This window comes from Cimex lectularius, unplaced genomic scaffold, assembly GCF_000648675.2.
Source record: "Cimex lectularius strain Harlan isolate CLEC.00 unplaced genomic scaffold, Clec_2.1 scaffold116, whole genome shotgun sequence".
Classification (NCBI taxonomy): Eukaryota; Metazoa; Arthropoda; class Insecta; order Hemiptera; family Cimicidae; genus Cimex; species Cimex lectularius.
The window spans coordinates 1,286,577-1,430,755 of record NW_019392765.1 but is presented as its reverse complement, the minus strand read 5'-3'; the positions used below and the strand labels follow the sequence as shown (position 1 = coordinate 1,430,755).

Genomic DNA, 144,179 nt, shown 5'->3' with positions numbered 1-144,179 from the left:
ACGAGTACCAAAATTCTGAAACTCCCTCCCATAACTGTCCGCCAAGCTTCTTCCCATACTTCTTTTAACCATCTCCTTTACATGCACCTCATCTTCCTCTTTACAGAGCCCATTTAACCACAGTTAAAAATTTTCTTAGTAATTATTATTTTCTATGAAAATGTAACGATGAACTAGATTATCGACCTGCTGGATACAAGAAGTCTTTTCAGAGGATCTTCGGAAGAGGTCAAAACAGATGTCAACTATGTAGGTCAAACAAAGCAAAATTTGTCTGCACGGTTGAACCAACACAGGTTGGATTGCGACAATAAAAATAAGATATCTGGACTTGCTACCCATGCGTTAAACAATAATCACTTTTTCAAGTTCGACTCCCCGAAAATTTTGTCTGTGGAGTCGAACTTGGAAAGGAGATTATTGACTGAGAAAGTTTATATCAGTGTCACCCCAAGTACTTGCAATCTACAAACTGATAGGTTGGAATCCATTTCGGTCTTTGCAGGTCTCCTAAGTGAATACAGGATTTCTAAGCAAAGGAGGGAAAGTAGAACATCGCCCTAGTGGCGGATTTTATGTTAACTATGAGAAAAAAACGATTGTTTCCTGTATCCTTTGTTTCCCCTCGTCGTAGAGATTGTTTTTATCGGTTTTTATTGATTTGATCTGTGATCCTACTTTATTGTTATTTAAATTTTAAAATAAGTTAATTGTATATGTATATATATATTTGGGAAACTTACTGTGATCATTTGTACCTGAAAAACTAAAAAAAGGTGGATTTTATTGGTTTTTTAGACTTATATGAGGTAACCTTTCTCGACCACGTTTTTTAACTTTATTTTTACTGTAATTTTAGCTATAATTTTTAATTGTTAATGTATTCCATTTAAATCAATATTTAGATGCTGAGCCGAAAAAAACATAATGTACTTCTGTGCCCAAAACACCATGTTGTTTAATTTCCTATTAAGGTTTTAAAGTAAGATATCCAATTATTGTTGTAATTATTGTTGTTTCATGTTTTAATTGTTTGTTTATATGATAATAAAACAGGCCCTGAAGATGACAGTATAAAACTGTCGAAAGCCCTGGCGAAAACCGTAAGGAAGTTTTCTCTGTTTTGACCTCTTCCGAAGATCCTCTGAAAAGACTTCTTATTATTTTCTATGTTAATTTTCGGAGAAACTCGTTTTAGGTTTAACACCTTTGAATTTTGTTTATCACAAATCAATTGTTTTACTTTGATAACCACGGAAAATTTTATTTTGTGACATTATTAGTAGATTTCAATTTAACCTATGTATTACTATACTAAGGGCACAATCTTGTCCCAAAATGAATTATTTGTTCTTCTTTATTCTTCTTCTAATTAGGAATTTAATCATCGACTAGATGACGCTTAAACCTTTTATATATTTCAAATAATTATTCTTTTTATGTAAGGTTTTGGTTTAGATAAAAAATTCAGTGTCACGAGCGGGATTCGAACCCACGACCTTCGGCTAAATACGTCGATACTCTACCTCTCTAGTAGTAGAAAGTAGTAACTTGGTCAATTGGCCACTAAAACATAAATGTATTAACTTTTATATATTTTTCATAACTATAAGTGCTTGCATTTGTGCATATTTTCATTGATTAGCTCGCTTGCAAATTAGTCAGAAAAGACTTGTTTTACCCCTTGATGACGATTTAGGAAATCATGAACGTAAGGCTGAATCGTAAGGAGTACGTCAAAAATGATATCTACAACTCGCTAGTGAAATTTTGATAACAAATTTATGTGTAATAAAGAAAGATCATTAATGTAATTGACAACATGGTTTAATATTGTATTTTTATATTTCAAAATGACCAGGTTTCTTACTGTTTCTAACGACCGCAGACCATTCTATATGAGATGTATAACTTCCAGCCGTTACCCCATGCAGTATAGCCAATACACCCGGCTCTTTTAACCTAAATTTGTCATAATAATATAAGGGATAATATTGGGTTGTCCGGAAAATAATGCAGGATTTTAAGTTTTCATTAAAAAAAATCTATATAAAATATTCTGTTTACGTTTACAGGATTACTCATTTGTATGAATGTCAACACTTATTAATCCTCTTCCAAATGATATTGTTTGTTTACCTCTGTAGCATTCCGCTACTTGGAAATAATTCAGTCATCCTTATAATGTCAAAGCGAGAATTTCGTACGATTTTCTTTTACGAGTTTAAACTCGGCCGAAGCGGAGCCCAAACGGCTAGAAACATTAACCAAGTCTGGGGCGAGGGTTGTGTTAATGAGTGCACTGTGCAAAGGTGGTTTAAAAAATTTCGGGAGGGAGATTTCAGCCTTGAAGATGAAGAAGGTCGTGGAAGGCCTTCCTCTCTTAATGATGATGTTCTGCGATCAGTGGTGGGTGCAGAGCAACTCAAAGTCAGTAAAACGACCGTCGCTGACCACCTCAAGGCGATTGGAAAAGTGAAAAAACTCGAAAATTGGGTTCCACACTCATTAAACGATCGCCAAAAAAATCAGCGCTTTGATGTTTGTGCATCACTTCTTTGTCGAAACAAAAATGACCCATTTCTGGCCAGAATTGTTACATGTGACGAAAAGTGGATTCTCTACGATAACACTAGACGTTCTGGACAGTGGCTCGACAAAGGAGAAGCTCCAATACATTTTCCAAAGCCCCCAACTCATCAAAAAAAGGTAATGGTTACGGTATGGTGGGCTTCATTTGGTTTAATACACTACAGCTTCTTAAATCCTGGCGAAACCATCAATGCTGAATCATACTGTAACCAAATTAATACCATGCATCAGAAATTGGCAGTAATGAAGCCCTCTTTGGTCAATCGGAAAGGGCCCATTTTGTTGCATGACAACGCTCGACCACATGTGTCACGTGTAACGTCACAAAAATTATTGGAGCTTGGCTATGAAACTTTGCCTCACCCACCCTACTCTCCGGACCTCTCGCCTACTGACTACCATTTTTTTAGACACCTGGACCACTACTTACAACACATAATATTCAAAAATCAAACGGAACTGGAAAATGCATTTATTGACTTTATCAATTCTCAAAATTCTGAATTCTACTCAGACGGAATTAATAAGTTACCAACACGTTGGGAGAAAAATTATTTTGATTAAAGAACATTGCTTTAAAGTAACTAGTTTCTTTTTTTTTGTTTAATACCAAAATCCTGCATTATTTTCCGGACAACCCAATAGTTATCAACGTAAATTCATGTTATTATATTGGTAATAAGTAAAAAACAATTTATAATATTAATTACATCTCCTTGATTAACGATTTTATGTTTTTATTACATTTATTTGGGATTGACAACTGCAAATATTGTATTAAGTAAATATGTTCATATTTGTTGAATTTTTCGTTTGTGGTGTTTTAGGAGAAGCTGCCCAGTGGCAAACTTCTTCACACTGAAACTTCTACACTCTTTACTTAATGAGGTCTCGGGGCCATTTTCGCTTCATTCGTCTTGGAGGATTTTCGGGTAGGGTAAATTCAGTAAACAACTCGTTAGAATATTTTAATAATCGACTATAACATGCTTAAACTGTTTATATATTTTTTATAATTATACAAACTTTTCATCACTACATAGTTTCATTGATTAACATTATGCCAATATATTCATCGCAATCAGCAGACAAAACTGTGGCTTATTAAATTCATTAGATTTCGTGGTCCGATTGACCAAATAACATCTTTCAATTAATCAGTCTTTATGTAAGGTATTGGTTGAGATAAAAAAGTCAGTGTCACGAGCGGGATTCGAACCCACGACCTTCGGTTAGATACGCGGCTACTCTACCACTTGAGCTATCGTGAATTCGACTGTGACCTGTATTGTGGACATTGCCCGACGATCTATACCTTTGTTGCCTGATTTTTTCAATTATTTTATGGTTTTATTTTATTTAGATTTTTGATTTTGAAGTGAATTACAATTGCCTTTAATTAGCTAACAAGTACTATGAGAAACTTCAAGTAATATAAACAAGAGAAATGGAGAAACTACGACAATGTCTCCTATTTAATTAAGACTAGTGTTACTATCACTTACTGAAACTGTCATTAGATAGGAGATCCTGCAGCCGTTTCCCCTTCAGTCGGATGGAATTCCTCGGGATGAGAGTTTTGAGGTTTATGGTGGGTGGAAATTTTTTATCGTACATGCAATAACCGGAGTGATTACATTTAGAGGATGTAAATAAATATGAGTTCAGAAGCACCGTGAATTTTGCTGTGGATTAAAGATTGGTCAGTTCGGAGCGTTGGAACCTTAAGATTCCAGTCTGTAAGTCCATATCGGCTAACCTAAGGTGTTATGAAGTAGCCATATATAAGAGATGTAAGTCAATACGCAAATCAATAATTCATGAAAGAGCTATGTATCGTGTCATAATTTCTTGACATTTTAGTCGTGTGCGGTGATTCGACGTCAGACGTTTATAGATGCACACAGTACCTAGATACAGCGCCTTGCCTAAAGTTGGGAGGGAGAAATGGTTAAAGTAAATTGGAAAAAGGGATCTTTATACGGAGAGTGAAGGTATGTGGATATAGATTTGTCTATTAATTCTTATTATTTCTTTTCATACCAGGAGATATTAATGACTGTCTCGTGTAGAATCGGCAAATTGTATGGGATCGTCTACCAAAATGATAGTGATAGCTTGAGTATAGGATGGGATGTTGTAACCTGGTAAAATGTGAGAGCCTGAAGGTAGAGATAGGAATAAGGATAAAAGTGGTGGCACCTCCTTCGGCGCCACCACCTGAGTACGGACTGGCAGATTTGGTCCTCAGAATACGCTTCAGAGGTTTGAAGATTGTGGTCGATATCCATCCAATCCTCGGAAGTTCATCACAGTAAGGTCTTCTGGCGTCTCAATAGGGCCCATATTCCTCTTTCTCCAGCTCTTCATCAATTTTGGCAAAACCTCCTTGCCGAAAGCATTTCGAATGGTCACATCACTAACGTTATTTTGCACGCTTCGTTGGCCAGGGGTAAAGCCTGGAGAATGTTGCGTTTCTTAGCGAGATCGTTAGCCTTCAAAGCCGAATTTGAAGTTGAAGTTGACTGAGATTCCAAGGTTTCGTCAATAAGAGCGATAAGGTTTTTTCTCATTTTTGACCTGTAATATGCTTCAAAGTTTCGAATGATTCCTTGGTCACACGGCTGCATCAGTGACGTAGTGTTAGCAAGTAAGAAAACTTGTTTGAAGTTCTTCAAATTCAAATTTACATGGTGAGCTGTCAACTGTCCACCAAAAGCAAAATTGTGTTCTCCAGCTGACGAGATTCATTTCGCCAACCATTCGCTGAAAATTTTTTATGTCAGCCACGCATTTTTATTTGTGTGTAGTCAACTGGTAAAGCTTGAAACCCTTTCAAACAACGAGGCTGCTTACTCTTTCCAATAACGAGCAGTTATTTTTCCCCCCATCATACTGGCGCAACACAGCAGTGTCAACCTTTCTTTAAAGATTTTCGTTCCCTTTGCTCTTTCATTTTTAAGAAAGTAAGGGTGTTCAGGTAGTGCTCTGTAATACAGGCCACTATTATTTAATTCATCGGAGAGTTGAAATTGTGGAGAGTGGAAAAAACTGAATCTTATATAAAAAACAGAATAGTTATTCAGACATCGTGAGATGCGGTCGGGTGTCATCTCACGACATCTGAATAACTATCGATTAACGGTCACTAATCTCTACACATTATAACAGAATATTTTTGCAACGTATTCGGATACGTCCGGACTGTTTCTTGCGATTCTGAGTCTTACAAGCGACGTCCACTGTATTATCAAAACAGCTGTTATCATCAGAGTCGACTAAGCCCCAATCAGAAGAGATAAGCAAACATCCCACAACATCAAAATTGGACCTCAAGCTACCGTCTGAACGCTGAGGACAGCTTTCATCCTGAGGAGGGAGGAGTTAGAGGAAAGGAAACTGTAATCCGTCACTAGTGACAAAATGTCTCCTGATAACTAATCTACAAAAACCCTTCCCTTGCTATGCGCTTATTATTGTAATTGTAATCATTCTCTGCTGTAAGCGCCGTCTGAACAGTTGTTGTCTCTAATAATAAAATTGGTTTTTAAAAAGTAACTTTTATTCTCAGTTCATTTAATTAATGACAAACCTACCGGTCAATAAGGTAGCTGCAATATGGATATTCAGTTTAGTTTAACTTTTTAACTTTTCAACTTAATTTAAGAAACTTCATTTTGTTTCTGGCACAAATTGATGCAAATATTTAACATTATTCAAAGAGATTATTGCTAAATTTCATTGAAGTTCGCCATTTCAAAGTGAGAAATATTATCTTATCAAATATTACAAAAACTAACTTATTTCATAAAAGGGGTACGATTTAATTAAAATTTGCTACCGTGATATTGCTTTATTTAATATGCTGCATCGACCCGTGTATTGCGAAATTCTCAGGAAGTAATTTCGGGGGCGGGGAACGTTAATTTCTCTCCTTCTTGAACACCTAGCTAATTCAGAAGCAATAATTAGTGTAAGGGTGACAAATTTAAACTTTGTTTCTTACCTCGTTACAACGGCTTTAAGGGAAGTTGGAAGCGTTGAATAGGTTCAGTTAAATAGTCACGATAAATTTCAACTGACGTTTTATTATGCGTCTCTCGTCAAAGTAAAAAGAAAGAGTCTTAAAAATTTCTGTAATTATAATTAATTTTATATTTTAATCATTTAAAATTGTCACAATTAATACTGATTACTTCAGTTATGTAAGTACTAGTAAACTATGTAGAAATAGAAACAAAATGGGTTTATAAAAGGAGAAGGCCATACTGACTACAGGATCATACAAGAATAATTCATGGCTACCTTCTGCCAGGAAAAATACCCGTTATGCAAGATAAAATAACGTTTGAGTACCGTCGTAATTGTAAATAGAAGGCTTGATATATGTGGGCAATATTTTGATAAATCGTAGGACATGACAGCGGGCGCAGGTTCCGGTACCTCATGGCAGTAGAAAATTTGAAATGTATAGTGTTTGTGTTCTGTCTATTTTGTGTTTTTAACGTAATTTATTCGCGTGTAAGAACTTTAGGATATCGATTTATATGTACATATAAAAACAGAGAGTAAGTAAGATGGAGACTTAAATGGCAGCAGTTAAAAAATACACGTTAAATACTAGGAAAAAAAGTAAAAACACGCGTAATGGCCGGCAATGACCTCAGCTGTTTGTCGGATCATAAACCTCCCACATTATATGCAGTGTTGTTTATATGTAAAAGATCTTATAATTGAAATAAGATACAAGTCTGCACAGGGAGTAAGGGTTGAAAAAGAAAGAATAATGTAAAAGTATGAACGTTAGTTTAGAATAAAAGAAAAATGTGAGAGAAAACTAACTTTGAACATAAACAAATTAGTATTATTGTTTGTTTTGTGTGTTCAGTAGAGCTCAAATTAATTACATGATATAAAAAATGAAAAATTGGAGAAAAAGAGATTAGCGAAGAAAAGAACAATTAGTAGGAAATGGTGTAAAATTAGTCAAAGAGAAAAAAGGCAAAGTTGGAAATATTTTTAGTATTATAAATTATTATTTTCTGTTTTAAAACAAAGGATAAAAGGCAGTAAAGAGGGAGAGTAGAAACTAGGGGGAGAAGGTAAAAAAAAGATGATTGTAGAAAATAAAGTGTTAGTTGAAGATCAAGAGGACTTTACAATCTTTTCTTAGTCGGATAGGTTCACACCTAAAAGAAGAAACCTGATATCAAAGAAATTTTGGCAAAGAGGCAAACTAAGAAGAAGCAATAAAATTAAATGGTGGCAGTTAGTAGAGAATGAGAATGTAAAAGAACTTGCTTTTGTATTTTTTACTGAATACCTGACAAGTTTTATTTTAGTTTTAAAACACTTTTTTAAAAATTAAAACTGGACTTCTTTAACGAAACATTAATTTTACAATGTGCATGCTAACACTGTAAAAGACTTTACTAAGACCAATATGGTCATACGGAGTAAAACTGTGCGGCACTGCCAAGCCTTCCAATATCCAGTGCATCCAGTCCTTCTAATCGAAAGTCCATAGACAAATCGTCAAAGCACCTTATTATGTCACTAACCTCACTATCCACAAAGGCCTCAACATTCCTTTTGTCAACGAACAAATCCGGTCCAGATTCCAAACCTTCCGTCCCAACCGTTCGAACTATCCTGACCATACTGCTCCAGCCCCATCCACTCATTCCCATCCTGACAACCCACCACGTCTCCTCAACCGACGATGGCCTCGGGACCTCCTTGACACCTAGTCATACACACTGAGTGCCAGCAATGGCTGGTTCCTCAAAGCATTGCTGGCATTAGTGCTAGTGTTGTGCTGTGTGATACATTAATCATGTGTACATATTTGTATAGTATACAATCCTGTATAGGTAGGACCAAATAAATTTAAAAAAAAATGTTGCATGCATGTGTAATGGATAAATTAAATGGTCGTTGGGCAATGGAAAATCCAATGTTTCATGGCATAAAAGTGTTTCATATTAAGGATGTTTCAGGCTCATTGGCTAATCTTCTGCCGACCGACTTGATAAATCAATTTGGCCAAAACCAGTTGATTTTTATGGATATTTTGTTATATAGATAGAAGTTGTTGTACATGTACACAATAGTGGCAAATCTTTGCAAGTCCCCCCTTACCTCAGGGATCTTAAGATCCCTGTAAGTCCCTATATCCTTACGTGCCAAGGTACATTAAGTATAATTTCATTGTGAAGTATTCGAGTAATCTTTTTTTTGCAAAGTTAGGTACGGTTGAATATCATATGGTCAGATATTTTAAGTCGTGAATGTACAAATGATTATTATTTTGTATCCATTACAGTTCCTGGTCCGAATGACCAATTAACATTTTTCAGTTAATTAATATTTATGAGAGGTATTGGTTAAGATAAAAAGTCAGTGTCACGAGCGGGATTCGAACCCACGACTTTCGGCTAAATACGCGTTACCATACGCAAGTGGTAGAGTAGCGGCGTATTTAGCCGAAGGTCGTGGGTTCGAATCCCGCTCGTGACACTGACTTTTTTATCTTAACCAATACCTTTTATAAATATTATTTTGTATTGTAAGTTTGTAGCCGCGCTTAACCAACCACATATTTGTTGTCTACAGCTGAAACCTATTTTTGATATCTTTTCCTTAATGTACTTTTCCACCTTGAATCAGCCTCTAGTGTCATTCTCAAATATTTAGCTGTATTGCTCTACGGATCTATCGATAGTGATAGGCCTGATTTTCAATTGTTTTTCCATTAATTTCTGCACGCGTTTTGTAAGGTTTTCGAATAGTTCAAGATCAGAACCGTATCGCTCATGTATCATCTGCACACTTGCAGTTTTTACGCGATTTATTATCGAAAAAGCACTGGTATAACAAGTAAAATTACTGGACCTAGTATGCTTCCGTGTTAAAACTCCTGGATTTATTTTTCTTGGTTCTAAATATTGATCTTATTTGACCCTAAAATGTCTGTCCGTTATGAAGTGATAATAGCTGCAAACATTTTTAATAGCAATCTTTTTAGTTTACAGATGTCCATCATGTCAGAACTCGTCAAAATCCTGTGAAACCTCAAAGAAGATAGCAGAAAAAAATTAGTTTTTATTTGAGTAAATTTACTTATGTTTTACTCGGTGCATTTGGTATATTGTTGAACGTTTTGTTATTTTCTGAAAAATAAGTTAAAATGAAGTTGGAAGGAAAAAGTTGGAACTACAAGAAAAATTATATTCTCAAAGAAAATAATATTTTTCATGGTAGTAGAAATCAAATAAAAGAAATGAAGATATGAAATCCATCATGTCAGACCTTGTTAAAAGCCTGTGAAACCTCAAGGACGATATCAGAAAAAATTAGTTTTTATTTGAGTAAATTTACATACCTTTTACTCAGTGCATTTGGTATATTGTTGAATGTTTTGTTTTTTTCGGAAAAATAAGTGAAAATGAAGTTGGAAAGAAAATGTTGGAACTACAAGTAAAATCATATTCTCAAAGAAAATAATATTTTTCATGGTAGTAGAAATCAAATAAAAAAAGAAGATATATATAACAATATATATGCAACGTATTGTATATAGTCAAAAAATGGTCAAATAAGTAGTATGGGCTTGCTTTTTTTGAGAACATAAAACCATAAAAAAGGAAATATGGATTTATTTTAAACAAATTCAAAATTTAAACACATTTTATTGTTTTTTAAGCATCGAACAAAAGAGCTAAATCTCAATAATTAAACTCATAATTTTTTTTTATTAGTGTGACGTACTTAATCCGCCGTTGAGTAATATTTAGGTTAAATATAAAATAGAAGCCCTGGTCGTTTGCACTTCACTTTCGACCAATTCTGTAGGCAAACTGAAAAGGTTCCGCAAAAATATCCAAAGGTCAATAACGAAAGCTTTTTTACCGTTTTTTCCAACGCAGTGGGAAAACACGTTGTTTTGACTCCGTGGAGAGAATCCAGAGGCCGCATCTGGACCGGACTGGAACAATGAAAACGATTGAAACCAACGGAGAACGACGCAAGTCGCAAACGCCGATAACAATAAAACTCGCTCAAAAGGTGTTTCTTTAGTAAGAGAAGAAATCCTCGAAAGTAAACTTCAACAACCTTGAAGATATCAAAGTAGAAAGTTTGCCACTTCTGCTACTTTGACCTGCCAGACTCAAGACTGCTTCGAGCAAATTTGAATAAATTAATTTTGAACATTGTTCATTATTCATATAATATTATATATATATATGATGTTTACTATTATAAAACAATAAAAAAGTTATATTGATCCACACATGTTTAGCGGTCATAATTGACCATATTAATTATTTCAAGTAATGATTCTTTTTATTTAAGGTTTTGGTTGAGATGAAAAAGTGTCACGAGCGGGAACGGACGACTTTAAGGTTGGCCGGTTATCCAAAGGAAGCGGGTTCGAATCCCGCTCGTGACACTAACTTTTCCATCTCAACCAAGACCTAAGATATAAAGAATAATTAATTGAAATAATTAAATATTAAAAACCAAAGATAAGACAAATTTTAAAGAAAACACTTAATTTCTTTGTCAACCCTTCGGGGGTATATCCTACCAGGTCATTAAAACTATAATTAATAATTTACAAAGTTAATAAATATGGGCATCTATTTAAATATTCAAAATCAAGCATCATGACATAATTAGTTTAATTTACCGTGAACGGAATATGGAGGAAACAAGGTAATGAGAAAACCCGTTCGTTTTGTCATCAAAATAACCTCCTCCAGTTATACTTTACCGTACAACCCCCTGGCCCCTTGATTTTTTTACCATTTCCCAACAACAAAAAGAAACTTGCATCGGCTATCAATCAGAGAACTTTTTTGTTGAAATGCAGACAATACAAGGGCCTGAAGATGATCTGAATGAAGATCGAAACGTTTATGAGCGATAAAGAAAATGTTTTTCTAAAACCTACGTCACACCAGACCACAACTCACGATCTCCACACAAATAATCATTAACTAACGGTCCCTAAACACCACACATTATGTGCATACATAAATCATCAGGTATGCCTCTATCCACGACATCGAATCACCACACTGTCGCTAACTTACGCAACCGATGTCAAAGTTTGGGACATAGTTCAAACACAAGAAAGAATTTTCGCACTTTTTGAGCATTTCACGAATAGATGACTCATTTTTATTATACAATTTAAAGACTTTATGAGATTTATATTAGATATTGCAACTGCGGATTAGTGAAAGCGGGGAAAATATATCCAAATGGATTGATCAACCAGTGTTAACTATAATTAATAACTTACGAAGATAATAAGTATGTGTAACTTTTTTTTCTAATATGAAAACCTTGGATTTCAAGCGTAATGAAATTATGAATAAAATTTACCCAGTTTTTTCTCCTCCACCTCGAAAATCGATCAAAGATAAAAATAAATCACGGGGTTGATGGAGAGACACTGGAGGAGGGGCTATTACTACAACATTTTCTTTAATGATGTTTGGCCCATTTTTGAAAAAATCATATTAAAATAATATTTTAATATTTTCTTTTCATTTTGTTTATCATAACATTTTTCCTTAACTTTCCCTGTAAATATCTGGAAAATTCAAAAAATAGTAATATGGTATGGAAAAACATGAGAAAACCGTAAGAACAGAATTTCAGAATACTGCTAGACGACATTGTATTGTAAAGAATTATTTAGGAACGAATGAGGGGTGAGCTGGAAATGGCGAAGCCGTCGATAGCCCCCTTCTCGAACCCAAGTTGTCATTAACGTGCTTAGAGAATAGTTTCCTTACGTTTTTAACCCATTATTCCTCCAGTTTTATTTTTATAATACAGAGAAAGGTTTTCTTCGCCTGGCAATAATAATGTAGTTTGGCGAGATGGGATTGCCTTGGAGAGGAGGAAAACAGTAACGATGTTTGAAATGTCCAGATACCGGGACCGCTCTCGCCATTTGGGTGATTTACTTTAAGGGTCCTCCCGCCGTGCTCATCGGCTCCCACCTCTTTACTCATTCATATGTGGTGATTCGCTTCTTTTTTTTCCTGTGCAAAATCCTTCAGTGGAGAGGACTCTGGAGAATAAAATATTACAAAACGAGCAGTTTATATTCCACTTATCTTCAACGCCGGATTATCCCAAAGTTATGCGATAACTGTTAATGATTTGGTTATTACCAATAAATGACACGTATTTTTTTAATTTTGTTTAAAACAGCTTTTTCTCAGGATATTAAATAATTATAATCTACAAATAAACTGGTCAAAAATGATAGGATATTGCCAATTTTGTAGTATTTACTTTCCTTAGTTTTTTTATTTAATTTTTATTATAAATTGCATTAAAATTTATAGTAATTATTATTTTTACAGAACAAAAATTAATTGAAGTATTTTGAAAAATAGCAAAATAAAAAGTTTTAATTTCATATTTTGTTTATTAGATATAATAATTTATTAAAACAATTAATACCATGTATAATGATGTCCTCGGTTAGGTAAAACCTCTGTGCACCTGTTAGGCCTATTGTTAATAAGGGTGTCACTAATTTCATAAGGAATTTCACTCCATATATGTTGCAACGCTCCACGCAGTTGTCCTCGACCGGCTGAGGATTATAATGGAACAGCCTTCTCTGCAGGCAAGGGAAAGCATTCCACATGTGCTCAATGGGATTGAGGACTGGAGACAATGCGGAAAGGGGCATTGCTTTCCCGTATACTAGGTCGTCCTTAAAAGCACCTCGTTCAGGCCTTATCGGACATTTGATTCTCAAGAGAGCTGACGCACCTCCGCATACGACAGAAGTATGTTACTGCCTCAGCATTGGTATAGAGGAAGCTCAGCCCGAGGGGCCAAGACAAGAACCGTATACCGCGCGCAAAGGGCTACCTACGCCGAAATACATCAGCCTGGTTTCCCGCGCACTCACTAGATAGAGATGGGTCTATCTCTCATAGTATTGAGGCTCCCCCAGCGAAGAAACGTCTGGATCCGCTCCGGCCGCGGTTTCGTTTAATGCGGAATTGCTAACCACCCCTTAGAGGAGACTGCCTACGCTAAAAGCCGCCAATCGAGCACATTACGTACACCTGCGTGAACAGCGCACTCGAATAGGCGCAACCAATTCACTACCCATTTCGATCCGCCACTTCTCACGCATTCGGGGAACTCCGTCAGAATAGTCTGGGAGTCTTCAACGCAATACGCTTCGATTGTCCGATCCTTCGTATCCCGTGAGGCAGGGTGAAAAACGATGGTGATACGCAAGTTTCGTGTGAATGTCACTGATAGAAGACAGCATCTTCTCTAGGTACCCGCCAGGGGTCTCGCCACGGATAACTACGAGTCCGTTCCCAGTGTAACACAGGCTGAACCTTGGACCTTTTCTGTTACCCCGTAGTACAGATGGTTATCACTCTCCCCCGTTTATGCAATCAGGATATGGTACCCTAACCCACGTGTGCCTCTGATAAAGCACCTGCCGCCCAATGCCGACAGGAGTACAGCTTGTGCTTGAAAGGTCGCCGCGCTCTCAAGTCTACACCATTATTTTTTGCCTGGACATCCCCCCTGTAATCAAGGGCTGGGAGAGGTCGCAGGGAAGAATGAAGGAACCTGGATTGAGAAAGGGACGAGGATGAGGACACGAGGTACATCTTTTCAGGGCCGCGAGCCTTATCCACATTGTACCACCAGTTGTCGTTTTAGTTCCATATTAAGTGGGCTACAACTCCCCGGGTGGATGAGACGAGATAGCCGTTCAAGAGCCGAACGAATCAGCTTCGTCCCGACCAGTCATCTCAAGTGGGCGAATCCGAGACTGCGTGGCCTCACGGCCCACAGGTCGTATTGGGACTGTTCATTCTCAGGTATTCATTCTCCCATTGGTGCGCCCAGGTGAGTGACCGGAATCTCCAGGACCTCACAGACTCGTTCTCTTGGGTGCCTGCTACTACCATCGCTCACACGAGAGCCTTCAGGGAGAGAGTAGTCTAGGTTCTCCCTCTTAGGTAGCAGGTGTCCCCAGGATTTCGCAGACAACACTTTCGGGTGCCCACTACTACTCCAGAGATCATCCCGCCCCAAATGGAATTTGCTACGTTTAGTCGGGCAATGGCTACGCCTAGGTACTTCGCAGGCAAACCTTTTCAGGTCGCTGCCGTTCCACCCCCACGACACACCCGTCCCAGTACGTATTTGCTACTTCACTGAATGAACAGTGGCCATCCTCTTTTTGCTCAGCCTCGAAAGAGACTCTAACAGTGACGCCACAAGCAGGCAAGAGTTCGCGAGAACGGGATAGGTTATTCGTTGCATTTCACCGTTCACCATCCATCCACTGTATTCGGGGGACTCCGTAGGCGTATTCTCAGCGTCCTCAATAGTATACGCTTCGGTGGTCCGATCCTTCGTTTCCCGCGAGGCCGGGTTGACATCGGTCATACGCACAGACGTAGGTGGATGGCCACCTGGCGGAAAGGGGTAGGTGGAAAAGTATCAAGTTTTCTATACATTGATGAACAGCTCTGCCTTTATGAGGTCATTGTCATCCAAAAATAAAAAATCCCCGCCAATTAGATTCCGCGATAATTTCTCGGACATAACGGACTGCGGTGAGGTTGCCTTCAACAATATGGAAACCAATGTAAATCCCTGCCCCATTACACACAAGCCTCCTCAAATGGCACTGAAAGCACGAACTGGGCCCTTGTATGTATCCCTTGTTATCGGAAGACTCTCCGGCTCCAGGTATCACTATTCAGACAGATGATAGGGACGAAAGTTATATTGTTGTACTAGTAGATTATAGAAGAGGTTCAGTGATTGATAAAAATTTTATAGCGGGTTTTGATGAGGCCATGTACACATGGGACATGTAGGTAATCAATAAGGTATTTTGAAATATGAAAAAAAATGATTTATAAATTGATAGAGAATTTTAGAGTGAATTCATTGGAGGTTGGGAATTAAAATCCTTTCTTAATGCCACGACCATACAACCGTACTCCCAGAAAGGTCTTATTATTGCCTGGTAAATTTGATAAACTTTGTGAATCAAACTGTTAATTCATGTGTTGTAAACGTTGAGTGATTCTGAAAGAGTCCAAATTACGTGAAGAATCGTAGTTATCAGCAATGTATGTGTTGAAATGGTACCATGTGTAGGAAAATGTTCAGTGCATATCGAAAATAGAAATGGGCCAACTGTGCGTCCGTGAGGAACACCTGCCATTGGTCTGCCACCTGGCCAGACTCGATCAAAGGCTTATTCTAAATCCAGTAAATCTTATTTTGTTCAAGGGAAGCCGCGATATTGTCAGCAACACAATACAGCTGTTGCGTTTCCAAGTAAAATAGGCAAAATTCACATTGACAAGTTTTGCAAATATATTGAGGTCATATGACAAAAGTGATTGGTTCATTACACAATATAGGAAAAAATCATAAAAGCGCGACATCACAAACTAACTAAGTTCCACAGTAAATTATAAGTATGAACGATGTATACACTACATAAAAATTACCGTAGTATTATGAAAATTGTTTACTCAACATCCCACTTGAAACTTAAAAAGAGAGAAGAGCGATTTCAATGAAACTATTTTTTACACTAGGTCGAAAATTACACCTGTTCAAGCGTTCTTGCCAATTGGCCGTAGGAACTAAAAAAAGGATTTAACATTATAATTTTGGAGATTGTCCGATGCGGCCTGATGTGACGAAGGTTTAGAAAAACATTTTCTTTATCGCGCCAGTTTTTTTCAAAGTTCGATCAATCAAGTTTCAATCTTTATTGAGATCATCTTCAGGTCTCAAACTGTTTGTTTTCTGTGTACATGTACATTATTGTGTGTCGTGTTGAGAGTGCCAGTGAGATATTGATGTTTTATGTATATATACGTTGAAACACTTTGAGACCTGAAGATGATCGAAATAAAGATCGAAACGTTGCCAACATAAAGAAAATGTTTTTCTAAAAACCTACATCACACCAGACCGCAACTCACGATCTCCACACAAATAATCATTAACTAACGGTCCCTAAACACCACACATTTAACTTATTTTTATATATGGATTTCTGATTGGTTATTGCAAGCTATAACTTCTAAGTTATAACCATATCAGTCGTCCGTCCTCCCATGGTTCGTTATGACTGTCATCAGCTTTTATGTTAACGATAGCAAGGTTTTGGCTGTTATTTGCTTAGCATTTATGATTAATTTTCAGTCTTGAAGCCTGTTGGTTAAACGTGTTCGACCTGTTAGATCTATATTTGCAGGTTTAATCTAGGAGTCGCATTTCCAGCATTGAGCCATATTCAACACAGGGTCTGTTATGCCATATGATTCCTGGTTCTTCAATTCTTCACTTCTTGTTCTGAGATTTTCTAGGGTCGAATACCAACCAATTTGCTACAATTATTAATTTGCGGTATTTTATAAACGTAATTCTTTTGCCACTTATAAGTATGGATGCATGTTGAATGGAAAGTAAAATTTCCATGAGCACTTCATTAAATTCGATTCACTGCTATTACATCCAATTACTGATTATATTTACTGATCTCTGTAATTTTTCTGCGCTCATTTGTCAAATAAAATGGCCATGTCATCTGCAAATGAGGTCAATTTGTTGTTTTATAGATTGAAATATCACTCGTGTACAAGATTTACAGATTGTTTAAGCATCACACTACTTTATATGATTGCTTTACGATTTTTGAATATATATAATTTTGTTGATGTGAAGTAAATACACATAATTTTACTTTTAATCGTTTCAAATGGAATGGGCAGTTTAAACTGTTAATTTAAACTTTGCTCAATGTTCTTTTGTACTGTTTTGCTTCATTCCTTCTATTAGACGATAAAGCGTTGTTTTCCTCTTTAGTGAGAATAAATTTAATAGCGTTAAATTTTAAAGGAGGGCGTCTTAATTTTGAAATTAGCAAGAACTCTGAGTAGAATTTATGGTAATAACTGTGGCGGTAGGGTGGCGGAGATTCGTTCAGATAATTATGAAATATTTACTGTTATTAGCAAGTTCATTATCCATTGTAATGAATTTCATAAAATTTCTATCACGCTCGAAATTAGTGAAGTCTGGTAAGTACTGTTTTTTCTAAGCTTTGATGTTGTTAAAATTGGGTTATAATTAATTTTTATTGAATTATTAATGCACCAACGACTCCTGTAAAATGATTTAATCCTGATAGAAATGCATAAGTGGCGTCCAAATACATTTAGAAAATTAATTATTTAATTACTGACATGCCTTTATAGTAGTTTATTTCTTCGACATTTGCAAATTAAAATTATTTATAAAAACAACTCTAATGAAACATCGTCAACAGGACGAATCTATGAATAATAATTAATTCTTCCTAAATGAGAAAACGCTACTCGTCCCATGAGAAATTCTCGTTAATTTAAGAAGCTTAAAAATTCATCAAGAGGCGCAAGGGAGAGCAAAAGGAAATGGGAAAGGTGCTAAGGAAAACGCCGAGAAGACTTAGCAGGTTATAAAACAGAAATTATAGCTGAGCGGTGTCCTTTTAATAAGAAAGTGCTCTTTGGAGTCGGCCTTTCGTAAGGGAAGTCCACCAGACCGGAAATTTCCACCCTTCCTTGAAAAACGAGAAACAAACAAGGGATTTGATTTATGACAAAAATCAAAAGCAATATTAGACCGGGAATAAAAATCCTCGACTTATATGTTGATATTTCAACAAATTAAGCAGCAATTATTCAAGTCATTGAATGCTATCCAAATAACAAATAAAATTTTAATACTAGCGTTTTCATAATTTAACACTAAATACAACAAAAATGTCAAAATTAAAAAAATAAAGTATACCAATTAACATAATTATTAAAATTCCGTCATAATTTCGCACGGAGAGTTTTGGCAAAATTAAATATATGATTTTCATGATTTCTTTAATTCATCTGCTTCCAATGAATATCCTATTTTTGAGAATTGAAAATTTGCCAAAATAAACAATGGATTATTTCTAGACGGCTTGAGTAGAAATATAAAAATCTAAAATCTTTGCAACGTAAGTTGTTATTATTACACATCTTCCATTTGATGTTTCGACCTTTATTCGGGTCATCTTCAAGGCCTGGACATATTGCAAACATGGTTAGTTGGATTTTTTTTTAATTATACAATAAAAATGTAAATAATTATGTTAATATAAAGTTTAATCCAAATAGTTCATACTCACATAAAGTGTGAAGTTATTCTTGTAGTGTAGTTTGCTTACTGTATACGTGGTGAAATTTTTTTGATAATATTGTGACAGGTTAAGAAAGCGGTGTAGCTTGGAAATTTTTTTTTCAAAGTAGGGGGCTTTTTTTTACACAAGGAAGTCGTGAATGGGGATATTTTCCAAGAAAATGTCCAAGCCATACGTATAATTTCACCACGTATACACTAAAAACAAGTGACACTACAATAATAATACTTCACTTTATGTGAATTACTTGGATTAAGCTTTGGATTAAATATTAACGTAATTATTTTCATTTTTACTGTATAATTTAAAAAAATTCCAATCAACATATATTTGTAATTTACCCATGCCTTGAAGATGACCCGAATAAAGGTCGAAACGTCGGCAATAAAATGAAAAAGATTTTTTATGAAATACACCTAACCTGACCTTTCCTCACAACTTCAACCATTTATTTATCGAAATCGTTACAATTTTAGGGTGAATTGGAACTATGAAAAATTAATACTTATGGGCAGATTTCACATTCATCAGCCTGTTTTGACAAAGATAAAAAAAATCCAAACTGTCAATGGCCGGAAAAACCGCCTCGACTTTTACACCGCGCGGACTGCACATCAATCAGCGGTGGTACTACCCCTAGTGCTCGAAAATCCTGCCATTGTCGGTCTGACAGGAGTAATCACTTCTAATCCATTTGCATTTACGGACACATGCGAAAGTGGTTACTGTTTCAGCTTCTCACTTCCTCTTCAACGAATTTACCAATAAGTCATCAAGCGAATATCCCAAGATTTTAATAGGACAGTTAGCATCTATACTACGTGACAGTGACGCAAACTAAACATCGTCCGACACGCAGACAAATTATAAAACATACTTAAAAAATTAATAATGTTGAAGGAAGGTGTACAAAGTGGTATTTAGATTTCTTCATTCTACAGTACCAACCCAGTACCAAGTTACCCATAGAAGAACTGAGAGGAGCTTCCCCACTAGGTAAGTCACCAATGTTCACTACTATACTGTCAGTAAAACATCTCTACGCTCTTCGTAGTTGATTTCGTTTCCAATAATGCAGAATTCTTCTAATAAAATTCGCTCCTGTACACTAAAACCAGGGTAGAGGAACCCCATCAGCGAGTAGAAATTATTCAATGTTGATGTCAGCTATACGGTCATAGTAAAGTATTGCCAAGAACAACCTAACCGGGTAACTTGACTGGAAAGTGCACTAAGCAGCAGGCTACTCAGTCTAGTGGAGTTTTTAAGGTTATTCCGCCAATTATAACTGGTGCACGAAGGGAAAACTTTATGTCCGAATTAACCTCTAAAAATGTATGATATATCTTCGTACAGAAGGGAGAATGAGCGACCAACAATCCCGACCAATGAAATCACAGCCACTGCGTTAATTATTTTTTTCCATAAACAAACGCCTCGGTGCTTTCTGTATATGACAGCACCACTTTCCAAATCTGGTAGATGATCATGAGAATACCATCGATTATCCTAATATTTTTATCTAAGTTCTGACCTACTTAGTTTCTTGCACAAATCAATTTATAATCTCAAAATTCTCTGCCAGTATTTTCAGGAATACTACTTGCTTTTTCCACTAGAGATTGATGTTACACCTATTACCTGTAACAACTATTTTTATGGCGAGTGCACAGAAGCTAACACTGGCGCGGTACCTGTCTCACTTAGCTGCTTCCACTACAGCGCGCTGCATATCCTCATGTTGCCTCACTGCCTCACTCGTCACCAAACGCATTTTTTTATTCTCTTCCTATTATTGTTACTTACAGGACAAGAATAGCATTTTCATTCTTTTACAGGAGGATGTCTAGGTCACATGAGTGGATTGTATAGATGTTAAGTAGTTAAAATAGTGGCAAATTTTTCCTCTGGGGATCCAATCTCTTCCCAATCAATTATTTCCTCTTTCACAACGAATAACGTTTCGCGAGTAGATCACATTTTTACAATACTGACAAATTTTTAAATCCAGCAGTATTTTTGTCTCATTCGAAACATTAGTTCTCATTATTTCCAATTTTTTTTCCTAGGTCTTGATTTTATTGAAATTAACGACTTGATAGGTAAACAATTACGATGTGGCTATCCATTCTTTCTCGTAGTAGAGAAAGCTAACATTACGTCAATCAGTTGTCTCGGTCAGTCCGTCATCTCAGTTACTCTAATCTACCTGATTTGATTTAATCGATGGGCACGTTTCGTTCTAACTCTTGGTGATAAATGAAATGAGAGAGTGATAAAAAACTGCAGCTTTATACCCCAAAATTAGTTTTCTTCCTTAAAAAGCTCACAGCGTTCCATAGTCTCTTGCTTTCTATCATATATTAATCAGTTTTACTGTCATAATTTTTTAAATATTTTTCCTGATGTAAACCTTGAGTAGATTTCAATGAATCTTTTTCATTTATTTCCTTTTTAAACCTTTTGGTAGATTTTGACTGATTCGATGAGTATCGATATGCTACTTGTAGGATTAAGAGGTGAAATAAATTTGGACCATTTTGGACAGTGGATAAATGTACTAAGAGTACAGCCTTAAGGAATGAACGAAAGAAATTCAAAAGACGATATTTCAGATTTTGATCGGAGTTTAAAATGTCAAAATAATAATGATTAATTTCATGAAAGAATGACGGTTTGAATGAAAAATGTATTCAACCGATTTAATCGAATCCGATCGCAATTACCAAGTTTCAAGAAACTGACAAATATTTTCTATTCGGCTGTCATGAAGCTAGAATATCCACCCGGCTGCAAATTAAGGTAGATTTCCGGAGAAGGTGGTTTTTAAAAAAAGACCTTCCTTCTGACGTCCTTCGGGTGTTTAATGTGATGAATCTTGCCTTCAAACCTCGGATCTATATCTGTCCCTTTTCTCCCCGGTGCCCCGCGTTTCCCTCATGTTTTTTAGACGGGCGGGTTTTCGAGTGGTCCATCCCTTTTTCTTCTCGCCTCCTAATGGCATTATCCCGACTCCGGAGCGAGAAGTTGCACAACTCCATCCAAACGATCACTCAACTTCTCAGCCTTTTCAATAGTTTTAACAACTTCATCGTTCGAACAGTCTGTACATTCCTCTGAAAACGGTTAAAAATATACTGTCAGCAATGAAAACGCAAAATTTATTATTAGGTTCTCTTTATTTGTATTTGATAATTTATTAGCTTTTAAAAAATGATCAATTCCAAGCGCTTCATAAGAAATCACAGTAATAACATAATAGTCCATAAGACCTTTCAAAATGTCTGACGAATCGTGAAATTTCAACACGCTTAATAATAAAAGTACGATAGAAACTTCGCCCCCTGGGAAAGTTGCGTGGAAATGCCATTTGAAAAGATGGAAAGCATAACGGAAAGCCCCCATTCGCCATCAGAAACCCGCATTTCGATCCGACCTTTTACACCCTTTGATCTTGGCCTTTTTTGCCGTAAATCAGAAGTCAGGCTGTCGCCAACAGGGCTTACTTCAACGTACTTCTTTCCATTAGGGCACAATTAACTTCGATAAAACATTTCAACGTTTGTGAGTCTGCAGATGCGTTATGTAGTAATTATGTAGCATTGTTGAATTAAAAAATAACTCTATTAATATCGCACTATGTTCATTTTTATTTAGACGAAAATGTCCAGCTAATTAATAGAAAACTATCAGGAACTCTGAATACTACAAACATGCAACAAGAAATTCTTGCAAATTTGATTGAAAAAAAACATACCACATTGAATACTAAAAAATTCAAATTAACAGCGATGCACGTCCATTAAATACATTATTCAAAACTTTTTTCAATTAATTAATCTTTAATAATAAAAGTCATAAATAAGTCACTGATAAAAAGTCAGTGTCACGGGAAGGATTCGAACCGACGACCCACTGCTAAATAGGCCGCTTCTCTACCACTTGAGCTATCGTAACTTCGGTCCACTCGGGCACTAACATCCCATCTCAACCCCACCTTTTGAATTTTTCCTCCTTTGTGCCATTTTTCAAATGTCGTGTAATCTATTTGATTCTCGGTGACAAATGAAATGGCCACGAACACTGACTTTTTTATCTCAACTAAAAACCTTAATTAATTGAAAGATATGGTCAAGCGGACCACGAAAAATAGTGAATGGAATAATTTATGTTTATTTGGAAATCGCGAGATATGGTCTGGTGTGACGTAGGTTTAGAAAAAGATTTTTTTTATCGTGCCAACGTTTCGATCTTTATTGAAATCATCTTCTCGGCTCAAAGTGTTCGTTTTCTGTGTAGATGTGTTATTCTTGGGTGTCGTGTTGAGCCCAACACGACACCCAAGCATGACATCATTAGCCTACGGTCACTAAACACCACTAGATAGTGCTGAAAAAGTATTGTATTATTTTTTGACTATATTTTGCTTCTAATATTAAATAACAATATAATAATAGGTTTTTAGTTGAGATAAAAAAGTCAGGGTCACGAGCGGGATTCGAACCCACGATCTTCGGTTAGATACGCCGCTGCTCTACCACTGGAGCTACCGTGACTTCGATCCGTTCGGACACTGACTTTTTTTTATCTTAACCAATACCTTTCGTAAAGATTACTTAATTGAAAAAAGTTAATTGGTCAATCGGATCAAGAACTGTAATGCTGTAATGGATTATTCAAAACATTACAACAATTTAAAAAGGAAAAAAAATTGACTTAAGGCTTAATACACAAAAGCGAACGACAAACAATGATAATGCCGTCAGGACCCCCCCCCTCACAGGGACCTCACAGAAATCACACAGACCAGCATTAAAGACAGTGAAATAACGAAACGCGTCTGACAGGCCAAAATAAACGATAAAGACAGCTAATTAGTACTTCTAAGGCTTGTATTATTATGTGGTATGTCACTATCTCTAAAAAATATTACAATACATGTAGCATTACTTGTTACTTTCATAATAAAATATATACACAGAATTATAATTAAAAATATACAACGTGTACGATTTGCGGGCAGTTCTCTGAAAAGGAAACATTATTCTTCGTTCCTGAACAAATGGCTTATCAACCTTTCTCACGGACGTTTAAACAGAAAAATATTCGAAACCGACATACTTACAACTGGGCTTTTCTTCAAAAACAGCGGCACACCGGTTTATATAACTGTGTAGAGATTAGTGACCGTTAATCGATAGTTATTCAGATATCGTGAGATGCGGTCGGGTGTGATGTAGGTTTCAGAAAAACATTTCAACGTTTCGATCTTTTATTGAGATCATCTTCAGGGCTCAAAGTGTTTGTCTTCTGTGTAATTGTGCCATCCTTGTGTGTCGTGTTGAGAGTTTATATAACCTCGGCTGATGCAAACCCTCGTAACAAAAAAATAATAAATAAAATAAATAAAAACGCATGTGCGTGACAAATGCTTGCCCAAAAATTATCGATGGTAGAAGTAGTGACGTGCGATACCAATCGATATGAATAAAGTATCGAGTATTTTCATTCGATAACGAATACTTTGGGTATCGAATTTTGTCATTCGATACAAGTACTGTATCGAATACTTTTTGTAGTCTTGGTAAAAATACTCAAACGTTTGAAAAGAAACCCTTTGATCAATTTTCTCAAAACTCGATAGAATTGAAATATCATTTTGTTGAAATGTGTTGACAGCTTTTCCTTGTTCTTACCAACGTACCCACTGTAGGAATAAATACTTTAAAATATGAAGCAAACTGCAAATGATTGTTTATTTTAACGCATGAGAGTATTTTACCCACAAGCCGATAGTGAGGAAGTTATGAATAAACGACAAAGTACTCATATGAGTAAGTACTCGTTAGTATCGAAAAATTTCTGTCAATACTTGAGTAGTATCGAATATTTCTTTCGATACCAATATCAAGTACTTGTATCGAATATTTTCTGGTACCGCATGTCACTAGGTAGAAGATTTACGGGATGAATCAGATCATGAAAAGCCGACACGTTTAGTTATTGTCCCAAGAAGTAATCGAATCGATTTAGAAGTTAGAACAGTTGATAATGCATTTATTTGCGTCAACTGATCTAGAAAAAAGTTAACACGTCAATTTGAATATGATTGGTTTGAATAATCGTCCAGCAGTGAAAGGACTGCTTGATATTTTAAATGATGTTTATTTTATTTATTTTTTACGAGGGTTTGCAACAGCAGAGGTCATATAAACCGTCAGGATGCCGGTGTTAAAAAAACAAAACATTTGTAAATATGTCGGGTTCAGGACCGCTGGATTCGAACCCGGGACCTTTACCTTACAGTGATGAGCGGCGTGCCTACGCGTAAACCGTTGCGGCCACAGATTTAAATGTTATTAAACGAATAAAAAGTAAATCTAACGATTTTATCTGTTGTAATTAATTAGTTAATATTAAAAAACACGGTTTAAGGTTTGATAATTTAACTGAACTTAATAGGTTTTTCTTTGAAACCGCTCAAAGGAAAACGTCGATTTAGTGTTTTATACGATACATATAAAAAATGGTATATTGGTTTTTCGATGATTCTTATCATGCCTCCATCGCGGCCCGATATCATCAATCTTGTCCGTCGAGTTTCGACATCCATTCATCATTACATGCATTTCTAACTAGCCGATGTGCACAATTCAAACCGATGTGTTTGATAAACAATAAATAAAAAATGTTTGTTTTTCTTCTCAACGTTTACTTATGTGGTGGTTTATCGGTAGAGACATTGTCGACATTTATATGAAAAAAGTGAGTTCAAAACCACTTTAATTGTTATCCTAATTGTAAGATATAAGATTATAAGATATAAAAAACTTTTATAGCTATTAATTAATCTTTATGTAAGATATTGGTTGTAATGGAAAAGTTAGTATTACGAGCGGGATTCGAACCCACGACCTTCGGCTATAAATACGCCGCTGCTCTAACCACTTGAGCTATCTCGTCTTCGAGACCAACGACTACATCTCAACACAACCTTTCGAATTTTCACTCCTTTTTTTTGCCATTTTTCAAATGTCGTGTAATCAGGATTCGATTCTCGGCGACAAATGAAATGGCCACGGAGTGCTGTTAGTGAGGTTATACTTCGTTTTACTTTCTGGCTCCGATTGACCAAATAACTAATATTGAAAGTGTATCGAAGTCACGATACCTCAAGTGGTAGAGTAGTAGTATTTAGCCAAAGGTCGTTGGTTCGAATCCCGCTACTGACACTCACTTTTTTATTTCAACCAACACCTTACATAAAGATTAATTAATTGAAAGAAGTTATTTGGTCAATCGGACCACGAAATATAATGGATTTTGTAGCATTGTTAAAGAAGTAAACTAATGATTATTCAGAGATCGTGAGATGCGGTCTGGTATGATGTAGGTTTCAGAAAAGCGTTTTCTTTATCGATCCAACGTTTCGGTCTTTATTGAGATCATCTTCAGGGCCTGGGATTTACAAACATTGTTTAAATTTAACAAATACATGTAGGATGTGGAAAAAAGTGAATTTATACAGTGCAAAATATATTTTTTATATCCAATCAAAGTATTTCTACTCACTCAAAGTGTTTGTTTTCTGTATAATTGTGCCATTCTTGCGTGTCGTGTTGAGAGTGCCAGTGAGAGGGGTGAGAAGTAAACTATTTAAGTTGAATTGTTTCGCTTATAGGAGAAATTTATGCTCGAGTAGACTATCAAATATGACCCGGTCAATGTCAGTTCGACGACGGGATAAATATGTCGTAAATTAATTTGGCAAAGGTTGCGAATTCTGTGGTATGATTTGGTTTCATTTGGGAAAGAATAAACGTCATGCAGTATCGGCCGGTGAAAACGAAGTAGACGTTCAAATTCTGCAGTACGTGCCGTAAAATTTGGATTCAGGTATGATACTGTCAATGTGAAAATAAAGTTTTTATCGAATTTACGAAAAAACAGACGAAGTTATCAATTCTTAACCCTTAATTTTTAACAAATATTATGCTATTTTTTAATTAATAGAACAGTAGAGGTTTTTTTAATAAAACCAGTTTTAAAAAAATTTAAAGTAAAAAAAATTTAACAAATTTTCATTGTTTCCGATAATTATTTTTATGACTATCATCAAACGAATAAGCAATTAAGTCTATTCAAGTTTATTTCATGTGCATAGGCTGTCATCATAAACTATATGGCCTGTATATTATGCGCATACAGGGTTAATAGTGGCGATTCTGTTTCAGTTGAATGTTCACATAATATAAGCTGGGGCTTCATTAATTCAAACGAAGCTTTATAGCGGTTTATGTTCACTTTTAATTTATTACGGTTATAAACAACAAAATTCTAGACGAAAAACATCTTTTCCCGACTAACGATCTGAGAGAGGAAATCCGTGATTCCCTTGTGGACAATAGATCGAGAGGAAATTGTTTTTTTATCTGTATTATTTTAACCCAATCGTTGAATCCTAAGGAAGCGCTGATATCCGCAAACCTTATCTTTGAGTGTATTAAAAAATAAGTATTACAAACGTCACGTTAGCCTACGTGAATTGAAAATTAACACGAACAACTTTGTGATGAATCATAGTGACATTTTACTTAATAATTAATTCCCTATTTTTCGTGGTCCGCTTGACCTATTAATAACATTCAATTAATTAAGGGTTTTAAGTTGAGATAAAAAAGTCAGTGTCACGAGCGGGATTAGAACCCACGACCTTCGGCTTGATACGCCGCTACTCTACCACTTGAGCTCAAGTGTAGAGTAGCGGCGTATCAAGCCGAAGGTCGTGGGTTCGAATCCCGTTCGTGACACTGACTTTTTTATCTCAACTTAAAAACCTTAATCAATTGAATGTTAAAAATTAATGGTAAAAAATATAATTTTAAGGTTGGGGTTAATAAAAATATTTAGAATTTTTTTAATTATTTATACCTTTTATGAAAGGTATTGGTTGATATGAAAAAGTTAGTGCCACGAGCGGGATTCGAACCCATGTTCTTATCAATTGAACATTTGAACTAACATGATTCCGATGTTTAGAATCATAAAAACATTTTCTTCACTACGGCCTAAATAAAAACATTGTCGAATCCCTATTGTAGACATACCTTGGAAAGTGCACATTTCCTTATAAGACTAAGCCATTTTCTTCTGCGCCTCATCGCGCACCTCTTTTTGTCTTTTTTCTATAATTTTTTGTGTGAGAATTGCCCTACATAAGTGGCTGCGCCGTAACAGGTCTAATGCTTCACATTCACAAAGGATATGTACCGAAGTCCATGGTTCCTCCTGACAGAGTCGACAGGTTTGTGCCTTTGCTCTGCCCATCTTCTCCATATGATAGTTAAAAGAGCAGTGGACGGTATAGAGGCCTATAATTTTTCTCAAATCTGCTGAGTGAGAGAGTTCAAAAGATTTACAAATCTCTTAGCCTGTCTCATACCTGGTGCTTGTGTTTGAGTTTTTCCATCTCAAGTTCCATCTTAAGCACACACTCCGGTGCCCCCAGTTGTGGTTGTGGTTCTATGAGTTAGGGGGTTACCCTTTTTTTGGGCTGGTTGGTCAGCCCGTACATTTCCCCATTTTAATAATCTTGTTTTGTTTTCCCAGAGTCATTAGGCAATGTACTCACTCCTAGACAAGTTTGGAGTTGAAAGCATACACATTTGGTCACTTCATGGCTGCCTGGGTATCTGAGAGTACGTAAACCTTGCCACTTTCATATTTTTCTTTATTAATTCCGTTGACAGCTAAGTTCTATTGCACGGACTTCAGCTTGGAAAATTGTTAAGGTTAGTCCAAGAGGCTTTCCTAGTGTGTTGTTCGGCCTTTTGATCCCTAAACCATCTCCCTGTTCCAATTTTAATCAAAATTCACTAGTTTTCGTGGTCCGCTTGACCAATTAATATCTTACAATTAATTAAGGTTTCTAGTTGAGATAAAAAAGTCAGAGTCACGAGCGGGATTCGAACCCAAGACCTTTGGCTTGATACGCCGCTACTCTACCACTTGAGCTATCGTGTCTTCGATCCACTCGGACACTAACTTCCCATCTCAACCCCACCTTTTGAATTTTCCCTCCTTTTTGCAATTTCTGAAATATCGTATAATATATTTGATTCTCGGCGACAAATGAAATGGCCACGGATAGCTCAAGTGGTAGATCAGTGGCGTATATAGCCAAAGATCTTGGGTTCGAATCCCGCTCGTGACAGTGACTTTTTTATTTCAACTAAAAACCTTAATTAATTGAAAGATTTTAATCAAAATGTGTACCACATTAGGGTTCCTTCTTCAAACTTGAGGCCAACTTTCTTATAAAAGTCTGTATTATCTATGTCCACTTGGAGGAACACCCAAAGTTTAGCTTTCCTCTCGTTTTGTCAGGTACGACAACATAAACATCCCCTTATTTTAATTCTTTACAGAATTTGGTAGCGTCTCTTCAGTATGGCTCTCCTCTTTACATATGTCTTTATTTCCTTGTATCTGCCAAAGTCAGTTGGCACTCTTAAAAGCCCATGATAATTTTAATATGTAGTTATTATCTTACGATAATTAGATTTTTCTGAATGATCATTGCTTTCACCAGTATCATCAATCAGTATGGAACGATCAATTTATTTAAGTTTATTTTTTTAGTGTAAAGTGGGATATATTTTTGTCTGCCCTATCTTAGGAAACCTCTTACCGTCTATGGCTAAATCTGAAAACAATATATAGCGTAAAGAGATATAAAACCGGGGTGGAAAACCCAATAGAAACTTTCACCTCACTCCCCTACGCTCTGAACTCTTTTATAGAGGGCAACAGTATTAAAACAAGAACACCAGCAAGAGGAGTGCGCTTGTTATTTTTCACGGGCAATAGAATTTGAAATCATCGCTACATTGCTTCGAAAATATATGTGCGGTCCGGATTGAAGTAGTCTCTGTTTTAAAAAGGGCTCTTTCTTCTCAATGTTTTCATTGTGTTATGAACGCTTCGCTTAAACGTTATGAGTGAAGCGTTAAAAACGTAATATTAACAAGAAGAAAGAAATACAAGAAGGGATACAATTGAGATCAGAATTTACATTCTTTACGTTTTGTTTAATAATAATTTTGCTGTTACAACAGGTTCATAACGATCAATTTAGCGATAATATATTATATAACGTCAAAATAATACTAATAATAAAATAGTAATATATAACCAAATATTCTACGAACTTCAAAGATAAATTACGCGTGCTATGTAAAACAATAATAATTTACGTTTTAGTGGTCAATCGACCAAGTTGCTTCTTTCAATTAATTATTCTTTTTATGTAAGGTATGGTTGAGATAAAATGAATTATTATTTAAACCTAATGTTGGCTCAAACGAAATAGCATGGTGGGTATGTTTATTTTGTATTGCAATTGTGCTAATAAAGAAATAAAAAACATACGATATTGAACACTAAAATTCATAAGCACATAAATTAACAACGATGCCCCATTAAATACATTATTCAAAACATTATAACAATTTTATGAAAGACTTAATACACAAAATTTGATAATAAAAAACATACCACATTGAATACTAAAAAATTCAAATTAACGACGATGCACGTCCATTAAATACATTATTCAAAACGCAATCAAATAGATTACACGATATTTGAAAAATGGCAAAAAGGAGGGAAAATTCAAAGGTGGGGTTGAGATGGGAAGTTAGTGTACGAGTGGATCGAATTCACGATAGCTCAAGCGGTACAGCAGCGGGGTATCTAGCCGAAGGTCGTGAGTTCGAATCCCGCTCGTGACACTGACTTTTTTATCTCAACTAAAAACCTTAATTAATTGAATGACATTAATTGGTCAAGCGGATGATAAGCTATTTGTTCAGGAACGAAGAATAATGTTTCCTTTTCAGAGAACTGCCCGCAAATCGTACACGTTGTATATTTTTAATTATAATTCTGTGTATATATTTTATTATGAAAGTAACAAGTAATGCTACATGTATTGTAATATTTTTTAGAGATAGTGACATACCACATAATAATACAAGCCTTAGAAGTACTAATTAGCTGTCTTTATCGTTTATTTTGGCCTGTCAGACGCGTTTCGTTATTTCACTGTCTTTAATGCTGGTCTGTGTGATTTCTGTGAGGTCCCTGTGAGGGGGGGGGTCCTGACGGCATTATCATTGTTTGTCGTTCGCTTTTGTGTATTAAGCCTTAAGTCAATTTTTTTTCCTTTTTAAATTGTTGTAATGTTTTGAATAATCCATTACAACATTACAGTTCTTGATCCGATTGACCAATTAACTTTTTTCAATTAAGTAATCTTTACGAAAGGTATTGGTTAAGATAAAAAAAAGTCAGTGTCCGAACGGATCGAAGTCACGGTAGCTCCAGTGGTAGAGCAGCGGCGTATCTAACCGAAGATCGTGGGTTCGAATCCCGCTCGTGACGCTGACTTTTTTATCTCAACTAAAAACCTATTATTATATTGTTATTTAATATTAGAAGCAAAATATAGTCAAAAAATAATACAATACTTTTTCAGCACTATCTAGTGGTGTTTAGTGACCGTTGGCTAAAGATGTCATGCTTGGGTGTCGTGTTGGGCACTCTCAACACGACACCCAAGAATGACACATCTACACAGAAAACAAACACTTTGAGCCGAGAAGATGATTTCAATAAAGATCGAAACGTTGGCACGATAAAAAAAATCTTTTTCTAAACCTACGTCACACCAGACCATATCTCGCGATCTCCAAATAAACATAAATTATTCCATTCACTATTTTTCGTGGTCCGCTTGACCATATCTTTCAATTAATTAAGGTTTTTAGTTGAGATAAAAAAGTCAGTGTTCGTGGCCATTTCATTTGTCACCGAGAATCAAATAGATTACACGACATTTGAAAAATGGCACAAAGGAGGAAAAATTCAAAAGGTGGGGTTGAGATGGGATGTTAGTGCCCGAGTGGACCGAAGTCACGATAGCTCAAGTGGTAGAGAAGCCGCCTATTTAGCAGTGGGTCGTCGGTTCGAATCCTGCCCGTGACACTGACTTTTTATCTCATTCGTAAAAATTAATTAATTGAAAAAAGTTTTGAATAATGTATTTAATGGACGAGCATCGCTGTTAATTTGAATTTTTTAGTATTCGATGTGGTATGTTTTTTTAAATCAAATTTGCAAGAATTTCTTGTTGCATGTTTGTCGTCTTCAGAGTTCCTGATAGTTTTCTATTAATTAGATTAATTAATTATTAATCAGAATACTTTTGTTTCATTGAATTAAAAAAATGTAATTTGTTTGGGCTGATTTCCAAATCCATCTGTACATTCCCTGTTTAATATTTTCAAATTTGGAGCTATTAACCATCTTCTGGAACGCCTATTCATTTCATAGATCAAGTAATTATAATTTGAGAAGTGTCAAAGTCTAAATGAGTCTATTATACAAAAAATATAATAAGATTAGATAAGTAATTATAAGTTTTTAGTTTCAAACATTCTTAATTATTCAAAAATAGACATTTTGATGTGGTAGATAATGGTTTTTTCGAAAGACAATTTTAAAACTCTGGATCCATCGTTTGTGTTTAATATCGTTCTATTCTGATTGACCAATACTGTTGTTCAGTTGATGTTTTTTGCTGTTAATAAAAGATATCCTACGAGGCGATGATTGTTCGACGTGATTGCTTCCCTAGGGTTAAGAATGAGTAATGGATTAAACCCGACTTTATTGCCCATAAATCTGGCGATAACCTTTTTTCTGTTAGGGATAGGTTTTAATCTTAGAATTTGTCCCACTAAAAAGATTATTTTCTACCATAACGCTATAAATTTGCGATTCACCGTAAACATCTTGAAAACGGCCATAATGCGAGGATTATAATTAATTTATGGCTTAATAAGCCCGTTCTTATCATCTGAAACTGTTATTTTAGACAAACTTGATGGTACAGTGCGATCCCATTGCGATCCCCAAACATCTGGAATTGTAATAACTTCATTAGATAAAAAAATTACCTGTTGGGTGAAGAAAAAGAAGTGCAACGAATAAAGAAAAAAATTGTAAAAGAACAAAACTAACAAGTAACCCTGCCTATTTTATTGTAAAACTAAGTATGTCATTTTCTAAGTAGAATCTTCTGGTACTATTAGAATTTTGATTAGGTGGCACGTTAGCTAGCCAATTTCTTTCCAAACGCACTGCCACATTTTTCAGAAATTTTAAAATTCTTTTTTGTTTAAAAAAAATTAACTTGTTCCTCGTTATATTTGTTTGGGATGTTTTTGTTAAAAATCCCAGAACAGATAAATTTTGTAAATGGTTAACAAAAAAAGAAGAAAATCGAAAAGTTGATTTAATAAAATATACAACATTTTGATTGATCAATTAATTAAGGTTTTTTAGTTGAGGTAAAATAGTCAGTGTCACGAGCGGGATTCGAACCCACGGACCTTCGGCTAGATACGCCACTACTCTACCACTAGACCTAACGTGACCTCGATCCACTCGCACACTAAATTCCCATCTCAACCCCACATTTTGAATTTTCCTTTGAAAAATGGCAAAAAGGAGAGAAAATTCAAAAGGTGGGGTTGAGATGGGAATTTAATGTCCGAGTGGATCGAAGTCACGATAGCTCAAGTAGTAGAGCGGCGGCGTATTCAGCTGAAGGTCGCGGGTTCGAATCCCGCTCGTGACACTGACTTTTTTATCTCAACTAAAAACCTTAATTAATTGAAAGATATTAATCGGTCAAGCGGACCACGAAAACTAGTGAATTGTGATTTATGTTGGTTATTTTGTTACTAGCTAAAAACAAAAACATTCAGAGACGAAAAATGATTTTTTATTTCTGTAATTTGGAATACAGTCCTAAATATGTGAAAATTCTGTGTCTTGAACAGTGCTCAGGTAAACAAAGCCTCTAATTATCGAAGCGATATGAGATTTAATCATTATCGATTATTTTGATCGTCTATCCTTGATTGGTTGTTTAGTCAGATTTGTTGATCAAGCTATCTTTATTTGATCAGGGTAATAAAAAAGGCAAAGCGATTTATTTCCGTCCTTCAACTGCTGACTCGAATGACAATAAATATAAAACCCGTATTGCCACATTGCGTAAAAATGTTGTTATTTTCAGCATTTCCCATCTTCAGTGCTCAATCGGCCAGATGACTTTTCTTTCTTTTTTCTAGATAGAGTCTTTTCAGACTCATTGATTATGGCGATAAGCGTAAAGAGCGAATTTGAGGTCTATCACCCCATAGACTAGATTGAACTAATGTCACAATTTCCCGAAGCCATTGTAAATAAGAAAATCACATTCATAAACAAATAACAATTTTGTAGGTTTACTAATTCCTTTGATACAACAAATAACGAACAATTTTTTTAATTTAAATCTTCAATTTTTATTTATTTTTAGACGTCCTGTGCTAACCATTCCCCTCAGAAATAGTCTTATTTTGTACATTTAGTCACTCGCTTTAGAATTTATTTTTACAACTCTTGACAAAATACAGAAAGTCGAAAGCAACCTGAGGTAGAGGCCGCGCCCCCTCGAGATGACAAAAAGACGCCCGGGACAACACCAAACAGCGGATCCCCTGAGGGAGATGTTTAAATAAACAGAACCGCTTTGGAGATGTGCACTGCGTTCACAGTAGCAGATGTAGAGCAAGATAAAAAAAGAAACCAATAACTTCGCACTGCTGCCTCACAATATATATATATATATATATATATATATATATATATATATATAGAGAGAGAGAGAGAGAGAGAGAGAGAGAGAGAAGACTATTTCTTAAGAAGAAAATATTGTCAGGAAAAATAACTTGAAAAAATTTGTTAAATAGAAAAATGAGATGTAATTGTATTAATTTTTATTTTTACCGTAACTTTCTTTTATATTCAGAACGTTCAATAAATCCACATAGGTTCATTAATTGTTACATTATTTTAAAGAGAAAAAAATTGGTTATCTTTCTAATGCTATTAACGGGTCTAACGAAGACGGATCTACTGTCAGAATGGCCGTGTCTGGAGAAGACTATTTCTTTGTACAACTAATTTTTCGTGTAACTAATTAATAATTAAGCGGGGAACAGACTTACCGGATGTAAAGCTACGACGCTACCCGATGCTACCCGGCGCCTTGTCACGTTTTGGTAGGGTGTGCACATCTATCCGACTCAAGCACACGTCGCGTACAGTCACACAGCGTTTATCACAAATCAGTATCCCAATCGCAACGCCTCTTTTCTTCTTAACGCATTATTTTGAGCAAAACCATGTAATAAATTGTTAGTTACATTTTACGAGCATAACCATGTAATAAATTGTTAATTAAATTTAATTGTTTTAAATAAAGTTATTCTTGTGTTTTGATCAATTTTCTTCCTAACCATCATAATTAAATAATTGTTATAAAAACTCATGAATGTTTGATGTCGTTTAATTTGGTTTATATTAAAATAAGAATGTTGTAATTAATATAATGACAAAATTACATATACATAGTTTGAAATAAACTACAAAAATACAAGCGTCCTATTCTGTCGCTATTCGACGAAAACGGTGTAATTTTACGAACAAAACTAGAAATAAATTGTTAGATAAATTTTATGAGAAAAACCGTGTAATAAATTGTTAGTTAAATTCATTCTATCAATAAATGGTATTCCGATGTTTTGATCAATTTTCTCCCTAACCTTAAAATTAATTAAAAAAATTAAAACTAATAAATTTTTTATCTCGTTTAATTTGGTTCATATTAAAGTAAGTATGTTGTAATTAATCTAACGACAATAATACATGTAGTTTGGACGAAAATATGAATGTCTGGTTCTTTTGTCTTCGACTGTACTCGATGCTACCGGACGAAAATCTGGACAGTGGGGATCGCAGAGCATAGAGTAGGGTAGACGTGCATAGCATCGGGCAGATGTGCACGGGGGAAATACAATCTTATGGAAAATTGGACTTTGGATTTGCGTCGGGTAGCATCGGGTAGGGTCGCATAGCGGTGCATCGGGTAAATTTGTTCCCCTCTTTAATTGTGTAAATATTATTGTATTAACTGTATTGAGCCATTAGAATTAGGATGTGTAAAGGTCGAAGTAAAGTATCTTCGTTGGATGATAATTCTTCCAAAGTAATGCAATATAAGAAACCAGAGGGTAGAGCCATGAGGAAGAAAGCCCTTTTGGGGAGGTTTTGGCAAAGAACCGGTGCCCCAAAAAGAAAAGTCACGAGTCAGTGGTTGGCACTTGTGCAGATGGTCAGTTCGTTCCAGATATGAGTGGGCTAGACCTTTGTTACATCTTTATGGAAGGAGCTTGCTTTGGAAGGGGAGTGTTTGACATCGGCTGCGATACATCCTTTGTGGATTTTAGTTAATAAACTTTCTTATGAAATGTGAAGACCTGAATTATTTTATTATCGCCAAAAGGACGGATTCAGAAAAAAAGCCATTCCTGACGAATGATCGACTCACCGAGATATGCGCCTCTTTATCTCCCAGCCACCTTTTTCTTTTCTCCAAATCTACGACATGTATATTTATATTATATATTATTATAAATTTAGATTAACTTTTTAGGAAATTTAAAGAGAAATGTGTAAATCAATGGATTTCCAGTGATTATAACTGTTTCAGAATGATTTCCATAACATTAACCAGAAAGACTGTCGATAAAACCTCCTTTGAAATCCTCGCAATGAAACCTTAAACATTTTAGATCTCTTGCTACATCCCATGTGGCACAATTAAAATATTGCACTACATACACTATGATACCAGCGGATTCTTCTGACCCATGATTTCTCAATGATGCTGGTTTCATTTGGCCAAGAGACCGTATGTTAAAACTCCCATTAGCACCTGCTATCTATAAAAAAATTAGAAACTATTAAACCCTTAGCAAAAAACAATGGATATCAAGAAATATTTATCGATAGGATGCTAGATAAAATAATAAAAAAGTTAACTATAAAAGAATCAATTGAGCGGCATTAAAAACCAACTCCTCATTTGAACGTCTCGATGGCCGCGGGACCGGGGGTTCAGACTTACAATTCACGAGGGACGTGGTTGTAGAGCTCCTTAAACCTGATGATGAGTTGTAGGCTTGAAATCCGGATCATAAAAAAACAACTTACTGTGAGTACAAACTATCTTTTTAAAAACACAATTTATCTTTTCTCTTAAAGTATTTTCTCCTTTTGATTCTGTATAGATTTGAACTGCATACACCAAGATCCATGCTATTAACTTTTGGAAATAAAGTTCTGGAGAAAGATCCCTTAGATATCTAATTGCTACGTTGTAAGCCGTTGCTTGTTAACCGTCCTTAGTGCAACAATTGTTCAAAACTTCTACCTTTCAAGCATCCATGTTTTGTTTAGCCAATATTATTACTAAAGTCTTTTTTCTAGTATTATTTATTAAACAATAGACCTATGAGAAAACCTAAACAGTAATTTATAAATTAAAGGTAATTTCTTAAAATTATTATCATTACTCAACCAAAGATGACCAAATTTATATGACCCTGATATAATTAAGGTTGCTCAGTTTAACCGTATAGGAGATAAAAGGTGACTTCTCCATTCTTCTAGGTTCCAAGCCAATTTTCTTTAACACCGGCAAGCCTTGACCAGGTGGCAATAAAATGGGCGATGATAATGGCTATAGCTGAAAAAAAGATGATCATTTAGGTACCGGCGAACAGTAATCCAAAGTGCAAAGAACAGGAAATGAAACTGCAGAGTTACTTTATTGAATACGTTTATTTTTTTTTCCTATTCCTTTGTTCTTTAATTATTTACATCTTAGAAAGGTAATTTTTTTTCCATCTGACGTGCTTTCATAGGAAGAACTTGCCTTCTTTGAGAGATACATTTAGAAAAATCCTCTGAAATTTAAATCGAAAAATAAGTAGATTTGTTTTGAAACTAACAAAACTCATTAAAATTGGACTTGATTTGCCAGTTCAGAATTACTTTCCTTGTTTAAAATTTACACCGCAGTATTTCATTAATCAACTTCAGTATGTAATTTTCCATTTCGAAATAATGAGTGAAATTCCCAGACAGACCAAATATCAAATTCCACCTTCTCTATTCCTGCAGAAGTATTTTGCTTGGTTTTCTATTTTACCTAAGCGAGAGACCAGTTGTTTGACAAATATGTCAACAGAAATTTTCTGCTCTCAATTTAACTCATAATAACTCAACTTTCATCTATTGCGATCAATCTCGGTTGTAAAATATTTTCATTTTTTGTTAGAAGTTTTGTACAACGTTTACCTATGTCAGGGTAGTTGCAACTATATATAGCTCACATTTTTAAGTTTTATTTTACTAGAGCATCTTATAAATACACATCTTAGACTTTTTATTTCATTTTCTGTAGAGTAGGATTTCATCTTTTTCCTTGCCTTGTTGTGTAAAATAAAACAGATTTGGGCCGATGACTTGTGCACAGAGTTCCTTTTTAGCTAGTTTCTTCTGCCTCGTTGCCTGGAAGTCCCAAGTAGCCTGGGGCCTTAGCGTTAGGCTATTCATGGGGCCCAGTATTTTCAGAATATTCAAAAATTTCCAGACAAGTTTTGATTTGATAGTCATAGTCTTGGGGAGACTTTAGAGTTATTTTTTTTTTCTGTACAATACCATCGCTTCATCACCCTCCAAACAGAGATAATAGTTCGCAATATTAATAGGTGCTTTTGTTATATTAGAAAGCTTGTTACTTTCTTTTAAACACCTTAAATTTTAAATGTACAGTTTGTGATTATGTTCGCACTTTTCCTTCTTTTTTTTGTACTATGGTTCGCAACAGCAGAGGCCAAATAAATCCTCACGGTTCCGGTGTTTTTGAAAAAAAATTTAAGAATCAATTACAGTTCGTGGTCCGATTGACCAATTAACATTTTTCAATTAATTAATATTTTATGAAAGGTTTTGGTCGAGATAGAAAAGTCAGTGTCACGAGCGGGATTCGAACCCACGACCTTCGGCTAACTACGCCGCTGCTCTACCACTTGAGCTATCGTGACTTCGATCCTCTCGCACGCTAACTTCCCATTTCCAACCTCACCTCTGGTTTATTTAGCTGAAGATCGTTGGTTCGAATCCCGCTCGTGACGCTGACTTTTCTATCTCGACCAATGCCTTTCATAAAAATATTAATTATTTATAAGTATGTCGGGACCTTTACCTTACAGGATGAGCCGTGTCAACAACTAAACCGTTGCGGCGACGCCCCAAGCTATTATCATTCTTACACTCTTGAGATGTTTATTACACATTTCATGTGCACGTTTCTATGGGTAGCAATTCGGCCTGAAAGATGGCTGGGGCGAGGCGAGAGACATGGCTCCCTGGGACGGTGGAGTAAGACCTCTTTATGCCTTGTCACACACATAGTATTATTACTGTACCCTTTATATGTTCATTATAATAACTACTTTCAAATTGGAGCGCGAGTGCACGAGAGTTCGCTTGATGCGCGGCGTTCCGGCAGACGAGGAACGCGTGGCGAAGAGAAAGGTGGCTTGTCTTTTTTTGTGGTTTGCGCTCTCGTTTTTTTCCCTGGGGACGACATGTGGACAAGTTTTCTGGATTCAGCGGCCTTTTTTACAGAGGGAAGAGATCTTTCTGGACGTCATACTGCACAACCGGCTTCATACGAGTTCGACATCTATTTGCCTTGGAGTTTCAACGAGCTGCAGGGTAATCACTTGTCCAGAGAACATTTTATTTTCATTTGTTCACTTTTGTCAATTGATTTTCTTTATTATTGCCGGCACAATGTTTTTTTGTTTTCTTAATTTTTTTATAAAAAGGCCTTAATCAGTATTGTTCATTTTTAAATTTAGAAAATATACTTATTTGTATTATTTTATTTTAATTTTAAAAAAGGGAATTTATTCTGTTTTGTTCATTTTTATTTTTTCAAAAATAGAAAAAAAGGTGTTCATTTGTATTTAATTGCTGTGGTTATTTTTATTTCATCTCAAAGACCTGAAACATCTGTCCTGATCCCACCACGACAGTTTTTATAAGCTTTTTTTTTGTAAATTTATATTGTATTTTATATTATGTTTGTTAATTATTTCACGTGCACGTTTTTAAGGTTAGTAATTCAGCTTGGAGGACGGTTGTGTTCAGCCTGAGGGTCGTGCGGTGCACATAGGCCATTTTTATGTCCATACCAGTTGCATTTCTCATATTGGAGCCGTCAGGATAAACGAGAAAGGTTGGATTTATCTTTCCATATGCTCTCTTTCAATAAGTAAGAATGTTATCCACCACAGAGATTTTTATCTGATAAATCTCTTTTAAATCAGAGGACGTTTTAGCTATGGCAAAACTTATCAAAAATTTTAGTATAGCTAGTTGTTTGATGATTTCCAATTTGACAATTGCATCTGTTCTATTTGTATCATGACCCCGTACCCAACAAAACACTATTCGTTTTATTCTTTACATTATCGCAGGACAAGTTGTGTGGTTATAAATTATTGTTGAAAAGTTATTGTGGTTAAAAGTTTCTACTATATCAAACATTTCTGCCAATTTTCCAAGAAATTATTTATTATCTTGTCGTTTAGAAATTTAAAAAAATAATTAGACTCGTCTGTAAAATGACGAAAATAGCCTTTAAATTATTATTTTAATTCTGAATTTTAAAATGAATATTACGTCCATTCAATATATTTCTGAGAAAAGGATTTTTTTTTTAATTTATGCTACCATATCTGCGTAATTTTAATGTGAAATGTTTTAAAATAAAATGAATTATTTAAGAAACATAATCTTTAAATAAATAGCGACTGTTTTACTTGACAAGACAGTGTTAAAATTGAAGGTAAAAAAAATAAAAGCTTGATTTTAAATAACATTTTTCCAATATTCATGTAAATCAGTTGCTTTCGTATCAACTTGTAAAATTCAATTACGCCACTCCTGCTTGCTAGTGCGGTCGGTCCTCTCGTTCGTGTTATAAAAGCAATGGCGAAATAGGCAGATGAACCAGAAGCCTTTATTGCTGAAAGCACGACTCTGAAGTGGTTTCTCTGTCTAATCGAGTTAGAATTTCGTGTCCTCTAAACTCCCTAATGAATCAAGGGCTAGTAGAAATTGTTCTTATTCTATTAATTTAGCACAATTGCAATACGATACAAAACCAAGATATCTATGCCTCCATGCTACTTCCTTTGTGCCAACATTAGGTTTAAATAATAATAATGATAATATTCAGCTTTGATTATAAGTAACGAGATAAAATGCTATGAACTTCCGGACTACACGAAGTAACCCCGAATTTAGCTGAGAAGATATTTAGAGCCGATATAGAAGAAAGATTTCCTGACTTCCACCTTATCTTTACTGATGGCTCTAAAATGGACGGATGCACGGGATTTGCTTTTTATGACCCCCAAAGAAAGTTCAGTCAGCAATAGTGTCTTCGAAGTCTTAGTGAATATACCGCTGAAGCGTTAGCAATATCAAAGGCTTTAGAATATGTCGCAGGTGTGAACTGCTCGAAGACCTGCTTCCTTACAGACAGTAGAAGCACCATCTCTCAGCTGCAGAACTTCAGAATAGGGACCATAGTCATGGTGGACATTGTGCAAAAGGTATATAGCATCACTCAGAAAGACAGTATAATATCACTCTGCAGGGTCAAGGGACACACAGGAGTTAATTTTAATGAAGAAGTTGACAGATTGGTTAAGGACGTCACACGGACCGGTGCAAACTTAGAACCCACAATCACGATAGGAGACTTCCGATCTGAAAGTACACGAAGATTAATATTGGAATGGTAAGAAATTTATGAGTCGGCGGTGGCGGGAAAATATTACAAATTGTTATTTCCTAAATTGTTGAATAGGCCGGGGTTTGCTGAAGCAGGAGGGCACAGTAAAGCATTTTTCACTATTGAGTTTGAGAACGGGGCATGGCATTTGCGGGGCATATTTGAATAGAATCGGTTTGAAGCCATCCCCCATCTGCAGCACATGCGACACATTGAACATATATTCTTTCTATGTATGGAACATGAAGAGCAAAGGCAACGGCTTTTCCAATCTCTTATGAAATGTCGGGAGATAGTCAAACCTTTCAATTTTAACACAATTGTGGCATCAGGCTGGTTATCAGCAATCTGCTCTTGTTCAATTTTTTGAGAGAGTGTAAATTGGAGGTTTGAAACAGTTTGCAGGTTGGGGTGGGTAGCCTTGGTCGTTTGGGGGCCGGGTCCCGTCGGAGGCATGTTAGCCCCTGAGACCTTGGGGATGTGGACTTTTCCATGCCAATCTAGATGTAATGGTTTTTATCCACAACCCCGAAGGGGTGACAGTACAAAAATAAGGTATGAAGGATCGTTGAGTGTGTCCCGTCCTCCTCCGGCTGCGGGCCGTCGATGCCGTGGTCTGGGTTCCTGGTGGCCGGGGCGTCCGTCACACCTGCAAAATCACTGTGGCCGGATATTAGAGGATAAGGCAAAAAAAAAAATTAATTAATGGCCTATATTTCTATTGAATTGCTGACATTGAAAGATCTGCTTACCAAACTTCTGAAAATTATTTTTAAAAAATTACAATTAATAAATTAGTTATAGGAATGTAATTGTGGATCTAATGAATAGGTAATCGGAAAGTAATCGGAATCAGAGTTTGTTTACTGATTTATCGCAAATATCCCAGCTTATTTTTGCATCCGTCTAGCCGTGCTATTAGTTTGTATAAAAAATGCCGCAAAAGTACAAAATTTCTACAATGGAAAAACGTTATTTTTCTATGGGAAAAAGGAATGACATTAAAAAAAATAGTTTAGATAAACAAATCTCGTTGTCTACGGCGCTTGGTATTTGAGAAGAAGACCGAATCGCCAACGCAGATAGGATAAGCCGACCGAAAATTTTGCAAGAAATGCTTGAGCGGTCGGTAAAAAAAACGCTTCCGAAATCGCAGCAGATCTTCATTCTTCTACAAGAATCGTGGTAAACAAGGAAAATATTATACGCAATATATATGGGTCTCCGAGTGGATCGAAGTCACGATAGCTCAAGTAGAGTAGCGGCGTATTTAGCCGAAGGTCGTGAGTTCGAATCCCACTCGCCACACTCACTATTTTATCTCAACCAAGACCTTACATAAAAATTAATTAATTGAAAGAAGTAATTTGGTCAATCGGACCACGAAATATAATGGATTTAATGAGTAAAACGAAGTATATCTTAACTAAAACCCTCCGTGGCTATTTCATTTGAATCGAATCCAGATTACAAGACATTTGAAAATTGGCAAAAAAGAGGAAAATTCGAAAGCTAGATTGAGATGGGAAGATGGTGTCCGAGTGGATGGAAGTCATGATAGCTCAAGTGGTAGAGCAGCGGCGTATTTTGCCGAAGGTCGTGGGTTCTAATCCCACTCGTGACATTGACTTTTTCCTTTCAGCCAATGCCTTACATAACGATTAATTGAAAGTAGTTATTTGGTCAATCGTACCACAAAATATAAAGGATTATATATTACATTTACTGCTACTATTATACTCGAGTATTTTGTAGGAGCACCGAATATTCTTGGGTAAAGTGAATGCGAACACTATTATGTTTGTCTTGTTTTTGTTTATGTGTTTGTTATTTAAATAATTTCATTCAAGATTGGCGAGGTCTGAGGTAAACAGAGGATAGCAATAGGATTAAAAAATAGAGAGTCACTTACCGTCATATCATAACTTGGCTGTAGAAACATAAAAACAAATTAGAAGGTTTAAAATGCGAAAAAGACATAAACTTGAATGCTGGCAATGAACAATGTTATTTGACGGCCTAAAACAACGTTAATAAAATTAAAAATAAGTTCAATTCTTATTTTGATTTATGTTGACGCGTTGAACAAATTTTGTGAAAAGGTGGCTTACGTGGGTCATATGATAAGGTTTTGGCTACCAGATTCAAAGAAAACTAACATTTATAAAAACTCATCTATTTTAAAAGATCCTTTGAATAAAACCAAATGGAAGTAAAAATCCTGCACATAATAAATAAAGGAAAATCAATGGATTACCTGAAGACCTTTGAAATTATAAAATGCAAATTACACTCAAGAGACAAAAGGTTGAATTTACAAAATTGGACATTGATCCCCCCCTGAATGCAACGTCACACCTCCTACGTCAACAAGCTCCACCGAGACGTCGAGGGCGAAGAGGGCAACAGGTTTCAAATTTTCTTTCTTCGATTTTTTTAATTACAATAAATTTTGAATTAATTTTGTAACTACAGCTGGCAAAAACAAGTAGTTGGTTTGCACATATGTAATTTCTGTATTCGTTTTCGTTTTGGCCTTGACGACCGAATAAGTGGTCCAAACTTGTAGGCAAAATGTATTAATTTTTTCTTTTAACCTTAAAAACTTCGTTACAAAATACTAGGCAACATCACTTAAATTAAAATCCAAATAATACCAGTCGAATGTGGCAAAAACTTATTGATTATTGAAAAAAAAGTAGATCTTGAGTTAATTCATTTGGCATACCATAATTCCGTTTGCATTGAAACACAATAAAAAAATAGTCCATTTAATACTTAATCTTTACAAAACCATAAAAAACTTGTTATTGTTGTTGTATACGGTGGTGAGGTTTGTTACAAGGAAGATCAGTAACAAATAAATCGTTGCGACAGCAGTTAAATATACGCATTACTAAACAATTCGATTCCACCCATTAATTCTGAAGATAGCCCTCATTGATTCGGTCAATGTGGAAACAGTATTTGATGAAATTGACCGTTCCGTTTTCCAGTAAAATAGTAAATGATTACTGTCAATCCCGCCCTATTCGGGCCATAATAATATTTTGGGGTAAAATACTGTCTACAATGAGTTTATCTGGCTTTCTCCGGAAGTTCTTCTAAACAGTATTGTTTTACCAAATCCAATGTTTGCATATCAATAATTTTAAAAAAAATCTACACCAATTTTTGTGGTGAAAAAACCAAAATCTAAAAAAAAGATTGTTCGCAAAAATTATTCTCAATGCTTTAAAAAAGATATTATTTTTTATAATTGTCATAAGTCTCGGTTCATCTTGAATTCGTATATCCGCCGGTTGTACATGCTCACAATGATAGATGAACGGAGAACCGCGACGGACTAGATTGATGATGTCGGACTGCCAAAGATGCATGATAAGAATCCCCGAAAACCTCCCAACCTTTTTATGACGTTTCCTTACAAAAAAACCAAGTGTTATTTTTCAAAGCCGTACAAAGAACTAGATATTAATTTTTTTATCTAATTAAACAACAAGTGCCAAACAATTAACAATAATTAAGCAGACTGGCGATTATAACAGTTAATTAGAGTCGATTTAACTTTTATCCGTGTAATGTCATGAGATAATTACATTTTTTTTTCATAAGCGTTAAAGCGGAAGGATTAAATGTACAAGAGAAAGGTTGATAAGCCATTCGCACGGGAACAAAAAACCAATAATATTTCATTTCCATTATTTCCAGTAAGTAAATTCGGTTTTTTCCGTAACAAATAAAGATACGTTTAGATAATGAAAAACTTTTATTGTTCGTAATTCAATCCTTGAAAAACGAATTTTTCATAGGATTATTTATGGACCTTGGCTTGATATTATGAGCATTTAATTCACGATGTCTGTAAGATGTTAACTCGTGTTAACTCGAATAAAGAAATATCCAGGAAGATCGTAAACTGCCCCTTCTCTTCTTAGCATGTTAAACGTTAATTTTTCCGCAATGCTGCGCGTGGCGACTGGTAGAACCAAAAATAAAGCTATAACAGTCCTTGAAGGCTGGTTGTTGTTTTGGTTTTGCTTTGTGTTAAATTGTAAGGTGCCAGAATTGAATAAAAAAGGAAAATTAATCAACTCTTTCATTCAAAATGCTATCTACGAACTTGAAAAGTACTAACAAATGACACGCTTCAATTCCTACCGACTAACCTAACTTGTATCCTAACCTCTAACAGCCTACAACTTTATAGATAGGAGGTGTATCTATTATGAATGAGAGTATAAGGACAGGTCAAAAATTAACAAAAAAAATGCATTTGTTTGATTTAATTGATGCGTATTTAAGATTAAAAAACAAATAAACAAAACTAGATGTTAAATTCACGGCTGCCATGTTGGAAAGCTTCGCCCTCACGGATAACAATGTGACTACATTTTCAACCTGAGTCTAACATTGGCCCTGGTCAATCCTTTTTTTGAAAAGATAGTTCCTACTCACAGTAAGTTGTTTTCAACGATCCGGATTTCCAGCACCTTAGCTCATCATCAGGTTGAAGGATTTCGACAACACGTCTCTCGACATGAATTGCAAAACTGAACCCGCCGAAACCCCCGCCAACGCGACGTTCCAATGAGGAGCTGGATTTTTAATGGCGCTCAATTTGAACGTGCGAAAAGCGAGAATTATAACACAGGTAAATATTATAATGGTAAATACTGTAAGAAATTAATTTTAAATTAGTGATTAAAGATAAAAGATAAAAAATTAGAATAATACCTTAATATTATTAAATTATTATAAAAATAATAACAATTAAAATAATTAATTTAATTATTTAGACGTTTAATATTATTTATGTACATATTTAAAATGGGAGGTAAATCAAAATCTATTATATGCATTTATCTCCATGATCAATTTTACATTTTTTAATTTCAAATTTCTCAAACCAATCTAGTTCTCTCCCTTTGTTGAAACTATGTAACACTGTTATATTTAAATTTGCATTGAAATTGTTTTTTTTTTCTTTTAGATGGTCTTTAAATTCCGAAAATTTGTTCGATTTAGGCAAGTGTTCTTTTACTCTCGTTTTTATTTCTCTACCGCTTTGTTCTATATATTTAATATCACAATCATTACAATTAAGTTGGTAAACCCCGCTTTTTGCCAAGTTGTCTACCTTGCCTTTTGGTTTTGAGAGAGTGTTTTTAAGAGAACCCGTACTTCTAAAAGCTATTCTAAAACCTTCGTGTTTAAAAATTGTACTAACTTTTTCCGATAATTCACCATTGTATGGCAAGTAACGATAACCTAATTATTCATTTATGGTGAGGTGGTTGAATCCTATTCTTGATTCTTTTAAAGTTACTTTTTTTATTCTTTTAACTAGCAACTTATCAATAAATATTTCTAGAATCATTGTTTTTTGCTAAGGTTTTAATAGGTTCTAATTCTTTTTTACAGTTAGCAGGTGTTAATGGAAGTTTTAACATACGGTCTATGAGCCAAATGAAACCAGCAGCCTTTTGGGACCATGGATGGGAAAAATCCGCTGGTATCATAGTGTATGTAGTTGTGGGTTTTCTATATAAGTCTATTTCTATTAGGTTGTTTATTATGGACAATTTTAGGTCTAGAAAGTTCAAACAGCCATCTTTGTTAATTTCCAACGTAAAATTTATATAGCAGCAGCATTATATACTACTCACTCGATCATGCAACATTTCTATTAATGATAATTACTTAAGGTTTTTAGTTGAGATGAAAAAAAGTTAATGGCACGAGAAGGATTCGAACCCACGACCTTTGGCTAGATACGCCGCTGCTCTACCACCTGAGCTATCGTGACCTCGATCCACTCGGACATCAACTCCCCATCTCAACCCCACCTTATGAGTTTTCCCTCATTTTGCCATTTTTCAAATGTCGTGTAATCAATTTGGATTCCTCGGAGTAATCGGAGTGTAGTCGGAAGTAGATCGAGGTCACGATAGCTCAGGTGGTAGAGCAGCGGCGTATCTAGCCGAAGGTCGTGGGTTCGAATCCCTCTCGTGCCATTAACTTTTTTTCATCTCAACTACAAACCTTAATTAATTATCATGTCTTAATTGGTCAAGCGGACCACGAAAGTAGTGAATTTCTATTAATTTGCTGGCCCAGGTCTGTTAGACCGAGCAATGATGACTAGCCGATTTTTTTGACGTCTACGTCAACATTTTTCTCGATCTAACAGGACCTAACAGAGTTAGCAGGGTTAACACAAAGATCGTGAATACCCCTAGTTTTTATGACAGTATGGCTTAGATCAATTTTCACGATAAACCGTACACCAACCAATTTATGATCATCGAGAAGGTTGTTTAAAATTATGTTTTAATTGATGTATATATAGAAAGCAGGATCATTAAAGTCAGCCCTGTTGACGAAACCGGCTCTTCTGTTTTTATGTCAAAATAACAAAGATCAAAGGGTGTGAAAGGTCGGATCGAAATGTGGGCTTCTGATAGCAAATGGGGCTTTACGTTATGTTTTACATCTTTTCAAACGCATAAGACCCGCTGCTTAATTTTCAATTGTTATATAAAAAAAAGTGTTATATAAAATAATTTATCAGCCTTAATATTATATTGTAACTTATAAATACAAAATCAGGAATAAGCTAAATTTGAAAGGAAGTAAGAAATTATCGGTATCGTAATGACGTATTGTAAATTTATCCACGTACTTCACCTTAAATTTTAGTCTAGTTTTAAATTTTTGCCACTTTTTTAAAATATTTTTTGTCAGGTTATTTACTACTTAAAGGAGACAGAACAACTTTGAAATTTTATCAATTAATTATTCTTTTTTATCCTTTTTTTAAGTTCGTTAAAATTCATGTTTGGAGGTTTTTATTGCACGTTTTGAAGCTTTTATTGCATGTTTTTGCAGGTTCCGAGGTTTTTATTGCACTTTTTGCACGTTGCGAGGTTTATATTGCACTTTTTGCACGTTTTGAAGATTTTTGGTGCACGAAAATTTGTCTTTATTTCATATTAAACAAAAAGAGGCATGCATTCCGTTGCATTGTCGTTTAAAATAAGGGGGACCATTTAAATACAATAAGATCAATTGTAATGTACTTATATGTGTATAGTTTTGTTATTTTATATTAAGTTATAATATTTTTATTATTTAATTCGTTTATTTTTTTTATCTAAGGTCTTGGTATGGTATGGTAAGGTATGGTGATAAGGATACTAGGTAGTGGGGTTTGTGTTCCCCAGGCACGGCAGCCTTCCGGCTTATTGTATCTTCTGTTACGATTTGTTAATATTAACTAAGAATAATTAAGTTCGCTCTGGACATTAAGATGGCTTTGAACCAACTGAGTATTCGGCAGATTTGCTCAGTGTTAGCCGTTGTTCCATAGTGTAAGTTTGGTGAGATTATTCTCTTATAAATATTGTATTTTTTTACATATCAAAGTTTTGCCAATATGTTTGTTGGGTCCTATTAAGTAAATATATTTGTTTGTGTTAATTACACTTGATTGTGTTCTTATTTCTTTTATTACGGATATATTATAAACCTCGTACAATACATCTCATTCTTATTTTCCCCAAGACTAAATCCTATCCGTAATAAAAGGTTATTTCATCAGAAGTTTACTATATCTAGCACCGCTAGAGTTTATCCACTTCTACTTTGGTTTTGTTTGGATCCATTCTGCGATGGAGGATTCTGTATTTGTTTTTTGTTATCCCTTGATATGGTCTTGTAGATCCTCCTCTGGCGATTCTGTCTGCTTAATCATTACCCAAAATTCCTCTGTGCCCTGGCACCCAAGATATCATCACGTTGAATCTAAGGTCTTGGTTGAGATGAAAAAGTTAGTGTCACGAGCAGTATTCGAACCCACGACCTTCGGTTAACAACTTCCCGTGACTATTTCTTAAATCGGTGAGAATCGAATCCTGATTACATTTGAAAAATGGCAAAAAGTACAAAAATTAAAAACGATGAGAAAACGAGTTGGTCTAAGTCACGGTAGCTGAAGTGATAGAGCAGCGGCGTATTCAGCCGAAAGTCGAGGGTTCCAATCCCGCTCGTGACACTAACTTTTTCAACTCAACCAAGACCTAATATAAAAAGAGTAATTAATTAAAATAATTGATATTGTCTATTATAACTACTAAACATACAAAGGTTGAAATGTTAAATGAGAACGTGAATGATAAATTTCATGGGATGGTACTGATGGTTCTGCTAGCAGTGCGTACGCGTGATTTTACTTGATAAAAGGCTATTTTTTTTAAACGTTATTCTACTTATTTCGATCAATTTTGATGTTCGAAGAATGTACGTGTAATACACAAAATGCACCACTCCTAGCATACCCATAAAAATCGTCCCAAGAAATCCTTAAAACCGACTAGCACCAAAACAGCAAATGAAAATACCTAATAACAAAAACGAAATTAAGATAATTATTTAAAAATTCTGCACCATTATGTTATTCTTTGTCCATTATAAAATCTGATTGCGCCATCGTTTTCATGTATAAAATCTTTTAAAACAGTGCGGAAAAAGTATATGTTTCCATTTAAAATTTAAAATTTGTATTTATTTGGATCAATTTTGCGCACCCTTTGCTGACTGTATATTTTTAAACGGTCTTACGGACTATTATGTTATTACTGTGATTTCTTATGAAACGCTTGGAATTGATTATTTTTTAAAAGCTAATAAATTATCAAATACAAATAAAGAGAACCTAATAATAAATTTTGCGTTCTCATTGCTGACAGTATATTTTTAACCGTTTTCAGAGGATGGTACAGACTGTTGAACGATGAAGTTGTTAAAACTATTGAAAAGGCTGAGAAGTTGAGTGATCGTTTGGATGGAGTTGTGCAACTTCTCGCTCCGGAGTCGGGATAATCCCATTAGGAGGCGAGAAGAAAAAGGGATGGACCACTCGAAAACCCGCCCGTCTAAAAAACATGAGGGAAACGCGGGGCACCGGGGAGAAAAGGGACAGATATAGATCCGAGGTTTGAAGGCAAGATTCATCACATTAAACACCCGAAGGACGTCAGAAGGAAGGTCTTTTTTTAAAAACCACCTTCTCCGGAAATCTACCTTAATTTGCAGCCGATATTCTGTCTAGCTTCATGACAGCCGAATAGAAAAGATTTTTCAGTTTCTTGAAACATCTTGAAAATACTGCTGCACTTAAAAATTTGTCAGTATAGCAAAAATCAAAAAAATATTAAGGGAATCGATGGTGTTCTCATGATCATCTACGAGATGTGAAGAGTTATGATGTCGTATGCACGGCGTTTGTTCAAATCAACAATTAAGGCAGTGGCTGTGGCGTCCTTGGTCGGGTTAGTTGCTCGGTCGAGGAGGTCGATGATTCCCCCTTCTGTATGCTCACGATACATCATAAATTTTCGGAGGTTGATTCAGACATAAATTTTGCCTTCGTGTCCCTGTTATAATTGGCGGAATGATTTTAAAAACTCCACTTGACTGTGTAGCCCGCTGCTTAGTGCACTTTTCAGTCAAGTTACCCGGCATTACTTTATTATGACCTGACATCAACATTGAATAATTTCTACTTGCTGATGGGGCTCCTCTACCCCTGTTTTACAGGAATGAGTTTTATCAGAAGAATTCTGCATTATTACATTTGAAAAATGGCAAAAAGGAGGGAAAATTCAAAAGGTGAGGTTGAGGTGGGAAGTTGGTGTCCGTGTGGTTCGAGGTAACGATAGCTCAAATCGTATAGCAGCACCATATCTAGCCGAAGATCGTGGGTTCGAATCCCGCTCGTGTCATTGACTTTTTTATCTCAACTAAAAACCTTAATTATGAATGAATGAATGAATAAAGGCTTTATACAAAGTATTTACATTAACTTTACATTTCCAAAGAAAAAGCTAAATTGACAATGGCCTTAGACGTCTGTCGAGGTGCTTTATAAATTTTTTATCTTTAGAATGTACTTTGATTTTAAAAATTGAATTGGTCAACCAGGTATTTTCGGTACCGCAGGGCGTGAATGAGGTACACCACAAGCTTCCTCCAGTTATCCCTTCCGTTGAGGATTGCAATGACTTCTTCTACATCCAGCTTCAGTTTCCCAAAGTACATTTGGCGGAACTCTTTCAGAACGGGGCACACTCCCATGAAGTCTCCACGGTTGGCAGTTCAGCTGAACAATTCAGCCTCGCCCTCAAGACCAGAGACACCTCATAGGCTGTCATATCAGAGCACTCCATGTAGTTTCGCCCTAAGTGAAAATCCAGTCTTGCGTACAAGTTGTGATGTAAGCTGTTTCCCGCGCGGGTTACCAGGTCTTTCCTTTTGCTCTCCTCCCATTTTTTTTAATCAAGGCTGTGGTATTGGAGGACTTCAATTCTTCCCTACTTACTCCTACACCGTACAGCCTACCTAACTCTGACAGCTTCTTGTGCTGCCTTTATTTATTACTACGTCGGCCAAAAACTGCGTCAGTCTGTCAGGTGTGTGATTCAGTATTTTACTTATATATTTCAAATGCCTTAATGAAACCTTAATTAATTGTAATATATAATTGGTCAAGCGGACACGAAATTAGTGAATTTAATGATTTAAAATGAAGTATACTTCACTAAAGCTCTCCGTGGCCATTTCATTTGTCGTCGAGAATCCAATCCGATTACACGACATTTGAAAAATAGCACAAAGGAGGGAAAATTCAAATGGTGAGGTTGAGGTGGGAAGTTAGTGTCCGAGTGGATCGAGGTGACGATAGCTCAAGTGGTAGAGCAGCGGCGTATCTAGCCGAAGAACTTGGGTTCGAATCCCGCTCGTGCCATTGACTTTTTTATCTCAACTAAAAACCTTAATTAATTATAGTGAACATTGGTGACATACCTAGTGGGGAATCTTCTCTCAGCTCTTCCATGATTTGGGCTGGTATTGGTGAATGATTGCTTACTTCATCGTTATTACATTTTAAATTGTGTTTTATAATTGGTCTGCGTGTCTGACGATGTAGAGTTTGCGTCACTGTCACATGGTATAGATGCTTACTGTCCCATTAAAATTATATGATAATTGCATATAATTGCAAATTGGTTTGAGAGGGAGTGAGAAGTTGAAACTGTAACCTATTTTAGTCCGCTTGTGTCCGTAAAGATTAGAACTGATTATTATTAAAATGCTAGTCTTTATTCTGTCAGTATCTATAATAAGAAGCATAAGCCATTAATCATTATTATTTTGAAATTATCAACTCATTGTCAGATCATAATCTGAAATAACGCCTTTTAAATTTCTTTTGTTCTTTTGTTTATAACTATTATTGTAATAATAAAACTTTACTGACAAAGTATTTTTTTTAGTATATAGTCATTTCGTCATTTGTCACATATAACACTTTTTTTTGCAAAGTTCTCACTACTTTATGAATCAAATGAGTCAGTAAATTGCAAGTTTTTCGATGAATGACAATAAAATCTCAGGTTTATAAAGACGAATGGGACAAGAGGAAAAAATAAATCAAACCGACAAGGCAATACGCCAATCTTAGGGAACATGTTAAAGGGAGGAGAAGCGCGAGACCCAATAAGATCACCACTGGTGTGGAATCCCGAAAGAAATCAGACACCACTTGTCACATAGGCACTGCTCGGAAGAGACTTGTTTTCCGTGAAAACGACTAACTTTTAACGCCAAAACATGTGCGGCTCCGCTCTTTCTATTGACGGTGGATTTATTGCCGTTCGAAGTCTCAAAACAACATATTTTTATTTGAGAAAAGAAACAACGAGTTACACGAGAATCCTGCCAACGATTGTGATTTTTTCCCCTAAATTTATGCTACAATCAATAAGAAAAATATTTTTCGTAAAATATCTTCCTATAACGAAACCGACAATTAGTACTTTTATAATTTTCACAGTAACAATAGTATATTATGGAAATTCTGTCTCTCTCACACTCTCTCTCTGCCTGTCTGTCTGTCTGTCTATCTACCTATCTCTATATATCTTTCACTTCTCCCTCCCTGTCTCTCTCTCTCTCACTCTCTCTCTCTCTCTCTCTCACTTTCTCTCTCTCTCTCTCTCTCTCTCTCTCTCTCTCCATCTCTCTCCCCTCTCTCTCACACTTTCGCTCTCTCCATCACTCTCCCTCTCCCTCTTCTCTCTCTGCCTGTCTGTCTGTCTGTCTGTCTGTCTAACTATCTATCTCTATTTATCTTTCACTTCCCTCTTTCTCTCTCACTCTCTCTCTCTCTCTCTCTCTCTCACTCTCTCTCTCTCTCTCTCTACCGCTCTCTTCTCTCTCTCTCTCTCTCTCTCTCTCTCTCTCTCTCTCTCACTTTCTCTCTCCATCTCTCTCTCACTTTCTCTCACTCCATCTCTCTCCCTCACTCTCTCTCTCTCTCTTTGTCTCTCCCACTTTCTCTCTGTCCATCTCTCTCCCTCTCTCTCTATCTCTCTGCCTGTCTGTCTATCTGTCTATCTATCTATCTCTGTATATCTCTGTATATCTTTCTCTTCTCTCTCCCTCTCTCTCTTTCCCTTTCTCTCCTCTCTCCTCTCTCTCTATCTATCTATCTATCTCTATCTATCTTTCATTTCTCTCTCACACCCTTTCTCTCTCTCACACACTCTCTCATTCTCTATCCCTCTAACTCTCTCTCTCCCTCATTCTCTTTCCTTCTAACTCTCTCTCTCTCTTTCTCTCTCTCTAGAGATTATGAAAATAAAGCGATATCAATCAATCAATCTCTATGTCTCTCTAATTCTCACTGTCTTTTTTTCTTTATCCTTCTCTCACATACAAACATTTATATACATACAAACACACACACACACAATCTCTCTATCTATCTCTCACTCCTTCTCTCTTTCTTCCCGTTTTATCTCAGCCATGTTCAATATTTTTTATTTATATTAATTACTTCTTGTCTTCTTATCCTGTCTCTTCTTTTTATCTCATCTATCATTTCTCTCTATCTCTCTCTCTCTCTCTCTCTCTCTCTCTCTCTCTCTCTCACACACACACACACACACTCTTTGTCTCTCGCTCTCATTTAATTAAATATACATCTCTGGTTGGTAATCGATTGGAACTACCGGAAGTACCACTATATTGCAATTATATCCAATTTTGCATGTCGCAAAAATGTTTAAGCGGTAGTTGAAGTTGTTACGCCCGTTAGGAGAGTGCAATAAAAATATATTGCCCTCCCGAACATACAATAGTGCCTCGCATCTAAATATGATACGAGTTCAAATTACATTTTACCGTTTTTCCCTCTGTTTTTACTTATTAAAACGAACACGTAGCCGGTGGTGCTGTCCGCCCGTTTTCTCGACAATTCTGTCACTACGTCTCGTAAGGGGGTTCCAAATGTTTTTTTTATTCTTAAACGCTTAATAACGACCGCGGCGTTGTTTATATTTCTTTATTATGGAAAACAAGGTAATTTTTTTAAATAAATAAAACACGAAACTTGAAACATGAAACCGCGAATTTTGCCTTTCATAAATATTCGAACTGAATTCTTAACCGGTATAATTTTCTTCTTTACAAATAAGAACTTGCTTCATGACTAATATTTATTAAATCCATTATATTTCGTGGTCCGATTGACCAAATAACTTTGTTCAATTAATTAATTTTTATGTAAGGTATTAGTTGAAATGAAAAAGCCAGTGTCACGTGCGGGATTCGAACCCACGACCTTCGGCTACAAACGCCGCTGCTCTGCCACCTGAGCAATCGCGACTTCGATCCACTCGGACACCAACTTCCCATCTCAACCTACCTTTCGTATTTTCCCTCCTTTTTCCCATTGTTCAAATGTCGTGTAGTCAGGATTCGATTCTCGGCGAAAAATGAAATGGCCACATCATTTCAACGAATACCTTACATAAATTATTATTCGGAGATCGTGAGATGCGTTCTGGTGTGACGTAGGTTTTAGAAAAACATTTTCTTTATCGTGCCAACGTTTCGATCTTTATTGATATCATCTTCTGGGATCAAAGAGTTTGTTTTCCGTGTAGAGGTGTCATTCTTGTCTTGGGTGTTGACACTGGGGCCGAAGGTCGTGGGTTCGAATCCCGCTCGTGACACTAACTTTTCAATTCAACCCATACCTTACATAAAGATTAATTAATTGAACTAATATTTTTTTACTCATTGTTAACACCAAATACATTTTGTTTATTTTCCTCCATAAACCCTGATCTCGCTAGTTTGCGTCAGATTTTAGGTTCTTATCTCTTGATGCGTCTGACAGACCAATCCAGTGAGGATAGGCATACATAATGAGCAAATTACACAAAATTTCTTATTCATTTTTATAATAAGCACCATTTTCGATATTACCGGAAAAAAAGGATTTCACGATACGTTATTAACTTTTCAATTCGACTTCTCATACATAATTGATTATACTATAAAAAATACTAGTAAATAAAATTAAGTACCAATTCTTTTTACTAACACAGTAACAAATGAAGAAGAATTTGCGAAGAGGATGAGAGATTTCAAAATGTTCATTCAAACGGTCGAATATTTCAAGTCAAATATTTACCTACTAGAACAATTAACATCAAATCATAACATATATAAGAAACGATACTCTTATAAAATATTTTTACCGAAGGGACGCAAGTGGATTTTGTGTACATCATTTAGCAGTGATAACGATAAAACCCGAATGTAATTGGGTGTTTTAATTGTTTCCTGAGAACAATTCGGTAATTTTCAAGGGTCTAATGAACCTCCATTAAAACTCTAAAGAATGGTTTAATCCTACAGTGTTATATTTGTACGGAATCCTTTTTAAAAATTAAAAGATAACTAAGTTATCGCTTGCAATTTTTGTAATAGAAAAAAATTGATATTTAAACCAATTGAGTTGGTCTTTATTACAAGAATAGAAAATTTATTTTTAAGTTGAAGGAACTCAGCGTTTGTTCCCTTGTTATGGTGCTTCCTTTTACCATTAAGCCTTCCCTTCTTTGAGAAAACAATAAGTGTTTTAAAGAAAACAATTGTATTATAAGTTGCAAGTGTAACTAAGTTTTTGCCTATCTTTCGGGAACTTTTCATAACAGAATTACGTCTCTACCAACTTGCTACTACGAGTGGGAAATACACAAGTTGGGAAAGTTTGGTTTTTATCGTTTTTTTTTTATGTACACTTACCTTAACTAAAATGCATGTTTGTTCTCTAAATACATGCTTGAGTTTCAATTACTTAATACAACAACCGCTTTACTAGAAAGAAAATTAACTTCACTCCTGTGGCATAAAATTTTGTCAGTCTTCATCCTGCATCCATATAAATAATGTGCTGTCAAATTTTAAACTGAACTTTAAATAAAATAACAAAATTGCTGGTCCAATATAAATTTTATCATATTTTACATTTCCCCTGGTTAAGCACTTAACCATGGAAGTATTGAATTGTCCAGGAGAATTAGGGATATATTTGAAAGGGGAGATGCTTAGGCACGGAAGCACGAACTTCTTTTTGCTAGAAACGCTTAATGTCACTTGGAAAACTGACTTAAAATAAACTAGGTCATTTTTTTGTTATTCTCTTTCCATAACTCTTAAATAACGAAATAAAAACGTAAAAACACAAACAACATTTAACGATCAGATTTGACTTTTTTAACGTGCCCCATTAATTTATTAGCGTCAATAAAAGAACTTTTCGATTCGTCGGCGTCGAAGGGGTTCGAAAAAATTCAAGTTGAAAATACGTTCTCCTTCTTAACTTTTTTGCTAATTAGATTAAAAAAAATTATTTTATCTATAAGCTACTTGCTAATAAACCCTAGGATCCGTCAAAAAATATTTTAAGTAAATAAAAGTATTTTAAATTATCCATTTGTTTTCCATGCATTTAAAAGTTATTAATTATCCGTTTATTTTCTTTATTTTTTTACCTGAGATAAGAAAATAAAACGTAAGATCTTTTAAATTACATTAAATATATTGTATAATATAAGTAAAAATAAAACATTCGGGTTCGTTTTAAGCACTCATAACCATCCTCAAATAAAACTTTTCCTTTTAAAAAAATCTATAAATTTTTGGGCATGATTTTTTTAAATTGGGATTTATACAATATTAGCAGTACAGAGTTGAGCTATAACTTTTCGCAGTTCACAGGAAAATACAGCTTTGTTAATTTAAAATAAATTACCCGCAGGTCTCGAAAATCACCCAACTCGGTGCCGGCTGCCAGGGGGAGGACGTCGATCTTATCGGTTCAGCCGACGAGGTTGGTCTCCAAGAGCTAACACATTTCGACTACTTTTCACATATTATATAAGCCAACTAATTGAGGTAGCCAAAATTATACCGTAGGCCCTCTCAGACTGCACGTTCACGCTAATAAATACATTCGCTCTCAACACATGCCAGGGACAGAAAGTGTTAGTATTTTCTAAATGTTAAACAATAAAAACAACTTTGTTTTCTCAAAAAATTGGTACGTTGTACTTTGATTCTCCCTGCATGACGAAAGAGAGAGAGAGAGAGAGAGAGAGAGAGAGAGAGAGAGAGAGAGAGAGAAAGAGAGAAAGAGAGAGAGAGAGAGAGAGAGAGAGAGAGAGAGAGAGAGAGAGAGAGAGAAAGAGAGAGAGAGAGTAGTGTGAAAAAGAGAAAAAGAAATAATGAGAATGAATTGAAAGATAGTGAGATTAGATAGATAGATAGAGAGGGAGAGAGAGGGAGGAAGAAGGAGGGTGGAGAGTAGTGCGAAAAAGAGAAAAAGAAATAATGAGAATGAATTGAAAGATAGTGGGATTAGATAAATAGTTAGATAGATAAATAGAGAGAGAGAAAAAGAGAGAGAGACAGAGAGAGCACTATGTAAACTGATAGAAAAAAGAGATAAGATTGTAAAATTTAACAAAACATAGAAACACTAACAGGTCTAGAAAAGGACAGTGTTTTTGGTTGAAGGGAGACATAATGTGGGGGATTGAATGAAAAATGAACCTGAGAGAATGAGAGTTAGGTAGGGAGAGAGCGAGATAGGAAGAAGAAGAAAGATGGAGAAAAATAATTAATTAATGTATGAATATCGTTTTATTTAACTAATTTCGAAAATTGTGGTCGTGGACCACTCTTACAATTAAGGGGAGAGAAGAAGAGAAGGAAAGAGAAAGACGAAAATACATGGTGAAGAAAGACAACTCTTACTATATTTTTTACTAAATCACCCTTAATATGAAATTATAATTATGACGGTATGATTGATCACGCAAAATTAATAATTTTTCCTCATTTTCTATTCTTTCTTTTGTTAGCTCCTTTCCCAGTCTCTAAAAAAAGACGGAGACATCAGTCTTCTATCGCCCCGGCTCAGTGTGCTCTTGCTTTTCCTCCAACCCTCAACCCGCTATTTCTTTTAAATTTTCATTCGTACACTCCCATGTGATATACTTTTTGTTACTGCAGTCCCTGGATCCCCCTCATTTATTTTTAACGGTTTTTATTTTATATAATATATTAGTAACTTCATTATTTTCTTTTTTCTTGAAGTTATAACACTTCTGTCGTTACACACTTTTTACCCTCCAGGCCGGGAAAAAGATTAAATTAGTGGTAATGGTATCTTTTCCGGAAATTGTATTTGATAGACATGACATATTTAGAATGTTTGAAAATAAAAATAAACCTTTTATGTGGGGTTGAGATGGGAAGTTAGTGTCCGAGTGGATCGAGGTCACGATAGCTCAAGTGGTAGAGCAGCGGCGTATTAAGCCGAAGATCGTGAGTTCGAATCCCGCTCTTGACACTTTTTTATCTCAACTAAAACCTTAATTAATTGAAATATGTCAAGCGGACCACTAAAACTAGTGATTTTTATGTAAGGTTTTGGTTGTAATGAAAAAGCTAGTGTCACGATCGGGATTCGAACCCACAAACTTCGGCTAAATAGTGGGCTGCTCTACGACTTGAGCTATCGTGACTTTGATCCACTCGGACACCAAATCCCCATCTCAACCTACAACCTTTCGAATTTTCCTTTCTTTTTCAAAATTCGAAAGGTTGTAGGTTGAGATGGGGCCTTGGTGTCCGAGTGGATCGAATTCACGATACTTGAAGTGGTAGAGCAGCGGCGTATTTAGCCCGTCGTGTGTTCGAATCCCGCTCATGGCACTAGCTTTTTTATTTCAACTAAAACTTTATATAAAAGATTTATTAATTGAAAGGAGTCATTTGGCCAATATGCCTCTAATTATAATGGTTAAAAATAAACTTCAATACCGTTTCTACATACATATTTTTTAATAAATGGCCTTCAACTTGCTTGGTCATGTGAGAATTTTTTAATTTTTTCAATAAGTTTGATCGCGATGCCTAATCCACTTCCTGCAACGAGGCAGAAGAATTGTTATTAAATAACTCCCGTGTGTTTTCCTTGCCTCAATTCCTCTTCAGAGTTTCAGAAAGAATTTAATGGAATCCACCTTTTTGTTTGAATAATAAATCCATTTTGCAATTTCTCAAAATTTTTACCAAGGATCATTTATTTTACCAGCACTCTTACAAGTTTATTCATTGAACTTTACTCTTGATATTCAGTTTGTGTTATTATAAAAAATCCAACTTTAATTTAAAACAATCACGGTCTGACAGACCTGTTTCAATAAAAAATTAGCTATATTTGCTTGCGCTGAGAAAGTAATTCCAACCAGAAAAATTATTGCATCTTTTTCATTAAATATACTTGGTTTCGTTCCATTCTTATAATGATCTGTTTCTAGTCATTGATATAAAATATAAAAATTACCACTATAACGTTAATTAAATAATTTTATTGTTAAGTTTTTAACAATATTTTAAGGAGTTGCTAAATAGCTTTAGCATTACTTTTTAGTTATATTATAATTTAACAAAATATATAAATATTTCACTCTGTACTTCTTATGTTTTGTGTTTTTTTTAATTTATCGTCCTTCTATACTATTTAGAAGAATTTTGCTATTCGTTTCAGCGAAGATTTTAATGGATTTCTGGCTGAGGAAAGGATGTCGATGAATTAAAGTGAACTTGCGTTGCAACTGTGGAACTTTTGGTATCGGGATTGGAGTTCTTTTACAAAAGGCATATCAAAGTAAACACTTCAAAAGGTTACTTCAATAAGCCATGTATAGAAATGTTCTTTGGGTTGAAATGTTTGAATTTTTAAGGTCAGATCGCTTGAAAGTATTCCCAAAGGTAAAGTTGGTACGGTCGGATGGATCTGTCTTAAATTAACATTATTTTACTAGTAATCTTTGAAAAAGCAGTCATCTGGTTAATTCTAATCTTTTCAGTATTAGTTATTTATTAGCGGATTACAGTCAAGCTTACTCATAGAATAGAAGCGGACCGGCATGAATAAATGAATAGTGATTTCAAAGTAACAGAAAGGCAGATAAAATACAACTTGGCACATTTATTTTCATTGATTCTTATGGTCTTTTCTTCTCCTTTCTCTTGAAATTGGTATTGAAGGAAATGAATGTTTAGTTCGGAAAGAAGGGTGGAATCAGCGTAGGCAAGGGCGGATCCAGGTTGGTCATCGGGGGTAAAAAGTTTCGATTTTTTTAAGGCACAGAAGATCTAAAAACGTCCAGTCGAGAGAAAACATCGTTTTTCGGCCCAACGCAATACTTAAGCCGGGAACACACTTACCCGATGCTATGCCATGCGACGCTACCCGATGCTACCCGACGCCTTGCCACGTTTTGGTGGGGTGTGCACATCTATCCGACGCAAGCACACGTCGCGTACAGTCCACAGCGTTTATCACAATAATCACTATCACAATCGCAACGCATCTTTTGTTCTTAATGTACTACTTTGAGCAAAACCTTGTAATAAATTGTTAGTTAAATTTTATGAGCACAACCATCTAATAAATCGTTTGTTAAACTTAATTGTTTTATAAAGTTACTCCTAACCATCATAATTAAACAATGTTTATAAACATTTATGCATATTTTATCTTGTTTAATTTGGTTTACATTAAAATAACATGTTGTAATTAATATAACGACAAAATTACATGTACTTAGTTTAAAATAAACTATAAAAAATATGAGTGTCCTGATCTGATGCTACCCGACATTAGAAAATGGTGTAATTTTACGAGCAAAACTATAAAATAAATTGTTAATTAAATTTTATGAGCAAAACCGTGTAATAAATTGTTCCAATTTTAGTATATATACCACCGAAGCGAGTACAATAAATTGTTAGTACAATTCATTATATCAAAAACTCGTATTCCGGTGTTTTGATTAATTTTCTGCCAAACCATTAAAATTAATTATGTAAATAAAAACTAATTAATTTTTAATCACAGTTAATTTGGTTTATATTAAAATAAATATGTTGTAATTAATATAACGACAATAATACATGAAGTTTGAATAAAAATATGAGTGTCCGGTTCTTTTGTCTTCGACTGTACTCGATGCGACCCGACGAAAATCTGGACAGTGGGGATCGCAGAGCGTCGGGTAGGTTAGCGTGGCATAGCATCGGGTAGATGTGCACGGGGGTAATGCAACCTTATGGAAAATGGAGTTTGGATTTGCGTCGGGTAGCGTCGCATGGCGTAGCATCGGGTAAGTGTGTTTCTGGCTTCATTCTTCCTTCAAAGGGGACAACTTAAATAATAACTTCATTTAAGTTGATTTAAGTTTCAATACTTTAATTTGGGGGCCGCGGTAGCCGAGTGATTAAGGCGTCAGACTCTCAGCTAGTAGATCCCGCGGTCGTGGGTTCGATCACCACCGTCGCCTCTGGACTTTTTCTGACGCCTAAGGGGCGTCAAAGAAATTGACTCGGCACTCATCAATGGAAGGAGCGGGATCAGATCACAGCGATCCTGAATTTGGTCCTAACCCCCTTCAAAAATGAGTTTCTTCGATTGAAGAACACCTGTACAACGAAGGCTCAATTTCACGTTTGTGTTGCGAGCCCCCAAAAAATGGAGCCAGGGACAAAATACAATAAGCTGCATTGCTCAAGAGGAACTCGTCCATCCATTGTAAAAAAAAAAATTCAAATTTTTTTCATATATTTACAAAATGTGTGGTGCTAAATGACCGTACTTAACGATTATTTGAAGATCGTGCGATGCGGTCTGGTGTGACGTAGGTTTTAGAAAAACATTTTCTCTTATCGCTCATTGTGTTTCAACTTATATAAACATAAAAGATCAATTCTCACTGGCACTATCAACACGACTCACAATAATCACACATCTACACAGAAAACAAACAATTTGATCCATGAAGATGATCTCAATAAAGATCGAAACATAGGCACGATAAAGAAAATGTTTTTTCTAAAACCTACGACACACCAGACTGCATCTCACGATCTCCAAATAATTATTTCCAAAATGTTTTTCCGTCATAGTCTGCAGTATAAATGTTTTTAGTCACCACAATTAACGAATATAAAAAATTAATCACCAACATAGTCGTTATCACATCGAGAGATCGAATAAGAAGATTAGAGGCAGAAATCAGAAAATGTCCTTCTGCATGTCCAATCACGTAAAAATCATGATCTACAATGTAATTTTTTAGCACAAAACATAAACGAACAAAAAAAACCTCACGCCAGTAAGGAGTGAGAGGTAGATTTCTTTCTTTTGCGGAATCAATCCAGCGGTGCTAAAAATTTTCTACTTTAAAAATTATAAAATAATTTGAAAACCATGGATATATATTACTATTTATTTTATACAAAACGTAACATAAACATATTGCATTAGGATAAAAAATTAATCGATTGTTTTTGTTTATTATTAGCAGCTGGCATTAAATTAAATTAGATGCGCCCCATTTTTTCCTAGACCACTGAAAATAATGAAAATAAAATAGTTTACCATTTAACTACCTAACTTGAAATTTTATTTAATTAATTTCAGAAATTAATTATTTTCCCGCATTACTTCACTATTAATTTTGGTAACAATGAGAGATTTACGGAAAAAGACGTGTGATGGCCACGCCATATTTATTAATAATATGCACAATTTTAAGGACTTTTGCTTTTTACCGTGATATGTCTGTTAATGTAAAAGAAATCTTGACATATTTGTAAGAAAAAATTAAGAAACGCCTACGGTTTCATTTTATTATAAAAAAGAAATTAATTTGATCTTTTAAACTAAAGAAATTAGGTTTGAAAGTACCGAATTTGAGAAAAAATCCGGATTAAAAATGATAACATTTAAAATATTAGTTGGATTTGAGCCAAACTGAGCTTAAAAGTTACAGGAAGAATTCAGTTCAAAATCGGTACCAAAAACGTGAAAATCCAATAATGAGGGGCGTAGCTACGGAGTTAAGTTAAACAAACCGAGCTGGTTGTTGTCCGGGATCACCTTTTCTGCGTAAATTTATAGTTATAGTTATTATAGTTATAGTGAGTCTGATCACAAACTATCATAGGAGATGGAGTATAATTATGTTCAGCACATTTTCCCATGAACAACTGACCGGAGATGAATAAGAAAAATCGAAAACCATCGGATCCATGCATATCGAAAATCACCGTGGTGCCGATACATCGCGCCTTTTGCACAATTGAGCAAGCTAAGTATCTATGCTTAATTAAACACTCAAACAATCAAGGGAGTTCTATGTGAAAAGCATCCTGGAAAAACCTTTTGTTAAGATAATCAAACGTCAACGAATATTTTATAATTGCTTTCGACGGGTAAGGTAATAAGGTTCTAATGGCTTTTTATTGCAAAATGTAATTACGTATTGTAACATGGTTCCTGACCTCTCGTCCGCGACACCTAATGGGTAGGGACGTTAAGCCCTGACATTATGACAAGAATTGCTTAATAATCTATTCTATTTGTTTTACGCTTTGTATTAACATCGTCCTTCAAATGTCCACTTTTAATAATCAACATGTCGAATCAGCTTTGCATGAAAAACTGTTCACATAAATCATACTACTATTTTTTTTACATTTTTGAATGATCCAGTCATAAATCCTCCAAATCAATAGGGTTTTCAACCAGTTAACTATCCAACAATGCCATTATCGTAGACATTATCTTCTCCTTCATGAGATGGGGCAGCTTGACGTAAGCCAATCTTTTGGCTTGCTGTTCATATTCAGATGCATGCTTGACTCCCCCTAGTATCTCACACTGCTCAGTTATCACTTTGACCGGTTTTTCCTAGTCAATGAAAGCAATTACTTCTCAGAATATTGCCCTATCTATGCTGGGGTTACTTCGGGTAACTAACCAGATTTACGCATACAATCCACACCCCTGTACCGCCACCACACTCATTTTGGCAGACGATGGTATGGTGAAAAAGAATACTGGGAAGCGGGGTGTGCACTCTCCAGGCACAGCAGCCTTCTGGCTTATTGTACCTTCCTAGTTCCTTTGTTCAATGCAATAGACTCAATCCTTCTTCTTAGAAGTATCAGGTCATTGACTGTCGAAACATTCCCTAAGTTTTTTCCGTACGTTAGGTTAAATCTCCATTGAGCTGTTGCTTCGCATTAGAAGATATATGAGTGTCTATTTCCTCCTCCTCATTACATAACCTGCAAATGGGATCGTCGCTGTATATATTCATGTTGTGTACATGTTTTCTCAGATCGTCTCAGATCTCAGATCTGCTTTTGACAGTCTTGGTAATGGTTGTTTCATCGTACGTTTACTACATCAAGCACCGCTAGAGTTTATCCACTTCTACTTTGGTTTAGTTTGGATTCATTCTGCGATGGAGGATTCTGTATTTGTTTTTTGTTATCCCTTGTTATGATCTTGTAGATCCTCCTCTGGCGATTCTGTCTGCTTAATCGTTACCCAAATTCCTCCGTGCCCTGGCACCCAAGATATCATCACGTTGAATCTAAGGTCTTGGTTGAGATGAAAAAGTTAGTGTCACGAGCAGTATTCGAACCCACGACCTTCGGTTAACAGCTTCCCGTGACTACTTCTTAAATCGGTGAGAATCGAATCCTGATTACATTTGAAAAATGGCAAAAAGTACAAAAATTCAAAACGATGAGAAAACGAGTTGGTCTAAGTCACGGTAGCTGAAGTGATAGAGCAGCGGCGTATTCAGCCGAAAGTCGTCGGTTCGAATCCCGCTCGTGCCATTGACTTTTTTATCTCAACCAAGACCTAATATAAAAAGAGTAATTAATTAAAATAATTGACATTGTCTATTATAACTACTAAACATAGAAAGGTAAATGTTAAATGAGAACGTGAATGATTAAATTTCATGGGATGGTACTGATGGTTCTGCTAGCAGTGCGTACGCGTGATTTTACTTGATAAAAGGCTATTTTTTTTAACCGTTATTCTACTTATTTCGATCAATCAATCTTGATGTTCGAAAAATGTACGTGTAATACACAAAATGCACCACTCCTAGCAGACGCACCAAAATCGTCCCAAAAATCCTTAAAACCGACTAGCACCAAAACAGTAAATGAAAATACATAATAACAAAAACGAAATTAAGATAATTATTTAAACAGTCTGCACCTTTATGTTATTCTTTGACCAATTTAAAATCTGATTGCGCCATCGCTTCCACTGTATAAAATCTTTTAAAACAGTGCGGAAAAAGTTTATGTTTCCATTTCAAATTTCAAATTTGTATTGCCTCTGAAGTATCTTGACGGTAATTTGTTTTTATAAAGTCGTAAAAATTTAAATCTTCTCAAAAATATTAAATTCGTATTTTTTGGTTTTTCGATAACGTTACTTATTCAAGAGAAATCCAGGCTATCTAAAAAAGACATCCTATATAATTATACACTAAATACAAAATAAAGTGAACCTAATATTGGTCTAGGTCTTGGCTAGGGTTGTTTCATCATAAGTTTACTATATCTAGCACCGCTAGAGTTTATCCACTTCTACTTTTGGTTTGTTTGGATCCATTATGCGATGGAGGATTCTGTATTTGTTTTTTGTTATCCCTTGTTATGGTCTTGTAGATCCTCCTCTGGTGATTCTGTCTGCTTAATCCTTACCCAAAATTTCTCTATGCCCTGGCACCCAAGATATCATCAGGTTGTTGTGTTTCCCCAGGTTTTGGAGATTTTGGATGCATTCATTGACTAATTTTGATATGATTCTTTTACATGCTAATGCTTTAATGGCTGCTTGGCTATCTGATCTTATGAGGATTTTTTTGTCAGTGTAACCTCTTTTAAGATTTTCCTGGGCACAAGCATTGATGGCTACTTCGTAACACGATCTCTCTTCCGGTCTGCATAAATAATATTGTCCTTCCATGCTGCGGTAACACCCGACTATACATCGACAAACACATGAGGTGGAATCCTCTCACACGACTGAAACGTCGAGAAGTCATGACACGACGCATAGCTCTTTCATGACTTCTTGTCAAACGCTCTGACGTCCCTCTCGAAAATAAAAGGCCGCTTTACAACACCATATTTAAGCCGATGTGGGACTTAAGGTCTGGAAGTGAGGATTCAACCAAACGTTCCAATATCCAATCCTTAATCATACGAAAAATTCTTGATGCGTCATTTTATGTATCAAATGAAACTGTACAAAATTGAATATTCTATTCGTCTAAAATGAAATCCGCTCCCGTTATCGAAAATTTCACAAAACCCTCCCAACCACCAGTAAATCAGCATATCCAAAAACTCGCACCCAGACAAATTCCCCCAAAACCTCCTCGACGACTGCAATGACGATGACCGCGACATCTTCGCAAAAGTGATAGTGAAAGTGATACTGGGACAATTAATTAATTAGAAAACAATTTATCACATTGCCCCAACCAATAGATATTTTCTCCGCTATTGTCATTAATTATGTATAGATTTCCAATCTCCTTGTTACATGTTACCGATTTGAAGGTACAGGTTCACTTATTGGGTCTGTCTCCAGTCGCGTTTTTTTTTTTTTTTTTTTTAGTTATTCAAACGCGTTTCAGTGTTGGTGAGTTCCTCACTAAAGATTGCGCAATGCCGAAACGCGTTTCAATAACTAAAAATAAAATTAAAAAAAAAAATAAAATAAAAAAACCGCGACTGGAGACAAACCTGTTCCTGTTCAACATAAATTTATCAACTCGCAGACCAAAGCCATCATCAACTCGAATTGAAGCTAGTTGTAATGTTCTGGAAATTAAAAAACAACCGAATAAAAATATTTTTGAAATTTAAACAAAGCCAGGATATTTAATGAATAACGATCAAGGTACAAGGTAAATAATTTACATAATTTAATTATTTGGTTACATTTTTATATCACTGATCCAGTATTTTGTAAAGTGTTTTAAATATAAACTAAAACCAGTTTGCAAAAATTTATCAACGTACTACAGAGAAATTTACGATATTGACGAGATTTATTTTTGGGAGGGGGAAACGCAATCAATTTTTAATGTCATTATCTTTATTGCTGATTAAATAAAATTTTTATTTGTTTTTGAAATCCCAAAGTATTGGATTAATCTGAGCGGTGCGCGGTGCAAGCGAACGGCTGGTAGGAAGTCAAGGGAAGCAATTTCCATAATTAAACGTCCGCGGAAACGGAAGTGGAATTTTAGTTACAAAGGCTTAGGGCTCCAATTTCCCAGAGCAAAAAAAAAAAGAAAAGTAAAGAAAACTTACGCATGCCTGATTAAAAAGCAACAATTTTTCATCTTATTTCATCTGCTTATTCTGCTTATTGTCTTTTTATTCAGAAAAGAAACGGTAAAGCGCCAAGTTTAAAGAACATCGATATGGAAAGATACGACGGGGTTTGTACGGGGGTGTGGAATAAATAAATAAAGCATTACATCCCAAGGAGGAGGGAGCGGGTCGGAGGGAGTACAATAACTTTAAACCTTGCCAAAAATCTCCTGGTTCCCGATATATCTGTGCCCCACTTGGCTCCAAGAACCGAAGACTTAATCGATGTGCATTGGACATTGAATAGAACCGAGAATACGCGTGAGACAGTACCGAGACCTGAGGTAATAAAAGTTATTCCTGGGGATAATTTTACTACCTCTGGGAAAACTTTTAGGAAGACATTAGAATTCACTTTTGCTCTTTTTTTAAAGTACTTTAGATTCAATTTTAATGGACTAACCAATCGTGCAATATAGTAACGAAGATTTACATACTTTAACTAAAATATTTCCACTACAGTTTATAATGTGTTTTGTGCATAGATTTCCTGACTTTTTAAAAAAGTTTTTAAGATTTATCTTCACAACATCTAAGCTTAAATATCATAAGAATCCATGAAATAATAAAGTTGTTCCAAATTTAAAATTATAGTTTTAAAGTAAGTTTTATTGTTTTAAGGTAGACATTGTTTTTAAAAATTTACATGCACTCAATGCTGTATAGGTTTTTCGTAAAATTTAAGTCGTGCTTTTGTCGTTTGTATGTTTAAGTGTTTTTAAACACGCTAAAATATGCTTGCCTCGTGAACCCTCTGACAATTTGGTCAGAACATTTAACAAAAATAATTGATCAAGTGTTCTCTGTCCAATTTAAAAATAAAAAACAACAACAGCATCTTAAATCTATACTTTTTGGCAAACGAACAATGGATTGAGAAAACGTCTTCAAAATGAATATTTTTTTTGTTTAAAAATATGTGATGCTGTCGACTCCCGAGGGAGTCGGTCCTTGGCTCGAAATCTCACTCACCCCGTCGTCTTCCTTTTCGATGGATGAAAATGGATCCAAGTGGAGCCGGGTCGACTCGAGTCGTGATGTTGCACAACCGAACACTGAGCACGTACTGAAGACTGAACGGAAACCCTCCCACGTTCTGCCGGCCGCCCCCACCGCTTTCAACCCCTGCTTTTATCATGGTAATTATGGGGAGTCGAAGACGTCCTTCAAGCTATCCGGTCATCGAGATATATTTCACGGGAAGATGGAAAAAGGTAGAAATGTAATGTTTTTAGCAACATTTTCACTGAAATTGGTCTTTTCCGATAATTATGATCTGCGTCTCTTCGCTGTGTTGGTCTGTCAGTATTGTTTTAACTTCTCGCCATCTTCATTCGTAAGTATGTGATCGGAAACGGGTAAACCATAATATCAGAAAAAAATACTACTCATTAACTACTATTTTTTACAAAACAATGATATGAAAAAAAAACTTTTACAAAATTTCAAATATTAACATCGTATAAAAAGAAGTTCTTTAAAAGAAAGTAATTTAAATTTTTTGACAGTATTGTTTATTTTGATGTGTTAAGTTAAAAATAAATAAGAAAAAGGCTAAAATAAGGCAGACAAATCTTATTAAAAAAGCTCTTTAACAAAACCTAGGACTTCAACGGCTCACATATAAATCTAAAGAGTTTACTACATATATTTTTACTCCGAGATTTCTTCCTGAGGATCTACGGTGTGAAGAATCAGTAGTTGGGTCGTTTCCAAACGTTTTGGTCTGTATTTCCCTTGCAGTTTTGGTCTGTCAAACACGTTTAGGATTCTCGCCGCCATCAGAGATGGGTCGGTGAATTCCGTTAGTCCCTTTTATAAGTCGTGTGGTAGTGTGTCGGGATGGTATTTATTTTTCCACGTAAACAAGAGAAACGGAGAAAGGTTAAGGAAGAGAGAGAGAGAGAGAGAGAGAGAGAGAGAGAGAGAGTGAGAGAGAGAATGAGTGAAAGAGAGGGAAAAGGAGAGAGTTAGTGAACTTACGGATATGAGTATATTTGTGTTGGAAAGAGAAAATAGAGAAGAATAAGTAAAATAATAATGGTAAGATAAAAATGAGAGAGAGAGAGAGAGAGAGAGAGAGAGAGAGAGAATATGAGGTGAGTCATCAAGCGAGAGTGCGTATGTGAATTTGGTGAGTGTGAGAAAGGTAAAAAGAAAGTGAGAGTGAAAAAGAGAGAAAGAGAAAGAAATTTTGTGTGCCTGAGAAAAAGAAAGTAAGATAGAGAAGGAGTAGAGAAGGAGAGAGAAAGAGAGTGAGAGAGAGAGAGTGAGAGAGAGTTACAGTCAGCGTTCAGATATGAGTATATTTGTGTTGGAAAGAGAAAAGAAAATATGAAAAGAGAGAGAGAGAGAGAGTGAGTGAGATGGAACGAAAAATAGAGAACAATAAGTAAAATAATATTGGTGAGATAAAAATGAGAGAGAGAGAGAAGATGAGGTGAGTGAGAGAGAGAGAGCGATAGAGCAAGCGAGAGTGCGTATGTGAGTTTGGTGAGTGTGAGACAGGTAAAGGAAAAAAGAAAGTAAAAGTGAAAAAGAGAAAAAGATAGAGAAAAGCAGAAAAAATTTTTGTGTGCCTGAGAAAAGAACGTAAGAGAGAGAAAGAATAGAGAAGGAGAGAGAGAGTAAATGAAGTTTGGTGAGTTTGTAAAAGATAAAGGAAAAACAAAAGTGAAAGTGAAAGAGAGAAAAAGGAAGGAAGAAACAGAAAGAAATTTTGTGTGGCTGAGAAAAAGAGAGTAAGAGGGAGAAAAACGGATGAAGATGTAGAGAGGAAGAGAAAGTGTAAGCGAGGGTGAGGAGAGTGTGCGGATATGGAATCATAGGTTTGTAAATGTAAGAAAGAGAAAGGAAAAAAGAAAGGGAGAGAGCGTGTGTTTTGTGAGAAGAAGAAAGGAAAAGGGAAATGGAGAGGAAGAGATATTTCGAATTAAAGTGAGAAAGCACGCGGATTTGAGAGAGAGTGTGTTAATAAGTGTTTGTATTCCTGAGAAGGAGAAAAGAAGTGTGGAAAAAAGAGAGAGGGAAAAGAAGAGAAAGAAAGCGAATATAAAGTGGGAGAAATATTATTACAATTAGAAAGAAAGTAAGAGAAGATAAAGGGGGAATGAAAATAAAGGGAGAAAGAAATATTATATGCACATGACGCATTTAAAGATACATTATATCTTTTTTATATATATAATTAAAAAATCAAAATAGCCACCACTAAAATATGAAGTGAATAGCCAAGCACATCTAGTTCAACCTGGGAAACAGAAAATCTTTAAAATTAGCGTTGCAATCATCATCTTTTTTCGTAAACGGGATTACAAAGTCTAATGAAACAGATTAAGAGAGATCGTTGATAGAGATCATATTAAATTCTTAATGAACTTAAAACATTTACCATTGTTTTCTTTTTATAAATTCCACCGAACATCGACTAAACTTTAATTAAATATATAAACAATTATATGGTCCTTAGACACAAACGACGGAGCGGAGAAAGAAAAAAACACACATTAAACTCAACGTACGGTTATACCATTACTCACGACAGCTGTGCTGCACACAAGGGTATAACTTTTCCCTATAATTCAACTACGCTTCTATTTATCATTCGTCCGAATTTTTTTCAAGTAATAGTCAAGAAGAATAGTAATACTACCAGACCCATTAAGATGTTATTACGAATATAAATTTTGAAATTAGTATAATATATAATTTAATATGTGGTGTTTAGTGACCGTTACTTAATGATTATTTGGAGGTCGTGAGATGCGGTCTGGTGTGACGTAGGTTTTAGAAAAACATTTTCTTTAACGTGCCAACGTTTCGGTCTTTATTGAGATCATCTTCAGGGCCTGGGATTTATAACCATTGTTTAAATTTTACAAATACATTTATGAACAAATACATGCATTTGTAAAATTTAAACAATGTTTATAAATCCGAGGCCCTGAAGATGATCTCAATAAAGACCGAAACGTGGAACGATAAAAAAATATTTTTTATAAAACCTACGTCATACCAGACCACATCTCACGACCTCCATTCTAAAAAACGACCTCCAAATAATATAATTTTTTTAATGGCATGAGACAAAGCTAAGGGTTTATTTTCTCGAATCTATCTCCATGTTGACCTACAACAGTTTAACTCCAATGATTTATTTTGAGGAATCATAATTAATAGTTTTTTAAACAGATGGTTTCTACTCACATTAAGACTTACTTAAAATCAGCCATTAAACAAGAACTCTTAAAATTTATTATAAATTACGACTTTCATGGTCAAAAATCAACAAATCAATCTGGTTCAATTCCCAATTTTGAAATTAAATCTAACGCCAACATTCGTTCTTGCTAAATTATTTATTGAGAACTGTTCAACTCTCCTACATAGTAAATGCCAAAAAACTGTATTATATAAAAAAATTAAAAACCTGAATTATGGTACCCTTAAAAATAAAAATACTCCTAAACGAACTAAAACCTCCAATTGAATTCTACCCAAGGGTTGGTTATAAACTTAACAAACATGGACCTAAATAAAAAGAAAACAATTTATTAAACAAAGGTTTAAAATTTGCCCCAAATACAGAATTAAATACAAAAAAATTACTATCCCTTGGTTCATCGGTACATTTTTGTAACCTAAATGCAAATATAAAATTTAAATATGATGAAGTAATTAAAAAGAACACGGTAAATCTAATCGTCAGAAAATTAAATATACACGTACAAACTTAATGTGAGTAGGAACTATCTATTTAAATAGATTGAACAACACACTCACTCCACCATTCATCTTTTCCGTAATTAATGTTTCTAAATATTTAAAGTAATAAAATGTCGGATCAAATAACCACTAGACACATCACCATTTATACAATATAAATCATAAGATCCATAAATTGATCACTTAAATAAATAGAATCAACAGAACACAAATATTAAAAAATTATTTAGATTTTGAAGAAGAAAGTGCATTTATATTATTAATAAACGGACTTTTGTAATAACTCAGTTCTCCTTAGCTCTCCTTTTCTCTTTCTATTTTTATTCTTTCTCCTAAATCAGCTGACTGAACCAAAAGCGCTTGTAAATTACAGATGGGACATCAAACTGAAACCTGACAAAACGGGATAAGAATAAACTTTGAAAGACCCTTCCAATGGTCATAGATAATGATCATCTAAATAGAAGAAAGATGGCCATAAGTTTCAGGTCCATGCAATCACTCCGTGCACGGGACGGAATAAATAAAAATATGAAAGTTACACAGATTTACATATTCCTAGACAGTCAGACCCTCAGGGAACTATAAAGCCGCTAAATGCTTCTACTTTCAACTCTAGACTTTTCTCGGAGTGCCTAAACTGCCAAATGGCTTTAGGAAAACACGACAATATTACATTAAAGTGGATTCCAGGACATGAAGAAGGATATGAACGAGCTGACCAACTACCCAAAAAAGGGCCGCCCTCTCAACCAAGGGGACAAAATCACAATTGGGTGTGCTTAAGTTGGAAATGGAAAAATGCCTTGGGAATGGAAAACTTAAGCACTGGGTATACTAGAAATAAGGCAAGTAAAGAGATTTCTTTATTCGTAAAAAAAAACTAAGAAACTCCTCTCTCTCTCTCTCTCTCTCTCTCTCTATCNTCTCACCAATATCTAATATTTTTTATTTTTCTTAATTCTGCTGTTTCTCCCTCTCACTCACTTGCTGACCCTCTTTCTTCTTTTAATCTCAGCAAATCGTTTTTATTTATTTACATTCTTGCTCCCTCCCACTCTCTCTCTCTCTCTCTCTCTCTCTCTCTCTGTGTGTGTGTCTCGCTCTCTCTCTCTCTCTCTCTCTCTCTCTCTCTCTCTCTCTCTCTCTTTTTCTCTCTCTCTTTCTCTCTATTTGTCTTTCTCACTCTTTTGTGTTATTTTTGATTTTTATTTGGATCTGTATTATAGACTAAGGAACTTCTCTCACTCTCTCTCTCTCCTCTCTCTCTCTCTCTCTCTCTCCCTCTCACTTACTCTCTCTCTTTCTCTCTCTCTCATTTTCTCTCTCTCTCCTTTTATCTCTCTCTCTCTTTCCTCTCTCTCTCTCTCTCTTTCTCTCCCCCTCTCTCTCCCCCCCTTTCTCTCCCTCTCTCTCTTTCTTTCTCTCTCTCTTTCTCTCTCTCTCTTTCCTCTCTCTCACTCTCTCTCTTTCCTCTCTCTCACTCTCTCTCTCTCTCTCAGCAGGCAGGATTTGAGGAAAATCGCAGACCTCTATACCGGCCACTGCCGTCTGAACTATCGTCGAAAGGTTTAAAGAAGACGGGCAAAGCAGAGAAGGAAAACATGCTGACTCTGAGACATCGGCACACATCCTTTGTGAATGTGAAGCATAACCCGTTTACGACACTGCCACTTCTGTAAGGCAATTCTCACACCTAAAGAAATGAGTGAATAGTCAGCGAAGATAGTGGCTTAATCTTATGGGGAAAAGTGCAGTTTCCATGATATGGTTATAATTTATAGGGGTTCCACAATATATCTATTTTTTAATTCTTAATTAACCCCCAAACAAACAAAAAATAAAAACCACTACAAAAATATTATTTGTCATTCAGTCCAATAAATAAAACTACAACCGAAGTTTGTTGTGAGTAAATTTAAGTATCTGGCCTTCCAAAAAGTCTCGTCAATTTTTTAAAATTAAACTTGTTTATTTGGGTTTCGGTGATTTTTTTTCGGTTTGTAATACGGCTTTTTATAGGATAAACACTAATGGTTCCTATTGACAAATACAGTCTTGGGTAAACGTTTACATTTTTAAAGAAATTTTTGTAAGTGTCGAGTATCAAATTGATTCTATTTTTGAGTACAATGGCGGTTTAAAATCGGCTGAGGCTGTTCGAAAAATACCTCGATAATTCTTTGTTCAGAAAGTTAAACTCTTTCGATGGTGACGATACGCTCGAGAATGGGGTCTTTTCAGCTAGAGCGAAGATTATCGATGAGCAGCCGCTGAGAGGTTTAATTGAATCGGATCCCCGCTGAGATACCTATCCCAATCCGATATCTCTGAATAAACCGGCTGGATTTATTTTTATTGAATGGAAAAAGTGAAAAAGGAAAAGTGAAAAAGGCGGGTGACACAATTTAACTAACGCCTATAAATTGTGAGATTTCTCCATGTGATCTGTGAGGTGATAAACTCGTAATTTGGTCGTTACCGATCTTTTAGTCTGCCTGTTATCGCTTTGAGCTGTTATCGATGACAGTCAAAAATGACACGCGCCTCCAATGAAAGGGTCACCTTATAAAAGAAACGACAAGATGGGAATCACCTAGACCAATGAAGATGGCAAGAAGTCCAAATGCGTCTAGCATACAAAACCAGCGAGGATACGGTGACCAAAATAATGAATAACGTTATAACTAATAAATCCATTACATTTCGTGGTCCGATTGACCAATTAACTTTTTTCAATTAATTAACATTTATGAAAGTTATTGGTTGAGATAAAAAAGTCAGTGTCACGAGCAGGATTCGAACTCACGAACTCGGCTAAAAACGCCGCTGCTCTACCACTTGAGCTATCGTGACACTGACTTTTTTATTTCAACCAATACCTTTCATAAATATTAATTAAGTTATAACTAATGCATAACCTTGTCCGTTTGTTTTCACCTATGTGTTATTTCCCAACTAAAAATAGGTATTTTAGTACACAAAAGAAACCGGTCCTTTACAATCACTTTACGGCCATATCAATACAGAACATAGTGCAATTCATAATCCTGATCTTTATTTAAAAAACAGCCGAAGATATTGTACACTATAGCCTATTTAATACAATTAATTGTAAACCTCATCAACAACGAACATTGACAACATGAATATTTTGAATTAAACGCAAATAAACACTTTGCGATTAAAATGCCCTGAAACAAAGAAATTGGAAAACTACTGGGACAATACATAGACAAAACTAAACCACTAGAAAAAACGGTAAGGTCATTAGGCAACGACGGGAAATCAAACACCGCGACTCCTCCTCAGAAAACAACCACAAACTCTCAACAATACACGAAAGTTAAGAATGGACTCTATTACGAAAAACGAGCTTTCTTTAAAACGTTGAAATATTCAAAGACGACATATTCAATACGAAAAAATTAATACAGATCGAAATAAAAATAAAAAACTAAACACAAGAGTGACAAAGAGAAATAGGGAGAAAGCAAGAATGAAGAGAAATAAAAATGACTGGTGAGATTAAAAAGAGAAAGGGGGTGAGTAAGTGAGAGAGAGTGAGAGTAAGCAGAATAAGAAAAAGGGAAATAAAAAATATTAGATATTGGTGAGATAAAAAGGAGATTAGATAGCCAAACTGACAGAGAGAGAGAGAGAGAGAGAGAGAGAGAGAGAGAGAGAGAGAGAGAGAGAGAGAGAGAGAAGAAAAAGTAACGAAAAGAACTCATAATTATTGGTGAAATAAAAATGAGAGAGAGTATTAGTGAATAGTGAAAGAGAGAGAGTTACAGTGAGTATACGGATATGAGGATGTTTGTGTTGGAAAGAGATAAGAAAACATGAATAGAAAGATAGTGAGTGAAAGGGAGAGAGAAATAGAGAAGAATAAGTTAAAAAAATTAGAGAGAAAGACGATGAGGTGAGTGAGAGAGCAAGCGAGAGTGCGTTTGTGAGTGAGAAAGGTAAAGGAAAAAGAAAGTAAGAGTGAAAAAGAGAAAAAGAAAGAGAGAAAGAGAAAGAAATTTTGTGCGCCTGAGAAAAAGCAAGTAAGAGAGAGAAGAGATAGAGAAGGAGGGGGAGAGAGACAAAGAGAGAGAGGTTGAGTTGAGTGAGAGAAAAAGAAATAGGGTAAGCGAGAGTGCACGTTGTGAGTTTGGTGAGTGTGAGAAAGGTAAAGGAAAAAATGAGAGAGAGTATTAGTGAGCTAGTGAGAGAGAGAGAGAGAGAGAGAGAGAGAGAGAGTATTAGTGAGCGAAAAAGAAATAGGGTAAGCGAGAGTGCACGTTGTGAGTTTGGTGAGTGTGAGAGAGAGAGAGAGAGAGAGAGAGAGAGGGTATTAGTGAGCTAGTGAGAGAGAGAGAGAGAGAGAGAGAGAGAGAGTGAGAGAGAGAGAGAGAGAGAGAAACAATTTTAAATAATATGTAATTTAAAGACAATGTAGTTGAAATAATATTTACTTAAGGCATACAGAGAATCCCCCTATCCTATTTAGTTAAATATGTAAATATTCACCCTTTAATTTAAGGCTTAATACAATTTTAATCATAAATCCAATGATTGCTGACTGAGACCAGCATTGTAAAAGACAAAGTAAATCTTGAAAATATATCTTACACCAAAAGACTTTTGAAGGATATAAATCTCAGGAGATTACAGCTTATTGAAAATACCGAAGCTGTCAGCTGAACTAATGATTAAAACCGAAAAAAGACCTATTCACTCAGTATCGAAATTCCTAATATTCTTTTCAGTATCCTCTTTTGATGTGGAAGAAGGATAAAGGAGTGGTGAGTTTCTTTGAAGGAAACATTCTCAAACAACACAAAAGAAATTGATTCTTCTTAATTGAAATACTTTTCATTTTAAGATGAAATAAATCTTAAATTTAAATTAGTAATTGACATACTTGCAGTCTAAACAATGGAGTTTTATTCCAATTTTATACAGAAAATTTTCTATTATTTCAATTATTTATTGAAATTACTAATTAACAATAAATAGTCATGATGACTTTTTTAATTACTTTTTGGTTTTGTCTTACTCTTTTATGAATTAAGTAAAAATAATCAACAGTAACATGGGTAAAATTCACTTTGTGGTGTGAGTGTGTATTAAATTTAAATTTATTTAATGTATTTATAACTAATTTGAAAGTTTAAAAAATCACTCCAATTAACTAGAATTTTGATGTATTAAGCAAAAAAAAAAAATATATAGAAAAAAATAACATTACTACACACAGCATCAGAACCACCTTTTTCATGGGATACTTAGTAGTTATTATGTTAACACCAACTTTTAAATTGTTCAAGTTTAATCTTTATCTAACTTCTGTCTACTCTTGTTAGAGTTTTTTTTATGGTAGTTTTATTGTTTGAAAGTATAGTACAAAACACTTTGTACTTTTACATGTTATCACATCTTATATTTTTTACATTGATGGATTGTTTCACATCATCTAAATGTTAAAACTTTGGATATTAACCTAATTTTTCTTGGGACCAAAAATGGGGACACCAGCTTTGGTCTACTACAGCATTTATGATGACTTTTCTATACATACCAATGCCATCATGACCAGTAGGTGCCTCCACAATTCTATCTTCTAATCCAAATTCAATCCAAGCAATCGCCATTGTCCAGGAATACCTTGAGTTTATCAAAGACTTGTACAAAAAATGGACAGGCCTGAACGAGGAAAAATTTATCCAATTTTAATTGAAAACCAATCTTTCTCCTTTAAGGATACAACCGACACTCATCAGATACTCAAGACTATATCTAGCCAGCAGATTGGTGTGGAATCTCCGCACAAGGCTTAACAGACAACTTACTGCTTTTAGAACCAAAAGTCGTTTTGACTATTGTAATTTTGAACATATAGAGTGGAATTTGGAGTTCTGAATCATCCAATATACAGTGTATCCACTCAATGAAAAGTCATGAGACAAATTGATTTTAAGTTTTAATTTTTGATTTAAAAAAAATATAGTATGTAGACATTGATGGAATAAACTGTGATGGTCCCATCGCGGAAAATGTAAGGGACCACTACAAAGGGTAAGGTTCGAGGGGAAGCTATGGTACAGTGCATCCGGCTATAGACCCTTTAAGCCGGGAACACACTTACCCGATGCAACACTATGCGACGCAACCCGACGCAAATCAAAAATCCCATTTTCCATAAGATTGCATACCCTCGTGCACATCTGCTCGATGCCATGCAATGCTACCCTACTCTATGCTCTGCGATCCCCAATGTCCAGATTTTTATCGGGTAGCATCAAGTACAGTCGAAGGCAAAAAACCAGACACTCATTTTTTTATTCAAAAATTAACCAAGATTGAAAATTCATTAGTTTTTTTTTTTAAATTAATTTTAATGGTTTGATAGGTAATTAATCAAAACACCGGAATACCATTTTTTGATATAATGAATTTAACTAACAATTTATTATACGGTTTTACTCATAAAATTTAACTAACAATTTATTTCATGGTTTTGCTCATAAAATTTAACTAAGAATTTATTTCTTGGTTTTGCTCATAAAATTTAACTAACAATTTATTTCATGGTTTTGCTCATAAAATTACACCATTTTCGTTGAGTAGCGTCAGAATAGGACACTCATAGTTTTTGTAGTTTATTTCAAACTAAGTAGATGTAATTTTGTCATTATACTAATTACAATATTCCGATTTTAATGTAAACAAAATTAACCGAGATCAAAAATTCATAAGTTTTTATAAAAAATACTTAATTATGATGGTTAGGCAGAAAATTTATCAAAACACCTGAATAACTTTATTTAAAACAATTAAATTTAATTAACAATTTATTACATGGTTATGTTCGTAAAATGTAACTAACAATTTATTACGTGGTTTTGCTCAAAAAAAATTTTTTTTTTTAATTGAAATGTTTTTATTAAAACTGGTCTTATTAGACTTACATTTCACTATTCACAATTCACTTTTAACTACACAAGTTCATATGGCTTTGTTCTTTTTAATCTTCTGACCATGTTTCGGTTATGTAAGAGTTTGGTCGCTTCCACATTCTCGTGCTGGCTGAGGCGAGCCTGGTGTTTGGCGGCAAATCGTTGTATTTCCGCCGTGACTTCAGGGATCTTAAGATCCCTATGTAAGTCCTTATTCCTTATGTACCAAGGTGCATTGACCATGTTACGTAAGATTTTATTTTGGAGTGTTTGTATGATTTTGATATTGCTGTGTTTGGTACAACCCCATAGTTGATACCATATGTCCACATAGGCTCTATGACTTGTTTATATAATAATATTTTATTTTGTATAGCAAGATTAGAGCCACGTCTTATCAACCAGTATAGTTAGTTGCCTATACCTTAAACCTATTTCTGTCCTTTTTTTCTTCACATGTTCTTTCCATCTCAGCTTGGCATCTAAGGTCATTCCCAGATATTTAGCTGTATTGCTGTATGGTATAGTAGTTCCATCGATTGTGAGCGACGGAACATGGTCCACCTTTTTGTTTGTAAAGATTAGATGGACTGATTTATGCTGATTTAGCTTGATTTTCCATTTTTTTGTCCATTCGTTTATCTTATTACATGCATTTTGGAGGAGTTTGGTTGAATGGGTGATAGTCCGTCCTAGTGATATCACCGCTGTGTCATCTGCAAATTGCAATTTTTACTCCATCTATTTTCAGAAAATCACTGGTGTATAACAAGTAAAGCAGTGGACCTAATATGCTACCTTGTGGCACTCCTGCATTTATTGTTTTTAATTTTGAATATTGATATTCTTGTTTGACTCTAAACAGTCTGTCAGTTAGGTAGGAACTGATAATATCGACATACTGCTTTGGTAGCATACCTTTTACTTTACTAATGAGTCCTTCGTGCCAGACCTTGCTCGAAATAATGCGTTAAGAAGAAAAGAGGCGTCGCGATTGTGATACTGATTTGTGATAAACGCTGTGTGACTGTACGTGGGGTGCGCTTGACATCTCATAGATGTGCACACCCTACCAAAACGTGACAAGGCGTCGGGTAGCATCGGGTAGCGTCGTAGCGTTGCATCGGGTAAGTCTGTTCCCAGCTCTAGGTGTATCAGGGACTCTGAACTTTTAGCTTTTCACACCATTGTTCACCTCAATTTACTTTATTATTCTATTAGCTCATAACCTACGTTATCATTTTTATATAACTACAATTTATTTCATCATTAATCTCAATATATTTTTATTGTTCCACTAGTTTCATAATTTTAATAGCAAAGGAAAAATTGAGTTTTAATTTGGTGTTTGGCATTTTATACTCAAGGTCTAATTAATTCTTTATTGAGTGCTCTAATGTATTTTAAAACTGAAATTGTAGCAATAATAAAATATTTGTGTTTGATAGCAAATATTTGTATATTTTTAATCTTCTTAATAGAATCACTTCAAGATTACTTGTAGTGTCTTTCCGCCTTTAAACGAGGGGTGACCACATAGATTGTAGTAGCAAAGCATGATTATGATATTGGTTGTTCATTATGACACAAAACTTACATTACCCAGGGAGATTAAGTTGTAATACCTATCCATAAAAAAGGAGGTGTTAGACATAAGCAAACAAAAAAAAAAGTATAGACCTATTGCATTACTGTCAACAGGCTTATTTCCTTTTTGCTAAAATATAATATAAACTGCAAGCAATTGGTTCCAAAGAGAAAAGATCACTGAAAATGCACTTAGTTTTATTTCACTCCTATCACGATATGAATACTGATAGAAAAGTATCAGACCTATTTTTGGTTTAACAAGCACGGTTGACGTGAAGATTGATTACTAATAAAAAAAAACTATATTTGAGGATCATTTGATTCTCCTTACACTGGTTCCAACTTTATTTTACAAAGCAAAGCCAGTACTTAAAGACAGGTAACCAGTACAAAAAAATCATTGAAAACGGAATACCTCAAGGGTCTGTTTTGGGTCCTGTCCTTTTTGTACTTTAAATCAATGATTTGTTCCCTCGTTGCCTGAAAAATGGTTAAGGTTGCCCTAACTGCTTTTCCTGATGGCTTGTCTAAAAATATTCTGTTGGTAATTGTATAGTTGTAGAGAAAACACTCAATTTTTAATGAATCGGTTTTTGTATAATCGGTTGTCGTTTAGCGGAAAATCCAAATGATACTGCATTCAGCCATTTCATCATCCTGGTCTACCCTCGCTGTGTTGGAGTGTCGGATGCATTTTAGCATTTTGTCATATTCAGTCAGTGGGATTTTATACGAAACGTGAAGAGTGTGTACGTCAGGTTACCTTTGTCAGGGCTTTTATTTGATCGTAGATAACAGGCAGACCAGGATGACCGTAACGACAAAAATTACAGGTTCATCACTCCACAGACCATACAGAGAAATCTCGCAATATTTAACTTTAGTTTGACACCCACACTTTGCTCTTTTGAAACTTTTATAAAATGTGAATATGGTACCAATGGAAAAAAAGAATCCAAACAATTAATTTGTAGACATTTATTTGCAACATGTAAGGTCCACATGGCACTACACAATTAGTAAATTGTTCGTTATCATAAATACATAACATAATTACACATTATTTAATAATGATAATAAAAGAAATTATGTACATTTAATACAAATATAAAGTAATTAAAGCAATGTAGCAAGTGCTGTTGATTATGAAAGTTTTTGATTGATTTTTATTTTAATGTTTTATTTACACATACATAATTTTTATCAAGTTTGGGAAATTTTTTTCCAATAAGAAAAGTGTATCGAACCATTTAAGAAAGAGACATAAACAAAATTTATTACAATTTTACAAGTTTGTAACTGTCAATATATTTACTTTCCCCTCATATAGAAAAATATCAATATTTACAAGACAATCGTGAAAAAATAAAGAAACATTAAACATCATTATTTACAATTATGGTCTTGAGGAATATTTTGTAAAAAATTATCTTTTTTTTTTTCAGAAAAAGAAAACCATTCAAAGCATAATCCAGATTGTAAATTGATTGATTACAGAATTAAATAAGAAAACAATTAAAAATAATAATAAATACATGCAAAAAGTTATATGTTATAATTTTGTTGATATAATTAAAAGTATTATTAAAAAAAAATAATAAGAAACATTTCCAAGGTGATTCTGATATTTTTGAAAACTATAACTTGCCAAAACATATTGACAATTACTACATCTAATCACGATACAAAGCAGAGGGAGATGAAAATTTTGTCTAGACTATCCTTTTTAATATCACACAGTCTTTAACATATCCGCCAACACAATTTACACTTTCATCAAACGATGTACAATGTTTCAAAATTATTATTTTTATATTTGTGGTAATTGCAAAATAAAACTACAAAGATTTCGCATTTTTCGAATCGTTTTTCGTTTCTTTTTCTTTCGTTTCAGTATCTTCGAACAATCTTAAATAGCCTCCCTTCTTGGCCTATCCGGTGTAACCATAAATCTTTTAAACCAACCGGAATAAATACGCTTAGGCACTGCTAGCTCCCTAATGGTACTCGTTATCGATACCGATTAGGAAAAAACAAAAAGAAAACAGGTAAGCAATGATATATGTACGATCTTGCATCAAGGAAGCTTTCGGACGTTTATTACTATCAGTAAGATTCATTTTTCGAAATTTTTCAATCGACTTTTCGTTTTTTTTTTCGCATTTATCTTAATCCTAATGAAACAAAACTATAACTACCTATTATAACTACAAACTGAAATTTTATTATTACGAACAATTTAATTACAACAAAGTAATCAAATTATTACAAATAATTATAAATATATCTTTGATTTTATCATGAGAAAATTGTCTGACACTAATAGGTAAGTTGAGTTTCGACCTAATTTTACAAATGACAAGGACGACTAAACTTTACTATGTTGGGAAAAGGCGAAACCACACAAAACGTAATTTTATACTCATAATTATTTTAATTGTACTTTCTTTCAATATTTAATGCTTTCAGAGAGGAGTAAAATTAATATCTTTAGAAAAATATCATCTTTTTCCAACAATATCCAAGCTGCTATCTTAACATTTACAATTAAACAAAAATATTCATATCGGCTAAGTGTAGATATTGTAAATAGACAAAAAATAATATATGGTCAGATCCATCATACAAAATGCCACTATATTCATAATAAAAAATAAATATCACAATTAATATCGTGCTATTCTTAACAAAAAAGTTTTTTTTAATGAAAATTATTTATTATAATCTAAGGATATGAAGATTTTTATTACGTACAATATAATTCTAATATAAAAGATATGTAAACAAACATAAAAATGTCCATGTATGTTTTTAAATTTACAAACTAAATGGTAACACACATATTTGAATAAACACAAATAATATATACAAAGCATTTTCTTAAAAATATAACAACAAATACACATATGACAAAAAAAAGCCTAATCAAAAAATTAATTAGGGTAGAAACTGTACATAATTAACAATCAAATTAAAATGTCAAAATTGCCAAAATAACATATCAATATATTTTGTTTCAATTTATTAATCTACAAGCACCATAAGTAAGCTCAACTAAAACAAGAAAAAAGAAAAACAAAGGGAAAGCAAAATGTAAAAAAAAATTATTCATATATTAACAAAATATGACTAGTTTTAATAATTTTTTAAATTAAAATTAACAAAAGATCAATTTTATCACTTGCAAGGGACTAAAACATAAGCATTTAATAATATTTATCTTTGGTTAACTAAGTACGCTTCTGGCACAAAATGACAATTCAACAATGTAATGACATATTGTTAATTGTATCGTATTATTCAACTATGCACTAAGTATTATAGTCGATCACTGGAATGGCCGTTATTATTTACAGAAATGTTTATAATTAAGAGTGGCTCTATTTCTACAAGGACTACTGCAAGGGTACTGATATCATATGAACAGTGAAAAAAAATGAAATTTAACCTTAACGCGAAACCAAATTCCAACTTATAAAACGTAAGGAGCTGTTAAAAACAGGTTCTCAAATATCCAGGGGATGTTTGTTTACCCCCGTTTACTAAATTTATAAATTACATGATAATTACCCTTGTTTGTTTATCTTGCTTGATCAAAAGACGGAAAATCAAACTTACAAATAGAATGGATGCTATATAACGGCAGACCGTGGGACTAGGCCTTTTTGGTCACCCCTACAGCACAGCAGCCAAACATCATCTACTTCGAGAACCAGTCTTAATCGCTCCCCTTCATTAAAAGCCAGGTGCCCACTGTCTGACGGTAGTCTGTGAGTTAAGGTAACCACATGCCTGCAAAATTGGAAGAAAAAATTATATATATTGTACATCACGTTAACAAAACAGGGAAACAAATATATTGCCTAAGATCGGTTACTGGTTCCAAATGAGAATTTAATATATATATTAGGTTGAAATAATGCATATTTCAACTAGAATAAAATATTATTTTTAAAATTAACAACAACCAATGAAAAATGAAAGCAAGACAATACTGCTCAATTATGGAACGATAAAAAAAATCGCTGCCATACAGTGCCTCTCTCGCCCTCGCACACTTCTCATTTTCCTCACGCAATCGCACATCACCTCATTCTCGCGCATCGCTTCTCTCGCTCTCGCACCGTGCCTTTCTCGCACTGGTTCTTTTCCTCCCGCACACCACTTCCATTGCTCTCGCACAGGTTCTGTCGCTCCGCACACCCTCATTCTCGCTCATCGCTTCTCTCGCTCTCGCACCATGCCTTTCTCACACTGGTTCTTTCACTACGCACATCATCTCATTCTCGCATACCGCTTCTCTCACTCTAGCACTGGTTCTTTCGCTCTCGCACACCGCTTCCCTCGCTCTCGCACCGTGCCTTTCTCGCACTGGTTTCACTCTCGCACTGGTTCTTTCCCTCCCGCACACCACTTCCATTGCTCTCGCACTGGTTCTTTCGCTCCGCAAACCCTCATTCTCACGCATCGCTTCTCTTGCTCTTGCACCGTGCCTTTCTCGCACTGGTTCTTTCGCTCTCGCACTGCTTCTTTTCCTCTCGCACACCACCTCATAATCGCACACCACCTCATTCTCGCACACCGCTTCTCTCACTCTCGCACTGGTTCTTTCGCTCCGCACACCACCTCATTATCGCACACCACTTCCCTCGCTCTCGCACCGTGACTTTCTCACACTGGTTCTTTCACTACGCACATCATCTCATTCTCGCATACCGCTTCTCTCACTCTAGCACTGGTTCTTTCGCTCTCGCACACCGCTTCCCTCGCTCTCGCACCGTGCCTTTCTCGCACTGGTTTCACTCTCGCACTGGTTCTTTCCCTCCCGCACACCACTTCCATTGCTCTCGCACTGGTTCTTTCGCTCCGCAAACCCTCATTCTCACGCATCGCTTCTCTTGCTCTTGCACCGTGCCTTTCTCGCACTGGTTCTTTCGCTCTCGCACTGCTTCTTTTCTTCTCGCACACCACCTCATTATCGCACACCACTTCCCTCGCTGTCGCACTGGTTCTTTCGCTCTCGCACACTACCTCATTATCGCACACCGCTTCCCTCGCTCTCGCACCGTGCCTTTCTCGCACTGGTTCTTTCAATATCGCACACCACCTCACTCACTCTCGTACACTGCAGCACTCTTTCCCGGTCCGTGCCTTTCTCGCACCGCTTCTCTCATTCTCGCACACTACTTCCCTCTCTCTCGCACCGTGCCTTTCTCGCACTGGTTTTTTCGCTCTCGCACACCACTTCATTCTCGCACCATGCCTTTCTCGCACTGCTTCTTTCGCTCTCGCTCTCGCACCGTGCCTTTCTCGCACTGGTTCTTACTCTCTCGCACACCCCCTCACTCGCTCGTGCATTCGCACACCGCCTCATTCGCTCTCGCCCACCCCCTCATTCACTCTCACACTACGCTTTTCTTGCACCGCTTCTTTTGCTCTCGCACATCACCTCACTCACTCTCGCACACCGCTTCTTGTGTTTCTACCTTCGCACACTGCCTCACTCACTCTCCCACATCGCCTCTCTTGCTCTGATACACTGCCTTTATAACTCACTCTCCCACATCGCCTCTCTTGCTCTGATACACTGCCTTTATCACTCACTCTCTCTCTCTCTCTTTTTCTCACTTCCCTCACTCTCTCTTTCTCTCTCCATATTCTGTATGCACACACAAACACATATATATTCATGTAAAACTGAAAGAAAATTGAAGAAGCTGCATATTAATTTTTAGAGGAAAACTGTTGAACTATGGGTTACAACTCATTTCAGTGTATAGTTGTTAATAATTTAAACTAATCAGTAGTATGGGTATGCATGCTATTCCTTTCGTATTGGGAAGTATGTTAATGCCACAATAAATAGGTATTTTTATTAGTAAGTTTGTATAAATAAAAATTATTTGGAAATCTATTTCATATAACACAATAAATATATTAACCCTCAATCATATTTATTTTAAATTGACTTATCAAGTTTGACTCACAAGCTATGGTGTGGCCTAGCCCAGTCCTGTACTATTAAAGAATTAATGCTATTCTCTAAGAAAAAAATCATCAAGCCTTATTATAACCGCTGAAGTAGGCACCCACTTCCAGCCGCTATCCGCTTTCTTATTCATTTTTATTTTGTTGGGCTTCAGTCCTATAGTAGTGTGATCATGATTAGCTTGCAGCCCTTCAAAAGCTCTGCTATTTTGTAAACATCTTTAATTTTCATTAAGTTTGTACAGGAATCTCTTACTTGAACTGACTGTTGTCGAGGGTTACTAGCAATTTAGGTACATCAACAAATATTATTAGTTTTTTTTTTTCCAAATTATTAGGTTAATTCAATAGCAAACAAACCATGTTATTAGGCTTTAGTTGTATAAAAATAAAGGTCTGCTTGGAAAAGGCAAACAAAAATTTAAAATTTTGTCCATACATCAAACTCACAGTTTTTTCTGTACGGTAATGTGTATATCACAAACATTATGTTGAATTTTATATCGTGGAATTATCTGTCGAAAAAATTTGAGTTATTCACCTCATATATAATAATAGTAGGGAAAGAATACAAGACATACTATATATGTACTGACCTAGTCCCCGCTGGTCGATCTGACTTCCTTACTGTAGAAGAAGAAGCGGCTCTTCTTTGTACCTTTGTACTATTTCCTGGAGGTCTGTAGGGCAGGCTGCTAGGCCGGGATGTGATCACCTTTTCCTGGGTAGAATCCACTCTGCTCGGCCTCTGTATTTTATTGGCTGCTCGTCCGCTGTCTACCCTAGGCCTGTCGGAGACACAAAATGAACTGTACCCTCTTCAAAAGAAATGTAATTTTAATTTTTACCTAGCACACGTCAATGGAGTGGGTATTCGCCTTTGCTGATTGCTGACTAGAGTAGGCAATTTTGAAGACTGAGGCCTGACCGGGGATGTCACAGGCCTGGGTATTCGAGACCTAGATGTACTAAAAGCAAAGAAAAATAATATGTTATATTATCTACTTTTTTAAAAATAATTGTAAATAAATACTTTGTCTTCATTGGGCTGAGATCGGAAGATGTAGTATCTTTTCCAGAAAGCAATTCCCACTTTCTTTGCAAACTTCTAAATTTACCACCCCTGACTTTATCGTCGTCTTTTACAATTTCTTTCTCACTAGTTTCCTCACTACTAGATTTTCCCCCGGTTTCCAGACTACAAAAACAAAACAAAAAATAATTAACAAATTATAAATATATATTTTTTTAAATTGTGTTTTTTTGTTGTACCTATCGGGGAAATCTTCATCAGTCTGAAGCTTCTCAAAAGCATTCGCAAGCCGTGAACCCACTTGCACTCCACTCCACCGTTTTCTCGCTGTGTTAGCGCAATCACCCCCGCCCACTGTGTCAACGCAGGACCTCGGTCGAGACGATTTTGATTCTAAAACGAATCGATTTGTTTTATTAGAGGTACAATAAGATAAAATAAAATTCATCCTAAACAAGGAGACTCAATTAAAAGAATTTCAGTGCTCTCTATTAATAAGAATAGATTTTGACAGAGTTTAGATTAAATAAAAGAGGCTTACAATTTCCTAGCATTCAGACTTTTCTATGTGTGCATATCTAACTAAACTAAAAAATAATTTCATCTTCATTGAAAAAAATGGCCAACACATTTTAAAATCTTTATCATAAAAGTAACTTTTATCGCTTTCATAGTACATATGCAGATTTTTTTTTTTTTTTTCAAACAAAACACTGTTTTCCTTTAATTTAGTTTTAGGTGCATCATTGGTCCTCCCATTATTATGTGTTGTACTTCCTGTTTGATACTGGAGAGCGGAGAGGCATTCTAGGGACCTAACCACGTTGTCAAATAAATAAAGAAGGTAAGTTGGTTTTGGACACTTTTAAGAAATGAAGTACATGGAGCTGAGGCAATCAAGGCTGGTTGAGAGAAGAAGACGACTAATAAGGGCGGAAGGGTTCGGGCCAGTGTTTGAGGAAAGGCAGAAAGTACCAGTCAGGAGTCAGGATGTCCAGCAATGATACCCGTAAGAGGATTTTAGCTCGAAGAGGACAACTTCCTAACCATCCAGAAACAAAGAGAAATCCTTCAGAGAAATAGTCATTATTGGGTCTTCCAACTAAGTTATGTTAATCTGTCAAATTACCAAAGTTTTACTATGAAATTTCTCTATATAGTCTGCAGGGTGTTGGACCTATAATTTGGACATTATCGATCATTTTTGTTTGCCTACTGGGTTGGCCTGGTAGAGGCGTTCCAGGATCTGGTGAAAACAGAATAACCCAATATCATCTTGCAGACATACTCGATTGACAATGAAAATGGCAAAATGCCAAAATGCATCTGGCAATAGACCAATCCAGCAAGGACAGACCAAAAGTTTGGTTGTGACAAAACTAATGTTCATCAGACCTCATCGAGAAATCTTAAGGCGGGTCCAGACGGGTGTAACGTGTAATGCAAGATTACGTGTAATTTAGAGTGAACAGTATGGACGGCAAACGAACTCAACGCGAATCATTTAACGCGAATCTTGAAGAGGGGGCTGTTCCACTCAGTTGCTACGAACATGGTATAAACCAATAAGTTCAAGCGACTGTTCGTCACTCCACATCATGAACGTCCACACTACACAACTGCCACGAACGCCGTCCAAACGAGAACTGCGAGCACCTTTGTGTTCGCACAAAAAACCGACACCCCGATGGATCCGGTCGAACGGTTGGGCGAGCATTACATGTAATGCTCGTAGTAGCGTCCACACAAAGAATTCGCCTTGCATTACGCGTTACGTTACGTGTTACATTACACTCGTCTGGACCCGGCTTTAGATACATTGTGCCCCATGACGTTTTCAATTTCGACAAAGGCAACCAGTCTATTTTCAAATGAATACAAAAGTTTGATAAGCATGACTTCAGATTCCACCTTGAAATCTACTTTCAAGAAGTTCAATAATTAACCTCATTGTTGACTCCGAGTGGAAAAAAAATTTCAACCGCTCATTGAAAAAGCAAAATGTGTTCTTCCATTTGACACAACTTACCTATGTCAATCTATATTTTCTATCTATACAGCCACCAAAAGTAAATACTAAAGCTGTCTAGATGCTGATTTAGATTTCTGTTTAAATTCATTAATTTTGTGGTCCGCTTGACCAATTTATATATTACAATTAATTAAGGTTTTTAGTTGAGATAAAAAAGAGGGAAAATTCAAAAGGTGGGGTTGAGATGGGAAGTTAGTGTCCGAGTGGATCGAGGTCACGATAGCTCAAGTGGTAGAGCAGCGGCGTATCTAGCCGAAGATCGTGGGTTCGAATACCACTCATGCCATTGACTTTTTTATCTCAACTAAAAACCTTAATTAATTTCTGTTTAAGTTAATTGGTGACCTTTTATGTTATTTCTATGAATTTTTTCAATCATCACTTTTTTGATATTACAGTAACGGTATGAGTAATTATTGTTGGAATTGGATGAAATAAATTTACTAATTAACAAAGATTTTTTTAATGATTTCTCATTACTGTTTGAAAAAATATAAATCTTTTGGAACACTCACCTGATGTCTGTGATTGTTCGCCGCTGCTGAAATTCCCCAAACCGCTCCGAATCGACTGAACGATTCTTTTCAAAAGTATCGAATCAGTTGTAAGCTCAATATTCTGACTCGGAGATATGGGTACCCGCTTTAAACAAATACGTTTGAATTAATACGTTGAACCTTTGTTCACCTTAAGTAAACAATAAGTACTTACCGCAAGTTGCAATAGACTTTCATGCAACTGTCTGGTTTCATATAGCAAATCGAGTGAAAAGTTATACTGTGCGAGAGGTTTTAAAGTGGCGATGAGTTGATCTGAAAGACCCCTTGAGATGGCATGGCCTTTTGATGCGGCCAATAAAATACTGTCTTCTACATAATGCTTGCTTAAAATGCTCTCCCTCGTTCTAATGTATGAAATCCATGCATCCATGCCTCTAACACTATTAATTAAATTCAATTATATAATAATTATGTTGTTTCATTTTAATAGATCTGTAAAGACTCCAACATACTTGAGAAGTCCAAATATGAAGGCGTTGAATTTGACCAGACCCTCTGAAAGTATATCTTCACTGTTAAGCTTCATAACCAATTCGTGAAGAGCTCTTGTCATCGGTCCTTTGAAACGAGCAATTAAACGTTTTATGTATCACCGTTGAAAACATTGAAAAATGAACATACCTTGCTGCGCCGATGCTTCGACTACTTGCCAAACTGAATTCCCGATTGGTCCGAACGGTGTTTCAAGCTGGTATTTAAGCCCATCACTCAAAAGAGCGTACAGCGTGGGGCACAGTGTATCTAACACTAGCTGGGAGTTATTTTCTTCGCCGTAATTTATAATTTTATCGACCGCTTCAACCACACCATCAATTAAAGCTGTATATAAAAAAATAAATAAGTAAATGTTTTTTAAAAATAATTTTGGTATATTAAATTTAACCTTTTTTGTTTTCAGTTGTACCACTTCTGCAAGTGCTATCTGAATGGAGATGAAGATCGCCAAGACCTGGCTGCTTTCCCTATGCAAAAATAATTAAACGGATTAGTGAAAAATGCAATGAGACGAAGGAATTTAAATAATTATCACCTGATATTTTTGATATGTGGGAGAATTGGGAGGAGTACACTGCTGCTCGTTTTTATCAGCAAAACTGACACATTTTCTCCCGACTTCACATAAAAATTTGCTTACCTAAAAAATGATATAAATATTAAATCCATATATTTATTAGTTGGTCGTAATTAGCCGCAGTAATGATTTAAACTGATTTATAATTTTTATATACAGTGTGGTTAAGATGAAAAATTAGTGTCACGAGCGGGACTCCAATGTCCAACATCTCTACACCCCATGTTAAGCGACGGGCCTCGCAAATTATAGGAAACAAATTGACAAAGAGGGGAAGCAGATAAGACACTGACATGGATCTTCCAGACTTCTAGGACTCCATAGGAATTCGAGGGCTGGTAAGAAGACAGTCTGACTTGGTATCTTAGTCCATTTCAGAGTTTGAAGGGAATCAGAGCTTGAATAGGAATACCAAATCCAGAAAAAAATGTGTGCGGGCCGGTAGAAAGTGAGTGATTCATTCCTTTATCTGTGCGGTAGCGTGGTCATCCATGTAGTTTCGCGAGGCCGTCGCTTAATATTACTGTTGTGCATTTTATGGTGAATAAAAGTCAGTTTGATTCAAGTGCGTAGCCAAACTAACAATGGTGTCTTGTGTGGGGTTACACTTCAATATTAGGGACTAGAAAATAGCGTAACGAGACATTCAGCATGAATACACCGACTCACAAATCAATACTTGGCATCTATAAAAAAAATTTCCAAGAAATCTTACTTGGTCCCGTAGAGTGTGGATGTCATGTGGCTGCCATTGTTCGTGTCCACTTATTTCTATAAGCTGATCCAACCGCTGTGCATGCGCTGAAGGTGGGGAATGCGGCCTATGTTTTGAATCTTTCCACCAATCTTCCCAGATGTCTTTTTCCGGGTTATCCTGTTAAACAATCATTTCTTTCTATAGTGAAGTCAAAGGCTTAGTACACATGGAATGCTGAATCACGCATTAACGGGCGCTTGTGACAAACACATGGAGTGCTTGGACGAGAGCAATTTTACAATGATATTCAAAATCTTTGTCTGTGGTATCTCTATCACCGCTATAAACTAAAAAGACCAAGACAAAAGAAATATTCAGACCATCCTATTTTAAGAGATAGATTCATAAATAGTATGGCTCTTTACCCAAAATTATGTGATTATTAACCAAAATTTTGAATTATTTTATTAGTAACTCTTGACGATTTTTTGCAATTGATTAAGGGTCTTATTACATCAACATCTCAGTGTGTGAGGGATTACATTCAGCCAGAAGAAAAACTTTACATAAAATATCGATAATGTTGACACTGCAGAACAAGAGTGCATCAATTTTTTAAAACACACATTGGAGAGCAAGTTAAACCCTCCAAACATTAGACAAGTTTAAAAAGGCTCCAGAACTTGTGTATTAGCTGTGATGCTGAATTGCTTGACAGTAAAATTTCCTCTAAAGCGAGGAACACACTTACCCGATGCAAGGCTACCGAACATGACCCGAAGGCACCCGATGCAAATCCAATGCCCAATTCCATAAGATTGTATGTATTACCCATGCACATCTGCCCGATGCCGCCACACAACGCTACTCTACTCTATGCTACGCGATCCCCACTGTCCAGATTTTCGTCGGGTAGCATCCAGTGCAGTCGAAAACAAAAGAACTGGACACTCATAATTTTATTTCAAACGATATGTATTATGGTCATTATATAAATTACAACATACTTATTTTGATATAAACCAAATTAACCTAGATTATTAAAAAAATTAATTTTAATAGTTTGGTAGAAAATTGATCGGAATTCCGTTTTTTGATATAATTAATTTAACTAACAATTTATTACATGGTTGTGCTCATAAAATTTAAGTAACAATTTATTACATGGTTTTTTTGCACAGAATAATGCATTAAGAATAAAAAGGCGTTGTGATTGCGATACTGATTTGTGATACACGCTGTGTGACTGTACACGGTGTGCGCTTGACATCACATAGATGTGCCACCCAACCAAAATGAGATTAGGCGTCGGGTAGCATTGCATTTGGTAAGTGCGTTCCTCGCTTTAAGAACAAAACCGTCATTGTGATTGCAATACTGATTTGTGATACATGCTGTGTGATTATACATGGCGTGCATTTCACATTGCATAGATGTGCCACCCAACCAAAACAAGATTAGGCGTCGGGTAGCATCGAGTAGCGTTGCATTTGGTGTGTTCCCTGCTTTAAGAACAAAAGAGGTGTTGTGATTGTGATACTGATTTGTGATTCACGCTGTGTGACCCTACATTGCGTGCGCTTGACATCGTATAGATGTGCCACCCAACCAAAACGAGGTAAGGCGTCGGGTAGAATCGGGTAGCGTTGCATTTGGTAAGTGCGTTCCTCGCTTTAAGAACAAATGAAGTGTTGTGATTGCGCTACTGATTTGTGATACATGCTGTGTGATTATACATGGCGTGCACTTCACATTGCATAGATGTGCCACCCAACTGAAACTAGATCAGACGTCAGATAGCATTGGCTAGCATTGCATTTGGTAAGTGTGTTCCCTGCTGTAAGAACAAAAGAGTCATTGTGATTGTGATACTGATTTGTGATACACACTGTGTTACTGGACTTGCTGTGCGCATGACCTCCCATAGATGTGCACACCCTACCAAAATGTGACAAGGCGTCGGGTAGCATTGGGTAGTGTTGCATTGGGTAAGTTTGTTCCCCGCTTTAAGAATAAAAAAGGTGTTGTGATTGCAATACTGATTTGTGATACATGCTGTGTGACTGTACATGGTGTGCGCATGACCTCGCATAGATGTGCACACCCTACCAAATGTGACAAGGCGTCGGGTAGCATCGGCTAGCGTTGCATTTGGCAAGTGTGTTCCCTGCTTTAAGAATTAAAGAGGTTGTGATTGCGATACTGATTTGTGATATGTGCTGTGTGACTGTACATGGCGTGTCCTTCACATAGAACAGAATGAGATAAGGCTTTGCATCGAATCGGGGCATGTCGCGTAGCGATGCATTGGGTGTGTTCCCCGCTTAAATTACTAGAATGTGAAGAGCGCGGTGGTTGATGAGCTATAGTAATTTGTGAGGGTTATGATAGATATGAAGGAGCTGTAATAAATATAAAAATCGCTACACTCTGCGATCCACAATGCAGGTCTTTTTTCCACTTTTGTCGATCAGGAGATCAGTGTCAACAAGGTACATTTCCATTGTGAAGATTAAAAAAAAAGAATATTCTCTGGTAAAACACGTTTCTATCTGAAGAAACTGATTAGTTACTTGATAATCCATGCGGTGAAATGCATGTAGTAAGGGGAATCTCAAATCGTGGGTTCATAATGGAGCTCTTAATTGCACATTACCATATGTACACTCTACTTTAAACTTCAGTATTTCACATCAAAAAGCATGGATAGTTTTTATTTTTCTTACCTTTAGACCTGTATGGTTATCAGGGAAAGATTTGCGCTTCTTTCCTTTCTCATCGATCTCATTGTATTCCTCTTCAACACCATCAAATTCAAACATGCTGTACCTTAGGGAATAATTAAGAATGAGTCATCACAATAAAGAGAATTTTCCTACTTGACGTTTTTACCTTTTATTTTCAAGAATGTCACTAGTTTTCTTTTTTCCTTTAAGTTTCTCTTCACTCCCGTAATTGTATACATAAAGAGGATTCCCATTTCCACCTGATTCATTTAGCAATGTCGATGATCCTCTGTAACCTGAAGACGGAGCAGTACCAGTACTGCAACCTGACGAGTTGACATTTGTTTTACCTTAAAAAACAAAAAGAGAATTGAATGAAAATAGTAAACAGACTGCCAAAATGTTAAATATAAAAACAAAATTACCATCTGGGAACGGTGGATATTCTTTATTCTGCGTAGGCGTCATGCAGAAAATTGGCCTGGTGTTTTCAAATCTATGGCCCGAATGCTGTTTGATCTGAGGCAGTTCTGTGAGTACAGACCAGTATTCGCTTGGCAAGAGGGGCGTTAAGCTGGTCAAATCCATGACATGCGACAAGCCTTTTTTCCGTAGCATTTCTACATCCTGTCTCGTAACTGTCCTATAAGGGGCATGAGAAGCAGGTGGGGTTTGGGGCGTGTTGCCGCCCGAGTATTTAAGCGGAGTTAAAAGAACTCTGTCCAGGTCCAAACTGTTCTTTCTAAGGAAGCCTAAATCTGGTAGCGTGTAGTTCGGATAGAGTATATACACAGGTTTTTTATCCTCTGACTTTTTCTATTTAAAAAAAATAATAATAATAAAAATATACCTTTATAACTTGAAAAAGTTGTGATTAGGCAGATGCTTACATCTTGTTCCTTGTGATTCAGATTGTGAATTGTCTGAAGGGTCGATGTTTGCATGCTTCTATCAACGCAATGAATAGGACACTTCCTCTCAGTCGCCACCACTTTAACAGTCCCTGTTTGCTCCGAACTACTCGTCGGGTCACTCAATTCTGATCCACTTGTTCCTACTTTCACATTATGTCTTTTCGGTTCTCTCTCGAAACTATTATTATTATTAACATTGAATCTGAAACATAATGATACAAAAATATTAATATTATTTATCATAGAGTTTTATTCATGTATTTATATGGAAAAATGAACAAACTTTAATAATTAATTAACAATTAACTTCAAATCATATCTTTAAAACAAATATAAGAATGGATTGCAAAAAAGTTTCTATTTTGTACAGTTTTAACAAATTTTGAGACATTAAAATCTAAATTAAAGTATAAGAACTTACTTATTGAGAGAAGTTGACAAGCTGCAACTGCAGATGGAAATAGATTTTGAAGAGAGCCTTTCTACGCTAGAACTTTCTGGCTCGTCGGCGCTGTTATCTCTGACTAGACTGTCTTCGTAACAAGCCGATAGGTCTTCTTCTAGCCAAGCCGTGTCTGTCATCGAGCCGAGTTCGTTTGAATTTCTCACGTGTTTGTTGTTTCGTGTTGTTCTAGAAAGTAAGAAAATAGTATTTTTGTTTGTCTTTTTATTTTTTTAACAGTTTTACCTGTGAGCATTGTCGTTCGCTTGTTCCATGTTGTTTCTTTGTGCTATGAACATTCGGAGCAAGCTGAAATTCCCTTGTTTATGAGTATTTCCACTATTGTCACCGCTACCGCTAAAACTCTCTGATGTTGCCGAACTGCTATTTTGTATATCGTAGAGTTTCATTTTTTGACCTAGACAAAAACATCAAAATATGATTTAACATGTTCAAATCTTAGAATAATAAGAAGCTGGTTAGTATTACCTAAGGCAAACGAAGTAGAAAGCTTGTTAGGGGGAGCTAGGTCAGGTAAACTAACAGTTTTACTACGAGTCCTATGCCTTGGAGGAATTTTTCTCAATTTACTCCAAGTAGTGGTCGGTGCATCGGATGCAGCCATTTTAAACGGTTTTTTTGTATCATTTTCCAAGTCTGCTACAAAATGTGTTTTATTTAATGACCTTTTTTAAAAAATAATTCCGTGCAGTAAGAAACTATTAATTCATAAATTATTGCTCAAACTTTAATTTTTAAACAAATAATTCTAACAGTAAAAGTTTTTGTCTCAATTAAAAGCAAGAAAATTTGACAAATGGAAAATAAATTGCTAACTATGTGAATTAAGCCGCACTTTCAGGATAAATCAAATATTATCTTACAGCTAGATCAGCAGTTCCCAAACTTTTTCTGTTTCTGACATCCTTAATATATCACAATTTTGCTGCGGCGCACCAAGTCAAAACAATGGTCTATCTCAGCGTGAACTTTATGATAATAGTAGTAATTCATTTCCACTTCAGAAAAGCATTGGCATATCTAAACCTCATATTTTGTCGGCAATTTTATTTAATAAATAACTTGCCTTTTGAAAAGTGATTATGCACTTAATTGCAAAAATGTAAAATTGATTTTTTTTGGCAATAATATAAAATACACAAATGCAGCTGTCTCGTTAACACCCGTATTGAGATTGGATGGCCACCAGGTCTTAGTTTTTAGGGTTTTATAAAGAGGACTTAGTTTTCAGGATTTTTTTAATAAATATATAAATAATATTTTTTACAGATTCACGGCGCCCTTGAAGCATAGTCACAACGCACAGTTTGGGAATCACTGAGCTAGAAAATTGTTTTACATTTTCTCAAGAAAAATGACAACTGAATGTACGGTTTTTCAGTAAATATTGGGCTGTCCATAAAATAATGCAAATTTCCATGTTTGCTTTCAATTACCCCTCTATAATAAACTGTTTATGTTTGATGTATGTATTATTTTGTATGAATGCCTACATTATTTAATCCTCTTCCTTAAAAAAAAAAAAAAAAAAAAAAAAAAAAAAAAAAAAAAAAAAAAAAAAAAAAAAAAATCTTTACTAAGATGCCAGCGCGTGATTTTTGTGTAATTTCGCTTTACAAGTTTAAACATGACTGGAACGGTGCCTAAACTGCCAGAAACATTCATGATGCCTGGGGCGATGGCAGTGTGAATGAGTGTTCAGAGATGGCTTAAATTTGAGAGGGAGATTTTGGCCAAGAAGAAAAGAAGGTCGTGGAAGGATTTTTTACCCTAAGATGTTCTGCGAGCTTTGGTTGAAGAAAATCCCAGAATAACTGTTCAAGAATATGCATAGAATCTTTCAGTTAACAAACGAACAGTGAAAAAATGGAAAAAACCTTTAATTTTCTTGTGCATTAAACGACCACCAAAAAATTCATCGTTATGAGTATGCACGATCTTCTTTGCCGAATCAGAAATGAAACATTTCTGGATAGAATTGTTACTAGTGATGAAAATTGGCTTCTCTATGATAATAGCAGACATTCTGGACAGTGGTTCGGCAAAGGAGAATCTGCACTACATTTTCCAAAGCACTAAACTAATCAAAAATGGTGATGGGCTTTGGTGGGCTTCATTTGGGCTGATTAATGCAGCCTCTTGAATCCTGGCTAAACAATCCATGCCAAAATATATATAGCTCTCAAATTGAAGCAATGCATAAGAATTTGGCATATTGAAGCAAGCTTTGGTCAATTGGAAAAGGCCGATTCTGTTACACGACAATGTTCGGCCCCACGCATGTGACAACACAAAAATGTTGTATCTTGGTTGTGAGGTCCTGCCTCACCCTCCCTATTCTCCAGACCTCTTGCCTACTGACTGTTATTTTTTCAGACACCTGGACAGCGTTTTACACCATAACATATTTACTGATCAAAAGTTGTTAGAAAATGTGTTTACAAAATTAGTTAATAATAAAGACTCCAAATTTTATTCAAAGTAAAGAAGTTGCCATCACATTGGAAGAAATGTATTGAGTGATGGAGGGTATTAAATTAATAAAAAATGTTAAAAATAATTTATTGAATTATTTTTATTTTATAACCATAAACCTGCATTATTTTCCGGACAACCCAATAACCTGGTGTTTATTTTCAATAAAGTTTTAGTTAGTTATTACTTACATTATGAACACTTTCAGTTTTAATTTAGCTCAACACTCTCTGAACTAACTAAACTACATTTCTGCAGCTGAATGCTTTTCAATTTCCAGAATAAGAAAATGCGAGTTAATTAGCAGTCCTTAGCAGTGGCAGATTGATGTCTACGTTCACATTTTTTATTTTTATGCAATCATAAATTAAATAAAAATAAATAGATAAAAAAAAAGGAAACAAGGCAAAAAAGATTTTCTTAACGTTAAAGCTATAATTAACATTCAATTAATTAAGGTTTTTAGTTGAGATAAAAAAGTCAGTGTCATGAGCGGGATTCCAACCCACGACCTTGGGCGTATCAAGCCATTTGAAAAATGGCAAAAAGGAAGGAAAATTCAAAAGGTGGGGTTGAGATGGGAAGTTAGTGCCCAAGTAGAACAAAGTCACAATAGCTCAAGTGGTAGAGTAGCGGTGTATCTAGCTGATGGTCGTGGGTTCGAATCCCGCTCGTGATAACTTTTTTATCTCAACTAAAAACCTTAATTAATTAAATGATATTAATTGGTCAAGCGGACCACGAAAACTAGTGCATTTAATGAGTTAAAATGAAGTATACTTCACTAAAGCTCTCTGTGGCCATTTCATTTGTTGCTGAGAATTGAATCCTGATTACACGACATTTGAAAAATGGAAAAAGGAGGGAAAATTCAAAAGGTGGGGTTGAGATGGGAAGTTAGTGCTCGAGTGGATCGAAGTCACGCTAGCTCAAGTGGTAGAGTAGCGGCGTATCAAGCCGAAGGTCGTGGGCTCGAATCCCGATCATAACACTGACTTTTTTATCTCAACTAAAAACCTTAATTAATTGAATGCTATTAATTGGTCAAGCGGACCATGAAATCTAGTGAATTTAATGAGGCTATAATTAACTAACAATTGAAAAAATGAAAATGACATCATAGCAATAAGGCAAAAAGTGATAAAAATTTAACAGATTGTGCTGAGATAATAATCCATTTATTAGAAAATTAATGTTAGAGGGACAAGTATTTGATTTAATTATGTGAAGGCATTTTGTGATAAAGTCTTTGGGGATGATGGAATAATAAGATTTTATAAATATGGGCATAATTTATCAGTAAAAAATGATATATTGACCATTTTGTAAAGATTATTGACTAAAGATGGAAAAATAATAATTCCCTGGCAAGACATTCTTCTTCCTTAATTAAATAAGGGCCTTGTTAGTTAGATATTCTCCTTCCAAAAAAAATTAATAATGAGTATATATACATACCATCATCATTCTGTTATCCACAAACTGAAAACTTGCATTTATTTATTTATCTAACATGTTCTCCATATGAGGAAATCATTTTAAAATTTTGCTTAAATATTATTATCGTTAATATTATTTTGTTTAATCTGATCAAATTATGAAGAAAAACAGCAATATTTGAAAAACAATTTATTAGTGTGTGGTGATTAGTGACCGTTAATCGATAATTATTCAGAAATACCAACCAAACCACATCTCACGATTTCTGAATAATAATTTATTAGTTTGAACTCCGTTAGTGTAGTAATATTTCAAATTGAAAAGCAAACTACCTCCTTCAGTTAATTCAGACTTGGAATCCTCCATAACTGTTGACCCATGGAAAGCTATCGTATAGTTGTGTTTATTCGCTTGACAAGTGACGATGAGGTGATCCTGATCCTCGCAATCCAAGGAATCAACACTGTAATTTGTAGGAAACAGAGGAGCTTCTTTTACGGGGGAAAACAACGGCTCCGACTGGCCGAGTGACATAGAAGATTCATCCTACAAAAATGGAACAATGTCGATTAAATTATAAATTAATTGAGATAAATAGACTTTTTTTTGTTAATTGAGGTGTTACTCACTTGAGAGCTAGTATGTGGGCTGATCGATGAATCAAATTCAAACTTGACCATAAGTGATCCGGAAACACTTGCATACATTTCACCTTGTCTTTCACCCTAAAATGTACAAAATATGAGTTATTTCAACTGAATTTAAACAATGCCGAGTATGAAACTGACCGGCATCTCGCCGCAGCACATTGCAGGAAACGTGGATAAAATATCCTGCGCTGAATAGTCTTCCATATCGACCTGGGCAAGTTGTGAGTCCAAATCGCGGGCCATTTCATCGTAGCAGGAAGACAAAACACTACGGTGGTGAATTTCCCGATATCCACAGTCGGGAAACCTAGTATTGACAAAATATAACATATATTAAACAAAAATAATACATAAAGGTTTTGTGCGAAAGTTAATTAAATTTATAATTGTTCACTTTCTTCCATTCTAATTATGATGTTTGTTAAAGAATGTAATCTTATAACAACATTCTTCAAAGATAAAGATAGCTGTCAAGGGTATAAGGAAGGGGGAATGAACCGTTGAAATTAACTATTTATTAAAGAGCAAAAAATACAATAATATTAAATAATTATTACTTAACTATTTTAAAAAACTGAAACCATCAAACCAAACGAATTTCATTTAAATTATAAATTTTGTGTTCAAATAAAAATTAATATTATACAAACAAATAATAATGCTGTATAAATACAACATATAAATATTAGAAATTTATTATGAAATAGATATGCTAACTGTATTTGGCCTTGTCCCCTGATTCTGTATTTGGCCTTGTACCAACCCGAAGTGACCCACACATCACAATTATTACTGGCCTATTTATCCTTCATCTGCAGTGAAAGTTTAAAAAACTACTCGACAAATGAACACTTACCACTGATAATCGCAATAATTGTCTTGGATGAATTCAGCGTCTGATGTTGTACTCGCGTAGCTTGCATCAACATTGTTCGAATTGCAATCTGAAGCCGGGCTTAAAGACAACTCGTCTACTGTAGTCATACCACGTCCAACTCCAAGGCCTGAACATAAAAAAAATGTATTCAAATGAAAAAGTACAATTTTTTAACCAAAAAGTAATTTTAAAAAAGTTTAATAGTGATTTCATTTTTTTTTTTTTAATTACATATAAATTTTGAAAAGACATACTACTATTTAGCTATTTGGGATTAAATCGTTCAGCGTTTGATTAATCCTATCAATCATAAACTGACTTGAGAGCCTATAATGATCTAATTTCAAGAAATGAAGTTCAGGTGAACAACTTAAATTTTTTAAATGTTCCTCCCTTATGAATCTACCATGAAAAGCACTGTCATGCTGAAAAAAAAGCTTTCACAACATTGAAATCCAACCTAGAGGGAAAAAGTTATGAAAACCAAACCAGATATTCATACACTACTGGTACTGTCTTTATTCTGATAATATTATTTGTACAATTATTTGGAGATTGTGAGATTTGGTCTGGTATGACGTAGGTTTTAGAAAAACATTTTCTTAATCGTGCCAACGTTTCAATCTTTATTTTATCTTTATAAACATTGTTTAAATTATACAAATACATGTAGCATGTGGAAAAAAATGAATTTATACAATGCTTCAGATTCTCCGCCTTTCCTAAAGAAAATCCCCAGGCCATGATCTAATTACCCCTAAAATCTTCCGAAATTTACCCAAAAAAGCAATAGTTTACATTACATCTATTTACAATGCAATATTTCGCACAACCTACTTCCCTATCCAGTGGAAACTATCTTTAATAACTCCAATACCAAAACCACACAAATCCCCCAGTGCCCTATCCACTTATAGACCAATAAGCCTCCTTTCTATTTTATCCAAAATCTTTGAACGTATCCACCTTAAAAGACTAATTCCTATATTCGACTCTGAAAACGTAATTCCTAACCATCAATTTGGGTTTCGACCTCTCCATTCCACTGTTCAGCAGTGCTTCAGAGTAGTCGACACGATATCTTCGGCTCTAGAAAACAAACAATACTGCTCAGCCGTATTTCTGGAAGCATTTGGCGTAACTTATTGAGTTTGGCACCCCGGCCTCTTCTATAAGTTAAGGGTAGTTATATATCTACCCTCCCTCATTCCTACTACCTTATCGTGAAATCCTTCCTCTCAGATCGATGGTTTAAAGTAAGAATCAGCACCAATTTTGCACCTATCACACCAATCAAAGCTGATGTTCCACAAGGAAGTATCCTAGGCCCACTCCTCTATACCATCTACACTGCTGACATACCCAAACATCCAAACACACAAATCACAACCTACGCGAACGACACCACAATCTTATCAACATACTCCAATCCTATCCTAGCAACAGAAGCACTCCAACAACACCTGAACCTTATTACCAACTGGTGCAATCTGTGGCGGATCAGGTTAAACGAACAAAAAAGCTAACAAGTTACATTTACGCTCAAATGACAAAACCTGTCCACCAGTGCACATTTACAACAAAATAATACCACCATAGAACAAAGTCCGCTACCTTGGGTTTTACTTAGATAGTAGACTTACATGGAACCCACATACACGATTAAAACCGCAAGAACTTAACAAAAGATATGGACTACTCAGACACCTTCTTGGACCAAAATCAATCAGCATAAATAACAAATTAACCGGTTACAAAACACTCATCAGACCTATTTGGACCTACGGAGTCGAGCTGTGGGGTTCGGCTAAATCATCCAATATCCAACGAATTCAGTCTTTTCAATCTAAAGTTCTCCGCCGTATCCTAAATGCTCCATTCTATGTCACAAATCAAACGATCCATAAAGATCTTAAAATCCCTTTCGTGAGAGATCTTATCCGAACACGCTTCTTCACTTTTCACTCTCCCTCCACCCTAACTCACTAGCCCCAATTCTTTCCTCAACATCTCACCCTTACAATCCTCCACGCCGTTTAAAACGACGATGGCCTCGTGACCTTCTCTCTAACCCACCAAATTAACTTTAACTCCCCCCCCCCCAATTAAATAAAAATTGGTTTCTCTCCCCAGGTCTGTCAGATTTGTTTATAACTAACTATTTCCTCAATGTATATTATGTACAGATAGCAATAAATAAAATAAATATCTTTAAACATACAATGCTAGAAATTTTAGATTCAATCAAACTCTCAACACAACACACAAGAATGACACATCTACACAGAAAACAAACACTTTGAGTGAGTACAAATACTTTGATTGAATCTAAAATTTCTAGCATTGTATAAATTCATTTTTTTCCACATTCTACATGTATTTGTTAAATTTGAACAATGCTTATAAATCTCAGGCCCTTAAAGAAGACAAAGAAAATGTTTTTCTAATACCTACATCACACCAGACTGCATCTCCAAATCTTCAAATAATCATTAACTAACAGTCACTAAACACCACACATTATTTGTATATGACAATTAATTAAGGTTTTTAGTTGAGATGAAGAAAAGTTAATGGCACGAGAGGGATTCGAACCCACGATCTTCGGCTAGATACGCCGCTGCTCTACCACCTGAGCTATCGTGACCTTGATCCACTCGGACATCAACTCCCCTTNGAGTGGATCGAGGTCACGATAGCTCAAGTGGTAGAGCAGCGGCATATCTAGCCGAAGGTCGTGGGTTCGAATCCCTCTCGTGCCATTAACTTTTTTTCATCTCAACTAAAAACCTTAATTAATTGTCATGTATTGATTGGTCAATGGACCACGAATAGTGAATTAATTATTTGTATACTTGATCATGAATACATAATAAATATTGTCATAATAGATATACAACAAGGTCCTATTTAATATTTGCATAATATAGGTTATATTAGGTGCATAATAATGCATAATAATCCTCCTCTGGCCAGACTGTCTGCTTTGTCATTACCCAAAATTCCCTTCCCCTCCGGCCAGGCACCCAAGATATCATCAGGTTGCTGTGTTTCCCCAGGTTTTGGAGATGGATACATTCACTGACTAATTTTGATTCTTTTACATGCTAATGCTTTAATGGCTGCTTGGCTATCAGATCTTACGAGGATTTTTTTGTCAGTGTAACCTCTTTTAAGATTTTCCAGGGCACAAGCATTGATGGCATGTATTTCTGCTTGAAAGGCCGCAGTATACTTCCCTAATGAGTTAGATTGCTCATGTTTGGGCTTGTACAGAAAACGCCTGATCCGGTTCCTTCGTTTGTTTTGGAGCCATCTGTGTACCATATCATTGTATCTGATGCACTCCTGTTTTCTTCCTCTCCTTTATAGTCCATTGAGATTTTATAGGATGTTGTAAAGAATGTTTCCGTGATCATATAGACAGTCCCCATTTCTAAGATTGGGTGTCTGATTATGTTGATTATGGTTGTATGCCCGATTGTTTAGTTCCTTTCCAATTTAATTGTTTCTGGAGCCTAAGTGAGCTTTTCCTAGCCTCTCCTTGTCTGAATATTTCCAATGGAGGTAGGTTTAGCAGAGTTTCTAATGCATTTGTAGGGGTTGTTCTCATTGCCCTTGTGATACATAGGTTTGCTAGTCTTTGTATGCTGCCTAATGTTTGGGTAGCTACTTTTTGTTGAGCTTTGTTCCACCAGATTAGTGATCCATAGGTTAGATAGATAGATAGATATAATATTTCAGGGAATGGTATACTGCGCCCTTTAAGAGCTATTGTATCCCCTGTGCTCTGCCTAAAGCACATCGGTGAGTCCTATTTCATCAAGAAACTTGATTAATAGGCCCGGTTTCAGCGGTTGTAGTTCTTCTATGGTCACATTGTACATCCCAACACACTTCCTCCTGCGGGCTAGTGTAGCTCCGCAGTTTGTTAGTAAGTGTGTTGGTGTCTCTTCTGCTTCTTTGCAGAATCTACATGTGCCATCTTGGATTATTCCAATTTTCTTTAGATGTCCATTTAATCTACAGTGTCCTGTCAGGAATCCTGTTAGGATTCGCAGTCTATTCCTGCTTCCTTTGACACATTCTGTGATTTCTTTCTTGCCAAAATTGGTTAGAAGATTCTTGGATTGTCTATGTCCAATAAGTGAATTCCAAAGTTCGCTCATTTTCTTTTTGTCCTTCTGTCTGAGATATTCGTTAATAGTGTGGATTCCTATGCCACAGAAGGGTTCGGGTCCTATCAGCGGTGTGGCAGCCCCTTTCCTTGCAAGGGTGTCCGCTTTCTCGTTGCCTTCTACTCCCATGTGTCCTGGGACCCAGCAGAGGCTGACTTTATTCTGCGTACCTAATATGTTTAGTTTGGTTTTGCAGTTCAGCACCATCCTTGAACTAATGGTATTTGAGCTTAGTGCTTTGATGGCTGCTTGGCTATCTGACATGATAGCTATATTCTTGTTTTTGTATCCTCTATTTAGATTGAATTGGATACATCTTTCAATTGCGTGAATCTCAGCTTGGAAGATACTGGTGTGCTTTCCCATGGGTTCTGAGTATTTGGTTCCGGGTCCGAACACTCCTGCCCCCGTACCTTCCTGCGTTCTACATCCATCTGTGTACCAAAGGATGGTGCCATTTTTGAGGGAGTTATTTCCCTCTCTATCCCATTCCTTTTTGGTGCCCAGATGTATTAGGAATTTATGGTTAAATTCAAACCTCCTGTTCATGTCATCTCTTGGAGCCATGAGTGATGGATGGTTTTTCCACAGTTTGTTTCTGTCTCTCCATTTCAGTTTTATTCCTGTTGGAGGTTTCTCTCTAATGAAGTTAATTATGGTTTTTTGTGCAGTCCTTTTTACCATGTGATGTAGGGGGATTAGTCCCAATATCTTTTCCACATCCATAGGTTATTCTGGGTCTTATTACCAGAATTATAATACTGTAAAGCGCAATGCACTGAAGCTGTAATAATCAATAAAGAAGTTGCTTTACTTATAATTATTAGGAATGGACTTATTCCATTTTAAAAAAATCGTACTCCAGCGAATGTATGATTTTAAAAATGGAAAGAAGGTTTCTATATCTTACTAAGCTTACCATTAACTTTTTTTTTTTTTAAATGGACTTATATGACTTACAAAAATAACAGCTCAATATTGAATATAATATTGATAGTACAGAAGGTGTTGACAAATGGTGTGAACTGGAATGGACGAACTGTGATCAGACAGCATAATCATTAGTTGGAGTTTTAACTAAAATTTCTTAATAGTCAGTTTCTTTAATAAAAGGTTGTACTTTTACTAGGAAAGTTTATTCAGCTTTACATAGTAACTCCATTATTTCTCCTATTTTCAGTGTAAACTAGAAATAAATATAGTTTACAATCCACTATTTTTCGTAGTCCGCTTGACCAATTAATATCATTCAATTAATTAAGGTTTTAAGTTGAGATAAAAACTAAAAAATGGCAAAAATGAGGGAAAATTTAAAAAGGTGGGGTTGAGATGGGAAGTTGGAGTTCGAGTGGATCAAAGTCACAATAGCTCAAGTGGTAGAGGAGCGCGTATCTAGCCGAAGGTCGTGGGTTCGAATCGCGCTCGTGACACTGACTTTTTTATCTCAACTTAAAACCTTAATTAATTGAATGACATTAATTGGTCAAGCAGACCACGAAAAATAGTGAATTTAATGAATTAAAATGAAGTATACTTCACTAAAGCTCTTTGTGGCCATTTCATTTGTTATTGAGAATCAAATAGATTACACGACATTTGAAAAATGACAAAAAGGAGGGACAATTCAAAAGGTGGGGGTTGAGATGGGAAGTTAGTGCCTGAGGGATCGAAGTCACGATAGCTCAAGTGGTAGAGCAGCGGTGTATTTAGCCGAAGGTCGTGGGTTCGAATCCCACTCGTGACACTGACTATTTTATCTCAACTTAAAACCTTAATTAATTGAATAGTTTACAATGTTATCACTGAATTGTGTGATCTGTGGGAAACTGTAGATGTATCAATTTTTTTAATTAAGATGCCTAGTGACAAATAGAATTTTTCACTTTTTTTTAGATAAATCAAAATTCAATTTGAAATTTGATATTCCTAAAATATCACTCAGAAAGAGAAAAATTGTCCTTTTAGCAGGTGCTCCTCATAGGGATTTAAAGAATATCCAATGTCAAATTAAAAAATTGGAGATAAAGAACCATGGTTGGTTAGCACTCAGATGCCAAGTGACAAATAGGATTTTGTGAAAAGAAAAAAGAAAAAATCTATAAATCTCAATACTACTTAAATGAATTCAATAATGTGTCATTTTGGCAAAACGCTGAATTTGGATTCACCACTAAAATGGCTTTTTTACTCTTTTGAAAAGTATCAATTATCAGCTCAAAGACCAACAACCCCACTAAATTTAATATTTATGATTTATGCATAATCTTATTTACATTCCTATAGTTGCAAAACCGGATTCATCGAAGAGCCGCATCACCTCTCCATTTGACTTTACTAGAGATAATGAATTATACCCATTATTAATTCCTTGATGAAGAAAATTAAGAAACCATCAACTAAACCATGTTAGATCTAATAATTATTAAGAAAATTTAATTTTCATCTGTTATCATACGATTGTTACTTTCTAATTTTCAATCGACAATAAATATTAATATTAGAGATTTCATCATTGCCTTGCCATGCCAATTTAGTTATTTATAGTCTTTACAATTTACAAATGTAAATTACAAGTTATCATATTGTCCATGATTAATATTGCACATTTTTTAGCATGTCCATGATGTGTGGTTAAGACAATTTTTAGAAAGGAAAAACTTACTCTTCACTTATAAACAGACGGCAACTTAAATCAAAACTCTATTCTAAATTTGATAATCCAAAAATATCACTTAGAAAGAGAAAAATTGTCCTTTTAGCAGGCGATCCTTATCATACGGACAGGGACTTAAATAAACATAACCTGTTCATTCGTAAACTCCCCTTTTGATAACGTTTCATAACACGACGACACGTTTACAGGAGGGATTGGCGTTTGTTTCGAATTCTTTATCCTATTTTTGATAGTATTTTGGTCTATTTTTGATAGTTCGCGAACTTCATTTGACCCTGCTTTATGGAAATAAATCTCTGGCCGAAATTGAATACAGCGAGATTAGAATCTTAACAGAGATGATTTTGATGATGAAACATTCTTTACAACATCCTGTAAAGTCTCAAAAGACTATAAAGGAGAGGAAGAACTCAGGAGAGCATCAGATGTAATGATATGGTATTCAGATGGCTTCAAAACAAACGAAGGAACCGGATGTAGTTCTTTTTTACGAGCCCAAAATATGAGCAATCTAACTCATTATGGAAGTACACTTCGGTCTTTCAGGCAGAAATACATGCCATCAATGCTTGTGCCCTGGAAAATCTTAAAAGAGGTTGCAATGACAAAAAAAATCCTCGTAAGATCTGATAGCCAAGCAGCCATTAAAGCATTAGTATGTAAAAGAATCAAAACTAGAAGGCATGCCATAAATGGTCGTGTCATAGAAAATCTTAAAAGAGGTTACGCTGGCAAAAAAATCCTCATGAGATCTGATAGCCAAGCAGTTATGGCATGTAAAAAAATCATATCGAAATTAGTCTGCATCCAAAATCTCCAAAACTTGGGGAAACACAACAACCTGATATCTTGGGTGCAGGGCACAAGGAATTTTGGGTAACGAGAAAGCAGACAGACTGGCCAGAGGAGTACCTGCAAGACCATATATAGGCCCCGAGAATAACAAAAACAAATATAGAATCCTCCATCGCAAAGTCGATTAAACCAAACAAAAGGATAAGTGGATAAACTCTAGCCGTGCTAGACACAGTAAACTTATGCTAAAACAACCCTCACCAAGACTGGCAAACTCACTGCTGCAGTTGGAGAGGGCCAGACTCGGAGGAGTGATAGGACTATTAACCGGTAACTGGCATCCAAAAAAATCTACGTAACTTGGGCATATATAACGATGATCCCATCTGCAGATTATATAATGAGAAGGAAGAAAAAGCCACCCCATATCATCTTCGAATGCGAAGCAAGGGCTCAATGGAGACAAAACCTAGCATACAGAAAAAAACCTTGGTAATGAAATTGTAGCACCAACTGTCAATGGACCTCATACTTCTGAAAAGAAGGATTGAGTCGACTGCACTAAACTAGGGAACTAGGAAGGTACAATAAGCCAGAAGGCTGCAATGCCAAGGGAGCACAAACCCCGCTTAGTGTCATCATCATCATCAAAATAGACGATTGGTTGTACGTAAAACCCAAAAATGCAGTTCAAACAACATTATGGACAATAAAAGGCACATAAGGAGAGCAAAAACAGCGAGACTAAATGGACTCATCTCGTCTGTTACTGTTATGTTTATAATACATATGAAAAATTAATGATTTTAACTGTGGAAAACTACAGTATAATAACTCGGGCGTTAGAGGTTTATAGAAAAAAGTCTACCCAGAGAAAAAAAAATTGGGATTGGCTACAAGGACAAAATCCTTTATTCGATTATGACGTAATAGGTCCGCGTGTTCTCGCTGTCTGATGATAAGATCGTATCCTCGGTTGGCCAGATCTCCAAGCCCAACACATGTCGACGTGAGTACAAATTTGAAGGTGTTAAGAATGTTCATCTGGATGCTGATTACAAGGCAAACTTCATTCATCTTGTTTCCCTGCTTATAACCCCGACATCTGCAATCTGTCTATGACCTATGAAGTATTTGTCACCGTCAACTTGAGGCTTGACAGCTCTATACAGACTCTAAGCTTTATAGATGTACTTCATTGAACCTAGAAAGGAACCTCCACCGCTTTATGCCTCAGAAATAAAACCTAGATCAATTTTGACTCTGGAAAAATTCGTAAAAACTGAAAGAGCCAGTCGTCTTCTCTCTCCCTGCTTATATCCCCGACAAAGTGCAACATGTCTATAATCTTAGAAGTGTTTAAAGGTGTTGGTTATTGCGATCTTCGTCCAGGGAGCAGTGCTATTGGATTTAAGCTTTAAACATAGTTTGTGAAACTTAGAAAGCAACTTATACCGCTTCACACCACAGAAATAAACTCTAGGTCGATTTTGACCCTGGCAAAATTCGCAGAAACTGAAGAGACAGTCGTCCTGTCTCTCCCTGCTTATAACCTTGACATCGTGCAATCAGCTTATGATGTATGAAGTGTTTGAAGATGTTTGTCACTATGATATTCATCCAGACAGCAGGGCTAATGAATTGAAGTGCAGACATTGAGAGTCAATCGATTTGCCTCCTCCTGCTTATACCTCAACATATGTAGTGCAATCTACGTGTGATCTAGTGTGCTTCAAGTGTTTAAAGATGTTCGTCACTGGGCTCTTCATCCAGACAGCAGGGTTAATGGATTTTACATTTAATAGATGTGGTTCATAAAACTTAGCTAAACAGCTCCATACTACAGGCATATACCCTGAGTCGATACCGAGACAGATAAAATTTGCATTAGAAAGAGTCGCCTTGTTTCTTCCTGCTAGTTTTACATGAAATTTTAAAAAAAGAATGATTCCACTTGGATCGGTCATAATTAACCAATACTGAAACAAACTAAGCTTTTTCGATTTGTAGACACAGTTCAAAATGGTCTTGCCTCTCCCTGCTTATAACTCGGATAGCCATTCATGTGATAGGTTTTTCAGCAAATGGCATATTTTTTTATAAAGTTGATTCTGGATGTCGGTGAATTCATGGGCATTGGGAAATTTATTCAAACGAGTTTCAGCAATGCGCCATCTTCAGAGAGGAACATTTTGTATAAAGACAGTAAAGAAAAATACCAAGGTTTGGAATTAAGCAGCAAATGTTATACTTTTAATGTAAAATCTTCAATAAAGTACGCATGATTTTTAACTACATGTGATGCATAATGTTGATTATGGACAGAATTATTGCAGGAATTATAATTTATAGAAATGGTGAACATAATATTTGAACATTAACATTTTCTATTTCATAGATGATTTTTAAAAGAAAGGTTTTCATATAAAAGTTTTTAATTATTGAAAATTATTTGTTTAAGTTTTACATTAAAATTTCCTTTAATTTTACATTTTCGTCCTGTTTGAAATTATTATTAAATTTCTATTTATGTACGAAGTAAAAATTTTACCTTGTCGATTTAAAAATTTGTTGTTGATCCTCATCTCATCACTTGAATTTTTCACTTATTTCATTTTTTGTTATTAATTCACTCTCACTCCGCCGACTCCAGGACAAATACCGGAGATGGTCTTACAATCTGAAAATATTCCACAGTCAGAGGATCCGTTTCACGGGTTTTGAGTGCTTAGCAGATAAGAGCGGATCAACGGATGCTATCAACAGAGACGATTTATAAGAGCTCGCAGGATAATACAAAACCGATAGCTCGGCTGAAAAAGCTCGCCATGGATCATTGGGAAATCCGAACCTCAGTTGCCCAACTTCTAAGTCTTCTCCGACAGAATGATAATATATTATACAAGCCTTTTACATAAACTGTGGGAAAAGACACGGTCGATCCCAACAATTGTTATTCCAGTTGGAAACAGAATGAAATAATTTCTTCAATGAATAACTTACACACAATAACTTACTTAAAACGGCAACAAATAATAATTTTACTAATGTACCTTTATCCATACTTAAAAACAAAAATTGTCTTCTTATCAACCAAAGAAAAAAGATCAACTTCATATATTGTAACATGTAAATTACTTTCCAACATATTTGTGAATGGCTAATTCATAAATAAACAGTTAATAAAGTCTACCTTATTTTGGGGAAAGAAGATTGAATGAAGAGGAAAGTTGTAGCCATGGATACACCCGGATCGATCTCCTCTCTGTTAGAGGTTCGACCAACGCAGAAAACAGCTAGTTCTCTAAGAAGGGAACCGAATTGTACTGTTTATTTCAAAACTTGTTATTTATTTCATTTTAACATAAGATAATAAATAATTTTAAAAAAAATCTTAGCTGGCTAATAGCACACACTACAATAATTCCTAAACAAACAAAAATATTTCAGCATATATCATTTTTTGATTTTTGGTCGTTTAAACATTTTGTTGTGTGCAGATTTTCTACATTAAAAAAAAAACCTTAATCAACTATTACATCAATTTGGGAAATTAGACATCAACCGTACTCACAAGGTATTTCGGCTTATAAACACCAAATTATAGTAGTAACAATAAAAGTCAATATAACTAAAATATAGTTTAGTAACAATAAAAGAACTAATAATTGAATTGGAAAAAATCGACAGATAGTGTACAACCAAGATATTTTTTTCTTAGACTACAAATAATTATAACAATAAAAGAACAATCGCACTATCAATTAAATTAGGTGATATTGGGCTGTATATTAAATGCCAAGAATTATGCTATCATAAAATCAATTCAATTGTCAAAAAAATGGGCAGAGGCCAATTGTTATTCAATGGCCGTAATTACGTATTTAAAAATAAAGGAAGATTTAATTAAATTTTGTGATGTTGGGCTGCAATATGATTGTCAAGGTTATTCTATTGGGTTGTCCGGAAAATAATGCAGGATTTTGGTATTAAACAAAAAAAAAGAAACTAGTTACTTTAAAGCAATGTTCTTTAATCAAANTGTTGACATTCATACAAATGAGTAATCCTGTAAACGTAAACAGAATATTTTATATAGATTTTTTTTAATGAAAACTTAAAATCCTGCATTATTTTCCGGACAACCCGATACTATTAATAGTAATAATAACCTCTTAACCATAAAATAACAATCGATTAAATTGGGAAAAGTACTGCGAAGTCATTTTTGTTCTTTAATATCAATAATGTTGTCTTAAAAATAAAATAAGTTTTCATTAAATTTTGTGATATTGGACTATCACCAAATTGTCAACGTATTTCTACTATTAATGACAACAATTATGCCTTAACCATAAAATAGCAATCAATTAAATTGGGAAAATGGGCAGCCACCGTACTGCGAGGTCATTTTTATACTTTAATATCAATATAATAATTTTGTCTTACAAATAAAATATTGTGATATTTGTGATATTGGACTACATCCTGATTGTCAACGTAATTCTACTATTAATGACAACTAATTATTCTTTTTATGTAAGGTCTTGGGTGAAATGAAAAAATCAGTGTCAAGAGCGGGATTCGAACCCACGACCTTCGGCTAAATACGCCGCTGCTCTACCACTTGAGCTATCGTGACTTCGATCCTCTCGGCCACCAACTCTCCATCTCAACCTTGGTTGGGAGGTTTAATTAAATTTTGCGATATTGGATTACATCCTGATTCTCAACGTATTTCTACTATCAATGACAACAATTATGCCTTAACCATAAAATAACAATCAATTAAATTGGGAAAAACGGGCAGCCACCGCACTGCGAATTCATTTTTGTTCTTTAATAACAATAATTATATCATAAAAATAAAAGAAGATTTTATTACATTTTGTGATATTGGTCTAGATACTGATTTTCAACGTATTTCTACTATTAATGACAACAATTATGCCTTAACCATAAAATATCAACCAATTGAATTGAGAAAAACTGGCAGCGACCGTACTGCGAAGTCATTTTTGTTCTTTAATAACATTTTAAATTTTGTCATAAAAATAAAAGAAGTTTTAATCAAATTTTGTGATATTAGTGTGCAACCAGTGACAATAGTAGCAGTAACAATTATGCCTTAACCATGAAATAACAATAAATTGAATTGGGGAATTCATGCGGTGACAGTACTGCCAAGTCATTTTATTATCTATCAACGTTTTTTCATTTTGTCATAAAAATAAAATAAGTTTTGATTAAATTGTGATATTAGCGTGCAACCTGTGAATGTCAAGTTATTCCTACATTAATGACAATTACTATGTCATAAATGTAGCAAATCTATGAATTTAATTAAGAATAGAATTAAGAATTAATAGTGACAGTATTAGTAAGTTTTTATTTTGTGATATCGCTACTTACGTCATAAAAACAAAATAATTATTAACTAAATTTGGTGATATTTGGCTGCATGTGAAATTGTCAAGGTATTTTTCCTTATAAAAGAAATAATTTTCTCATAGTATAAAGTAGAACTATTAATGGAATTAAGATAAATCAATATCGACCTTAGTGCTCAGTTATTTTTGTTTTTTAAATTTCTCTCATTCGACAACTTCTAACCAATTTTGGGAGGAAAGAAACAACAGACTGCATTAAAGGAAGCAGGAAAGACTCCGACTCCTGACAGGATTCTTGACAAACACTGCAGACTGAATGGGCGTCTGAAGACAGTTGGTATAACCCAGAAAGTTCAATAAGCACAGGAGACACGAAGTTCTATTAACGAACTATGGCACCACATTTGCCCGGAGTAAGAAGTGTTTTTGGATGTACAACGTAACCGTAGAAGAAATTCAACCACTGAGACCAGAAGCCTACTAATCAAATTTCTTAATGAACTGGAACTCACCGGTGAGCTATAAGTAGAACAGGGACAAAATAGCTCTCAACGGGCGCAGTATATTACCTACTCCGAACATTATTACATTTACCTTACTAAGTTTTTTGTTATTAATATCAATAATATTACGTCATCAAAATAAAATGACTTAATTAAATTTGGTCATGTTGGGCTCCATCATAATTATCAAAGTATTTTTGTTTGTAACACCAAAAATTATGCCCTAAACATACAATAACCATTAATTGAATTGTGAAAAAATGTTCGGTGACCTTAGCACCAAGTCATTAAGTCATTTTTGTTATTTATTGACAGAAACGTCATACATATAAAATAAGTATTAATTAAATTTTGTGATATTGGGCTGCAACATGGTTTCAAGATATTTGTCATATTAATTAATTAAAATAGAAAGCGGCATACTTTTAAGCTATTTTTGTTATGTAATAACAATAATAAATAAACGAGCTATCAATTGAATTGGGGAAAAAAGGCAGGGACCTGTCCTAAGAAAAGTCATTATTATTTATGACCTAGAAGTAAACAGTACTCTCATTGACCTTTCAGTTTTAATTAGATGATATTCGACACTACGAATGTCCCAGGTACTTTATACTTTATAAAACCACTAGTTATGATTTAATAATTAAAAAATAATAATGAGCAGCGACGGAACTAACTCGGCAGGTTCCTCTGTTAAATGTGTTTCTGCATTTCGTAATTTTCAGCGTTACATCTTCTTAGTTTGTGTTTTTTGTTCGAGCCTTTCTTCCTTTATGTTTTCGTTTCCTTTGTTCCTGTTGTTTTGGGGTTAAAAGGTTCATCGCCTACTCTACGTCTATTACGTTTTAGCAGGGTTTTTTCTAAAATGTTCGGTAACGACCAATTTTTTTTTTTTTACGTGGGTATATCAATTGGGATGTTATATGGACCCTGGGGTGACGGTGTTTTTGAAAAAAAAAACATTTGTAAGTATGTCTGGTTCGAATGCCGGGCCGCTGGATTTGAACCCGGGACTTTTACCTTATTGTTTTGAGCGCTTTGTCAGCTCATAAACCGTTGCGGCTACCGACGCCCAACGACCAAATCAAAGGTTCACCATCCCATAGAACAAGTGAAGAAATCGTATAAGTTGTTTTTATGAAAAAAAATTATGTAGTTAAAATGAACCGAATATACTCAACATTTTCAAGTAGTTTTGCTTATAATAATAATAACGTTGGAAGTTTTAGGGGTCGAAAAACAGCTGAGGTCATCGCCGGTTTTTATTTCTTTTTCTGGTCAGCAAGGTTGGTCCTGTCCTATATATCATTTATAGTGCAGACCTACCAACATGTCCTGATTCTATTATCACCACCTACGCGGACGATACCGCAATTCTATCCTCTAACTCGAATCCTGTCTAAGCTACCTCCAACATCCAGGAATACCTTGAGCTTATCAAAGACTGGTGTAAAAATTGGAGGACAAGACTGAACAAAGAAAAATGCACTCAGTGTACTTTTACACTGAAACAGCAGTCTTGCCCTCCATTGTACATCAACAACAAAGAGATACCAGTTTCCACTCCAGTCAAATATCTGGGACTATATCTCGACAGTAGACTGACGTGGAATCCCCACACAAGACTTAAAAAACAGCAACTTAATACAAGACTTGGACTACTATGAAGATTTTCAAGACCGAAATCGACTTTGACAATTAAGACAAAGCTAACACTGTACAAGACTTTACTAAGACCAATATGTTTATACGGAGGGGAACTGTGGGGCACTGCCAAGCCTTCCAATATCCAGCGCATCCAGTCCTTCGAATCGAAAGTCCTTAAGACTATCAAGCACCTTATTAGTCCTTAGTCAAAGCACCTTATTATGCCACTAACCTCACTATACACAAAGGCCTCAACATTCCTTTTGTCAACGAACTAATCCGGTCTAGATTCCAAACCTTCCATACCAACCTTTCGAACCATCCTAACCATACTGCTCGAGCGCTATCCACTCATTCTCATCCTGACAAACCACCACGTCGCCTCAACCGACGATGGCCTCGGGACCTCCTTGATCCTTAATCATCCACCCTGAGTGCCAGTTGCTGGCTCCTCAAAGCATGTGTTCTACCGGTGCAGTGCTGGCATTAGTGCTAGTGCTGTGCTGTGTGATATATTAATCATGTGTACGTATTTGTATAGTATACTATCCTGTATAGGTAACAAATAAATTTTAAAAAAATTCTGGTCTTTCATTTTCAGAAGCATTTCATAGTAGCCATGTGAGTTTCTATCTGAGTTGGTACAGGCCAAGAACAATTCTCATATCAGGTGACATTCCAACTCGCTCTCTATATGGAGCCAAGGAATTGCACGCCTTAATTAGATGAGACACATCGAGCGGACGGATACTCGGGCTTTGGCCCATAAATGTGTCAACCTCGCATGGCCGGTGTGTGATTTTTGGTACATCATTAAATTGCTTGTTTAGATCAATATTAGATATAATATTAAAATTTAAGAGTATATTTACTGTTTAATATATCATTTAAGTACTATTTTAATTAATTACTATATAAAAATGAATTCGCTGTAAACCCCTTTTTGTATCCTCAATCAAACCGAATACAATACATATAATTTTTGCATGTTTCTATTAAAAAGAAAAAAAGTTCAAAGTTATATTTTAAGAAAACTGTAAAGTTTTAAATTCAACCTCCAACCGCCACGATTCATCAATCTCCGATGACGCAATTAGACGAAAAGTTTTCTTTTGTCACTGTGATATGACAAGTCATTTTGCAATTTAAACCGACTCATTCGAATGTTTTATTCAACGATTAACTGTGAACTGTAAACAACAAGGGAAGTAATAAAACATTGAATCACTCTGATAACAAGCATTTTGTCGGTTGACAAATTTCCAATAAGAGGGTGATTAACGATAAATTTAAAAAAGAAGTTGTACGGTAGTACTTCATAAATTAAATACGGATTGATTGTCTAAATGTCAAAACTATAGTATTAAGTATTAAGTGAATTTTTAGTGCATTTTTACTATACGAATAGCATGTACCGATTACACAATCTCAGTGTAATTATCAATGGAATTCTTGATCCGGCAAGGAAATTATTAAGCGCATATCTTTCCAGATTCTTGCCGCTTTTCTTCCAGTTTTGATTAGACGTGCTTGAATAATCACGAGAGCAAAGAAATCGAATCAAATGATAATTTTCAAAATTATCATGATGCCAGCAGGCACTTCATACGAAAAGAAGAAACAATTTATTATTAAATATGTTTACGTCAGTATTCTTTAATTAATTAATTAAATGGCAGACAAAATGTTTAATCAGGTGATTTCATAAAATGGAAAGGAGTAATATTTGCAATAAACCATTCCGTGTTTAAATCGCAACGCTTTTATCAATCAATTTATTTACAAAAACATAATTGAAAATGATTTCTCCCTCTTTCTCATTCTCTTTCACTCTCACTTCCTCTTTCCTTCTCCCTCAAACCCTCCATTTTCTATCGCTCACTCTCTCTTTCTCTCAGCCACTCACTCACACTCTCTCCCTCTCTCTATCTATCTATCTATCTATCTCTCTCTCCTTCCCTCTTTTTTCTGGTAGTAGTATACTTGCCCAACTAACAACTTCCAAATCATCTGAAAATTTGGGCAGGTTTACTCTTGCTTCTTCAGAAAGTCTCTATCACCTACTTTCTCTCTCTCTCACTACCTCTTTCTTTTTTTCTGGTAGGAGTTTAGTTGCACAACTAGCAATTTCCAAAACAGCAGAAAATTTTGGAAGTTTTACACTTGCTTCTTCAGAAATTCGGTATCACACTCTCTTTCTCTCCCTCTCCCTCTCACGCTATCTCTCTCTCTCTCTCTCTCTCTCTCTCACGCCCTCACACCCTCTCTCTTTCTTTGTTTTTCAGGTAGTAGTTTAGTTGCCCAACTTACAATTTCCAAAACATCTGAAAATTTGGCAAGTTTTACCTTTGCTTTTACAGAACTTCTGCATCACTTCCTCTCTCTCTCATTTTTATCTCACCAATATTATTTCACTTATTCTTTTCTATTGGGTTGTCCGGAAAATAATGCAGGATTTTAAGTTTTCATTAAAAAAAATCTATATAAAATATTCTGTTTACGTTTACAGGATTACTCANAAATTATTTTGATTAAAGAACATTGCTTTAAAGTAACTAGTTTCTTTTTTTTTGTTTAATACCAAAATCCTGCATTATTTTCCGGACAACCCAATATTTCTCTTTCCATCACTCTCTCTTCTCTCACTCTCACTCTCTCTCTCTCTCTCTCTCTCTCTCTCGCTCTCTCTCTCTCTCTATCTATCTATCTATATATCTATATTTCCCGTCTTTCTTGCTAGTAATATAGAGGTCTGAATGATTTGCTAATGCTTCCTAAATATCTGCAAATTTTGACAGGTTTAGTTTTTCTTCTTCAAAATTTTTTATTGATCCTCTCCCTCATAGCCCGTCAGTCTCTCACTCTCACTCTCACTCTTACTCTCACTCTTACTCTCACTCTCTCTCTCTCTCTCTCTCTGTCTACCTCTATCTCACTCCCTCTCACTTTCTCTATTTTTCAGGTAGTAGTTTAGTTGCCCAACTTACAATTTCCAAAACATCTGAAAATTTGGGAAGTTTTACCCTTGCTTCTTCAGAACTTCTGTATCACTTTCTCTCTCTCACTCTCTCTCTCTCTCACTCTCTCTCTCTTTCTCTCTCTCTCTATCTGTCTATCTATCGATCTTTCTGTTTATCTGTTTCACTTTCACTCATTCTCTCTCTCCGTCTCTATCTATCTATCTATATATATCTATATCTCCCGTCTTTCTTGCTAGTAATATAGAGGTCTGAATGATTTGTTGATGCTTCCTAAATATCTGAAAATCTGAAAATTTTGACAGGTTTATTTTTTCTTCTTCAAAATTTTTATTGTTCCTCTCCCTCATACCCCCTCAGTCTCTCTCTCTCTATCTATCTATCTATCTATCTATCTAACCATCTATCTATCTAACTCTCTTTTATTGTAATATAGAAAATAGTATGAATGATTTGACTAACGACTTCTAAACCATCTCAAAAGGTTGAGTTTCCGTTTGCTTATTCAAAACTTCTGCTGTTTCTCTTTATCAATATTGTTACTGTTATTCTCTCACTTTCTTTCTCCCTCTCACTTACTCATTCTCTCTCTTATAAACACATATACACACACACTCTCACTCTTAAATAATTTTGATCGAGCATAAAGAGAAAAAAATATTTCGCCTTGATATTTTAACGTTTCACAACTTTCTACCAATGTTTAATAAATAATTCTGTAAAACAAACTCTAAGGTGGTAACTGTTTTTGGAATGAAAGCATACAAGTTTGTAAAAAAAACGTTATAATTTCCAAATCCTCGAAACAAGGCTAAAATAAAAGAAAACAAATTGTTAAATATTTAAGGTTTGAGAAATGTTTTCGCCACATCGCGCCAGGGCACATATTCTACAGTTTAAATTTAGTACGCCAGGAATGTTCCACCATTGATAAACAGGGTATTTTTCTGATATACAATTTAGTATCCCTTATAAGATGGTGTTGTGTATTTAAGTGTCTTTTTAAGGATTTAGAGATCAGTTTTATTTTTAAATTGGCGTACAATTTTAAAGCGAAAGAGTTCGACCATGACGGGAAATCTAAGCCACACCTAAGAAGTGGAGCTAAAATCGACAAAATCCGTTAAAAATAAGATGTTTCCTTTGTAAATAGTGGAGTAAAACATCGAAAGAATGGGGAAAATAACGAGTGGATAAGGTTTAAAATAAAACGCTATTTGATAAATAAAGAGCAATTGAGAAAAATTGACGGAACGAGCTGGTGCAGCGGAAACAAATCTCGAATATCGTGCAAAGCTAAGCGAGTTTGGTTTGCATGAAGCCAATGCGAGAACGGCGTAACAATTTATCGACCCTTCGGGAAAAATACCGCCAGAACAGGCCACTGCCGTGCTAAATAAGCAGAATTTTTATGCGCCAAAGCCAAAATATCCTAATCAAAACGGTTTTCACACTTAAAAATCTTACCTATGACATTTAATCCCTAAAGGCGTTTAGGAGGAAAAGAATGTTCTATCCTAGATAATCAGCCCGACCTAAGGTACACGGTGGGCATTTGTTTGGCGAGACAACGGAAATAATTTTTGGCAGTCGCCCACTTGCATCGGCGACTTCCTCTCAGGTCATGAGGTTTCGACGTATATCGAACTTTAGATCACACTAAACACTCGACACCCGGTGAAATGAGTCCGGATCCCCTTTCAGCTTCAACATCGTAACACAAACTGAACAATGAATACAGTCATGAGAAGCAATCCAGTCCGAACCGTTGCACTCCGGTTGATCGACTAAGCCAACATAGTAGTGAAGCGCATGCCTCCTTTTTCCCCTCACACCTACTCTCACCTCTCTCATTCTTACAATTAATGACGTCATCAAACTATCAGAGATCTATTACTATAAATTTTTATTCGTAACATTCAAGAAAAAACTCACGCTATTATGTATAATGTTTTTAATCGTTTTACCCTTTAATTTTATAACAGTCAGAAATTTTGATCAAAATTAACAAACAACCCATAATAAATTTTAACACCAGGGAATGAATGTTTTATTAATTAGCTTCGATTTCCCACCGAGGGGAAATATTGTATTGAAAAAATACCACTGTGAATCAAGAAAGAAAAAATGTTCCCTCCGAGAGGGTGCAAAGAAAAGGGGGAAGTTGAAAAGGGTCGGCGGTGTGCACGCGCGCACGTATGGGGAATTTATTACTAAGTACTCAATCAGGCATTAATATTTACTTTACATATAAAGAGAGCAAAAATGCAAGAGAAAGTAATAATGATTGCGTAAAGTTTTGTACATGGTAGGAGTATCTTTTTCAAATAAGCATAAATAAAGTAGAAAGAGAGGAGATGAACGAGTCCATGTTTACTTAATATGGATATAAAAACATATATGCACAAGTACAAATATATTGTGCGTACATCACTGAAAGATATTCCGTGCCCAGGTAAAGAAGGCGAGAATTTATAATAATCTGAGTGGATCGAGGTCACGATAGCTCAAGTGGTAGAGCAGCGGCGTATCTAGCCGAAGATCGTGGGTTCGAATCCCCCTCGTGGCACTGACTTTTTATCTCAACCAATACGTTACTTAAAGATTATTTAACTGAAAAGAAAAAAGTTCAAAATGAGAACCCACACAAATGTCGGAATGTCAGACAACTATTACAATTTAACCTTCAATTTCTTCCATCCTATTTGACTTAAACTCATCCTTTCAATTTTTGAAATAACAAATAATCTAACAGAAAATATATTACTACAGACTTTAATTAATTATTCTTTTTATCTCAAAAACTTAATTATCAACTAAAAACCTTAATTAATTTAAATATATTAATTGGTCAAGCGAACCACGAAACTAGTGAATTTATCATAATATAAAGCATGCATTGTATTCTATAATAGATTATACAGTACACAGTTTCCTGTTTGCATATTTTCATTTAGAATATTTTAGAAAAGAGTAGAAAGTTGGGAAGAAGAATGATAAACATTCTACATAAAAATACAGGCCAATTTGAAATAAAACACTCAGTCCCTTCGTCCGGATTTTCAAGAATATCGTCAAGACTTTGAAACGATATTCAAAAATTTACATGATTAACAAAATCAACATGAAACGGTATAAAGTATAATGACATTACGAATTAAATTTACATTAAAAGAAATCGAACACTTCCATCCGGTTATGCTATAGATGCAGTTGTTCCACCTACTATCATAAATTTACCGTAATAATGTCACCGACAATATTAATAATAAAAAAATATACAATAAGCGTTAACAATTAAAAATAGTCTTTAATTACAAAATTCCTTAATATTGTACTTTTGTAAAAAGCATCAATTTGATATTGTTCTGTTGTTCTTGAACGTGTTTCAAATTTCATGTATGAGAGGAAAAGAAAAAAAGAGAGTGAGAGGTAAAGATAGAGAAATTAAGAGGAAGAGGGAGATAGGATGAGAGCTGGAAGGAGGAGGGAGAGGGAGAGAGAGAGAGAGAGAGAGAGAGAGAGAGAGAGAGAGAGAGAGAGAGAGAGAGAGAGAGAGAGAGGGAGAGAGAGAGAGAGAGAGGGAGAGAGAGAAATAAGGAAGATTTTTATTTTTTTATTTCAATGTTGACAATTTTCCATAACTACCAAACAAGTAGCATTAATAGAACAATATCATAGATAAATATTAAGTAGATAATTATTGAGAGATCGTGAGATGCGGTCTGGTATGATGTAGGTTTCAGGAAAACAATTTCTTTATCGTGCCAACGTTTCGATCTTTATTGAGATCATCTTCAGTGCTCAAAGTGTTTGTCTTCTGTGTAATTGTACCATTCTTGCATGTCGTGTTGAGAGTTCAGATTCTGTTGAAATCCAGGCAAAACAAGGCCCTGAAGATGATCTGAATAAAGATCGAAACTTTGGCACGATAAAGAAAACGTTTTTCTGAAACCTACATCACACCAGACCGCATCCCAGGATCTCTGAATAATTACCATTAACGGTCACTAATCACCACACATTAGGTAGATAGTAGATAAAATGGATAGATAGATAGATGGAGATACTTGATAATTTTAATTATCAAGTGTTACAGCATAGGAGATGTATGTCCTTTCTTCCAGCTACCAGACATCTATGTTTCTATCGAGTGTTGTGTTTGCGTTAATTTATTGTAATGAATGTAATTTATTAGCGTGAAAGGAAGGGGTAGCTTATAACTCCGCCCCGAGGAATATGGAGTACTCTGGGGTGAGTGGGTGACGCTTGGACAGTAAAAGTAAGTTATAGTGAGAGTAGAGTGGATTCAACCCCGTTCCGAGAAATATCGACTACTCTGGGTTGAGTGGGTGAGGTCTGAAGAGTAAAAGTAAGTTATTAGCGAGAATGGAGTCGGTTCAACCCCGCCCCGAAGAATATCGAGTACTCTGGGGTGAGGTCTGGAGGGTAACAGTAAGTTATTAGCGAGAATGGAGTGGGTTCAACCCCGCCCCGAGGAATGTCGAGTACTCTGGGGGAGTGAATGTGACCAGACATCTATGTTTGTAGTGATGTATATACATGTATTGTAAGTTTTGTTTCTATTCTGTATTTGACAACCTGATGTAAAAACGAGAGGCTAGCATTCTAGGATATCAACGTAGGATATATTTGAAATCAGAGAGTCAGTAACCAGATCGAGACGCTCAAATGGCTGCAGTTTAAAAGAAAATACGGGGAAAGAAGAGAAAAAGAAGGAAAACACGCAGAGGGCCGGCGATGACCTCAGCTGTTTGTCGGCCCATGAACTTCCCACTTTTATATACTAAGCAAAGATTAAAAAAGGTTTTTCTTCTGTAGTTTACATTTCAAAAATCGATCATATCAGGGAAAAGTAATGAGGAAAACATCGCGCTTATGATTATGTTTGTACATTGGGTCATATTTTTACTGTACAGTATTAACTTTTAATTGAAGAAAGTTCTACCATCCAAAATGCAGATCCCGTTTAATTACTGCAACACAATTCGTTCCGCTCTGCGGATAAACGTCGGCTATGGATAGCGTGACTACGATTACCGCGTTTAAAAATATATATTTATAACAAATTATTTATAGTTATGTACATAAAAATAATGTCTATAAGAAAGTTAAGTTTCATTATTTATTAAAGATTGCGTGTTCTTAATCTACATATTCACCTGTAATAAATGAGGAAACCTAATCTCCTCCGAGATAATACACGACTTGATTTTTGGTCATTCTTATGACTCATACTTTCATCCTGTCGTTTTAAACAATTGAAATTACGTGGCAGGTCTAGATTTACGACGTGGTACAGCTGGCTACGGATCGATGAAGTTACGACTCCAGATTGCTCATCTCTTGCTTGGTCATATCAACTTAACAATAAACTGATGACCTGAAGCGAGAAACAGTGGCCCTGGGTATTGACTGATTTGCTAGTGATGAAAAAACTGGTCTTTTTAACTTCAGGAAAAAATTACTTCAATGATACATCAAATTAAGCATGAAAACATCCAAACATTTAAGATTTAGACCAGCATTAGCATAATAATGGACAGTTTACATGACGGAATGTATTAAATAAATTTTTATATCAATTTATTTTCCTTATAAATGTAAATTTAAACAACAAATAACTAAATTTTTAGTGAGCCATTTTTGGTCGTCATTAGGTTTTTAGGTGTCTGAAGACGGTTGAATCCAATCCCGCTTTGCAGCACCAATCAGTAGTTAATTTTACGAAGTTGCTTGTCTCAGTACTGGGGTGTTTTTCCATCAGTTGTGAGTTTTTAACTTGATCCTTTCAGCATAACTTTTTTATGACAGTTTGACCAGTTGTTAGATTGGTCGCCACAGGCCGGGGTAATTGAACATCTGAAGCACAAGAGGTGTCGGTAATCGTTGCATTACTGGGCTGGATTTAGTGTTTCCCAGTACTGTAGCCATGTGGTATATTGTAATTTCCCTGGTGAATGTCATTGCTGTGATTCTTTTTCCTGGGTCATTTGGTATCCTAAGTTATACCTCCATTCATAGTTTGCTTCTCATGCGAAAGTATAAGTGGCGGTTTCTTCCTCCCCATCGCGTAACCTACAAATGGGGTCATCTTTGAATATATCCACGTTGTGTAGATATTTGGTGGTCAGAAATTCCGTTTGTATGAGGTTGCTAAAGAAAGTTTTGTACTTCGACCATAAAAAGACTATTCTTCTCTTCCTCGTATTTAACATCATACGTTTTATTAAGATCCATAACCTCGATGGGGAGCTTCTCAGTTATATTTTAGGTTGAATATTTTTTTGCCTGTAAATGGAAACCTTTTTTGTAGACCGGACGTCACAATGGTATATAATGTATACTGTGGTTGGCTCTTCTTGTTAGAACCTTCAGAGCTGTTTTTTGTCTCTCCTTATGTCCAGTTGCTATGATCCTAAGTTTTGTCCAGTTTTTAGCACCAGCAAGCGAAGTTACCAGCTTCTGCCTTGGGGTGTTGTTCAGGAATGAGAGTTTAACTAAATCTTTTCAGCAATTATTCTATTTTACTTTGGACGTCATATTATCGTTTTAATTTACCATGAAGCATAAGAAATGTTTGTAATGGTTGCATAACTAGAATTTAGGCGTTTAGTGTTTCCTTAGCCTTGTAGGTTATTTCAATTTTTCTAGTTTCTTAGTCCATTTCAATTGATTAGATCTTTCTTTTAAGAAGTTTAAGGTCAATGGCTGTCATGGCTGCGATTGTTTTTCCTGGGTCATCTTGGTACCCTAGTTTATGCCATGAAAGGTTGCTTCTCATTCGAGGGTAGTATGAGTGGCAGTTTCTTCCTCCTCATTGGGGGTCTCCACCTACAAATAGGGGTTGTCTTTGCATATATCCAAGTTGTCTAGACTATTTTTTAGATGACCTGTATAGCTCTATCAGACCCAGGCGTTTTACTCAGTTTAACATAGTAGTGTGATTCCTAGTTTTAATGTAGGTACACGAACCAAAAGTTTACCGTTTCTGTACCACTAGAGTTCGTCCTCTTTCCCTTTCGCTTTGCTCAATCATGAAACTGAGGAATCTATATTGATATATTTATAACAGTTATACGTTCGTTATTAACCCAATATAACCCGATATCAAGAACAAGATACAATAAACATTTTTTCCATACTTTAAACTTGGTATGATCATAGGCTAGTCAGGTTTTCATTTACAGAGACTTGGTCTGGCACTGGTAAAGACAAATATTTAACAGACCGAGCCTGTATATATCAACAGAGCGAATTAAGGCGGACTAGGACGTTCAGAGACAGTCAAACTGCTGACTAATATCGCAGTAGACAAACCGATAATTTAGCACATTCCTTTTCATATTAAAACGTGCAGAATAAACATGGATTTTTGTCATAATCAATAAATATTCTACAATAAAAACCTACTAAGAAAATTTTTTTGGCTAATTTCTATAATCTTTTTATGTAAGGTTTATATAGGCTGTTAGTGAGCCTATATTTCGTTCTACTTATTAAATCCATTATATTTAGTGGTCTATTGAGCAAATGACTTCTTTCCATTACTTAACCTTTTTATGTAAGGTTTTGGTTGAAATGAAAAAGTGTCACGAGCGGGATTCGAATTGAAAAATGGCCAAAAGGAGGGAAAATTCGAAAGGTTGTAGGTTGAGCTGGGGATTTGGTGTCCGAATGGATTGAAGTCACGGTAGCTCACGTGGTAGAGCAGCGGCGTATTTAGCCGAAGGTCGTGGGTTCGAATCCCGCTCGTGACACTGACTTTTTTATGTCAACCAAAACCTTGCATAAAAAGATTAAGTAATTGAAAGAAGTAATTTGGTCAATAGACCACTAAATATAATGGATCTATTTCTGTAATTCATTAGCGGTGATTTTGGTCTGCTAATCTTCGCTGGGCTGGACTGTCAGACGTATTTCGGCATTTCGCCATCTTCATTATACGACGACCTATCCAAAAGTTTGGGTTTATAAATAGGATGCGATTAGCCCTCCTAGGAAATTTTGGAAAATGAAATTATCTGATGTAAAAGAATGAAATAAATCATGATGTATATTCTTTTTTACTGATGGATTTAAAGATTCAATTAATTTTATTTGTCGTTTCTGTTGGGGTTCAGATAGTAAATGGATCGACCAGGGGTTTTATTGTTATACTTGCCCTCGATCTTCTTGTCTTATCGCTTTAGATTAACCTCGTTGATCTTCGACTGAAAGAGGATATCACTTGTCCCAACATGACTCGATTTTTTATCCATACAGTCAACAATTTTAAAATTGAGAACGTATCGAAACGGCTTTGAGCATCTGGCAAAACGTATTTCGCCTTCGATCCCGACGCCCACGCATCTGGTAACAATGGAAGATCGTTTTCGATGCGGAGTTGAATGGGCTTCTAACTTCCTTGACAACACGACGGAAATTTCGTCTCAACTTGTTGTCACACCGAGGTAAAAACGAATCGGCCGATTCTGCTGTTTCCATTTCATTAAACAACACCCTGTACAAGCGGGTTAAAAATGGTGCAAGATTAGTTGAATATTTGTCAACAGCTTTATCATCCTAGATAATCAACCCATTCTCTATTTGTATACCAGGCGAAGGTGATGTTTTTGAAAACAGACATTCCAGATAAGGTCATATTTAGGTGGTATGACAAGGCTAAACAGCAACTACTTGTTCTCCAGGACTTACTCATTTTTAATTGTATCATGCAGGTCAAAATCTCTTGCAACTGGTTCTTATGCAAATAACTTACAAATTGACAAAATCTAGCAATAAAATAATAACTCTTTTTAATAATTTAGTTGTTCATAATTGTTCATGATGTGGAAAGATGGTGTAGTCACCCCACGAAATTGACGAATGATATGATAACATTATATTGTGGCCTGATAGCACAATGTCAATGGCTATTTTTATAACTTTATTAAAACAAACAGATATAGTTTTTTTATTGTCTTTACCCCTAGAACAAATATTTCATTTTGAGCTATAGAAATAGGTTGAAAAAGAAACAAATCACTTCTATTTTAAACACGTCGTCAGTTAATTTGGCCAGATGTTTCGCTGATTTAGCTTGTTCCGTTTTCGGCCCGGAGGACCTTTAATTGGAAAGTATTTCGGTGGGCGAGTAAGTCCCGGAAGGAAAACCGAGGGGAGATGTTTCGGGGGGCTTGAAAACAAGGGGCTTTGGAAGGCTGCGTCAGGCACAAAATGACGTCATCCAATTGAACGCGTCTGGTTGATTAACGAAACGTTCGTTTCAGTCCAAGTGCTTTCATAACAGAAGTTAATTGGCCATGAAGTTTGTACAAACGGTCACTCAGATGTGACCCAATAAAAGTTCTATTTGAAAAAAAAACATCCTACAAATGCGTCGATCCTGTCTGGAGGAGCAATTGGAATTTTGTGGTTTACATAGCTGCACTTTTGCTAAAAAGTCTTACCATAAAGTGGTTTAACTTTGTTGTCTTTATTAGCTTATTCCTGGCCGAGGATTATCGTGACCATCCGCTAAGAATTATTTTTAGTTCACACCAATTACCTGACGTTCTTCTCAATTTATTTAAAAATTATGACTTTACCATAAACAGTCATTTAATCCATTATGTTTAGTGATCTGATTGAAAAAATTACTTCTTTCAATTAATCACTCTTTGTATGTAAGGTCTTGGTTGAAATGAAAGCCTTAAGTCGTGGGTTCGAATCCCGCTCGTGACACTAACTTTTTCGTTTCAACCAAGAACTTACATTCAAAGAGTAAACAATTATGTTGCTCTACCCACAAGTAAATTCTCTGCCCCTACAATCCAAATATCAGGAGGACTAATATACCTAAGTTTCTCTATATGGGAAGAAATAATTCGCTTTATAGAAATGATGAATGGTGGAGTGAGCGCGGTGTTCAATCCTTTTAAAAAGATAGTTCCTACTCACAGTAAATTGTTTTCCAACGATCCGGATTTCGAGCTTTTAGCTCATCATCAGGTTAAAAGAGTTCAACAACCACTCTTTCAACCTGATGATGAACTAAAAGCTCGAAATCCGGAACATTGGAAAAAAGTTTACTGTGAGTAGGAACTATCTTTTAAAAAATAATTCGTTTTTGTTTCCTAGGCAGATTTAAACTAATTATTTTGTTATGTAGTTATGCATTAAAATTTACATTAGTCGTTGAAGTTGTTTCATCTTCCGGTCATTTATTTTATGAAGCAATTTTAAGCTATAGGTTTTGTACATAAGTAAAGCAGTTGGCACGGTTTTTGCCCTCATCAAATGCCTGCCTCACACTGGGGTAAGTCGGGTTGCATATTTAAGAATGGTGAGTTTCCAGTAGCGCGTTGATTGGTTTTGTAATGCAAATAAAAATATTACTTTTTAAATTATTTTTTACGAGGGTTCGCAACAGCCGAGGCCATATCAACCCTCAGGGTGCCGGTGTTTTTGAAAAAAAGCCCACTTGTAAGTATGTCGAGTTCGAATGCAGGGCTGCTGGATTCGAACCCGGGACCTTCACCTTACAGCGCCGTGTCAACGCCTAAACCGTTGCGGCCACCGACGCCCCCTAACAATGTACATACAATATTATGCATAATTATTGTATGTTTTATTAACAATAAATAAATTTATTTCAGAACCACATTTTTGTTATAGTTATGTAACTAGCTTGGAGAGGGTAACCACATTATACATATGTATAAAAAAGGAAAATTTCTGAAGCTAGGTCTGTTAAATTTTCAGCCCTTACAGCTCAAATACTAAGACATCAAGCCTACCCAAATGTTTGTAAATATTCCCAATTATAAAAAGAGCAAATTTTCATTAGTTTTTCCCTGAATAGTATGGCTACAAAATTCCACTGGACATGTATAAAAAACGAAGTCCAAAAACAAAAATCATAATCTTATAGGATTTAAAATTAAATTTTCATTATGATTTCTAAGAACAACCTGTGTATAGTCCATGGATTTTTGATTCTACCTCGACCCACTGAAAGTAGCTATGTATAAAGAAACAAGGGGCCTGAATTAATGAGTTGAAAATGAGTTCCCTCTAAGCTGGCGACAAGGCTACATTCGCGTTGGCGACACGTCAAAAATAGTTGTACTTGGCCTGAGACACCAGACGCTAGTACAGAAAATGCAAAAAAAATCGGTTTTTTGTACTGATATCTTTGCCTTGAATTCACAATTTATGAAAAGGTGGAAGAAGGTTTTAAATTAACACGGACAAAACAGTATTAGGCAATTACTGACAACTTTCGAGTGATTATCAATCCAACTTTAGGAAAAAATTCGACATTGTTTTCTAAAATCAGCCTATCTCACCCAAAATCAAAAAAAGGAAGGCGTCTTACATGATATTAACATTAGTTGATATTTAATCTTACATGTTTCAAAAGTACTATGATGAAAATATGGAAAATATGGAGTTCAGTAGGCCGTTTTTGACGTTAAAGCAATGTCTGCAGCTTATTCAATTTTTCAGAGATAACTTTACGAAAATACTACTAATTGGACAATACTTTATATTGGGTGTTTTTGTGACTTTTGATGTAAAAAGAGTGAAAGGACAAAAATTAAAATATTGAATAAGAAATTTAATGGTTAACTGGCCTTTCAAACTATATTTAAACTCAAGCATCTCAGTGGTAATTATTTTTCAAATCAAGTTAAAATATTTTTAACACTTCCACGTGTATCATGCCTACCAACATTTATCGTTCAGTCGGTTTTTACATACTTATTTTTAATACAGTGTGGGGTAAATAAGTTGGAACTTAGCCCAATATTCGTGGAAGGCTATACTCAACCACATGTTGAAAAATCTCAGAGGACATCAATCAATTGGTCGATATTCCTGTGAGACTAAAATTTGATTACGAAGAAATAAAAAAAAGCTGGCAACAAAGAAAATTATTTGTAGAGAGTTGAACTTTATTTATTAATTATGTAATATAAATATACTACTATTAAATTATTTATTAATTTGTACAGAGTTGAGGATATCACTTCTGGCAATTCACCAGTAATTCCACTTTTTGTAATTTACAATAAATTACCGACAAGTCTCGAGAATCGCCAAACCCGGATGTTGGTAGCCGGGGAGCAGACCTCGGTCTATCCGTCCAGCCACCGAGGTCAGATCTCGGGGGTTGTCAACAGCTAAGTCAATTCAACGCCCAAACCCAGTCACGCTCTCATTCATTCTTCATTGGCAATCCTACACGCTCTCTTTATAGAGCCAAGGAGTTGCACCCTTCAAGTAGGTGGGGTATATCGTGCAACCTTTCTGTACATACGCGGGGTTTGGCCCAAAAGTAAGTGTCCGTGTGTCAACCTCGCATGGCCGATCCTTAATCGGGTGACCTCCTTCTACGATTCAGATCCCCCGAAGGCATCGACTGTGCTCTTGATTACTTAAATATATTATATAAATGAGTAGCTTTGTTAACGTTCATAAATGCAAGGGCTTCAATATGAAAATTTTCATATTATTCTATTATATATTTTATAGTAATTAACTCTGGATTAGGAAACTTTGGAAAAAATGAAACTAAGTTAGTTAGCTATTAATAATGCAGCAATAATTTGTTGTTTTAGTCGGCATTGTAATTACTAAATGTAGTCGTTTGTAGAATAATTTTTCATATTTGAGAATTTTAATTTATATATTATTACTGATCTTATTGTGGTAAATTTAGGATAACTGATGATGTGCATTGACTGCACTGTATAGGATAAACAGATTGAGCTTATATTTCTTATATGTGCCAAGTTTAGCCTCGTTCGTTGTTAATTTAATTCGTAATTTCATTGTTGTTCACATATTTCGTAATCTTTCAAATAAATATTTATAGCTTTAAAAGTTTGATGAAGTCGATATATTCTATGAAAGCAAGACAAAGGAACTAAGTGTTTCCATGCAAAATCCTTTCATCCCTAATCTATTTTAATACAAAATTTTAATACTAAAAGCTGCAACTGATTACATTACATATAATTTAATAACGAAATGTTCGAAAACTCTAATATATGAAAACATATTTATATATATAATATATATAAACATATTTGCTAAATCATGTTAAAATATATGTTCAACAGATAACAAGATGTTCAACTTTAATGCTGAAACAAGTAAATATTTTCTGAGATACAACTGACATGAGATTTATCATCTTTGAAGTTTTCTCTGAATGATAATCTCCTCGAATGTAGACGTCGGTGATACAGAGCGATATAATTTTAATTTGCGTCAAAGGGAAGCAAACAAACTTACCCCGGTCCTTTCTATTTGGATAAAAATTCTCCAAAGGAAAATTACCAACATGTACTGTATTAAATTTCTACCCATTAAGAATTATCAAAGGCTGATAAATGCATTGAGAGTATAAAACCTTAGGGAATGGCAAGAACAAGAGTTTTTAAAGTTATTTTGGATGTAAGAAGTCTTGCCATTCATAATCCTATTTCAGGCTATTTTCGTCGAGATTAGGGATGAACCATCTATTTAAAAAAGTATTTTTAGTATATGTACATAATCTTTATGTAATCAACTCTACTGGAACAAATAATATAATTTTTCTTTTGAGCCTTCCTTTAATCCTACAGTGACTCAACGGTCTAACTCATATATTATAGCAATGTATGGTGATTAGTGACCGTTAATCGATATTTACTTAGAAATCGTGAGATGTGGTCTGGTGTGATGTAGGTTTCAGAAAAATATTTTCTTTATCGTGCCAACGTTTCGATCTTTATTGAGATCATCTTCAGGGCCTGGGATTTACAAACATTGTTTACATATAACAATTACATTTTGGATGTGGAAAAGTGAATTTATACAAAAAATATATTTTTTTATATATTCAATCAAAGTATTTCTACTCACTCAAAGTGTTTTTCTTCTGTGTAATTGTGCCATTCTTGCGTGTCGTGTCGAGAGTGCCAGTGAGATTTTGCTATTTTGTGTTTATATACGTTGGATTTTGAAGAGGTGGGGAAGGATTTCACCTCAAAGAAGCCGACGCCTTATGCAAAAATGTCTTTTCTATACCGACATCCTTCTCCACCACTTCAAAATCCATCGTATATAAACACACTGAAGATGATCTCAATAAAGATCGAAACGTTGGCATGGTAAAGAAAATGTTTTTCTGAAACCTACATCACACCAGACCGCATCTCACGATTTCTAAATAAATATTGTAGCAATTTTTATTATTTAGGGAAATGATTCTGAATTGTTTTACTGTTTTTAAAAAAGCAATATCATATTTCCCCTTAATTCCTTTAATTTTTATGAATATTATTGGTATTGAATAGGAAAACCAGATGGAAGAAAATTTATGACTTAAAAAATGGAGGTGCTTGATCTCGTTTACTATACTTTCAATTGTTATTTCATAAGTTAAGTTTTAAAAATAAGTGAGAAAAACAGTTTATTCATTGTGGACAAGAATATATTTGTTATAATTATAACAAATATTCATAATTTAAAAAAATCCTTCAAAATGTGAATCCACACAAGTCCGAATGTCATATGAATAATAAACTTTAACCTTTAATATTTTCTATTTTACTTGACTTTTAAACCTTGTCCTTTCAACATTTTAAATAACAGATACCTTAACAAAAAATTCTTTATTACTGTATAATTTAATAAAAGTGTAATTAGGTTGACAAGTTTTAGACGTCAATGCACATAAAAAAGATGCATACAAGTATGTAATTATGTTTAACTTATTTTTTGGTTTGTTCTAAGCCCAAATATGTGTTTGCTAAATTGTAAGTCGTTATTTACATTTCAGTGTTTAAATTAGGACATAAAGTTCGATAATTCATTAATAGTTGATCTGTTAATAAGTACTAAATTATACATGTTGTATGCCCTACAACTTAAATACACAAACTTTTCCTAATGCCTTTATCCATTTATATGCATAGTTATTTCATCCACGAGTCACAAGGCTAGAAAAATCTTATTATTTTAAGATTTTTCCTTAAAATATTTATTAATCTTATTATTTTAGAAAATTAAAATCTTAGCTTAAAGAAAATAAAAAGCATTTGCTTCGTCTATCTACATGCACAAGTACATGAGGGATTATTAGGAAATAACAGGGGTTGTTATATGTTAAATGAAGTATATCTTCACTATACCTCTCCGTGGCCATTTCATATGTCGCCGAGAATCAAATGGATTACAAGACATTTGAAAAATGGCAAAAAGGAGGGAAAATTCAAAAAAAGGAAGGGATGAGATGGGAAGTAAGTGTCCGAGTGGATCGAGGTCACGATAGCTCAAGTGGTTAGAGCAGCGGCGTATCTACCTGAAGGTCGTGGGTTCGAATCCCGCTCGTCACAGTGACTTTTTATCTCAACTAAAAACTTTAATTAATTGAAAGATATCATTTTCTATCTTATTATTTTCTAATTATCTGTACACAATGCATTATTTGTTCTGATTTTTTTTTTTTAATTTTCTTTCATGTCAATGAACAGCATATATACTTTATTTCTGAGTCTTGAAGATCTAACTTCAAAGTTTTTCCTATCTTGTTGTATGGTCTATGCGGGTCGCCCTTAAGCTATGGACATTCCTTATAATTGTATGTATTTTTTTATTATTAGTGGTAACTTTATTGTACAAAAAACGAGCCTATAAAAATAATTTACTGAAATGCCACTATACGTCATGGATTATTTTCTCAACCAGGGTTGAGGTGTAATTTAACAAACAAGTAAGACAAAATATAACACTTAAAAATAGAGGAGAGCTAGACGAAGAAGAAATAACGTATTACGAGAAGAAAGATCAAAAACAAAATGTAAATATGATAATAATGAAAAGTGAAAGTCCGAGGTTGACACACGGATGACTTTTGGCCCAAAGCTCGCGTAAGTTTCCGAGAAAGATTGCTTGATATGTCCCACTTAGTTGAAAGATGCAATTCCTTGGTTGCATATAGAGAGCGTGTAGGAATGCCTAAATGAGAATCTCAGCTTGAGCAGGCAGCGAGTATCTGGGATAATGTTATGATTTTATTATTATTTTGAGAAAAAGGGGTTGTTATATTGCAAATAATACTGATAGTTTTGTGTACCTAGCGTGTGTTGAAAGTGAATGTATTTATTGCCGTGAATGTAGGGTGAGAAGCCAATGACGGAATATTGAGAATCTATCGACCCTCATTAGGTTAATTATACAATAGGTGTAATGGGTGTTGGAGGAATATAGAGTACTACCACTCTAACTGAGTGAATAGTATGTAGAAACGAAGAATGCATTTAAAAGTAAGAGAGGGAATAGGTTTGGTGATTGTGTTGGGTACTGAATTGACCTAATTGTTTTTATACCCTGGAGCCCAAACGACGCCTGCCAGTATAAAGCTGAAATTGCCAGTGGACTGCGAGAAATGATGGCTCAAACACTACATGCGTGTGCAGATTTGAGCATATATAAGTTCAATAAGCTTGCAGATACAAACAGGCTGATAGCAAATTATAGCTAATCACGAGAATTGATGGATTATATGCAACCGATCATGAAGTATGATGCAAATAAGCCTCTTGCTGTTTAAATATCCATTTCAATTATGAGATAGTCAGATAGGGGTTAGCTTGCGTTAAAAACGTGATTTAGGTGGATAAAAATGAGCAGAAGAATCAGCACGAGACAAGTGTTCCGGACTTTTGGTAATAAAGTAAATAATTGTTTCTTACATAAATTAATCTTATGTAAAGGATTATCCAAAGGAAAGTTGTATTTCTGAGAGAGATTTAGCTTTTGCACCAAAAGATATTTTTGTTTATAATTTCTCGATCAAGTAACCTAGGTAGTCGGAAGGGAAGCAAATTTATCACCTTGAGGCAGAATTTTAAGTGTACTAATATTTGTTCGAATTTTTTCTGTAATTCGTTTGGCAAGCTGAGGTTATTCTAAAAATACTTAATAATTTTTGGTGTATATTCAAGGTGCATAAAAACGTAAACAGATTTAGTAGTTTCCTAGAGAAAATTAGATGGGGCTGTAATTAGAAATCGTAAGTTTTACATTTTAAACCGTTATACTCGAACAACATAACCGTCTAAAATTCGCACCAATTTTTAGCATTTGATACAGTTGAAGTGGCACTGCACAATCTTCACTGAGGAACTCTAGTTCCTTCGTCTAATTCCTCACTGAAGCTGTTGCAAAGCCGAAACGTGTTTAAGTAGCATTAAAACACGCTAGTGTAGACGGACCCAGTGCTAGTTCAATGTATGTACGACTAAATAGTACGTAACATGAAACAAACCTAATGTGTTAATTTTCTCTGAATATTCTATTATCATTCTTGTGGTAACAAAACAATGTGTGTTATTATCATTGTTATTCCGTCACTATTCTCATCCCTAAAGCTCACAAACCCCCAACCAGATTTCATCCTACACACCTATTAGCCTGCTTCCTGCAATGTCCAAAATCCTAGAACGACTCCTTTTAAAACGCAAAATACCAATCATTGACACCTATAATAACATTCCTTCTCACCAATTAGGTTTCCGTCCTCAACATTCCACTATCCAACAATGCTTTAGAGTAGTCGACACCATCCTATCGGCTCTAGAAAAAAGGAGTATTGCCTGGGCGCGTTCTTAGACGTAGCACAGGCTTTCGACAGGGTCTGGCATCCAGGCATACTGTTTAAACTTAAGCGCTTCCTATCCTCTCATTATTACCTTTTATTGAAATCCTACCTAACCGATCTATGTTTCAGAATGAGGTGCGGTAATGAATTTTCGGAAGTCAAACAGACACAGGCCGGTGTACAGCAAGGTAGTATCCTTGGTCCTGTCCTATATGTATATCATTTATTATACAGCTGACCTACTAATAATCTTGACACTATTACCACCATGAAAGCGGACGACACCGCAATCCTATCCTGTCCAAGCTACCTTCAACATCCAGGAACACCTTGAGATTATTGAAGACTGGTGTAAAAAATGGAGGACAAGACTGAACGAAGAAAAATGCACTCAGTGTACTTTTACGCTGAAAAAGCAGTTTTGTCCTCCATTGTACATCAACAACAAAGAGATACCAGTTTCCACTCAAGTCAAATACCTGGGAGGACTATATCTTGACAGCAAACTGACGTGGAATCCCCACACAAGACTTAAAAAACAGCAACTTAATACAAGACTTGGACTACTATGAAGACTTTCAAGGCCGAAATCGACTTTGACGATTAAGACAAAGCTAACACTGTACAAGATTTTAGTAAGACCAATATGGATATACGGAGTGGAACTGTGGGGCACTGCCAAGCCTTCCAATATCCAGCGCATCCAGTCCTTCCAATCCGAAAGTCCTTAGACAAATTGTCAAAGCACTTTATATGTCACTAACCTCACTATCCACAACGGGCTAAACATTCCTTTTGCCAACAAACTAATCCGGTCCAGATTCCAAATCTTCCATACCAACCTTTCGAACCATCCTAACCATACTGCTCGAGCACTATCCACTCATTCTCATCCTGACAACCCACCACGTCGCCTCAACCGACGATGGCCTCGGGACCTCCTTGACCCTTAAATGATTAATGGCTGGCTCCTCAAAGCATGTCTCTTATCCGTCCCTTCTCCGAGGCTGTCAACAGCTAGGTCATTTCAGTCCCAACATACACATTTTTTAAACCTAGAAACATACACTCTCATTCATTCTTATATATTTTTTTCCTGTGTATACACCAGACATTCGAGTAGGGTGGTGGGTAGGGTGCTCACTTATTCCACCATCACCACACTGTACATTCACTATAATAAATACATTCACTCTTAATGTAACCAAAAAGTAGCGAGATATCAAGTATTTAACAATATATACAATAAATCATGTGTCCTACAAAATTGGAACAGGGACCAGAAGACTCGGTGCAGTGCTCAAGCGCAATTCTCATATCGGGTGGCGCTCCTGCCCGCTCTCTATATAGAGCCAATTCAAAATTTCAATTAAGTGCTTCATATCGAGCAACCTTTCTCTACCGGCCGAGTACATACGCGGGCTTTGTCCGAAAAAGCAAGGTCCTTTTGGCAACCAAGAATCGCCCAACCTAAGTTTGAAGAAGTGAATACTTTTTCTTCCATTCAGATCCTCTGATGGTAACCTACCGACCGTCATGAAACTTCCGGCTTTCTCTGAGGGACTAATAAATTTCTTAACTTGTATTTTTGTTGTAATTAAGACAAGATCACAACGAATTATTTATTTAAAGAACATTATGGACATTAAATAGAGGGGGGGGTGATTTACCCTGATGGCGACAGATGGTAGTTCCCACCTGCAATATGGGCTGTGGAGGGGTTCTACTATAGAGATGTACAATTGTACAAAAATGTCTTTTTTGCCGGGGTGGATACATTGTCCGCCATGAGAGGTTTCATGTATATATGCACGTATAAACATGCGACTGTATAACAGATATTAATACGTAGTCGCTGATCATTGTCTTCTAGCAATCCATATCTGTATATAGTAGTCATAATTGATTGTATTAACTATTTTATTCAATTAATTATAATTATATGTATTAATTATTTTAATCTAAGGCTTGGTGATGAAAAAGCAAGTGTCACGAGCAGGATTCAACTCCCTCCCCCCCAGCCAAGGTCGTAGTTTATTATTTTTTATATTTTTTTTTAAACGAGGGGTTGCAACAGCAGAGATCATATAAACCCTCAGGGTGCTGGTCTTTTTGAAAAAAAGCCCATTTGTAAGTATGTCAGGTTCGAATGAAGGGGCGCTGGATTCGAACTCGGAAACTTCACCTTACAGCGATGAGCGCCGTGTCAACGCCTAAACCGTTGCGGCCACCGACGCCCCTAAAGATCATAGGTTTGAATCCCGCTCGTGACACTTGCTTTTTCTTCTAGTTAATTCATAGTTTCATCTAGATAGTTTCTTATCGAGTAATTATCGTGTGCATACTTTTTCTAACACAATTTACTTGTGTGATCGTATGAGAAAGATTCTGAAAAAAAATACGAAAAGACCTTTATCAATTAGGCGTTTCATCAATTAAACAGGTCATTCCTCTTCGTTCAGTACAGAAGCTTAAATATAATCTGTCTTATATGATTCGCGGTGTAGTGGGAGGAAGGAAAAGAAAATTTCGTTCAGAAGAAACCATACAGGAGTATCTCTTAACTTTAAAAAGATAGGTCTCTCGCTGTTTGTCGTTTTATAACTATCCGGATTTCAAGCATTAAAGCTCATCATCAGGTTGAACGAATTACAAGCACGTCTCCCGACATTGTAGGCGTGAGTGTAGAGTAAGGGCCACTCTTATAATTTATGTCGGGAAACGTGCTTTTAACTCCTTCAACCTGATAGCTTTTATGCTAGAAAACCGGATAGTTGAAAACAACAAACTGTGATTAAGAACTATTTTTTTTAAAGAGATTAGACAACATACGCACCCCACTTTTTTCATTTCTAGAGGAGTATTGTTTTTCCGTTCTGTGAAAATGGCACATGTTCAAAGCCAGAATGTTGCTTCATTTCCTGCCACCGCGAAATATCAAACAGGACGTATTTAAACTTGACAAAAATCATAAGTAGTTTTCATTTATTTATTTTATGGTTAGTAATAATTAAGTTGATTGTTATTTGTTAGTAATTGGCAAGTTTGTTTAGGTTTATAATGCGATTTACCTTTTCTTCGTCTTTTTTGCTTCTTCTTGCGGCAAGCATTTGGAACGATTAGACGTTCAGTGTCTATTAAACTTCCCGAAGAAAACTCCAAAATCTTCATCATGAGGCACATAAGCACTACCAACATGTCAGCCGATCTTGTCTTGTCGGAAAAATCTTGAATTTCGACCGGACAATAAACATTTCACCGAAGGCTGCTAGACGTGCGCCAAGGCAAGGGTAGAGGGGTAGTTCCGACAAGGGACGAAAACGCGTTCTCTCTGCGGCATCGATAAAAAGTTCAAATTTCAAATAAACACAAAAAATGCACACCAAAAAAAAATTGTTCACAGATGACTTAAATGAATGAGATGGTTAATAGAGCCGGAAGCGGGGGCGATTATTGTGACTCAGTAGGTTTTTAATAATGGGCGACTTGTTAGAATAGAAGCCAAGGGTAGGATCGCGCGGATGTATAAAGCACCTGGACGATTTAGCCAAGCATTAGACCCAGCGTGTAAAAAGTTGAAATCCGACTGAACCCGGGTTTAACGCTATCACTGATACGTGCCAAGTGTCTGCCGTTGGTAATAGAACTAAATATAACTTGTGCTCGTGTGAGAGGGGCTGAGGGACTCTTCCGATGTACAGTCAAACGCAAAACTAACGCGCGCACTGGGCCTGTTGGCAAACAAATTAAAAATTTGGGAATGTTCAATTCACAAAAAATAATAACCTATGGAAGATCTGTAATCTCAATTTGCATTCTTCACACTAAATACAGATATAAACTATATCGGTGTCGATGGGAGTCCAAAAATGCTAGTTTTCAGGGCAGCGTTGTTAAAGATTGCCTTGCCCGAAACCCTAACATCATACTTATTTACCGTGCTGAATAAATAATGAACAAATGAAAATTCAGAATTTTTGTTAAAAAATCCTCTAAGCAAATAAACAAAATTATATTGTTAAAATTCTAAACTAACAAGAGGACGACCAGGTTGGTGGGTCACGGATTTGGACCAGATTTTTTTTTTCGTGAATCTAAACTCCAAAATATCGGATATGTATCCGCCATTCTTGTGAATAGGCTCTGGTTTCGCCAAAAACATTTTAAAGTTGAAATTTTCCGTTTTTTTTACTTTCCCTTTCTACTTGCTCAAGTCAACTATGTGAATATATTATCATTTTTCAGCATTTTTTATATAGATTAAGATAGAAATATCGTAAAAGCTATCGAAGTTTATCAATAACCAAATAAATGTCAAAAAAACGAATATTTTTCAAATAAACCAAGTCGTAAATTTTTTTTCGTGAAACTAGAGCACCTCTAGAGACCCCTAAATATAATTTCTTGTGTGTGGTGATTAGTGACCATTAGTCGATGATTATTCAGAAATCGTGAGATGCGGTCTGGTGTGATGTAGGTTTCAGAAAAACATTTTCTTTATCGTGCCAATGTTTCGATCTTTACTGAGATCATCTTCAGGGCCTGGGATTTACAAAAATTGTTTAAATTTAACAAAAAAAATGTAGGATGTCGGAAAAAGTGAATTTATACAAAGCAAAAAAAAAATTTAACCAAAGTATTTCTACTCACTACTCTTTGAGTAGTTGAGTAGTAGCTTTCTACTAAACACTTTGATTGCATACAAAAAAATTTTTTTTTGCATTTTATAAATTCACTTTTTTCCATATCTTACATGAATTTGTTAAATTTAAACAATGTTTGTAAATCCCAGGCCCTGAAGATGATCTCAATAAAGATCGAAACTTTGGCACGATAAAGAAAATGTTTATTATGAAACCTACATCACACCAGACCGCATTTCACGATTTCTGAATTATAATTTCTTGTTTGAATTTAAATTTATCGATTTTTTGACCTCTAAAATTTATAATAAATAATATCTGTTTGAAACGGCTATAAGGATTTTAACGTCAAACAGACCATTTCCATTTTTCCAGACGATTTCCATGCCGGTCACTCAACTGCTGAGAATTCATTATGTCCTTTTTACATATTATATAACTAGCTCGCCCTCTTACACTACACATTCACACTAATAAATACATCCACAAAAAGTAACAGCGAGATATCTACCAAGTACTATATACAAAAAAAGCTCTGTTTTCACTAAATTAATCAACATCCCAGCCGAGCTTAATACAATTAGCGAAGTAATAGATTGAATTCAATGCAAGAGGAGAGTATCTAGGACATCCGATTTCAAACGTTTGTAAATATTAGTAGTGAATATGATTTTACAATTAAATCATTAAAATAATTACATTAATAATAATATTCCAAGAATAGATTCAGCGCCTATATATGGTATTATAGATCTTCCTCAGGCCAGTGAATCTGCTTTTTCGTTATCAAAAATTCCCTTGTGTCCTGACACCCAAGGAATCATCCGGTTGTTGTTTTCGAGATTTTGGATGCTGACTTGACTATCCGATCTTATGAGGATTTTTTGCCAGAGTTACCCTTTTAAAGATTTTCAAAGGCAAAAGCGTTGATGGCATGTATTTCAGCTTGAAAGACTGGGGTATATTACTCATTTGTTTTGGAGCCATAAATTATATCGTACCATTGTATCAGATTTCCCCTGAATTCTTCTTTCCTTTTGTAGTCTGTTGAATTTATAGGATGTAAAGAATGTTTCCGAGACATGTAGTCAGTCGCCATTTCTAAGGGGGATGGGTGTCTTATT

At 35.4% G+C, this 144,179-nt stretch overlaps 2 protein-coding genes and 1 non-coding gene across 4 annotated transcripts; all 3 read right to left on the bottom strand.

Annotated features, from left to right (window-relative positions):
* Positions 1 to 38,852: 38,852 nt before the first annotated feature.
* Trnat-agu lies at positions 38,853 to 38,925 on the bottom strand. The gene has a single exon. It is a non-coding gene; the product is annotated as a tRNA-Thr (tRNA).
* Positions 38,926 to 85,152: 46,227 nt separating this feature from the next.
* LOC106663610 lies at positions 85,153 to 142,055 on the bottom strand. Its single transcript, XM_014388549.2, has 25 exons — positions 141,947 to 142,055; positions 141,484 to 141,743; positions 102,562 to 102,709; positions 101,844 to 102,012; positions 101,685 to 101,780; positions 101,388 to 101,601; positions 97,609 to 97,779; positions 97,366 to 97,537; positions 97,099 to 97,308; positions 96,654 to 96,879; positions 96,189 to 96,579; positions 95,930 to 96,113; positions 95,764 to 95,866; positions 93,056 to 93,214; positions 92,299 to 92,403; positions 92,152 to 92,230; positions 91,890 to 92,087; positions 91,721 to 91,826; positions 91,420 to 91,648; positions 91,224 to 91,350; positions 88,916 to 89,069; positions 88,677 to 88,841; positions 88,492 to 88,611; positions 88,240 to 88,431; positions 85,153 to 85,447 (listed from the first exon to the last, which is right to left on the bottom strand). The coding sequence occupies exons 2-25, from the start codon at positions 141,608 to 141,610 to the stop codon at positions 85,288 to 85,290; spliced, it is 4,005 nt and encodes a 1,334-aa protein (XP_014244035.1). The 5' UTR covers positions 141,611 to 141,743; positions 141,947 to 142,055; the 3' UTR covers positions 85,153 to 85,287.
* Positions 85,454 to 86,771, bottom strand: LOC112127107. Of its 2 annotated transcripts, none has more exons than XM_024227500.1 (2): positions 86,404 to 86,771; positions 85,454 to 86,209 (listed from the first exon to the last, which is right to left on the bottom strand). In XM_024227500.1, the coding sequence occupies exons 1-2, from the start codon at positions 86,543 to 86,545 to the stop codon at positions 85,905 to 85,907; spliced, it is 447 nt and encodes a 148-aa protein (XP_024083268.1). In that variant the 5' UTR covers positions 86,546 to 86,771; the 3' UTR covers positions 85,454 to 85,904. The 2 variants fall into 2 exon arrangements, with proteins under 2 accessions (XP_024083268.1, XP_024083269.1); XM_024227501.1 differs by having other exon boundaries at positions 85,454 to 86,161; positions 86,469 to 86,771.
* Positions 142,056 to 144,179: the final 2,124 nt, after the last annotated feature.

Excerpts from the sequence above, each read along its gene's own strand:
- LOC112127107 (XM_024227500.1), bottom strand. The coding sequence starts at position 86,545 with ATGCGTGAGAATGAGGGTTTGCGGAGCGAAAGAACCAGTGCGAGAGCA. Across the intron at positions 86,210-86,403 it reads GAGGGAAGCGGTGTGCGAGA|ATGAGGTGGTGTGCGAGAGG; the intron begins GCGAAAGAACCA and ends TGGTGTGCGATT.
- LOC106663610 (XM_014388549.2), bottom strand. The coding sequence starts at position 141,610 with ATGTTGGTAGTGCTTATGTGCCTCATGATGAAGATTTTGGAGTTTTCT. Across the intron at positions 101,781-101,843 it reads TGTGCTGCGGCGAGATGCCG|GGTGAAAGACAAGGTGAAAT; the intron begins GTCAGTTTCATA and ends TGTACATTTTAG. Across the intron at positions 88,432-88,491 it reads ACTCCATTGACGTGTGCTAG|GCCTAGGGTAGACAGCGGAC; the intron begins GTAAAAATTAAA and ends TGTCTCCGACAG.